Genomic DNA, 144,179 nt, shown 5'->3' with positions numbered 1-144,179 from the left:
GGGTCCATCGTCTGGGATCCACATAGCGATATTAACATAAGAAAGGTGGAAAAATTCAGAGAAAAGCGATAAGATTTGCATTCAATTTTTTTTAGCCGGTATGCATCACCAAGTGCGATGCTCGAAACAGCATAAATATTTACCCTACAAACACGGCGATATAAAGAACGATTAAAGTACATGTATCTGCTTTGTGATGGAAAATTAGGCATAGACAAGGACACGTATACCGAGCCTCTCGCTCGTCGATCAACTCGGTCTAGCCGCGCTAAGCAGCTTAAAGGCTACTACTGCAAAACAGAAGCGTTTAGAAATTCATATTTTCCCCGAACCATTAGGGAATGGAATGTACTTCCTGCTGCGGTGGTTGCCTGCGACACCATTGACTCATTCTTAAAACTGCTTAAAGAAATTGTATAAATGAGCGGGGTAAATTATGTTTGTCTGATAGGACGTATGTTCTGAAATCGTTTGCCACGCGTTGTATACATAGATTCTTCTAGTTTTCTGTTTTTCTGTCTCTTAAATGTTCGTCAATTTAGCCCTAAGAGCATGCAGTTTGCATTTCCTTCTTCTGGAATGGTTTCACATTATTAGCGCTAAATGCTACGTTTTCGCAAATGACACGCTGTTCATATTTTAAATTCCAGTGCTATTTCATTTTGCTCACGCTTCGCGCCTTGTACTCAATGTATTGTTCATCATGTATGTAACCACTCCTGCTTAAGGCCTCTAATCAGAGGCTGGCAGTACTCTTGAAATAAATAAATAAATAAATAAATAAATAAGACAGATGACGATTACACCCTAAAAAGTTTACACCTTTTGGGGTGTGTATCTGCCACACAACAATAATCGTCATCCGCCTTGCTTGCGTTTCCTTTCTTGAACACGCCGCGCCCGCTACTTTCCTGTCGGCAATGCTATGTCATGCTGATAACGCGCATGCCGTTCGTTACTGGAAAGTACCGGGCTCGCGGCGTTAAAGAAAGGAAACGCATCAAGGCAGATGACAATTATCGTTGCGTGGCAGAAGGGGCACTCCAAAGGGTGCAAACTTTTCTTAGAGTGTGTGTAAGAAAAGTTTACACCCTTTAGAGTGCCCCTTCTGCCACACAACGATAATCGTCATCTGCCTTGATGCGTTTCCTTTCTTTAACGCCGCGAGCCCGGTACTTTCCAGTAACGAACGGCATGCGCGTTATCAGCATGATAGCATTCCCGACAGGAAAGTATCGTGTGCGGCGTTTTCAAGAAAGGAAGCGCATCAAGGCAGATGACGATTATCGTTGTGTGGCAGAAGGGGCACTCCAAAGGGTGTAAACTTTTCTTAGAGTGTAGAGTGTAAAAACAGTTGCACCCGTTGGGGTGTATATTTGCCACACAACAATAATCGTCATCTGTCTTGCCCGCATTTCCTTTCTTTAACGCTGCGAGCCCGGTACTTCCAAGTCACGAACGGCATGCGCGTTATCGGCATGACAGCATTCTCGACAGGAAAGTAACGAGCGCAGCGTTTTCAAGAAGAATGCGGGCAAGACAAATGACGATTGTTGTTGTGTGGCAGATATACACTCTCCAAAGGGTGCAAACATTTTTTAGAGTGTACAGCAGGTGGGTAAGTAGAGCAGGGTCATCGTGTTTGATTTTCGTTTTTACAAACCTGCAATGTTTATTTCACATATATTTAATATAGCGACACAGAAAAGCTCCACAGAATTACAGTGGAAACGAAACAACGAGCTTGCAACTGCGCCACAGCCGTTTGTAGTACTTTGAATATACGCCGTTGTCCCGCCACTGTACCCGCACCACTAACGACCTCTTCGGACACTGTGTTCGCAGGGGTGTGCGACTGAGGTTTTTCATGAGGTTTTGCATGTTTTGCTTAAAGATACACCTAATGATTCAGTAAAGATTTTTTAAGAATAAGCTCCCTGGCACTTCTTGGTTTTGAGAAAGGTTCTTTGTTTCATTGCAGCGTCTGTTTCTTCAAATCCACAACTCAGTGTGACGCACTCTAGATTTAAAATACTGTATTAAAGGCTACGCTTCCGCTTGTTAAATGCGGCGAAAGCAATGCGATTTCGAGAGCCGAAAATACTTCATATCAATGACTGCAGGTCATAGATGTCGGGTTTTAGACACCAACTATTGGAGGTGCACAAAATCAATTCGGCCCTCAAAATCGCTTCCGCCGCATTCAACCAGAAAAAGTAAGAGGAAGCTTTAGCTTGGGCCCAACACCGATGCCCCCTATCCAAATACATGTAAAACGCCGAAACGCTTTTCCAAGATAACCACTGAGCTGATTTCAATGAAATTTGTTCCATTTGTGATATAAAGCTAAATCCTAGTGACTGTTGGAAGCGTAATTTCTATTTAAAGCCTGCATTTCTTAAAAGCAATTTTTAAAAATTGGTAACCTTGAAAAAATAGAAGCACGAAGTTTACAAATTCGTAGCTTTGCACGTAAAACAGATATCGCAATATCTGTAAACTGCATCCATTAGAGCATTCAAAGCGGACAAATCTGATATGTCAGTTTTTGTCTTATGTGAATTTTTTACATTGTTTACAAGGGTTTTGCGAAAGTCCTACTCACATATTAGTGATAAATTTAATGGCTATGTGTAATACATCAATTTTGTTCGCTTTAGATGTAATATTATATGAAGTTTACGGAATTGTTATATCGTTTTTCATTGATGAGTTACTGAGTTGTAAACTTTAATGTCGTTATCTGAAAATTTGTGATATTTAACAATTTTTATTAAAATATTGACGGCCTAAATCGAAAATTCGCTACCAAAAGTCACTATATATTAACGTTTTCTTTTAAATAGAACAATAACTTAAAATATAGTGACTGTTTGTTTCGAATTTCCGTTTTAGATCGTCAGTTCCTTATTAAAAATTGGCAAAAATCGTGAATTTTCAGAAAACGAAACTATCACGTTTACAACTCTAACTCAGCAGTTAAAAAGGATATCACAATTCTGTGAATTGCATCTCATAGTACATTAAAGCAGACAAAATTGATGTGTTACACATGAATCCCAAAAAATTGAGTAATACGTTAATACAGCTTTTGCAGAACCCTTGTACACAACGTAACGAAATCACGTAAGATATAAATTGACATATTGAACTCGTCCGCTTTGAATGATCTAATGGATGCCGTTTACAGAACCGCAATATCTGTTCTTGATGCGGAGCTATTAGTTTGTAAACTTCGTGCTTCTATTTTTTCGTGCTTGTATATATCTGAAAATGCTTTTAACAAAATTCAGACCCTAAACAGAAATTACGCTTACAACAGTCACTAGAATTTAACTTTCTCTCTCAATTGCAATAAATTTCATTAAAATCGGTCCAGGGGTTATCTCAGGAAAGCGTTTCTGCGTTTTACATGTATTTGAATAGGCCGCGTTGAAGTTTGGCCGTGCTCCTATCTAAGTACATGTAAAAGGAGAATTCGTTTTTCTCGGCAACCACTGCACAAAATTTGACGAGGTTTGTTGGTTTTAAAAGAAAAACTTAAAATCTAGTGAGTGTTGGTTTCGAATTTTTGATTTAGGCCCTTAATTTTTTATTAAAGTTTGACAAATATCGCAAATTTTCAAAAAAAGAAACTATCAAGTTTACAACTCTGTAACTCTAAAACGAAAAACGATAATACAATTCTTTGAATTGCATCTAATAGTACATCTAAAGTGGACAAAATTCATATGCTATACATGAATCTAAAAAAATTTAGTAATATGGAAATATAGCTTTTGCAGAACCTTTGTAAACAACGTAACAAATTCACGTAAAATATAAAATGACATATGAAATTTGTCCGCTTTCAATGGTCGAATGGATGCCGTTTACAGAACCGCGATATCTGCTCTTGGTGCAGAGTTATGAATCTGTAAACTTCATGCTTCTATTTTTTTCAAACTTTCGAATTTTTGAAAATTGTTTTAACAAAATTCAGGACCTAAATAGAAATTCCGCGACCAACAGTCACTAGAATTTCACTTTCCCTCTCAAATGCAACAAATTTCATTAAAATCGGTCCAGGGGTTATCTCAGAAAAACGTTTTTGCGTTTTTACATGTATTTGAATAGGCCGCTTCGGAGTTGAGCCCGAGCTAAAGCTTCCTCTTAAGATTCGAATTTATACTATAGAGGGCGCCACCTTATGAAGCGTGGATTTGACGCCACAGATACCCAATTTATATAGGTGTTCTGTGACCACATCACTACATAATGATCTAGGTCCGGTAACTTCACACCGATAAATAAATACCAAAAAGTGGTGTTATTCAAAATGCTTGTGTCGTTAATAAGACCTCTATAGTTTATTATTTCAAACAACGCTACAGCGTCGTAGCGCTTACGTTATCTGTCTACACTGGATAAGTACGTGTGGCATGTGGCATCTCATCGCTCCAACCTCCTTACATTTCTCTTGCCGTTATGCCAACGCCTGTAAACATGGCGGCGAGCGCAGCTAGACTCAATCTTGTTCCAAATCGAAACCTCCTTGATGCGAAATTTGAGAGCTATCGTCTGACACTCGAGCCACTGCCTATCATAAGACAAGCATTTCAAGGAGGTAAGATGGCATGACCGGAGTTCTTGCCAAAGTTGTTTTCAGTGTCCCGTGTCTCCACACGAGTTGTGTGTGCTTACTCTGCTCTCTCCGAACAGGCGTTCAAAAAGTTCACCTGGAAGATGATCAGTACGGCTACCTTCATGTTCAGATGGCTGGATTTATTAACGCACTTGTCCAAGATCCATGGGATGCCAACACTCTGTTTTTTATGTCCGAAGCGCACCACGTCATGTGGGCACATTTCTCCCAAGTTAGTGCACCTGGCTCGTATCCTCCGAAACATGACCTGCTAAACTGTCTTGTTCCGTTAGTTATTCTCCTGCGTATGCATGTGAACAGAACCGGAAACATGGTACAGCACCGTATAAGTCTGCACTTTTTGCGGCTGCCTTACAAGTAAGGCAATGCCCGCATCTCTGTTATATACAGTCATGAGTCTTGCAAATGTATGTTTTCCTGCAAGTATGCTTGCTTGCTTGTATTCTTACTGTATTGTCGCAATCGTCTTGTTTGTTAGGTATAGCTTTTAATGCAAATAACCTGTGTATCTGCCGTTTGTTATATATGTCAATATATTTGGTTCGTTTAAATGCGCTGTACATATTGTCATATAATCGCAAAGCTCAGAATAGACGTTTCAGTCGATTGTTCTCTCAACTAGAACTTGCCGTTACGAAATGGGAAGTCCTACTTAAGGGCCATGTATTCGTGAAAATTATACGTGTTTTTCACGTTCTGATGAAAAGGGGAGTTAACATATAATATCGTGATATAATTATCTTGTTATCCACGTTTACAGTGTCGTCACGATACAAAAACTCACTGTATCCCTGTATATATAGATTGGTTATTTTTATTCTTTCGAAACTTGCGCAAGAGTACCTTAGTTTTATGTGCAAGAACAAGATCCATCACATTAGCAAATAAAAGTCATCCTGATATTATATGTTTAATTTTACCGCTAACAGTTATAGATGGTTGAGAAACAATATTGGCCCTCATGCTGGCTTCTGATACACATCTGGATCAACATTAATCACTTGATTGACAATTGTAGATGGCACCGTCAGGATTCTCCATCATGGGTTGTCAGATATCTTAAACTTCATGGCTTTGTCTATTCTGGGAATGGGTAGGTTTTCTAGCAGACTGTTCTCAGTGTACCGTCTGCTAGGTCATTTAATGTGACGTGTGTATAACACCCGCTGTGGTTGCTCAGTGGCTATGGTGTTGGGCTGCTGAGCACAAGGTCGCGGGCTCGAATCCCGGCCATGGCGGCCGCATATTGAGGGGGGCGAAATGCAAAAACACCCGTGTACTTAGATTTAGGTGCACATTAAAGAACCCCAGGTAGCCAAATTTCCAGAGTCCTCCACTACGGTGTGCCTCATAATCAGAAAGTGGTTTTGGCACGTAAAACCCCATAATTTTTTTTAAAGCCTATGTGTGAACCAGCTCTGGGACTGAAGATTGTTTTACCATGAAATGAATAAAACAATGGTGTGTTATCATTGACAAATCACAGAATATCTGCCAATTGCACCATGTTTAATGCATTGTGAATTCCTGCATGCAGGGGCCATATTCTGTATAGATCACTTTTAAATATATCACTTTCAGCAAAGGGTGATTGGCTAATCCAGCAGGCACAATGCCCATTGATAGTAGCCTCTGGTGCTACTCCAATAAGGAGTTACATCAATGCTACTTAATCCAAAAGTGAAAGTATTCTAGTGCATGGGGCAACAGCAGATGCAAAATCCAGTCGATGAAGACCTTGGGGGCCAGTGAAATAGGGTACTGGCTCGAAAGTGATCCTTGTATATTGGTCAGGCCGGGAGTGTGTTGGAAATAATGAAGAAGGTGTTCTGAGCACGAGCAGCAACCACTAGCACTGGCTTGCTCAGTTGCTGCCAAATGAAAAATCAGTGAGACTTCTGGGTCTGATGCCTCTCCTTCCGCTACATTTCATTTCATTTAAAGGTCTCTCGTTCATTCTTGGGTTTCGGCGCCAAATAATATGTAGCAAAAGGATGGGGATCAGACCCGGACATCTGACTGATTCTCCATCTGGCAGCAACCAAGCGAGCCGGTGCCCGTGTCCACTGCTCGTGCTTGGCGCACCTTCTTTATTTCCAAAGCAGTATCCCTGAAAGTTATCAGCTAAGAATATATCACTCCAGATGTGACCTTCAAAGATAAAGTGAATTGTGTACATCTTATATGAGAAGAAATGTAAGCCCTGTTGTTAATGTTTATGATTGATTGTAAGAACAACACTGTTATATCGCTGGCCATCTGCAAGTTTGGTAGGTTGGGTGACTGTGCCTTGATTCGTTTTTTTTTTTAGGAGAGTCACCTTCTAGAACCAAAAGTTGTTTGGAAGATTCCCGAGCCAAGTGGTACTTGTCGAGCTTGTACCTTGGACTTTCCTCATGCTGAGTGGTGCCTCATTTCTGATGGTCAGGGTACCATGTATGTTCTCAACTCTCCTAGCCGGCCACAGGGAGAACCTTGGCAGGTGAGACATTGCTATATTATTTTTTCTTTTTTTCTAACAGCATCATAATGCTTTTGCATTGAATGTTTTTATAGATTTTATATGATGCTTTACTTGAATAGAGTTTGTTCAATTTCCCCTTGCACTGTGTTTTTGAAACCTGAAGAGACAGTGCTTGTTCTGTAAGTTAGTTCCATGTCTTGGAAGTTAGTTTTATGCAAAATAGAAGATTTAATTTTTTCTGACTGCATATATGAAATTTCCAGTCTTCCTCTGAAATGTCCCAGTTTACAAAAATTCTGCATTTATGTAAGACTTTGCCAGTATGTAGGAGCTATGTTGCATTTCATACATAGCAGGCAATGTTATGAAGGCTTGAGAGACTTATCTTACTGCTCGCATTTGCAACCAAGAAATAGTGTATCACATATGAAAAAGAAATATAAATATGCATCATGTAATTTGATGTAAGATCAAGTCTCATACATTTATGTTGCAAGATATGATGTATTTATTGCATGGAATGCGTCAGGACCTAGTTACCACCAAGTGAGCAGAGTGACACATTTCTGCAGCCAGCAGCCACAGCTCTTGCACTTGTGATGGAAACATATTACATCGCATACTGGAAGCAGAAAAGTGCATAAATAATAGATACTTTCATGTGACCTCACGTCCGCAAGCTGTAGTAATATATGAAGTAGTAGTTATTCCATAGAAAAAGTCGCAGATCACAAACAATGGCACTGTGAAATGCATGGAGTGAGACTTCTATGACTGCATTACTCTTGTAGCTTCTGCAGTGCTGCCTTGCTAATGTGAGGCTAATAAGTTTTTTTCATTATCAGACACTTCCTAGCGTACACTCATGAAGCTGTACAAACTTTTTGTTGAACAAGTCGTTCAAAGGGACACTAAAGGAAAATATTAAGTCTACGGGGACTCTTAAAATACCATTCCAAAAACCTTGCAGTGCTTGTTTCGTACCAAGAAATAGGTTAGAAGAAAATCTTGTCTGAAGGTTCCACATACCTCTGGCGCAGTTCAAATCGCTCGTGACATTGCATACGCCATCACAGCCGTTACTGCTGTCAGTGAGTAAAACAGCGCCTGACAGTCAGTGCTATGGTTTCTTGCGCATAATGCAAAAGCACAGCCAAAATCTGAGCCAAGACAAAGCCGACAGTATGAAAGAGGAAGGGAAAGCGCACTCCGCGCATGATTTTCGACACTCATTGCGATAGAACTTCTTCTCTACTACTAGCAGTTTGTGTGAGTTTCATGAGCAATCAAAGCCAGCGCAGCACTACACGATAACAAAACTACTGAAATGTAAAAGTGTGGGCGACAAAGAGTCGAGCAAAAACGAAACTTTTTGACCGCCCGCGTGTTTGTCAAGGGTAACGTCAAAAAGTTACCTTTTCTAAAGAATCGAATAGAGGTAGACTAGTAGCATTTTCTGTCATCTTGCAATCCAGTGATCTATTTATTATAAGTGGTTCAGTACTAGTGACATAATTATAATGAGGAGTCGCTACGTCATCGGGCTAGTACTTGAATGACCTGGGGAACCTCAAATCGTGTCCTGCATTTACCTCAATTTCTCTATTACTAAAATTCTGTTCTCGATAACATTGATACCTGAGACGTTCGCAAGGATTAATTGATCACTTAAGCTTGATGAAACATCTGCCTTTAGTGTCCCTTTAAATTACAGTAGTGCCTAACCAGTGATTAATTAACCCAATTTCGCATGCTTCTGGCAGCTATGTTACACACACCGCTTGGAGTGGAGTCAGCCTGGCACCATACTCTTGACAAGTGCTCACAGCAACTTTCCCAGCAGCCAGCAGATGGAGTGCCTTCTGGCATACGTTAGCCGGCCACAAGACGTTCATGGTAGCGTCAGCATTCCCGAAAGCACTGTGCACTTTGTATGCGTCCTTGAATGGCTGACATTTACTTGCTGTGAGTACATTTTGCCTTCTTTACTTGAAAAATGCTTTATTTAATGTTCATTCAACTCTCATAACCTAAATGTTACCTATTGTGACAGTTGTCTGCTGCTAACGTTGAAATTGTATGTGCTAGACACCTCAATCCTTGGTTCTGTTGTATTGAGTGCCCATATTTAAAAAGCACTGTGCTCATGCTACCATTTTGTATAATCTAAATCAGTGTGACTCCACACTCATCCAGATCACAGTTTCTTTTGCTTCGGTAGTACTTGCTGTTGGGCTAGTTGGTGCATGTCGAATAATAATGAATTTAGCACTACTATTGCGATCATAGAGAGGGGAAGACAGAAAGACAGGACAAGCACAGGAAAGCTCTCGTTCTGTCTTTATGTCCTTCACTCTCTCTGACCACATTTTTGGTGATGTTTGTTTGTTTGTCCACGGCGGCCGCATTTCTATGGGGGCGAAATGCGAAAACACCCGTGTACTTAGATTTAGGTGCATGTTAAAGAACCCCAGGTGGTCGAAATTTCCGGAGTCCTCCACTACGGCGTGCCTCATAATCAGAAAGTGGTTTTGGCACGTAAAACCCCATAATTTTTTTTTGTTTGTTTGTTTGTTTTAGTCATGAAAAAAGACCTGTACTCTGGTCATGGCTTCTGTACAGTGGTCGCTGTACAGAAGCCATGAATGCACTGATATTTGCTTTGCGACTATCCTTGGCAGTTTCCAGCTTGCTCACAAGGTCATTGCATATTACCAATTTTTTGCATGCTGAATGGGAGTCATTGTGACAACTGTTGTGGCAGTCAAGAGGGACTAACATAAGATGCAAATATAGTAATTTCCAACATGCCAGAACTTCCTCATACCATAGGCCTTTGCCAACATCTCAAGGAAGGGCAATAGGCTGTTGAGCTCCTTTTCTCCAGTCCTTGTGCCTTTATCAAAAAACAACCTAAGGTGTCCTTGAAATGGTAGATTACCTCGTATGGAGTGGTTTCTGTAATTTTCTCAGAAAGCTTTGTGTCCTCCAAGAGCGTGCAACGTAGAAAGCACTCTTATTAGCAAGTGTGTATCTATGGACATCTTCCCTTGTGCACTGCTTAGATGACCAAATGATCAGATTGACCGTAGAGCTAAAGAAGTCCCTACCTAATCCTCTGTGAATGGGCTGCTAACAGAATTTGTGTGATAAGGTCCATGTTTTTTTGAGGATCTACAAATGCAGAGGTGATGGCGTGTGGTTCCCACACTAAAGGCACTTTTATTTTTGCATGCTTTTCCACCACATCTGCTTTAATCATACAAGACAGAAGTTAAAGGAAAATAAGAACTTGAAATGATGAGGAGTAGTCGAAAAAGGAATGTCGCTCTAAGCCAGCATTTCAGCAAGGTGACTTGTCTGCATCTAAAGCCCCTCCATTCACGCACCACCGCCGCTTTCTTAAGTAGCGACAACCTTTGTTGTGCGCCGCCTTTTCACCTCACACCACAAATCTGGTTCCTGCATTTCCGCTTCCGGTGTTTCCGCTTCCTGCTGGAGTTGCGCTGCGGGAATTTCCGCTTTGACTGCCGATGGTGAGACGCCCGCGCGTGCTTTGCAGAGCTGTGGCAGTCACCATGAGAAGAATGCAAAGGCGACAAGCTGTTGTATTCCGCTGAAGTAGTAGTTTGCGGTTGCTGTTTTCCAAATGCACGAAAAACAGCAGTGGTCTCCAAACGCCCAGGCACTACATTCCACTGTACGTTGTCTCTCGTGGCACAACCCGTCGCAGGTTGACGCGAAGCAGCGAACACGATCAGATCGCTGATTACAATAGGCGGTGGTTCTTGGATGGAATCGCATTCACAGTTTAAACCGTAGCTGGTGCAATTAAAGCCTCTCCATCGACGCGAAAGTAAACAGCGCTAAAAAAACATAGCGTCACTTCCACTCGGAACAGGAAGCTGCAGCTATGGAAGTTCCGCTTGACGCCGGAAGCTAAGGGGGTGAGTGGGAGAGGAGCGTGGAGGAGGAGGGTAGGTTGGCGGTACTTAACCTGGTCGGCGGAAACGTGTATGGAGGGGCTTTATCTGTGTCAAGGTAACAACTGCTTTCCTTAGCAGTGTTTTTATGTGCGCATAGCTCACTCCCCCCACCTTCATACCTGCTGCAGTGGCTTTGCGACTATGGCGTTGCGCTGCTAAGCATGAGGTCATTGGATCAAATTTTGCCTGCGGTGGCCATATATAGACTGGGGCGAAATGCAAAAACGCCCGTGTCTTGTGCATTGGGTGCATTTTAAAGATCCCCTGGTGGTCAACATTAATCTGGAGTCTCCCACTACGGTGGGCATTATAAACAAAACATGGTTTTGGCATGTAAAACTCCAGAATTCACCCCACCCTCATAGAGGAGAAGGAGGAGAATAGGCCAGAGCGGGGTGTGGCGTACCTAACATTAAAAAAAGAAAAAAGAAAGGAAAAAAGAGTGGGGGGAGGGTTATACAAAGCAGAAATCACATGGGAAGGGACTTAGGGAAGTTTGGAGTTATTAGAGTAAAGGCGAACAATTATGGTGCTGGTTTTGGTTCTACCAAGGAGTGGAGATAACAACAGGAGCCAGGAAAGAATCTATGGATGTAGGTAGGTGCAGCAGATCCAGTGCGTCTGGTTTTCTAAGAAAGCAGGAGCTATTCAACTAATCCCTATGCAATTCAAAAGGGGTGGGGAAGGGGGGTGAGTGGGGAAGAATACCCGGTAGCAACCAGTGTTTGGTCAGAGTCCTTCAATAGCTTCAATAGGAAAAATTATTAGGTGACTCTGATACGGTTAAGAATACAAATGAAAACTGCATACTCGTAGCATGCATACTCATACATCTGGATAAAAAGAAGAGGTAATTAAGGGCTACTGGGTATATCTGTGTGATTAGTACACTCAAACCTCATTATAATTAATATAAAGAGGGAGGCGAGATTACTTCATTGTATCTGTTACTTCATTATATTCATTATTGCCATTTATTGCAATATATGCCCATTGAGGTGCACAATTGTAAACATGGAAATGAGAAGATGGCTTTGGAGCGCACCTAACCACTACACAGCCGCGCAAAACAACAAAAGAATGTTCGACTTGTGCAACACGCTACTTATCACCTGATACGACAGACTTTGAAGCACCAGTCGGGGAGATCTCGGAGGCCACGCCCAGCTGCACCTGCCTGCATGGCATGCCGTGCAGTAAAATTGAATGCACTAATCTTTCACTCCGCCACACATCTTTCACACTACTGCGCTTATCATGCAGCTAGGTACACGCAAGAGAGAGAGTTCAGTGGAGAAGTGCGATAGTGAGCTGCTGCAGGTGTGCAGCTACGTGCTGCTGTGAGAAAAACCAGTGTTGGTCGATGGCTTATTCAATGCAGGAGTTTTTAACTGCCACAACAAACAAGTGCCAAACCCCACAAAAAGCGATGTACTCAGCGCGCAACGGTTGGGTATTCTTTTGGTTCAAAGACAAATATACTACTTTGTTATATCCATTGGTAGTACAATTTTACTTAATTAAAACGAGGTTTTATATACATGCATCTCTATGGAGATTCCAAAGGGAATTTCATTCCCTTCATTATATTCCATTTTATTATAACGAGGTTCAAGTGTATAGCAAATGGGTTAAAGAGCTCCATTTGAAATATTTATACCTGTTGGTTGGAGTGTATGAAACTTGTGAATGAGATATGACTGTCTATATTTCTATATCTCTATCCCTAGGAAACAGGAAGTTTGACTGTAGGATATATATCCGACAGTCAAACATTTGTTCTCTCAGAGATGTTACCTCCACTCCTTGGTATAATGCAAAACCAGTGCCCCCATTGATAGCTTTTACTCTCATAACTCCAAACTTCCCTTTGTTCTTCTCCCTGTCATTTCAGGTTCGTCTACTGCCCTCCACCCCTTTCTCTCTCTCTCTCTTTCCCCCCTCCTTTATGAAAATAGGCCAGAGTGAGCTACCTGTACCTAAAAACACTGCTAAGAAAAACCGCTGCTGCCTTGACGAAGACAAGTCTCCTTGTCAAAACATTGGCAACATTCCTTCCTAGACTACCCCTCATCATTTTAATTTATTCCTGTGCTGCTCATCCTATGATGGTCTGCATCTAAGAATTGGGGATGGGTGAATATTAGAAATTTCTAAATAAGAGCCGAATAGTCTCTTGTGTTTTGATTTGTATTTGATTAGAGAATTCACTATTCAAAATTGTTTAATAGTATTCATTTCGGTTCTAATATTAGAACAACAAGATGGAGTTCTGTAAAAGTACTGAAAGTTGGATGAGTTGGTAGCTATTCATTATGAAACTGCAGCATGCACAACAGCAGAGACACAAGGCAAAGGTAACACACAGACACTGTGTGTTACCTTTGCCTTGTGTCTCGTTTGTTGTGCACGCTGCAGTTTCATAATGAACATAGAGTTTACGAGAAGAAGGCTTGATGTCTGTGAATGGTGACTGTTCCGAACAATTCTGCTAGTGAAGAACCACAGTTGCACAGAGGCACCAGTTTTTGAAGGAATGCATGGAACAGATAACTTCTGCTCAATAATTTTAGTCATGTAATAAGGATGCCTAGTATTTGTTGTCTTGATTTAGGCAAAACAATTTATTGTTTAGCCACTCTATGTTAGCATTCCTATAAAACATTGTGCGATACTGTAGCGTTACACTTGGCGCATTCAACAAACACAACATTCTACGTGCATCTGGTGGTGGGCTCTGCCTGTTTCTACAATATCGTCAGTCTCGTGGTGCTTTCGATATGATCACTTTTTGTTGGGAGGAAATAGGGAGAGGTGTTTTTGTTGTTGTTGTTGTTGTTGTTTCTGTTATTTACAAATTCCTCATTTAATCATACATCCATTTATTAACTGCATTATATGTATCAAATAGATGTAAATAAGTCTTTTTTTAATTCATTGTACTCCATAGAACTTTTATATCTTATTGTTTAGAAGTAAGGAAATATTCAATATGCATAAACCATATATCTAGAATATTCATATTTTATATGGGAATTCCACTGTTCGAACGCCCCTACTAAAGATGTAATATCTTGAATGAGTACATTGTAATAAATTCAGCAAGAGCTAATCAAAAAAAAGAAGAAAACTGAGGCCCTGTATTAGTAGTGGGAGCATTTCTTCATGTAATAACCTGCGATTAGCTGATTTTCTGAATCATGTTGCTATTTCTGTACCACACCTTGTCTCTAAAACTGTTTTGTACATTTTGCTGAACTTGCTGTGCAAAGTAGCTAGCCCTGATATTCCTTAATCATTTACTTCTGTGCAGTAACTTATGTGGTAACAATGATCAGATATTGAATAATGTTAGCTCTCCTACTGAAGCAGTTATGTTTTCTAGCATCCGCATTAGTAAGTTTTACTGGCTGCATCCATGTTAGAAGGTGAGCTGTTTAATGGTGCCTACAAAATCTGCAAACTGCCACAACAGTAAGCCCTCTCTGTTATTTCAGTATCCAATTGCGAAGGTGGCTCGTGGAGTCTCAGGCGGCATCGACGACTTGTGGGTGCTTCTATTCCCTTGTATGTGGCATTTGATACCCATGGAAACTCGTTGTGCATGGCTTCAGAAAAGGACTTCAGTTTTGTCTTTGATTCATGCAAAGCTGAAGTGGGCCATGAGGTGGAAGAGACTAAAGGTGGCAAATGTAAGTAGATTGAGAATATATGCAAAAAACTAGACTTAGTAAGTCATTGCTTAATGTGCTGTACATGCTGGAAAAGTGAAATGCAGACAAGTTATATTAACCAGAGCCCACTATTTTGTGTTCTTATGGGAGCACCTGGTATGCAAGTCACACTAGTTCAGCATGACAGACCGTCATTGTACATGAGTGTCCTTTATTGTAAGAAACACACAAGCGGGAAACCTGTCCCCCTCGGGGACCACTGCTGGGGCTGGCAACTGGCGGCTGAGAGTCTAGTCTGTTACTTGCACCATCTACTAATGGCAAGAACTGGGCACACTTATAACAAACTGAGCAGCTTGATATGCATCCTCAGTTCATGGTCATGGCCAGTATGTCCCAAACAGCTCATACTGAGTGTGCCTGCTCCTTCCAGCAGTGTCTAGTGGCAGCAGCAGTGGATAAGCGTTTTCTATTGGCCAGTTTCCAGTGCCAGCAGTAGCTGCTGCAGGATGCCAGCTTTTCTTTTAAAGGACCCTTGTTTACGTCAATGTTTCATTACACACCAAAGTAACATCTAACAAACATGTTCTTAATCAATGCCAGCTTAATAGCCATACAAGCCAACAAATGGTGTAACACATATCATCATTCCCAGGGCATTTTAGGCAGCATATATGCTTCGTTATATACATGTGAAAAATTGTTCACATATAAATAGGTGTATAATTGTTCTGTCAAGTGGATGAATTCCAGTCTAGAAAAAGTTCCTGCACTCTCCAAAAAATCGCTTGTAAAAAAGTAATTTACAAGTATTTCGTCCGAAAAATTGTGAAAGAGAATCTACAAAAGTTCCCCTACAAGACTCATATAGCTCATGGGCTCACAGAACACGTGAAAGAGGCCAGGGTCGGAAGATGCAAGGACCAGCTCAAATGCTTTGGCAACACGGCACGCCATTGCAGTATTGTTTTCACTGACGAGGCAGTGTTCACTATAGAGTGATTTCTAAACTACCGAAACAATAGGGTGTTGACAGGAAGCCTCAAAGAAGCCAACATCAGTAGAAGGATTTCTCCCCCTCAGTTAGTATAATGGTGTTTGTGGCAAACATTGCTGATGGAAAAATTCCACTGGTTTTCCTGGATCAGGGAGTGAAAGTGAACAGGTCAAACTGTCAGGAAGATGTCCTGAAGAAGGAGGTCCTTCCTTGGGCCAAATCACGCTTCAGAAACCATCAGTGGACGTATCAGCATTATTGTGCTCCAGCTCGCAAGGCGAAGGGGGTGCAACAGTGGTGCTCGAAGAACTTCCCCGATTCCAATTCCACTTCAGCATGGCCCCAAACAGCCCGGGTCTAAAACCACTTGACTATTCAGTGAGGTCTGTGTTTAAAAGCACAGCCTCCTCTACTCCTGACTGCAATTTGGCTTTTCTTCCTCGGGCATTGGAAAAAGCATGTAGTGAATTAAAGACTGCATCCGTGCCACCCTCAATGCATTTCTGGAGCGACTGAAAGCTTGCATTCACGCAAAATGTGAACTATTTAAAAGTATATTTGGATTTATGGATGTAGATTACATAGCACAGTAAGTTGAGATAGAAGTGATTTTGTTACAGTGCATCGCAACCATATTTATGGGTTTTTATTTGAGTGCGAAAACTTTTGCTGCACCCTGTATAGTTGTTTGTCATTTAAAAAATGTACTTTCATGACGTCATTCTATGCTACTGTTTGTAGTCTTTCAAAATTTTCCTCTTTCTGTATTTCTGTCTCAGACACAAATTTGTTTCTGCCTTCTAGCACAAGAGCCACCACTTTACTCCTTTATTCAAACTGCAGAAGAGATCACAGTTGTTTTCCGGCTGCATGAGGCCGCTACCAAGAAAGACATTGAGGTTAGCCTTCAAGTTAAAGGCATTGAAATCCTTATTGAGGGCAAGACAGTTTTGAAAGGAGATTTTCCTCATGCAGTAGTCAAAGATGGAAGCACGTGGATTATACTGGACCAAAAGTAAGTCCTTGCTAATTTTTGTACTTGCTAGTACATAAGACTACCCTGGTTTAAAGCTATATGATCTTGTAGATCTACACGGAATGCTGTACATATTTTCTGAAAATCTTTATTAACCAAGCAAGAAATCTTATCACCTCAGGTGATAAGATTTGACAAGAGGTGACATCACTATCAGGTAGTTGCTTGTCATACAACACATTACGCAGAGTTTTCAAACAAAGTTTTGTCCAGCTTTACATTTTCATAAGGGGTCTGAACATTCGATGCGTATCTCAAACGTGGTCTTCTATGGTGTGAAAGGCTATGCTTTCCTACATTATTCAAAAACAAGTTTAGTGCTTTCAGAATATAGTGTAAACATTGTGTATATTACACTCTATACAAGTAAGAAATTGAAGCTGTAAATTGTGATATTTACATTAAAGGGCCTCTCACCAAGTTTGGTCATTGCAAATGAGCCCTATGTTTAGATCATTTGGTGACGATCATAGCTGTGAAATAATACAGCAATATGTACACTGCAAAACGAACTGAAGATTCAAGCAAAAGCCCCCATCTTCATTTTATCAGAGCAGCCAGTCTCTTAGATAGAAAAAAATGACATCAGTAGTCCCACCTGCAGTACAGAGAATGCAAGACTCCCGCCAGAAATGTGCACTGTAGAGCAAGAAAGGAAAAGAGAAAGGATGCCCCCTTCTAAAAAGTTCTTGCAGTATGAACTTTCCCTAGATGGTTTTTTACAATTTCTAGTGTATAACAAAATTTCTGAAGAGGCCTGGTGTAAGGCTTTTTAAGTAGTAAAGAATGTAGTGACTTCGTACTGAAAGTATACCAACTTGTCTCTCAACTTCCCAAGCTGTGATATTCCAGTTTTGTCATTCTGAAGGTTAATTAGTCATTTGTGTTTTTGATTATGCTGGTACATAAATTTTACAAAACTTATTTCTCTCCTCACACTGGCATTTGCTTAGAGAAATATCAAGCATTTGTTTGCCTTCATTCACCTTGTTAAAGGGGCCCTGAACCACTCTTTATCGAAGTGGAGAGAGACATCTGAAGTGAAGATAGGCTATTTCAGAACCACTTTGCTGCAAGAAGTACTTCAGTGCATTCAGCAGAAGCGGATTTATCGGCAATCAAACACGGCCTCAGCTGTGCTCCCCTTCCTCCCTCGATGCCTTGCACTGCGAAGGCTACAGCGAAGACGTCACCGTAGCGCGCAGTTCAAATTTCCGATTTGGTGCCTATGCCACGCTAAACGTAAGCCAAACGCGGCTGTCCTCAGAGAGCCGCAGTGCGCTTAGCCACTTGACTTGTGGCGGCACCTCTTGACGGCCGCGGTGTAGCCGAGCGCAGTGACCAATAGCAGCCGCGTATTGGAGTGTGCTTTATGACGAAATAAAGCACACAGAAAAGAGCGAGGATCATGAGGTTTTTGAAATGAGGGCGTTTGAGAGAAAGGTGACTTCGCGCTCTGCTTGCAAGCTCCACGGACCACGTAGGACAGCAGAACTTGGTTGAGATGTTCACAACAGTGTATGCTACCCGCGGACTATGTTATTTCACCAAGCCCGAGGGGTGGTTCAGGGCCCCTTTAAGACCTTGTTAAGGTGCTACTCAGTGTGCATAACCTGCATACTAAGTAGCACCTTACCTTCATGTTCAGTGAAATGCACTCTTTTTTTTCCCTTCTAATGATGTTTCAGATGAATGGAAAATGGCTACCAATAATGTTCTAATGATGTCTCCTTTAATATTCCTGCATTATCAGAAGCTTTGTGGCATTCATTATTTAAAGGTCGTAACCTAATTTTTCAACTTCATGATTGTGTTTAGAGGAAAGGTGAGCACAATAAATAGGAGCATCAAGATAATCTTGATCTAACACATTGGTGTAACAGCTGTGCCAGTGGCGCCAAATTTGCACCAAGAGCAGTCCTTTCTGCCATCCTGCCACAAAGTGGCATGGCATTTTAGTGGAAAACTGCACCAAGCTTGCACCAAATGAAGCATAAGAACAAATGCTTCCTTCTGTCAATGCTGCCTCAGTAGTAAAACAAACCAAACCTAAAGCACGCCACTGTCATCATCATCATCCTCATTATCCTGGAAGTCAACGGGGTGGCCATAGCCATAGATATAACCAATGCCCTCAGTTCTAGATTCATTATTTTCATACTTTTGTTGCATTTCTCTCCGGCAAATGTTCCAGTGTGCTGCAGTTCAATATTCCTCATACCAGCGTGGCACAGAACTCACTCAGGAAGGATGTCAAATCAAAAACAAGTCTCAGATAATGTCCGGTCGCACAATGTTTAGTAGAGTTGTTGGCAGTGCCACTTTTAAGATATATTGTAATGTGTGTGTTCAGTCGCTGATACACAGTAGAACCTCGTTCATATGTTCCCATTACATACGTTTTCCCGGCGCCAATGTTTGTAATCGAGAACACAAGAAATGACCCAATAGAGTTACGCTCATTTTTTACTGGTTCATACTTTCTCGGAACACACAATTTTTCGGCACCAACGTTCAGTACGTCGCCAAACTGCAATCGTATGATACGTTTTCTGGCCGCTACATCCCATGTAAACAAGAAAATTAGCAAAATGCACGCAATCGAGAACAGTATATAGTTGCAAGCCGTGGCAGCTTCACTGCAATACGCGCTCGCCCGTCTCACGTGAAAATGCCAGCGCGCACCTAGTTTCTCATTTCGGTACCAGCAAATATTCTCCGGGGTCATCGCACGCAGCATTCACAGCTATCACCGCCAATCCTATTGTGATAAGCATATCCGCCCATCTGTTTCAGAGCACGTGGTGCTGTTGGAAGTGTAGCGCATGCTTTTAATATACGTTAAACCATATGCCACGCCATTCCCTGCTGCAGACTGCGATTGTATACATTTTCTGGTCGCTAGATCCCATGTGAACAAGAAAAGGTGTGGGGCGTGCACAATCGAAAACAGTATGCAGGGAACTCTCACTTGAGTGAACTTCAAGGCACCCAAGGAAATAGTTCACTTAACTGAAAGTTCACTAGAATATGAAACAGCATAGGGCACAGCAGGCATCGAGTCAAAAGTGTGAAATGCAATTTATGGAGTTATGTACATTAATATATATGAAGTATATAATAGTTACATTGCTGCTTATCTCACCCTGAAAAAAAAAAAACTAATTTTCATGTGTACTGGTGCTCTTAAAGCGCAAGAAGTAACAAAGCTGTGCAGAGAGTATCTTTTTGTGCACTTCCTCTGGCACAGCTTGTTGCTGAGACACGAAGCCTCCCAACTTTCAAAGGCATCCTACAGCCTTGGCTAGAAGTACAGGATTTAAATCTGCCTCTGCCATTGCATTTTTCTCGTTGCACTCTTCTTCTTCGGGACGAACACTGGAAACAATTTCCAGATATGATAATTCAGCACAGGTAACCCAGCTCACGGTCACACTGCACATAGCCACCGCTGGAGGGGCGATTTGGGAGTGGCAGGCATTGACTACGCCAGCGCTGCAGAGCGCAAAACTTTAACTGGAAGATTTTTGCTTTGAATGCATAGGAAAACTGCTGGGGATTCTCTAAAAGTTTGTTATTCTGAAATATTCATTTAACTGACGTTCGTACAACTGAAAGTTTACTGTATAGCCGCCCGTCTCACGTGAAAACAATGGTGTGCACAGTTTCTTATTTCGGTACAAGCAAAGCTCCGCCTGGGTCGTCGCACGCTGCATTCATAGCTATCGCCGCCAAACCTGTTGCGATAAGCATCTTCACCTATTTGTTTTACAGCGCATGGTGTGTGTGACATAGTCCCATTGGTAGCGTACTGCACGCTTTTAGTAGTCGATAATCCAAACATGCCGCCGTTCCCTGCTGCAGGTGGCGCGATGTGGGCATCATGTTTCGCTTCGGCGGCATCCTCCGTTGGCCACAAGCTCGAATTCGTTTCGGTTTCCCATCACCCTCTTAAAACACCACTAATTGACATGAAAAGAAAAAAATGGCCCTGGGCAGGTCATGTAATGCGTAGAGTAGATAACCGTTGGACCATTAGGGTGACAGAATGGGCACCAAGAGAAGGGAAGCGCAGTAGAGGACGACAGAAGACTAGGTGGTGCGACGAAATTAGGAAATTTGCGGGTGCTAGTTGGAGTCAGTTGGCACGGGACAGGGGTAATTGGAGATCGCAGGGAGAGGCCTTCATCCTGCAGTGGACATAAAATAGGCTGATGATGATGATGATGAATAGGAAAACAACAAAACGCATCGGCATCTCGTGCCGCTACAATCCGCACGACACTTCGCATTATGTAGATGTCAACAGTAGTTGAGCCTTTCAAATTCTTTTAGTTACTTTGGGTCGTACGTTTTGATGGTTAGTACGTTTTTCCTCACGTTTTTTTCCGAAACGTATAAACGAGCTTCTACTGTAGTTTTATTTTGTGCCGGGACCTTCCTTGCGATCCGGCTAGATCGCAAGGGCAGATTCCGTAGTTGCAATTTAATCAGCTTTCACATGCTTCATGGCACAGTTATGCAGGATAGATTGTGCACATTAGATGAGACCTGTGGACATCTTCACTGTAACTTCAATTTGGTCACGCATGTCCTAGGGCATGACATTGTTGATATGCTCTAGTTTCGTGAACTTTTTTTTTCTAGCTCGCTTGAAGCACACCAAATACACAATGCCTATTGCAAGTACTGCTGCAATATACACACAGGCAAAGCCATTCTATTAAAGATTAACCAATCTAGTTTCATTATTTCAAACCCAAATGCCTCTTTGATATACAAAAAGCAGGCTCTGCTATATTTATTGACTATTTTAGTTAAAATGGAGACCATACCTGGTACTATATAGATGTGCGTTGGACACTGTTCCAAAAGTGCTTGTTGCTGCATCAAATCAGATTTTTGTCTGCGCTAGGGCCTGTGCCAAAAGATCAAATGGTTGTTCCACCACTGCTAACATTATTGCCATTGTGTTTGGACAGTCCTATGTGGCACTGATGGTGTGTCAGGTATCCCAATAGCGCATTACTGTAAGTGATGTGATGACACGGAAATATTATGGGTGCTCTTAGTTCAGCTGGAGAAAGTGAGTTATTTATTTTTCACATTTTCACCTCTAGGCTTGAAATTCATCTTGTGAAAGCCAAGCATGGAGAAGTTTGGCGTGAAGTGGTTGTAGGTGATGCAAGAGGTGAAGAGGTCTTTGATCCTGCTTTTGTTGAAGAAATTCATGCCCGCCTTGCGCACCTCACTTCAGACACAGAGGCAAGTGTTTCATCTCAGAATTAATAGGCATATCCAGGAGGCAAATTTTGTTTGCAGATGTCTGTATATTGGGGAACCACGAATGGTGCATTTAAAATACTAATTTCATACTGCATTCGTAGAACTTGGCATGTACAAGCTTATCATGCTACCTCTAAATTTTAGTCATTGTTTGAAGAAAGAAAACGAATCCATCTGAAATTCTTTGGAAGTTTATGCGGTTACATGCAGAGGTTACATGTAGGGGTGTGGTAATACAAATTGAATACCAGAAAACTTTTCCCAAAATTTAATGCTTACTAATTTGGGGCAAGAAAATACGGTGCTGCACATCCTCGGCAGTCTTCTAGCATTGCATAGCAAGAATGTAGCAAGTTACCAGTAACATAGCTACATAAAAATTAAGATATACAGTGTGGTCTACTCTTATTAAAGGGAATACTAAAATAATATGCCAGCATTGATTACAGCTCAGTTCTAGTATATGAAAGTCTGTAAAATATTTTTTATCTATAGAATTTCTGTTAAATAGAATCAAGGGCTTAGTTTCCTCTGAAACTAATGAATTAGTGACGTTCTGTTATACAGAATACTAATGAGGTCCTCAGTTTAATACTGGACCTGTGTCTTGCGACAATCTTTTATCTATCGCATGGAAAGTTTTGCTTTCCAGTTGTTCCTCAAAATTCAGAAGGGCTATACCAACTTTACTGCAGGTGGGTTAGGCCAAGCTGCCCGACAAAAGGACCGCGCATCACGTGACTCTAGTAGCCGGTGCCAACAGGAAAGAGTAGGCACCATATGCACCATTTCGTTGTCAGGTTCGGTGTGATTTGCCACCTGTCAAATATTCTAAAATCTGCACAGGGTCACGGCAAGTTCTCGCAATGCCCCTTCCTCCTTTATCCGCCGTCTGCATCAATGCATGCAACCAGGTCACGACACTTTCGCACCCACCCTGTACCAAAGCTATTGTTGTGACATGTTGCTCGAAGCTACAAAAAAAAAAAATGAAGAAGAAGAAATAAAAAAGAGAGCGAGAGAGAAAAGGTGATATGTGTACGCAAACGTTGTCGGTAATGAGAGACCGCTGTTCCATGTGCCGCAAAAGATGGCAGCTGTGAACAACGTGGTTGTTGTCACGTGCACTCGCTTTCGTTTGCAAAGTGGTTTGTCAGCTTTGCTAGTGTCACACAGCTGCTGCGAAGAATAGATCCCCGTCGATTAGGCACCAGACCATAACTTTAGTCAACAGCGCCCAATGGAGAAGCGCTGATAGGGCCTAACGGCCAAGGCAGTGTGGCTGTGACGAAAATTTTTGGGAATGCAGCACAAGGAAGACAGGGACAGAGAAAACACGGAACACTAGACGACTCTTCATCTAGTGTGTTCCGTGTTTTCTTTGTCTCGGTCATCCTAGTCAGCCGCTAGTATGTTTATACGGGTGGCTCGTCATGTGATAGGTCCCGAGGTCACACGTGCGGGTTAAATTGACGGCTGTTGAAGCTGCTACTGCACGGGTCTCTACACCGAACATATCGAATAGTAGATATTCGATTTGCGAATCGAATTATTCGAACATTCGCTATTCGATTCAATTTCGTGATATTCAATATTCACACACCCCTAGTTACATGTTTGTTTCCTAGCCATGAAGGCAGCATTCCCATGGGAACAGAAGAAGAAGGTATTTATGTACCGAGGTTTGGGTGCACCCAACACTAACCTCAGGTGGTCAAAATTGAACAACGTCGTCTCTCATAGTCTCTGTGTTGATTTGGGATGTTAAATCCAATAATTCTACATTGTGAGGGCACAGAAAGTTGTGCACTACTATGACAAATGGCTTACTGAGGATGGGAACTAGTATGTGGAAAAGTACGTTAGAATTTCCTTATTTTTTCATCAGCGGGAAATTAGGTTCTGGATGGGCTCGACACATGTTGTCCCATTCAGTGATGTCAGTCTTGTGGTTATTGGTAGCATGTAATCTTTATCTTATGGTACTACATATCCAATGAACCAACACTAACAAAAAAGTCTAATGATCTTGCATTTTCAGGCTTGCCGTCGTAAAATCATCAGTGCATTCACCAGTCCTTTGTATTTTCTAGTAGCAGCATCAATCTCTTGGATGTAGTGTCTCTGACATTCCTAGTCTCTTCGGAGATTAAGATAAACACATGACTGTTGTTATTACATTCTTTTTCTTCTCTAAAGCACAAGAAAATGAACCTGTCCAATATTCCACTGTGTAATGATGTATGAGTACATCTTTTTTTGTTTTCTCCTTGCTGGTGTGGTATGCATCAGTTCAAGTTTGGTTACCTGCACTATTTCTTTTTTTAATCCATACTGTGTTCCATTTTTACAGGCAGTAATTGAAACTGTGTACTCCTAGATTTCTTCCTGAAAGCAATTTCTAGAGGATATGGCCATCATATGGCAAAGTTGCACAAATAAAGCACTGATATCGTAATCACAATCTCAGTCATCAGTGGGCTGCAGCTGCTTGTAGCACTATAGATAAATTTTACCATGTTATGTTTCTGCTCCTTCGCTACAACTACAGTAACTTCTTATGGCCAGAGTGGTTTTGTCATTGCTGCCAAACAGCATTATTAAATTTTTTAGGTTTGCGTTAAAAGCTTTTCTTCATTATATATTCTTGGCGAGACAGTACAACACATTAAATGTCTTCTACATAGAAGAAAGTGACGGCTACTGTGAACCTATTTTAGAGTCCTCCTTAATCATTTGATAAGATAAATTTAAGCTCCTCTTTAAGCCAGCTTTTCTAGGCATCCCTCCCCTTTACCCGCTGCGGTAGTGCAGTGGCTATGGCATTGCACTGCTGAGCTTGAGGTGGCGAGCTTGGTTGCAGTGGCCGCATTTCGATGGAAGCAAAATCAGTTGTGTACTTTGATTTAGTTGCATGTTGAAAAACCCCAGGTGGTTAATCTGGAGTCCCACACTACAGCGTGCCTCATAATCATAATGTTGTTTTGGCACATAATACCCCAGAATATGTTTTTAAAGGGCCCCTCACCAGGTTTGGCCATTTTGAGCTGACAAGCGCAGAGCATACAATCAGAGTCCTTCCATGTTTTTTCTGGTCACGAAACTGCCGCCTCAGTTTCATATAGCGCCAGCGCCCGCCGCTAGAGGCGCAACCGTGCATGAGAGGGCATGCGAACGCCGCTACCGCTGTGGTTGTGTGTGGGGCAGCCTCGGTATTCTAGCTTTCTCAACTTCCTCAACGATCGCTTTAGTTTCACGTAACTATATTTAACATTGAATATAATTAAATTACTGCCTGAGCGTGTCTTCTGCGATGATATGAGCGCACGGGACGAAAAAAAAAGCCGCTCATAACATGGAGCTTGCGGCGGTCTCAGACCAAAAAGAAGAAAGATCTGGAATTTTAAGAGCCAGAACCGCGATACGATTATGAGGCACGCCGTAGTGGGGGACTCGGGATTAGTTTTGACCACCTGGGATCCTTTAAAATGCACCTAAATTTAAATAAACGGGTGTTTTGCATTTCGCCCCCGTCGAAGTGCGTCCGCTGTACACGGCCGGGCGGTCCCGGTCCGGATTTCTTCGTCATCGCCGTTCGCCTCAACGCTTCGGTGGGCTCCGCTTTTTAATATTTGCCTTAAATTATACACCGCGCATTCGCAACAAAACGCCAGTGGTCCCACTTATCACCAGAGGAGTAAGCGCCAATTCTCCGTTGCGCATAGCGCCAGATTGTTCGCCGAGCACAGCTGTTCAGTTTCTGTTAAACTGTGGCATAGAAGGACTCTGTGGGCAGTATCTTATAACGAGATCAAAAGAATGAAATTGCTATTGCAAAGGGCTGCTACCGTAGAATACTTAATGACAAAGAAAAGGGAACTGAGCTGCTCCATGCGCTTAAGATTTCTTGCAAAGCGATGTCATTTCTGAATAAGATTTAGGTAGAATTAATTCAAGACGAACTTCGCTACTAAATGTCTTCCTAGACAATCACATGTAAGAAGACAGGACAGACAGACAGACCTGTCCTGTCTTCTTACATGTGATTGTCTAGAAAGCGCAACCAATGTTTCCTATTACAATGAACCAACTTGCCCAACAACGCATCCTGCTAAATGCCTTCGGTGCGGCTTTTAACAACGGATTAAGGCGAACCTGAAGTGTTAGGACCTGCACAGTTGAAACTAGCTGTAATTAGGCAATTGCCTTAGCAAGCAGTCGTTTAGAAGCGTCAGTAAGCCCAGCACTTCACTGCTCGTGGTTTCGACGCAGAAACGACGAGACTAGGTATTTTGGTTCTTAAATCGCAACTATTTACAATATGTTAAAATGTTGCAATCACCGGTCCTGATATTCTTATCATGGTCGAAAAATGAAAAAAAAAACTTTATAATTCGATTAAGAAAATAAATAAAACGTGTTGGTGCAAAAACAAAATACAAGCACGATCATTTATTTATCATGTAAAATAAGCGGAGCGAAATACAGATAGCACGGAGGCGTCCGGTCACAAATGTTCCACCATTCACAATGCAAGAAGTTTGTTAAAAGCATGACACTGATATAATACGCATAAAGAAATAAGATCAAACGTGAGAGGTATGCATTGGGAGGCAGGAAACAAACACCAGCAAACGAATGGCAATAAGTACAGAATGCATAGTCGATTGTTTCTATAAACAAGAAAGAGTAAAGCATAAGCATTTCATAACACACGGCTAAAGAACTCTCAAACGAACACAAGTAGCCACATCACAAATACAGCAATTTTTTTTAAATGGCTTGTTAGAGATACCACCTTTCTACTTCTTCAGCTGTTACCTAAACATGCAGACAAAACTTGCTCAGCAAATCACAATACAAATGTAGCTAACAGTGTGCTAATAACCTTCTTACTCATAGCAGCTTATAGACTTAAAAGTACGTGCAATTGAAGAATTGTAACCCATCATTAGCCAAGACTAAAGGACAATGGAAAATAAAACAATGCATATTATTCTGTTTTAACACTTGCATTTAAAGGAATTCTAATGCTATACCTTTCATAGATGGTCGGGGTAAGGGCGCTATTGCTGTGAACTACTCTATCCTGGTATAACACAAATTGAGATTGCAACAAAGCATAAAGCAAATGTGTTCAGCGTCGGCTTCTCACGCTCCAGGGACACGTCGTCGCCGTTGATGTTGAAATTGTACGCAGTGACGATGTCCGAGGCGTCAAAGTGTTTCGCGCACACACGTGTATACTTCGATTCGAAATTAAAACCGCCACTTTCCTGCCGCGGTATGGCCCGCTTCCATTTCTCGCGCTGCTCCTTGTTATTAGGTAAACAGAACAACGACACCTTTTCGGTCGTGCCCTTGTAGCCGGAACGGCACCCAGGCACGCAACACGTGTTCGGCATCGTTGTCCCACCCCACCACTTCAACCAAACAGCCCAACACTCGAAAAATAGCACAGCACATGCACAGAACGTACCCGAAAAGTCAGCTCGCCTCGCACTGCGCACACATTTCGGTACGCGAACGATGCCCTCTGTGGCACAGTGGCGCCGCGTCGCGGCACCTTTGGGCAGCATATGAACCTCTCCCATAGCGTGACGGCGGAGTTTCGTGACCAGAAAAACATGGAAGGACTCTGATACAATGCACGATAACGATCATGTCTGCAAAGTATTACATCGCTACGTGCTGCAGAAAGATCTGAAATTTCAAACCGAACGCCGTTTTCCCTTCTCCTCACAGCCGCCGCACTCCAAGCCAGAGGATGACGCACATGTGCTAGTGCGCCTACGTACACGTGTTTTCACTGTGACGTCGCTCATGGTGACACGTGACCTCGAGAATTATTCAAGCCAACATCTGTTATTTGTGTAATATGTTGCCAGAATAGATTAATTAAAGCTTAGAGAAATAAGAAAACACACAAACTGAATGTCTGCTTGTTTTTGTTTTACTTAGCACTTCAGCAAGAGAGATGAACTTCCATTTCGTATGCTTGTTCCCACGTCATGCAGTCGTGCGCACGGACAATGAAACTATGTCATTTTCTACCGTGTTCCAGCGTGGCATCATGCTCTGTGATCCGCTTGTGTCTGCCTCAGTATTTGTGTAGCACTGACTTATACCGCTAGTCTGGTGCCCTTGTGCATAGCGCGCAAAATTGTGCGCTGACAATCGCAACAGTTCACACACGACGGCGTCAGCGAAAGTGCACCACGCTACAAAAAAGCAAGGAGAAAAAAAAAATGAAGGCAGGGCCCGTGACGTGTGCATCACACGATCCTTGAGGTACGGTATGGGAAAATGCAAGGAAGGAATTTCACTTGCGGAGGCTAGACAAGGCAAGTGGAGAGAGTGTCTCGCTTGGCAGTGGAGCTTGCCTCCTGAAATCATGAGTTTGCAGCACTGAAATATTTCTATCTCAGCTATTAATGAGCTGATTTAAACAAATTTTTTCCACCAGAACGCTCTCTAGAGGACACGTAACAAGTTACAGCGTATAACCAAAATTTGCCATGGGGCCTGGTGAGGGGCCCTTTAATCACTTGCCTTTGTTGTGGTTACTCTGAGAAGTACCCATTTGACAGCAACTTTCAAACAATATATTTACCTAATCTTTTGCTACCTGCACATGTAAAGCGCTGATCTAGTGTTACTGTACATTCTACATACTACTCTTCATCAAAGTCTTCATGTTAATTAGGGATAAAAACTACGGGAACCAAGGAACTCGATTTTGGGCTTGTAACCATCATATGAGGCCAAGGAACACATAGGCGAAATGAACTTGGTTTTAATTGGAATGTAGAAATAATAATGAAAAGGGAAAAGAAAGTGGAAGAAAAGAAAACATTGCTGCAGGCGGGAGCTGAACTCGCAACCTCTGCATGATGCGTGCAATGCTGTACCAATTGGGCTACAGCAGTGGCTGTCCCCCCCCCCCCCCCCCCCCCATCCACTTTCTTGGGTGTTCGTGTATGTGTAGATATTAAATGTAGTCCATGGCGTTTGCCACCCATAGTGCTGGGGCCATGGCCATGGCTGATGCTGACTTACACTCCCAGGGCTGAAGTGACATCTCTGCTGATCTCTATTATATCAAGGTTTCTTAAAAGGTGAATCATGCTTGGCTGTAAATTGTTTTGTTTAACCAAAATTGTGCTTATTACCATGATTTCCATTTACACATTTTTAACACAACAGTATTGTATTAGTGGTGCTACCTCTACACAGGAAGTGGAACGTTCTAGAGGAACTTCTAAGACACAGAGAAACTGCCTCTTACACTTGTATTCTCAATATATTTCTTATAGGCTCTGGGATCAGATAAACCGAGTTTCAACTACCATGAACTGGATGAATGTGATGCCACGACGGAGTACTTTACATTCACAAGACTCTGCGGTGACTCCCACCGAGCGACACATCAGGTGTGTTGTAGCCTCAGCGTTATAAACTCTTATCTTTTCTTTAAATAATATTTTGCAGAATGATTCACTTATGCTGCAATAGAACGACAGCTTTACCTTTCTCTGCCGTGAACTTGAGAGACTTCTCACCGTTAGAACATTGCATGTATTCTTCAGTTAAAAGCTTCTGTCATAATTATGGTATGCTTTTATTTTCATCTATTTTCATTGTACCAGTGTTGAATAGCCACCAAAATGCACATGCAGTGCTCATTTCCATCCATTTCTTTTTCTGATACCTTACCTTAGGAAGCATTACTGCATGTGCTCATTGAAAAGTGACAACGTTCTGCCTAATCTTCTTCCTTGTTCTTTTCCCTGGCACAAATCAGATTAATCTCAGTGGACACCAGTGGCTATTCAGTGTACGTTCTTCTGCGGACAATATGCCAGCCCTTTGTCTTCGACACGATGTCGATGGCCTTGTTTGGCAACCCCGCAATGTGATGGCGGATGGTGACACAGACTCATTTCGTGTGGAGCACGTGGCCACTTTCAACGCCTTTGGATATGTGCAGGCATCAAAGCAGGACCGCAAGTTCGTGGTATGCAACATTTGCTTTTCATATTTCTCCACGAGATATCATCATTGTGAATGCAAAGCCTGCGGTATTTCTGTTGTTTCCTTCATGGCCAGCTATTACAGTAAAACCTCATTAAACCGTACCCGCTTAAACTGTAGTTTCGTTTTAAAAGTAGTAAAGTCAAATCCCCGACGCAGCAGCCATTGAACATAATGCATTTTGTATCCGCATAAACCATACCAGCTTATTGCGTACGTATCGGTTAACACGTAGTGTTTCCACTTTTCGTTGCGAAATTGCAACGGTGCGACGGCCCGGCAGAGCAATGAGCCTCAGAGATCGGAACTGCCTCCAAGCGCAAATCAACATGAGCATCATTTCGGCGCCATGCCAGAGTCGGAATATTGTGGCCCGTGTTGTGACGTCATGCAAGCTAGAACAAAAACCGGGTGCTCAGCATAGAAGAAAAATTGGACATCATTCGTGCTGTCGAACGTGGCACAAAGAAGTCGGTGCTGGCACGCAAGAGGGATCTGCTGTTGACTACAGTGTGTGGCATTTGGAATACAAAGGAGAAGTTGGTCGGCAATGCTGCTGCGACTGTGAAAATATGTCGGCTAAGAGGTTCGACTATTCGCCATCATTGCCTGTATTTTGCTGAAGGGTCGCCTAACGACAGTGATGAAGATGACATGGAAAGCGACAGCACAGGCGATTCAGGCCCGACAGTGGCAGATGCTGCATGTTACGTCAACCTCATGCAGGTGTTTGCCGAGAAGAGGGGGCTGATGGAAAAGCTGGCTCATAGCTTGAGCGAGTTTGAGGCCGCCGTCGTCGCTGCTAGCCCACCGCGGCATCAAACAAAAATAACATACGTTTGTCGCGCAAGGTGACTAAATACTGCATGTTTTCTGCACTTTGATTATCACACTCTCATAGTTCCATTTTTGACAGGTAACTGGGCGATCTCACGCTATTTCGTTTAAGCAGTACTACTGTTTAGTGCATACTTTTTCCGAGCTCCAGCCAACTACGGTTTAACGAGGTTTCACTATATATATATATATATATATATATATATATATATATATATTCTATTTCGTGCCCCAGAACAAAAATCAGTGTCCGTCACAATCCCTTTTGTTTGTTTTGTTGCTGAGGTGGACATCTTTCTAATTGTTCTTGACTCTATGTCTGATGGACCTGAGTACAACAAATTTCGTCATGTCCTTACAATTCATTGTTGTCAACCATTGTTGCGTCTGTGACCTGAAAACCATCGCATCAGGGTAAAAAACAAACCAGGTGCCTGCTGCAATGAGCTAGCATAAATGCTCCCTGTATCATAGGAACTTACCGTTTTCACATTTGCGAAGCTACTGCTTTCCTGCATAGCATGGTCATCACTATGGCTAATATTGATGCCAACCAATCTTCATAATATTTTTTTTTTTTAATTTGGAAACTAGGAACTAGGTGCATATCTTGTATATTTCAGATTTTTTACTCTCAGTACTTATACTAATACTAGCGAATTATTACTTAGTGTTCCTTGAGGTGCTTCTTTGAAGTTTCACATAAGAACTCTTAAATATTGTCTGCGAAATTAATACTGTTATACATCCATTCAAAACACTAGTGATAAGGCTATTATTTTATGTATTGTGATCTATGTGGCGACTACCATGCCTTGAAATAAAATGTTAAAACGAAAAAGCACTGAAAATTGGCACAATTCTAGCGGTAACAGAAGAGTTAAAGCGTGGAGTACATAGAGTGAACTTTCATGACAAACATTGTGCTTGGGAAAACGAGCGGCGACACAATGCTGAATGATTGCTGGCTTGCACTACACTGAGTGAAAAAAAAGTGGATGGCGCCTTGCGATCGCTGTGTTGGCGTCAGAGTGAACAGAAAGGGTAAAAACACTTTGATATCAGTGCAGCGAACAAAGTAGCTGTTTATGGTATTATTTTTGTTCCATAATACCTAAATAACTCTACATTGGCTAATAATATTGATATTGTCCCTGTACATTTTATTGTGATCGTTCACTGCAAGCTGCCAGCCGGCAGGAAAGTGGGTTGGGATACTGTCACCCCTACAGTTCAGCTAGTGCTGCCACTTTCAGCAAGTATTTCGAATCAGAGTGATAAAATTACAAAGTTTTCACTCTAAGTAAAGAAAGAAAAATTACAAGGGACACCACCACACATTCCACGAGGCAGACAGATACTGTACCATTGTACTAAAAACTAACACAAGATGGTGGTTCTCTAGGAGAGAACTTATTGCTTAAATGATATTGCGCGACATAAAAACGACACGGACATGAGAGAAGACGACACACCAAGCACAATGGTGTGTCGTCTTTTCTGACGTCCGTGTCGTTTTTATGTCGCGCAATATCATTTAAGCAATGGATTACCAACTTGCCCAGAATGCTGCTCTCATTAAGAGAATTTATCATGTTTTTGGACACGTTCAATAACCTTGGCATAGAACGTGCCCAATTTCAGCTTGTTAAAGTGTCTTTCCATTGTCATTTTAGGCGAATTATGCCCAAAATAGCCTTTCTGACCTACCCTAATTGGAACCTGCCGTTGCTGCTAAAAGTGGCTTTCTTTGCAAAACATTGGAGAATTGCTGTGTAAGCATTGACCTTCAGAGAGAAGTAAGGCATCATAAATCATATGAATGCCAGCTTCGAAATGCAGCTGCATGATTTGTGAAAGAGAGAGAGAGATAAATGAGATGCAAAAGGCAGGGAGGTTAACCGTAAGATAGATATCCACTTTGCTACTTTGCACTGGGGAAGGGGTAAGGGGAGACAGAAAGATAAAGAAAAATGCACACTCATAGGAAAGAAGGAGATTAAAAAACACACACACATGCAGGCACACGAAGGAACTCGGGAGTGTCAGTCATTCAGACAGACATGATTTGTTAATAAAGAGAAAATCAGACATCCACCCTTTCGTAGCAATTGCTACAAAGGAAACCCATACGGGTTCCTCGAAAGAAAAGCCTCAGAGTTGAAGAAAAATTCGTCCTGGTCCGGGACTCGAACCCGGGACCACCGCCTTTCCGGGGCAGCCGCTCTACCATCTGAGCTAACCAGGCGGCTAACAGATGGCTGGGCGAAGTCGAATTTGTCGACAACACACGAAGCAAAGGCAAGTGTTTGACGTAGTAGTTCTGCGGAAACCCGCAAGGTGGAGAGAAGCAATTAATAAAGGGAAAATCAGACATCGATCCATTCGTAGCAATTGCTAGAAAGGAAACCCATACGAGTTCCTCGAAAGAAAAGGCTCAGAGTTGAAGAAAAATTCGTCCTGGTCCGGGACTCGAACCCGGGACCACCGCCACCTTTGTAGCAATTGCTACAAACGGGTGGATGTCTGATTTTCCCTTTATTAATTGCTTCTCTCCACCTTGCGGGTTTCCGCAGAACTACTACGTCAAACACTTACCTTTGCTTCGTGTGTTGTCGACAAATTCGACTTCGCCCTGCCATCTGCTAGCCACCTGGTTAGCTCAGATGGTAGAGCGGCTGCCCTGGAAAGGCGGTGGTGCCGGGTTCGAGTCCTGGACCAGGACGAATTTTTCTTCAACTCTGAGGCTTTTCTTTCGAGGAACCCGTATGGGTCTCCTTTGTAGCAATTGCTACGAACGGGTGGATGTCTGATTTTCCCTTTATTCATTGTTTCTCTCCACCTTGCGGGTTTCCGCAGAACTACTACGTCAGACATGATTTGTGATTGCCTGTTGCCTGAGTAGTGTTCCAGCTGTATATGTAACATGCCCCTAATCTGTATCTTTGCACGCTCGAGAAAGTGGAATGCCTGACATTGCTTCACTTGACATTCTAGCTGCTGTAGCACACCACCCATTGCCACGTTCTTTTTATTGCGAAGCAATACTACTTTAAGTCGCACTTCAGCCCGTTCCGTGGCGAGGCGGTGGTAGGCACCATTGACCTTTAGCGTGACCTCGCTGCGTGACGTCACACCACGTGACCTAGAGTGACGTCACACCAGCTGTGTAAAAACGGGTCCCCATCTCACGCCGTCGCGAGGCGAGGCGGTAGCCACCAACGGCGGCCTAACTCCCGCTCCTCTCACCAGGGGCGCTACGGTCAGTGTGATGTCACACCAGCTGTGTAAAAACGGGGCCCCATCTCACGCCATCGCGAGGCGAGGCAGTAGCCACCAACGGCGGCCTAACTCCCGCTCCTCTCAGGCATTACTGAGTATATTTACTCAATTACTACCAGCTGATCCGAGAATAACACACTATTGCTTTGCAATCACCAGGCTTAACCAAGCTAAGCCACGGCCGTTTTTTTTTTTTTTTTTTTTCATCTTTATTCCACACATTGCATTCAAATATAGTTGCACCGATGCAAGATGATGCCACACCTGTTCAAGAACACAATGGTAGGCAGCATACAATGCGCATATTTAGATGGTAAACAAATTTGTGTTCAGCAGTACATGTTGCCTTGGGCAAATTGTCCACCATTACAAGCAGACGAACCAGATCCCAAGGGAGCAAATGTACGCGCGGATTGGCTCATGTTCATCACAGCTCGATGAATGCTTCTGGCAGCACCGTTCGCCAGACCAAAATATCTGCCCAAGTCAGATCAGATCAGTGGCCAGCATCAACTTTTTTGATGCCAGGCATCCATTTGCCAACGAACGAAGTTCGTCACTTTGACGCTGAAAGCTCTCTACAGGCTTAACATTGTGTGGTGTAACCTTCTGCCATTTCGCCCATCTCAGAGGTTATAGTATAAGCATAGTGGTATCAGTCTCGCCACTAGATCTTACCACCACCTCATCAGTTATGAAATTGCCTTGCACTTTGCTTTTGTCAGAGGCACTGCTTAGTCTTGACATTTAAAGAAGTCTACCTACTAGCCACTGGGTATGTTGTTGCAAAGATTAAAGGGAAAAGGTAAGTAAATTAGTGTGAAGAGGTGGAAAAGTTGAAGAAAAGTGCAGGCAGCCTTTTGAGCAAAATGGCGAGCTACCAGCTGCATGTGTAGTGATCCTGCCTTGGTGATCTTTCTTTAAGCTTCCTGAGAAAAGTTTATTGCAGTGAAAGCAAGAGCAGGAACAGAACAGACATGTAGTAAATTACTGTTTATGTGAATTTAAGCTTGTTACCAAAATTGTAATAGGTGGTACAGCTTGCTTTCAAGTTCAAGTCACGAGATTTATGTAATGAATCAATTGCTGTGCATTTGTGTCAGATTACACTAGGAATCTACATCTGCTACTTACTGCTGTATTTCAGGAAATACAGCTGAGCTTCATTAATTCAATCTTCTTTCTTTTACCTTTTCCTCATCTAATGACACTCAACATAAGCCACTAAGTATTATAAATGGGTTGGTGCTGCATAAGATGTATGACCAAATGGCTGGCAGTCTCATATTGAGATTTTGCTGAGTGCTTAAGGTGGCATGCAAATTCATTTTTATTGACACAAGATTATGTACATATTACTTCAGTATTACAAAGGTGATTTAGTTTGTGTATGCCCCTAATCGGTTATCTATGAGATGACCTTGTATATATCACATCTTGTTCTGTTCCCATTCTTTTTCTGGCTAACTATCAGACGGCGTCTCCTGACTTCAGCTTTGTGGCCCTGTGCAATGCTGTGCGTCACGTGTACCTGTACCGACAGCCTGAAACACTTGGAAGCAGTCAGGAGCTGCGAAACCGCAAGACAGGACGAGAGGTATCCAGTATAGCTAAGCAACACGTCATCAGCCTGGAGCAGTGTGATAACATTCTGGGCATGGTGGCTAATCGACGCTGCATCTTTATACTGAGCCCAGGGGCCTTGTATGCTGTCAAGGTGCCTTCTTAGTCATTGTCATTCTTTGTCATGCTTCATTGTTCACTGAAAAAATACAATCATATGACATTGCTCTCTTTATTTGTGGAATTCTGTGCCTCTTCCTGGAGCTACACACCTGCCATGGTGGCTCAGTGGCTATAGTGCTCTGCTGCTTGAGCAAGGTGGCGGGTTCAATTCCTGGCCTTACCGGCCGCATTCTGTTGAGGGCAGAATGCAAAAACCAAGCACTGGGTGTGTAAGGCTGCATGATTGTTTTGTACACTTTTGCAGTGTCGCGAGTTGCCCACGTGTTATGCATACAAGGCAGGGATCCACTTCCCTGTGCGTCTGGATGGCAACCGCTTGGGTTCTCTTTGTGTTTTTGAAGGGTCAGAAGGCTCGCATGGTGTCAGACGACGAACCGAAGCGCAGGCCGTGGGGGCGCAGTGTGGATTCAGAGAATGGATTCGGAGGATGCGGTCTTGTAAGCACAGAGTTTAGTTTCTGCCTGCAGTCATAACTTGTCCACGAAGACAAACCTTATGTGGGACTGCTGTACACAGTGTTGAGGCACCGGCTCCTGAGTCCTTTACTGGCTAGAAATGCTGCCAGGGTTTGAGATTGCCTGGCAATAAAATGCGCATGTCTGGCACTTCTTGCTGCAGCCGTCGCTGACTATGTGGAAATGGGAAAGGGACACATAGTTGTAGAAAGAAGAAAACAGTCTTGTTTTTCAAGAGATTTACTTCCAAGGGTAAGCCCATCCCTTTGGGTTGTGGCCTGCCAAACCTTTAGCTATCATTAGCAATCGCATCAGTTGGACGGGCCAACAGTCCTACTGCCCGTTTTCTTTGTCTGTTTGAGCTATATTAGTCCAGATGATATCCTGTCCCTCAGTCTGGCTGAAATTAGGATTATTGGTAGATCAGTGAGGCACAGTACAGTAGTATGGGCTCTAACAGTCATTGAGACAGTCGAGGAGCTAGACACTGCTTGCTCTATTGTTCAAGTTGTAATTAATTTGCATTACCTATAATTTATTTACATGTAAATGTTTAGCTATAAACATTCATTATCCATCTTGTCTACATCGCTTCCTGTCTGTGTTTGATCATCGCTGCTGATCGTCACGCGAGAGACTTCATATTCCAACGAAGAACGGAGAAGCAAGAAGAAGAACCAACATCAAAACGTTACTGTGTGCATGTTAGAAAACACCAGGTGTGGCGTGAAAATGTATCTGGAGCCCTTCATTATGGTATCTCTTATAGCCCATGTTGCTTTAGGGCCCATTCACACTTGCCAGTCGCAGAGGTCATGCGACCGTTGTGGTTGCAAATGGTCGGGTTAGTCGAAAAGTGACGGTCGCAGGCCAGTCGCACGCTGCTAGATTTTCCATCCTTGCGACTGCGAGTCGCAAACCGCTAAACCAATCACCGATGCCCCGGAAGTAGCGCGTGAGACTTTCTGCATCCGGCTGTCATTGCCGGCGGCAAAAACGAAACGCCCGAAAGCGCACGAATGGTGTCCTTCCCAGGAGTTCTCGTTTCGAATGAGAAGATGACCTGCCGGTCGCTGAGGTACCGCTTGCAAGTGTGAACATCGGTGTTGTTGAGCCGCTGCCTGGTCACAAACGACTGACGGTCGCGCAACCGCTGTGACTCGCAAGTGTGAATGCGCCCTTAGGACATGAATCAGCAGCAGCAGCTTAGCATGTGCGGTCTTTCATAAAGTAGCCGGGACGAACATTTGGCACCTAGTGCAAAGGCAAAGAAAGCTTCTGACGTGTGTGAAAGCACCTCTGGCACATGCTGGCTTTTAAGCATGACATGAACGTTCTGGCTAAAAATGGTCAACTTGAGCAATCATCACTGCTTTAGCCAAAGTTTTGTACATGCTGCAGAGCATGTGACTGCTGGATCTCCATGGTTCATGGTTCCGCTGTCAACTCCAGTGAATTGCACACATGGTAATTATACACTGAGTGATTGTGCCATTGTACATATTGCCTGTGCAGTTGAGGACATTATAATTCTAAATGTCCTGTAAGTTGTATTTATGCAACTAAGGTTTTCCGACGTGCTGATAAAGTATTTAGAAACCATGTAAACAAGGTTATTCATGTAGCAAAGAAACTTTAGTACACTAATCTGTTCAGCTCTTCTCACGCAAGGTCTGAACTCTGCAAAAAAAGCTAATACCAGTAATTGGTAATGTACCTGAACCACTTACAATTCTAATACAGGATGGGACAGAATTAAAAAGTGTTGGCCTTGCTAATGCCTTTAATAATTTATTTGTCTCTTTAGTCCCCTTGTCTTTGAATAGTAGTGTACTGGCAATAAAATTTCATAATGAGCCCATCAGTTTTTTTTTCTTTAATTTTATTCCATTATTGCCTATTAAACAGCATCTAATCTGCCCCATATAGCATATCCCACTTGGTAGGGGAATGTCAGATCACGCCTTTCCCATACGCGACCATTCTCTCGCGGTGCTTGCTAGTCCGCCGTGATATATTTGTGTGATTTCAATTAACTTCAGTTAATAGTCAGCACTGTGTTCGTCTCACCTTTGTATGAAGTCTTATTTTTTGCACTGCACACCTCAAGAGTACCCCGAGGAAGTATTTTAGGCCTGTTTTTATTTATTTTATATACCACTGACATTGCTGCCATTTATCAGTCGGGGAACTGCGTTCTTTATGCTGACGACACGAGGCTCTTCTCTGGTCACTTCGCTGCTGAGTTAGAAAATCATGCCAACATCATTCTAGATTTAATTTAGCTGTGGTGTACATGCAACCACCTAAAACTGACCCTCAGGAAAACTAAAGAGGTAATGTTCCATCCGCATCAGAAACAGCTTATTATGCATTTATCATTTATCATTTACACATCAGCTGGATACGTTCAGACCTTAAAGACTCTAGGCACCTATTTTTCTGCAACAATATCATGGGATGCACACACGGATTTCTGGGCTTTCACGCACTATTGGTTTCTTGCAGTGTAATTGCACAGTGTTCCCGGTATTTATTAATCTGTTGCTACATAACTTTCTTTTCTATTCTTAATTATGGTGCTCTAGTTTGGTGCAGAAGTACAAATGACAATATTAAGAGGCTATTGTTACTACAAAAGCGAATTATTAGATTAGTCTGCAAAGTGCCTTATTGTCTCTCACAGGCGCATTATTCGCGGAATTACAGTTTCTTCAATCAATAAATTCAGGCTTTCTCGCTACTATAAGTTTAAAGGATATTGAAGTCTCACGCGAAAGGCGAGGCATTGATAGCGATAGCAATGTGTTAGACAACTGCATGCGTAAAGGTAGTAGTTTTATCGTCTGTTTAAACTGCAGTAAACATTTGCTTACTAATTGAATTAACAAGCGAGGTGTTACGCGCGAACAGATTGATTTGAACTTGACACGAACAGATTTCACTTGATGACCGTGGACACGCTGTCACAACGCTGGCGTGATGAAGACAGCGGCGAGCGAACGCTTTGTGCTGTCTCGCTTCAGCGCGTCTCCGAAACTTTTTTACGCGACCTCCAACACTAGTCGCGTGGGAACACAGTGCACACGAAGCCACCAGCCATCGCGGCTCGTCTAGCGTTGGCACCCGCGGCAGGTTACCTCCAAGATTGCGCGCGGAGCTGCATCATGCACAGCAACGGACGGGCTAGAAGAGGCACTCGCCTGCATCCCCTCCTCCCCCCCTTGAGCGCACAACACTGGGCGAACGGGAAGACGACGCGCATCAAGCCACCATCCTTCTCGACTCACCTTCGCGCCTACAGAATACGGCGCGCAATAGGATCTTATCGCACTTGGGCTTTATACGAAAACTCACGACGGCGGCGGAAATTCCCTGCAGTGTCCTATAATTGCTATCGCAATAGAAAGACACCGCACTTCAAAACCGTGCCAATCTTCAAATTAACACAGTCCCACATGGCACATAGCAATCCGGTACTATGGAATGTAAAACGCTGTCGCACAAACTATGACGAGCAAATGATTCGATATTGGCTCCCTTCGTTAAATAATGGGCAACCACATAACGAGATCGACATGGCGATGATATTGCTAGGACTGCGCGACATGTTAGCTTTATCGAGCTGCAGAGTTATTTTTTTTATTGTTAACCTTTGTTTCATATGTTGACGTATTGCATTATTTATTTACACACTAAAACGCAGTTTCACCGGAAAGGCGTAGTATTGATAGCTTTAGCAAAGTATTACACTACACCAAAAAACGCAGTTTCACCGGAAAGGCGTAGTATTGATAGCTTTATCAAAGTATTACACTACACCAAATAAGGTTCGCAGTTTTATAGGCCGTATTAATTGCAGCAAACATTCGCTTACTAATTAGCAAGCAAGGTGACACGCTAGCACAGGCAAACATGAACAGATCTCACTCATTGACCGCGAACACTCGCTCTCGCGACGCTGGCGGCAAGAGCGCCAACAGGGGGGGGGGGGGGGGAGCGAACACTTCTGCTGCCTGTCGCTTCAAGGCGTCTCCGAAACTTGAGATTACGCTGCCTACAGCACGAGGTGCGCGCGAAGACAGCGCACATGCAGCCACCAGCCATCTCGGCTAGCTCAGTCTTTGCTTACGCCGGATGCTACGTCCAAGAAAGGGCGCGTGCGGCCGAGCTAGAGGAGACGCCGCTCACCTTTTCCCTAGCGCGCGTTCACCTGCCCTAATTAAAGCCCTAACCGCCGCCTCACGGAGGAAGGAAACTAAGGAGAGGCCCTACCCCCTCCGCGCGCTAGGAGAAAAGTGTGGCAGAAATGACGTAGTAGGTTCTCATTTTTTTGCTGCTTTTTTGTTTTTTTTTTTTTTGTTGTTGTTGTATGGCCACGCCTTTTGGGCCACAATGGCGGCGTTGTTATGGTTTTGAGCGCTCACACGTGTTGCTCTGGTACACTCTTAGGCAAAGTTACACCCTTTGGCTTGCCCCTTCTGCCACACAACGATAATCGTTATCTGCCTTGATGCGTTTCCTTTCTTTAACGCTTCGAGCCCGGTACTTTCCAGTAACGAACGGCACGCGCGTTATCAGCATAGAACAGTTTACACCCTTTGGAGTGCGCCTTCTGATAACGCGCGTGCCGTTCGTTACTGGAAAGTTCCGGGCTCGCAGCGTTAAAGAAAGGAAACGCATCAAGGCAGATAACGATTATTGTTGTGTGGCAGAAGGGGCAAGCCAAAGGGTGTGATTTTGCCTAAGAGTGTAGGTTTCGGGCCGTGGCAAAGGCGCTGAGTGGGCGGGTTTGCGTTAGTCACCGTGTCTTGTTGCACTGTGTTACCTGCACCGTGCTCTGCCAGATGTTGCGCGAGCGCGCGCGCTCCGCGCGCGACACTACGCGCAGCGCGGCGTGGTTTCGCGAAAGATGTAAACAAGAGAGGAGGGTGGCCCAAAAGGCGGAGCATCGCCATGAGCAACGCCAAATTCCGGCTTCACTTTTGCTTCACAAAGAGTGACGTCAGGGCCTCTCCTTAGTTTCCTTCCTCCGTGGGCGCGCATCAAGTCACCATCTTTCTTGGCTCACCCTCGCACGCTCCCTCTCGTAACCACAGTATAACGGCGTGCGGGGCGCGTAGCATCTTATCGCACTTGGACTTTATACTGAACCTCACGGCGACGCCGATAGCGATAATTCGCCTGGAGTGTCCATATAATTGCTATCCCAATAGTAAATAACGATTCTACAGAAATAACGTATTGAGTCATTTATTTGCGTCAAGCATATTCCAGTTCGCTATATTTACTTGTTAGGCGTAAAGGTTGCCTTCCCATTTATTTGTTCTATAAATTTTATACCTTCTATGTAGCATCTATACTGTGTATTACCCTACTCTTGTTCTGCCACCTGTCCGCTGCTGTCATTTGGCAGAGGTAGTCACCTCGTCAAGCTACTTGGCTATTTGTGGCTGCTTCTTTCACCAGAAAGAACAAATAAGGCATTGAATTGCATGGAAATCTGAATCTGAAAGCAGATTCGGCATAAGCATTTTCTGCTTCGACCTTTTTTTTGTGAACGTAATCAACTGGCATGACGATGGCATGACCATCATCATCATCATTCATTCATCAGATCATCGTCATCAGCCATTTCCCTATTACAGGGCGACAGCAGAGCGATACTCCCACAGCAGTGTTTCTCAAAGTGTGATCAACAGACCTCCTTCACCCCGCAGGGGCCCTCAAGAGGGTTGAAGGGATCGCTGTCAAAACGTGCTATCCAAATCTCCACACTGATTCGGATCATATCGAATACGACAACATGATTGATGTTAAACTGAAGTTGGAATCTCAGCTGTACTTAGTGAAGCCTGCTGTCATAGACTGTTGCCAGCATATGAGCTAAAAGTAATCCTGACAGCGTGTAACACATGACGCTATTACGACGTCTTTTACCGCGTAAGCTTGAAGGACAAAAATGCTGAAAGGGCCTCTTGAAATACCTTTAAGCGTGTCAGTCCGCGAAGGCTAAATGTTTGACGACAACTGGCCTGCAGGGCACACGTGCCAGCAGCGAATCCACCTCCTCCGAGGAGCCATCCGGCCTCAACATGAGGATCCATCCGGCCAATCATGAGCAATAATGCGGGGAACAAAGATTTTGTTTTCGAGCACTGCGATTACTAGCGATGTGTGGATTCGAATATGACACGTTAATATGAACAGTCGTGGCTTCCCTGTTGTGTATTTAGTCACATCAAATACTCTTGCACGGGACTTACACGTTTGGCCATTACGTCCTCCTGAACACAACCGGTCGCAACAGTGTAGGTAGGGTCAGACACGTTGCATAATGCTACTAATACTTGTAGCTGCTTTGAATCCACACCATGCATATTAAATTCGAAACACGGACAGAGAAACGCAGGTTAAATAAGTTTTCAGATCTAATCCTAGTGGCTTTAAAGCTTTTGATGAAGTGCAGTCAGGGCACACGGCAAACGCAATAGTATGAAGCAATCTGTCAGAAGAACACACGTGTTCATCAGGCAAGAAGAGACGGCTAGCGCAATATATGAACCGCGGAGCGGCCTTTTCCCGCATTTCGCGCAGCGCATCTCGGCGGCGAAAGCGTCCTGTGACCGTTTTCAGCCGCTGAAGCGTACTTGGCGGACGCTTGAACGCGTCTCGGCGTTTCGGCGCTCGCTTTGTGAGGGGGAACGAGCATGTCGGGGGCCTCCGAGTGCACAGTGTGCGTTTCACTCGCCGACGGTCGTCTCTTAACTGCTGTCGAAACATATATTCGTGTAATTTTAGGAGCCTACAAAATTTACCCGAATTGTGTCACTGCGGATGAATTACCTGCCCAGGCACGCGGACGTCATTTGCAAGTGAAACCTAAGCAATCCATTCACTATATCCACTGATTAAAAAATATATATATACTTCTTAATTACAAACTTTGCGGTACGTGTTTATATTGGAAATTTTAGAAGAATCGTCACAGAAGTCTAGTTCCGCGTTACTACATTTGAAAATGGTCGTGTATATCGAAATAATTGGTGTCTTATCATTCGTTCGATTCACCTCACTGCGCACACGGAAACGCCAAGCGCGGCTTACGATGCAATCCCCTAGCTCCGACCTTAGACGTGTGGCGTAAAATGAAGTTCCTTTCGCGCTGCTTTTATTTTATTTTATATTTTGGAGGGTGTGTGCGTGTGGAAGGGGGGGGGGGGGAGATTTAGTCTATAATCGCTTTATCGCGCTGCGTGACGAAGCTATTGTTCTGGGGTACCTTGGTTCGATTCCCACCATCGGACGCTTCTTTTTTTTTTTTTTGAAGAGTTCAAACAAGGCGATACAGAAAACCAGCTTATCGCAAGAAGAGCACTTGACATTAAAGAAAGCGGGATGATACTGGGACTTCTCTCTCCAAAGCATCAACTAGATCAAGTCCTTGAAAGACTGAATGTCGATCTGCGACTCTTCGGCATCTCACTTGGTCCCCAGTGACATCCCATTTTACCCGTTCCCTGCAAATAGCTTCTCGCAACTTATTTTCTTTTCTTCTTTCTTTTTTTTTTTGCTTCTTTTTACTAATTGTTGGTCATTTTGTCACTGCTGGCAAATACAGGCAGCGATCAATGTGTTCAATAACATGATCAATGTGATCAATAACTTACACACACACACACACACACACACACACACACACACACACACACACACACACACACACACACGCACGCACGCACGCACGCACACACACACGCACGCACGCACGCACACACGCACACACACACACACACACACACACACACACTAGGCCAGCACGACACCAATTTCGGTCCGCCGACTGTAGGCGACAGCGGTTTTTCTTTTTTCTTTTTTTCCGTGTCGGCGCCTCTGTCACACTGTACCGACGCCGAGCTCTCCGCCGACCGTCGACAGATTGTCGGCGTCGACAGAGGCGCCGACACGAAGAAAAAACGCTGTCGCCGACAGTCGGCAGACCGAAATTGGTGTCGTGCTGGCCTAGTGTGAATGAGCCTTAATGGTAGCACCACATTGCGAAATGAAGGCTGGCACACCATACAGAGGGGGCTAAAATGCTTATATAAATATTTTGTTTATGAGTTACACACGACGGCTGTGGTAGCGGTGTTTTGAGGTATTTCCAAATAATGATCTTCGTCACTGCCTTTCTGGGATAGTGAAGTGCTCGAAGGCGAGATCCTGTAGATCTGGGTGTTGACTATTGAAAGAATGTGCACTTGGCACGTTTGAAAGGAAAGATTTATTTGCTAAGCCGTCTGACGAAGGCCGTGTCACGACCGAAACGATGGTAAATAAATATTATAAAATCAAATTAAATCAAGTTTATTCATTACAAACAAAGAAACGGTTACATTTTTGTTTTACAGACGAGGGTCCCAAAGTCGGAGGCTGTAACCGGGACCCCTCGGTGGGTAATTATAAGAAAAAAAAATTACATAGGTGGCAGGACAGAAATAAAATTTATAGAATGTGCACTAAGAGAAACTTAGAGCTCTAGTGCAACAACAGAAAAGTGATTATGATTACAATATACAGTAATACTAACAAATAATACAAATAATATCGGCGTACAACAGAACTTTTAAAGTATGTAAGGAAGGAACAGAACGAAATAGACAAAAATATAATCGGCAGGTCGAAATGAACATGAAGTAAAAATATAAGTGTGCTAAATATATACATATACACAATATCAACAGGCATAAGAAGCCTGAGAATACATAAAAAGAAGCATTTATGAACAAAACGACTAAAGGCAACAGCAAGCATGTGAGCAGCAAAACAGGAAATATAGTGATAATAAATAAAACATTTGGAACAATTGCGTCACTGCGTCAAAAGGAACTCTTTAAGGGATTTTTTGAAGGCATAGAATGATGTGAGTGTTTTTATGTTTGATGATAAGCGATTCCATAAAGATATGCCAGCGAAAGATGATGTTAGTTTACCGTAGTTGGTACGGACACGAGGCAGTAAAAAATTTCTGTTAAAGGCAAACCTAGTTCTATTGTAGTTACGTAAATCATTTAGGCCAACAAATTCGTAAAGCAATTGGTTGTTAAGTAACTTGAAAAATAAGATTGTTAAATTATATTGAAACAAGTTCACGGTAGTTAAAATGAGGTTTTGACGGAGCAAAATGGATGCATTTGACTGGCGAGGACTGCTAGTAATGATACGAATGACTTGATTTTGTAAATGCTGAACTGATGACAGGTCGCAATTGTACGTATTGCCCCAGGCAGCAATTCCATAGTTAATATGACTATGAATAAAAGCGAAGTAAGGTGATAAAAGAGCCTTGTGAGAAAAGAAGGGGCGTGCTTTTATTAGAGCGCGAATGCCAAATGCCGTTTTTTTCTTAAGATTGTTAACGTGGGAGTCAAATTTGAGGTTAGCGTCCAGGAGAACACTGAGGAATGGAACCAAGTCACCGGGTGGAATTTGATGAGCACCATATCAGCACCGTATAAATGTGTGTCATCTGCATATTCTTTCTGCAGGGTGTCTTACTCTTTCTTTTTTTTAAGCTACACCAAATAAAAATTGCCTGTTGCAGATTGCACATTTCTAACCCTTAATCTAAATTACTCGGTGAGGCGGCCATTACTTGTACGATAACTTAAAAAGGCTTAATTGCAATATTAATTGACTTTTTAATCAAAAACTTTACGGCACATATTTCAACTGGGCGGAAGTTGATTAAGCGTCTCCGAAAATGCAATGACACAGCACTAGTAGGCAGGAGATTCAAACACAGGCGGAAGCACCGACTTCCGCAAACGCATGAGTGCATGTATATTAATTCTCAGGAAGGCAATACCGAGCAAAGTAAAGAATACGAGGCCCCTAAACCCCTTTCTGTAGGCCGAAGAGCACGAAATCTGGTATATTTATTTCCTTTTCTACAAAACTTTCACGGAGAACAACACGCTTTGCGATCGCTTTACGTAGTGACGGGTACCAGTTCTTTTTTTTTTTTTTTTTTTTGTAATCCCCAGGTTGACCTTGGGCTAATTATTTCCGAGATTAATACACGTTCAACTACCTCCACTATTACCCTGAAAATCCATGAATACCGTAACGGTATACATTAACAGGCAACGAATAAAAAAAAGATTACCTTTGTTTTACGTGCCAGAACCACGATCTGATTATGAGGCACGCCGGGATGAGGGACTCCGGCTTAATTTTGACCACCTGAGGTTCTTTAAAGTGCAGCTAAATCAAAGTGAACGAGCGTTATTGCATTTCGCCTCCAGCGAAGTGCTTGCAATTTCCTATGTGCTATGTTTATATTCTCTATACTTCCTAAAGAGTAGGCAGGCGTTGTGTCCCTTTCGGTGGCAGTTGCCAGCTCTTGCATCTTCTCTTATTATTTCCCTCTCTGTCGATTGTACAAATACTTTCAAACCGGATAGTTATAATAATAAGAATTTGGTGATGTTTCAGCTCTAGCCTATAGTGGGAAATTCTTCCACGCAATAAGTAGGCCAGTAGATATCTGTGGCGGCCGCCTCCGCGGTAAAAGGGTGCAGCCTTATCCGCCATTCCGAGAGACTGACTGCATGCCGTATAACAGTGACACGTCCTTGTCGCGATTGAAGGCCGCCACTGAACCTCTACGTGGAACAACGGAGCACGCAGTCGCACTGGCAAAAGGAAGCTCACTGCATGTGAGCAAATAATGAAATTAGATGTTTCTTTTTTTTGTACTATTACTATTCTGGGGATTTGCGCGCCAGAACCACGATCTCATTATAAGGCACGTTGTACTGGGATACTCCGAATTAATTTTCACCCCATGCGGTTCTTTTAGCGGGGGAAAAGACGCGAAAACAAATAAGGAAACGACCGGACAGGAAAAGGACGCCACTCACAACTTGAACGTATACTCATGAAGCTGCAAGTATACGACAGTGTTTTTTTCTTCTTTTGCATGTTGCATTTAGCTCCCCCATCGAAATGCTGCCGCCGCGGCCTGGATCGAACCCTCGACCTCATGTTCAGCAGCGCAACGCCACAGCCACTAAGCTATATCGCGGCGGAACCAAAAAAAAAAAAAAAATGGCCCAAGAAATGCGGTCGGAATTTGTGTCGCGTGCGGCCTACTGGGTAAGACGCGGAGACGCCATTGTTGTCAAAGTGACACCAGAGGCCTGCTGAACCGGCGGTTTGGGAGCATCCAGACTTGTACTCGTTACAGAAAAAAAAGTTACCAATTACAATTACTTCATTCAAAAGTGTAAATAATTACAGTGTCCAATTACTGCCCCCACGAACGTAATTAACTGTGCAATTAATAAATAACGATTGATTGCGTTTAAGTTACTTTCCTCCTGACTTTTTAACACTGCTGAAATACAGTATACTGTATATCTGCAATTTACCAGGCCAGCTGCAACGAGCTGATCCGGTTCTTTCAATGTGTCCTCCGCAGCCCTTGAAATGTATACCCGCCGTCGTTGCTTAGTGGGTTTGGTGTTGCGCTGCTAAGCACGAGGTCGTGGGATCGAATCCCGGCCACGGCGGCCTCAATTAGATGGGGGCGAAGTGTGAAAGCACCCGTGTACATTAATCCGGAGCCTCCCACTGCGGCGTGCCTCATAATCAGATCGTGGTTTTGGCGCGTAAAGCCCGATAATTTGTATTAGTTTAGCCCTTGAAATGTTTATGTTAAAATGTGGAAAGACGGTGGTCTTCCCCTCTAGCGCGCACACTGAGCGACCTTTCTGCACCTCTCTTAATGTCCGCGAAGGAAAACGATGGAAGGTGACGGACGAATATTCCGAAAATAAATTTATGGGAAGATAAACAACATTTCAAGGGCTAAATTAATACAAATTATCGGGCTTTACGCGCCGAAACCACGATGAGGCGCGCCGTAGTGGGAGACTCCGGATTAATGTACACGGGTGCTTTCGCACTTCGCCCCCATCTAATTGAGGCCGCCGAGGCCGGGATTCGATCCCACGACCTCGTGCTTAGCAGCGCAACACCAAACCTTCGGACACTGGACGGGGAAATTAGCCAACAAATGTAAGAAAGTGTCGAATGACAATGGAAAAAGCGATGTCAAAACTCATCGAACATGATCGTTCTGACGTGGTATTGCTCCTACCGCAGGGAACGGCGAAACCACGGGAGATGCAGAATGTTGCGTTGACTTGTGTTGACAAATACATGCCGCACGACATGTTTTAAGATCAGGAAACAAATACTCGGGGCCGGGCTTGTCTATTTGAACATGCGCGTCCGCGAAGCTGTTGCGTAGTTACGACCAGCTCCCGCCAATTTCAAGTGTCCAAGACTGCCATGCATGCGTCGCCTGTTACAGCTTGTCTCTTCAATAATGTAACTGCAGACGTGATTCGTTCCTGAAAAATGCAACTGTATTATAGTGAGCGTTAAAAAAAAATTAATTCTGGCGTTTTACGTGTTAAACCAACATCTGATTATGAGGCACGCCGTAGTGGAGTACTCCGGATTAATTTTGACCATCCGGGGTTCTTTAACGTGCGTCCAATGCACGGTATACGGAGGCTTTCTGCATTTCTCGCCCATCGGTATGCGGCCGCCGCGGCCAGAATTTGATCCCGCGACTTCGCGCTTTAAAAACTAAAAGAAAGAAAGAGAGGAAGAAATGAAGAAAGGAAAAAAAAACGCAATATATCAATTACATAGCTACCAAAAATATCTAAGAAAGTAGATGGGGAAACCGCGCCGCGGTAGCTCAATTGGTTCGAGCATCGCACGCTTAAGGCGAAGACGTGGGATCGTTCCCCACCTGCGGCAAATTGTTTTTTTTCATCTACTTTAATTGCCATTAATTTATCATTTCTTTAATTAAATTAGTAAGTACAACTAACTTCACCTATGTTTTCCTTGGTGTCTTTGTTTGTTGGCTTCCCATGATATGATTAATAAAAATCGGGCCCCTCGGTTAATCCCCTTTCTTCTCATACCTTCAACTAGGAAGCCGTCACAGCTTCAAACACTGGATTCGTGCTAAAGCAAGGTACTACTCATTACAAACATGGACAAGAAGAGCGTAAGGACGGCCGCAGAAGGACAGGTGCTCTTCTCGTCCATGTTTGTATTGCGTAGCACCTTGCTTAACTATGTACGACCGACTCGCCCAACAACATGCACTACTGAACTGTATTCATGGACTTTTCTACCTTTCCTATTAGGCTTCCTGTTCGAAACAAATCTGTGTGTATGTTATACACATATAATTGTAATGTGCCCAAAGGCACGATTCAGAATTTAGAAGAAAAAATGAGGAACCATGTAAAGAACCGAGCGCGCTGACTAGGGTTGCCAGCCGTCCCGGATTCAGCGGGACATAATGCCCCATATCTCGACTTGACCCATTATAGGGACGGCCAAATGCCCCGACTTATGCTTTTCTTTTTCTACTGGATAATGATATATAGACCAGATTTACTTTTTATAATGCCTAACAGCTAGTTTGCATCTTCCTCTTCTTTGTGTTTTGTTCCATTGTCATAAACGTATGGGTGGTTTCGTTTTTGTCACTTTTCCAGTTCTGTTGTAGGCCCTAACTGTTCACACTACTTCTATCTGTATTGGGAGCCGTGTTACTCAGGCAACTATACTGCACTTGTAAATCGCTGCAACGGTAGGACGAAAAAACATTGTTCACCTTCGATGTACGTACAGACTGACGGCTCCTGAAAGCTCCCATCAATGACTGACTGAGGTCGACCGTAATCGCGGTTGTTTCAACCAAGTTATTTACATATTTGAACTGCCGATCTAGCAGTGTTGCTAAATTGAGTGCTAACATTGTTATGAGGTGGATCGGAATTGATGTTTCTTGTAAACGGACCAATCGACAGATTTTGCCCTTGTGATGTCACGTACATGACCCTGTTGGCGTCACGACGTGTGAAGAAACTACTGGAAAAGCCCGGAAAGGAGCACACGATTGTTTTTTGAATTATCAGAAGTAGTTAAGGAACCGTTTATTAGCATCCCTGTACTTCGTTGGCTCCACGGTCTCACCTTACTCAGCCTGAAGACTTGTAAAATAATAATGGCAGTTTGGAAAGAGTTCACTGTCTTGACGAGTACCATAGAGATGAACATCAAGCATCGTGTGAGATTTCTTCTATGACCGCGTTACAGTTGTGGGTTAAAGGAAATGTTTATTGAATGCCCCTCGCATTGCATGACTTTGCTGCTTCACATATAGTTAAAAAAAAATTAAATTATGGGGTTTTACGTGCCAAAACCACTTTCTGATTATGAGGCACGCCGTAATGGAGGACTCCGGAAATTTTGACCACCTGGGGTTCTTTAACGTGCACCTAAACCTAAGTACACGGGTGTTTTCGCATTTCGCCCCCATCGAAATGCGGCCGCCGTGGCCGGGATTCGATCCCGCGACCTCGTGCTCAGCAGTCCAACACCATAGCCACTAAGCAACCACGGCGGGACATATCGTTGAAGAAGCAGACATGTCGTCGAATTAAACTTCTTAATGGAAAGTAAACGTTGCAAAATCAAATTTTAGGTTCATGTGGGTTTCCGCGCAGTCGCTGAGCCACACATCGTTGTTTTCTCAACTCATATAACTGCATGGTCTCGGAATTGGTCAAGTCTTTCGCTGTCTGTTTCCTGCCAATGACTCGTTTCTTTGTCTTCGACGTCTGCTTTTTCTTTCCTTTAATTAAATTATGGTCTTTTACGTGCCAAAACCACTTTATGATTATGAGGCACGCCGTAGTGGAGGACTGCGGAACTCAGTGGCTATGGTGTTGGGCTGCTGAGCACGAGGTCGCAGGATCGAATCCCGGCCACAGCGGCCGCATTTCGATGGGGGCGAAATGCGAAAACACCCGTCTGCTTAGGTTTAGGTGCACGTTAAAGAGCCCCAGGTGGTCGAAACTTTCCTGTAATTAAATAATTACTTCTTACCCTGGCCAGCGTTTCGCGCGCGCCGCTTTCTGCGTCCCTGTGCATTCACTGGATCTCTCTCTGAACGTGTGCGTTGCCTGTGTTTTCTTTCTCTTTATTATTATTATTATTATCGGATAACTAACTTATTAGCCCCCATGGATTAAACGAGAAGAAAGGGGGTTAACCGAGGGGCCCGATTTTTATTAGTCATATCATCATGAGAAGCCAACAAACACATGGATATATTACAACTGAAAAGCAGGTGCCACACGAGCACGGCTTCTAGTTGCTTTCTTGCGACATCTGTGGAAATAAATGCATCATCACGTTGGGCGGCGCCAAGACCTAGACGTACAGCAACTCTAGCAAGGCCGTCATCTCCGCTCTCCTCCCGGCAGGCGTCGGTCGAAAAAAAAAGAGCCACTGCCGCAGTTATAAGTGCTAGGGCAAGGCCGCGCAGATCTTGTGAGGTGTGGCCATCGGGATCCATTGAAACGGTCGGTCCTTTTTGCGACAGACACATGGCAACATGCGCGAAGCTCCATTACGAGCCCCGTACTCATCCCGAGGCGGAGTCTAACGATGATGGCGTCTTCCGCACGCGCGCGCTCGCCCTCCGGTGATAACGGCTCGGCGCGAAACACCATTCCGGTTTACTGGCGACTTCGACTTCGGGCAGCGCCTGCCGCGGTTGCCGATGGCCGTTCACCTCAATCCTGCGCACGCGACCTTGGTCCTGCGGCTGCCGCTCTGGGGCGAGGGGGCGGGCAGCGGCGTGCGCCCAAGCTGATCGCTCTTCCCCCATCGCCGCCGGGCGCCCTCGCACTCGCGGCGCTCTTTTCGCGCGAAGACAAGTGCACGGAAGGGGGCACGGCGAGGCGGTCTCGGAGGAGCAGCCACCGAAAGGGAAAGGAGAAGCCGCTTTGTTCAGGTAAGGTCCGTCCGCTGCCGGCCAGAGGGACGCCGTCGCCGTCGCTCGCGGACGGTCTCGCGACGGCGCCTTTTGCCGGCTCGAGACCCGGCTGAAGCCGCGCTATTCTACTTGTCCGTCGCGTTGTCGACCGAGAACCTCCACCAGCTGTTCGACGGAACAAGTGCTGCTTGTCAGAAACGAGGGCTGCGAGGGTGCGCTCCGTTCGGTGACCGCGCTTCGTAGGAAAATGTTGCTACCCGGTCGCACAGGAAGGCGCATGCTGGCAGAGGGTTTTATTGTGGTGCACGAAGTCTGTGTCGCCCGGTTTGTGAGTGTGCAAGACGAGTGACTTTTGAGCGATGTTTGAAGCAGCAGAAAGTTCGGTGTGTTTGTCTTCGATTGTTACTGTTAACGCGTCGTCCGTATAACGCCGGCTAGCAGTCATTCTAAGACAACACGTCTTGTGGTGGTAGTGAATGTGACGTTTGTGTAATTATCCGCTGGTGGATTGTTTCTGTTCTGCGATGTGCCTTCGTGACACGCTATGAATTTTTTTTTTTTTTTTTCAAATATGGCCGGATGACTATATTCGTAGGGCAATGTGCGCCTGCGAATTTCTCTGAACACGCGTTGACGTCACGGCATGCACTATTTGTGTCGTATTTTCTGGACGCCAAAACACTCGCCGCATCTTTGTTAAATGATCGCGTTCGGCGACGCGTATTGTCAATGGACCGCGTCGTAAAATTGAGTAACGCAAGTCCAGTCAGAAGACGTTGCCCACAAATAGTATCAATCGGCTCGTTAATGGTATTCAAGAAAACAGAAATGCCAGTCGTATTATTGCACCTGACCGACCGTAAGACGACACTCATTACGATATCATCCAGAACATTTTACTCAGCAATCGGGAGCGAACTATGTTACTCATTCATAAAACGAAGGGAGGAAATTTTGAATTGCCTTCCTTTCCTTTCTCATTCATTTTTAAGATTTTGATCGTAAACAGAAGGATCGGCTGTCCTGAGGCCGTGTTATGCGAGAAGTTTTTCTCGTGGATTCTATTCAAGTCTTGTCACCCGTCGCAGCGACTCTGGCCGATATCCGTGATAACGAAGGCGTGGCTTCGTTCTATTCATGACCAAGGACCAAAAGAAAGATAAATAAAAATAACATTTACATAATACGACCCCAGGTCTCCTTTCCACGCTGTTAAGCGATGGCACGCGCCGAAGCAACAGCTGGCGTGTACTTTCCAGGCGCAGGCTGTCATAGTTGGCTTCGAGCACTTTCGGGCCATTCATTCTGTTGATATCTGCAATGAAATATAACCTGTGCTCAGACTCCATTTAACTTAGCGAAAGAATACCTTGAATGGAGTCACTTTTCACCTATTAAAGTGCGAAGGGCACGAATTTTCATTCTCAAATCCTCATCATTTGATACTATAGCGTCTGTAACTTCAGCTGGTCTTGGTATTGCTGCTCCAGTGGCGTTAAATATAGTGCGTCGCTCTTCTTTCCCCCTTTTACAGCGTGTTGTGAGGGCCTTGCGAATAGTTAAGATGTGCTTACATCCGGGGTTATCGGCTGCGCAGAGCTATAATGCGAAAGTTGGTATAATTACAAGGGCGAATCGGAAAGTCTTTGCCCCTATTTTTTATTAGCCAAAGTAAGGTACGTACAGGTAATTACAAATATAGCGTACTATTCTGCGTACCTTACAGTATTTTTCCACATAGTCCCCACACCGGTTCAGACATTTAATTGTCCCATCGCAGCACTAAATTGGCGATGTCCATGTGGTAGAATGCCTCCGGCTGATTGTGGAACCATCGTCGAACTGCTGTCTTGACTTCATCGTTGCACCTGAATCACAACACCACCACCTCACACTTATCAAAGCGAGATACCTTTCCCCATACATGGGTTGCATTTCCCTGTGGATTTCGATGGGTGTTCGTCCCTTGCTACATAGAAAACGAATCGCCCTTCGTTGCTCGTATGCCGCGGGCGTGTGAAGCACAACCGCCATCTTCAACAACTGACAGCAGCGTCATGCCACGGAGCTACCGGCAGATAAGGCCGGGCCGGTCCAAGAAAGGTCCGCTGCTGGGAATGGATGTGTTGACTTCGCATTTACAGCCGTAATTTGGTTAAAAAAAATAGGGGCAAATACTTTCTGATTCGCCCTCGTATTAAAGCTCCTATGGCTGTAATCGACATACGGCGTCGTACAACGTTCTACTGTAACTAAATGCAATTAGATTTTATCCTACATGTTTAGTTCGGCAGTCTCGTGATAGAGCGGACCTCTAGGAATACGATTTTATCGGTTCAGACTGAAAGAAGACGCGTGGAGAAGCCCACAGCTAAGGTCCTTCTTTGTGTCGCGTTCGATTCAACCTTCGCCTTTCACTTATACTCAAAAGCTCGAGAGGAGATGTCGCGTGCATTCATTCTCTCTCTTCGACAAATTGAGTCAGAACATGTAAATTCGTGGGGGACGATCTATTGTTCGTTCAATGACGGAGGTGAAGACAGCGTGCTATAATTCTGCACCAGTTTTTGAGAAGAGACCTTTTCTAGCTCTGTAGTAAGAAAACCTACTCGTCGTATAGTGGGCGCACACGGCTTTGTTGGGGTTATCATTAATCATCTGTACTCTATGAATTTCTCGCTATGCATTTTATTTTTCTTCGGCTTTATATGATTTACGTTTGCAGCTTGCTCCGAGTTCTGCTGCATATGTGCTTGTCGACGGGAAAGCTTTAACTACACTCATTTGCTTGTTACAACGCTCTCGTGCTTTCTATTTGCACTGCCGGCGCTGGCTACTCTGTTTGTTTTCTTTTTCTTCTTGCGCTCTGTAGTGGGACCCAGGTGGTGTGCGGTAAGAGCTGTTACATCTAATTATTGCATTTAGCCGCATGGATCAACACAGGCAAGTATTTCACGCTCAAATCGTGTAGGATGAAATTGCATTGAACATGCAGCTTGCAAATTTTCTTTTGTACTTTTGCATGCATTTACTGCTTTCGCTCTACAGAGCAGCGCGAGATGCGGCCATTCGGGTTGCAGATAACTGCCGTGCACCACTTCCTTGTGCTCAAGCGATAGGACATCGCACGCTGTAGATCGCTCAGCGCGGTCCATTATCTCTTTGCATTGTGTGCCCTACGCCAAAGTGGCTTCTGAGAAGCGTTGCTCTTCTCTGATCGCACACACTTTCTAGCCTCTACAACAGACATTGTCGAGGTTCTTCAGAAGCTGGTGTCGCATATGCACGCGCAATTTGCGGCCTTCAAGGGCGCAGAGTTTCTATGTCTCGCTTCTAATGTTGAAGCATTAACCACGATTGGGTCAGGCAATAAGCAGTGTGAGCTTCTCGCATATTTGGAACTGGCTATGAGCTCCTCGGATAACGCGCCTGCTTCAAGTCTTGCATTGTGATATATCGTTTTACTTTTTAGATTCAAAAGTTAGTCTAATTTTCATAATTACTTGTATAATTACTACCTCGAGCCATTTTAAAGCACATTTCTCTGTAGTAAAAGCTATCCCGAGGCAATTGCTTGATTATCGCATATTTTCTGTCTTTAAGGAATTTCGACGGCATTTTCTGAGGCACCCAGGATGCGCTCGTAGCGGCCGATGCCACATGTAAATAATATAGCGGCCTGGCGTGCGGGAAACGCAACACGTGACAAGAAACGAGAAAGCAGACGGGACCGGAGCTCTCCTTCTTTTCCCTTGTGTGGTGTTTCCGCCGCACCACATGTACCCTCTATTATGTGTTACAGTTTCGCAATCCTGGGCTGTTAGTATAGGGTGAATCAATCGTGATACCGGAACGAAGCGTATTCTGTGGTTCATTCTTATGCGTGAAAGTAATTGTACAGACGCATTCGGCGTTTCACGAGAATGCTAACTTGACTCTATACTCCCCGAAAGATTGAGAAAAATGCTTGTGTTCCAACCCAAGTCGGCGTCTCCCATAAGCCAAAAGTAATATGGCCAATGGTCCCGCATTCAATCAGTCCTCGTTGACATATTCCAGCTATCACACAATAATCACTGCCGATGGCATTTTACGAAAGGGAATCGCGGTATATCGAAAGTACGAAAGTATCAATGCTACTTTGGTATGGGCGAGTTAGTTCATCTTGACAGTTTTCATATAAACGCGCTAAACACGAAGATGGAAGGGACACATACAAGACGGGCGCTGTGTTCACATACGAAATGAACGTATGTGTTCCTATGACATATGACACTGTCATGTAAGCTTTTGACCGCATCGAGCTGCCCGCATCCAACAACCAGGGCGCACCAAAAGTATATAATCTGAAACCGTCCTGGAGAACGGGAAAAATAATAAAGAAAAAAAAAACCCCACTTTCTTCATGTCCGGCAGTATACTGCAATCAACTCACTGTTCGAGGGACTTGCAAGACGTAAAACAGCAAAAAAAAAAAAAAAAAGCATTTCGGCAGGATCGACATTTTGTCTGCAAGAATCACGAACACCTGTATTACCCGTTTCTTCGAATCTACATTTATAGATTTTAAATCGTACAAGCTAGAATATATCACATGTGAATGCTGGCTGCTCCCACCAAATTCTCAGCTTCTAATTGTCCCGAAGAGCTTTCAATTTTCGTAAAATAAAATGGGCCTATACCCTGCATTTATATTTAGGACCACCTTCGTCGCCCTATATGCTGAGGTTCCTATATCTTCACTTTCCCTTTGCACAGATAAAATCATCAACATTCTTTCTCGATCGTGCTTTGGAATAGTTTCCTGTGTGGTAACACATACTCAGCATTTGAGCCGCAACAGCAAACGAAGACACCTTTATGGCATTTTATTTTTTAAACGCGTTAAAGAAAACGCGCAAAATGCCCGGTTGCAGCGCCTCAAAACTCGGCAACAATGCGTACAAATCCTGAGTACATTTAGTCTTCAAGCGAATGCGTTATTCCCGTAGTGCGAGCATGAACACACTTGTTACGGTAATGCCAATTGATGCCATGCAAGCTTATCGAGCATGCTTTTTACAGCACCGTGCAAAACTATTCCAACAACCTCATAATCAACGTGGCTTGCAACGAGGACGCTCCTGTGAGTCCACCGTTTGGGCCGTTGCCGACCTTATTCATTTCTCGAATCAGGTTGACGCTTTATTCGTTGAGCTCTCAATGACGTCCAACCGTGCTTCTTATGCCGGCGTGCCTTAACGAAGCCACATATGACTATTCGTGTGATTAAACGTACGCTTGCATTGTCCAAAGAATTCTTTATAACATGTAGCAATCGGTTATTGTGGGTGACATTGTTTCAGCGCCTGTTATTGCGAACTGCGTAGTGGCTCAGGGTCTCGATATCGCCCCTGTGCTGTACCTGGTTTACATCAACGACCTTCTTAATCCTCCTTTGTCCAGCTTTATCACGCCGATTGTGTTATTTATCACATCATGCAGTGCAGATGATCGTGTTATGCTTCAAGGCATAAGTGCTTTAGCGAACTCGTGTACGATGTGGTTGGCGAAAATGAGTGTCAGCAAGATTAAGGTAGTGACATTCTCCAAACGTCGCCCAACTTCCTATTATAACTGAAGTAGCTTGTATCAATACGTAAATCCGTTAAATAACCCGCTATAGATTTTTCGTTTTCATTTTGATAAGCATATCGATGTACATGTTAACCAATTAAAGCAATGTTCTGGGACACGTTAAATTAAAACATTGTGTATAGTCGCCCTTAACAGAGACGTAGCTGCATGCAGGACATTTATAATAACGAAGTTAGAACGTGTGCTTATTGTGTAGATATCACCGCGTATAGGGCTTGAAATGCACGTGTACTGATGGCCAGCCAGAGCGAAGTCTCATCCTCCATAGATTATTATCTCTCGCGAAGTAGCTATAAAACTACAGCTACGAACACACGCCTCCCATATTCTGTCCCCTGCACATCAATCATGCCCAACAGAACGGAGGCTATAGATCTCTCGAACAGGCCGCGCGATGGATTTTATATTGGTTCGCGAACCAGCATGGTCATTCAATGTATAGGTTGTGCCTCTTCTACCCATGTTTGCGCACTGAATGCTGGTGGGGACGGTGCTCATTTAGCAGCGACTTCACAGCCTGTCGCTCTGGACGATGTGTGTTTTTCAACGCATTGGCAGAGATGTCAACGTTCCCCCAAAACCTGTCCGAACTCATCTTTTCATGATGAAATGGCGATCGGTGGCACGTCTGCTGCTAGACATTTCGCAGAGCAATGATCTCATGAGCCAGCTAGATGTAGTACGGCTTGATGCTAACGGTGCCTGGCCCGGGCAAACGCTGGCAAACTTGGTTCATTATTACCACCACCATCATGGTGCACCTCACACCTATACAAGCATATTTATTTATGCAAGAGCGCTCGAGTCGCAGGGTGTGCTATACTTATGCATCTTTAAATTTGTATTTTTGTCCATCACCTGCTGAAATTGCCTTTTCCGCGTTTTAAATGTTTAATAAATAAATAAATAAATAAATAAATAAATAAATAAATAAATAAATAAATAATGTCGGCGCACCATGGCGATATTTCCATACAAGACGGGCCCCGAGCCCACAAAGTTTGTGCCCAGCGCGACTTTGTCCACTACTCTGAATCGGTGCGTTCCTTTAGCCGCCCGAGGGCCAATCAAAGATTAGATGCTACAACCTCCTTATATGTATGTACTGTACACCATCAATTGCCATTTAACCAACTATGTGCGAGTTGCTTGTTTGAACATTCTCTTCACTATCGTGGTTCTGGCACGTGAAACCCCAGAATTGAATTTAACATTCTGTCCCCGTCCGCTATCAGTGGTCTAGATAAAATTTTAATTCATAAACATATATGCATAAATAACTTGCAGATTCGCCAGAGAACAATCAACAAAATGTTATCTACAAGTTGGGTTGCTTAGCGGGGGATTTTCTGTTTTGAAGTACTCCGCCTCTCTGCATACCATGCAGGAAAAAGCTCCCTCCTGGTTTATTTTTCCCAAATGCCGCCTCTGCCGGTCCGTTCCCTCCTCAGGGGTTTCCGGAACACTAAGCGACACCGGGGACAGATCCGTCAAGCGTGATCTTCGGCTTTTAAGCTGTCTATTGTGTATATATTAAATTCAACTCCTTAAAAAGACTGGAACGTATCTGTTTGAGATGGATAGTAAAGGAAGTCTCGTGCCACGTTAAATCCGCTGAGATTAAACGTTACTTCTTAGCGTTCGTGACAACACGCCGTCTTGGGCACATGCCGGCGGCGTATGCATATCGACACCAACGTTGTTCCGGTCGTTCCCCGCACTCCTGCTTGCTGCGTACGGGGGCGCAATGAAGCCAAGCCGCGCGCCGCCCGAGCCGCGACGCGCAGTCTGCACACGCCGCGGAGCGCGCCTCGTCTTCGTTGCCCTGGCAGTGTTTGCCAGCCTCACTGGGTTCCAAGGTTCGCAGATATACACCCGTGAGAAACAAGTGCGAGCCGCGCGCAGATTACGGTGGCAAACATATAGAGCTGCCGAGCGAAAACAAAGGTCGCGCCTTTGTGGCCGCCCAGCCCCCGCTCGCTGATCTGAGCGTGCACTACAGCTGGGTGATTTGTTTTGCTTACCGAAACCAGCGACCATTTGCCTATGTTGTACGTACTTCGGGCGCGTTTGATACATTTGCGCTAATTTCACCTTCTTCGCGCATGTCTTCGCCACACTACCTTCGTTTTCCAACAGAGCGTCTCTACCCGCTCATTACATTGCGCACAGCGAAGCACCTCGTTTGGATGCAGAAGGCAAACACATGCCAACGCAGAGAGAAAACGAAAGGTTATCTCGCTCTCGTTCTTCTCCTTTCCCTTTCTTTTCTCTTTTCTTTTTCTTGTTCCTGGCAAGCGTAGGGAAAAAAATAGAACAGGAATGCGCGAACAGGAATTCTTGGACACATAATGTGACTCCCAAGCCAGCAACATCGACAGGTGGCAAACTGGGCGATTTTTAAACAATGCACTGTAATCAGCGCACAAAGCGAACGGTATACATCAAGAATATATATGGGGCCAGTGCTGTTCGGCGCTAACACCTCCTGAAGCGACACCACCCCAACTAGCAACAATCGTTTTTTTTTTTTTATTTCTCGTTGTTGCCATTCTCCCGCTGGTTGTACGTCCCATTTTATTATTTCCGGTTTAACCGCAAATTATGACTGCGTTGTATACGCTGCGCGCGGCTCGTGTGCATTGCAACATCCTTCGCGCTGCGTTCATCTGCGTTGACTCGCATTTTAATAAACCTGCTTACGCAGGTAAATAATACGTCCCATTAATGTTATGTTATTGCGACAGCTTTAATTTACCCGTGGGGCCGAAACTCGGAAGGTGACAAAGAAACTTCAAGGAAGTTGAAGACCTCGCAGCGACCGTAGGCACTGAAAATGATAGCGCAGACAAAACGCAGGTGGATTGTATTACTTGTTTGGTCACGTGTAGAAAAGGTGACGTGCGCTGAGTAATAGGATGGATGCCCTAATGGAAGAGAAACGCGATGTGATGACATCCGAATGAAGTGGTGACAACAGAAAATTTGCTCGTGTAAGGATGGGTTTGGTTGACGCTGGCCAGGATAAGTAGGAGATCTCCGGAAGAGTCACAGAGAGAGACCGTACTTCTGCAGTGGACTTAATATAGACTGATGATAATGAAAACAATGAGGGTGCCCTGTGTTCTAAAAGAGTTGGTTTAACAGGGCAACTCTTGCGTGTCTCTGAACGTCTTGTCGCGTACGTCGGACAGAGGGTATTTTACAGTGGCCAAATGGCTCGCAGACCCGAATGTCGACCGCAGGATTGCCACAAGCTGCTTCCGAGGACTGAGCGATCAAGTTTTACGATATACGTGCGTCTAAGCGCCCTTCACGCGGGCGCGTAAACTAAGGGGAAACCGCGTACGGTGCTTGCAAATGCATTTGGAAAGGCTAATAACGCGCATTTGGCCACTTCTCAAACCACCTCTCCCCCCATTCACCGCGACCCATAAGCGCAAGATTGGAATAGCTCCGGGAACCTTGACAGGATTTCGGAAACGACCGCGCCACGTTTCTGTCTCATCATATTGTATTCACCCTCGCGCCGCATCGACCGACGACCGTGAAGCCGTATGGCGATGGCGGACGTCAGCGCGCCTGCTCATCCAAGGTTTTTATTTAGCACTAATATCGCTAATATGTTTCTGATATAGGTCGCAACGTTGCGTCGTGTGACATTTGGGCGAGCCGCGTGTGCATTTGATATCAACACCTGTCCGTTGCATGCTGCTTGGCTGCGATACGTGCAGAACGCTTAGATAACTGCAGCATTCCGTTATCTGTGCGGGCGAAGCTTTGGGGATGACAGAAGTGTTCCTTAACGGAAAGGAACGTACGCGAACCATGTCGCTTTGTGCTTCGCGTCAAACGTTTGTTTGCGTCTGCTGTAATGCACCTTGAGTTTGTTTTATATCAAATTGTGCGCATGTGGGATAGTTATTTTCCAACCTGCACCGGCTGTGTTTTCTTCTTTGATCTGTCTCATGAAATGTGCGCTCGCTATTGCTGGCAGTTTCTTGTGTTATATATATACATATATATATATATATATATATAAAGTCAATTTAGGCGAGCCCGGAATGTCAAATTATAGAGATGACTGCGCTCTGAAAGTGTCTTCGGCAAAATGAAATACGGGTTCTATCCCGGCCGCGGCGGCCGCATTTCGATGGGGACGAAATGCAAAAAACGCTCGCGTACTTAGATTTAGGTGCACGTTAAAGAACTCCGAGTGAGTTCAATTAATCCGAAGACCTGCGCTACGGTGGGCTTCATAATCAAATATCGTGGTTCTGACACGTAAAGCTCCAGATATTTTTTTTCCATAATAAAATAAAAGAGGACATCATTAATGTTACGCTTCTATCGTTCCGCAGCGCCTAACATTAAGAAGTTGACGTCAGGCAGCGCAGTGTGCTTCGAGTATAGCTTTTTTTTGCCTTTGCAATCCGCCATATGTTTCGTCTGTTGGAAACCTCTGTGCATACATGCTCAACATATTCGTCGTGGTGGCGCAGTGGCTAAGGCGTTTTGCATGCTGTGCACGAAGTCGCGGATTATTTCTCGACCGCGGCTGCCGCATTTTTGACGGAGGCGCAATACACGAACGTTTCCAAAGGATCTTTGATTTAGATGCACGTTAAAGAACTTCAGGCGGTCAAAATTAATACGGAGGACTCCACTGCGATCTCTCCATACACCCAGTGTTGTTTTGGAATCTTAAACAAACTCAATCAATCAATCAATCAATCACGACAATCATTAGAACATAAAAGTAACGCGATGTACAGGCGCCATGGGACTTCAAGTTCATGTACGCTGGTCTTTCAGAGCTGTTTGTGCTCTAAAAGGATAGATAGATAGATAGATAGATAGATAGATAGATAGATAGATAGATAGATAGATAGATAGATAGATAGATAGATAGATAGATAGATAGATAGATAGATAGATAGATAGATAGATAGATAGATAGATTAGAACAGCAATTAGTATTATTATCAATCAAACCAAAATCACGAGCATGATTAGAAAATAAAAGTAATGTGATGTGCAGGAATTACACGTGGAATGATTATGGGCATCATATTTTCCTATCTGCGTCATTATATATCATATCTTCAGTTTGTACCTGCTTTTGTCCCTTGTATTTTATCGTCCACAATTAGGTTTCGGTGTCACGCTTATTCTTTTTTCTTTTTCTTTTTTCTAATGTAGTCAGTTTTTGTGGCTAAGTCTCGTTGCTGATTGTCAGGTTTCGCCACTGTGAAGCCACTGTGATGGCTTAGGCGAACTTGCAAGGTTTGTTAGTAAAATTATTATTATTATTATTATTATTATTACTACTACTACTACTACTACTACTACTACTACTACTACTACTACTACTACTACTACTACTACTACTACTACTACTACTTGTTTTGAAAACATATGAACATAGAATGCAGAGGAATTTGAATTGAACAAGAACTCTCATATCTGTCGTGCGCTCCGTCATTCTGTAATCCTTTCTTCTGTTTCTCCACTTTTGCTTTGTATTCTCTTCGTGTACACACTTTGTGCTCCGTTTTTTAAATCTGTATTCGCGAAATTACTGTTCTTTTTTTATGTGTGCGCGCGTGTGTATGTGTGAGCTTGCATTGTTCTTCCTGTGAATTGTTTTGCCGAGTGCGCCAGCGCCAAGACCCTCGAGGTTGTTCCTGGGCACTTTAATAAAGAAATTGATTGATTGATTGATTGATTGATTGATTGATTGATTGATTGATTGATTGATTGATTGATTGATTGATTGATTGATTGATTGATTGATTGATTCACTAGATAGGAAAGAAAGCGAGGAGCAGGCTGGCAACTGCCACCGGAACGGGCACAACGCTTCAGAAAGGAGGAGACAGAAACGTAGAAATGGAAGATAGGAAGAAGGGGAAGGAAGAAGGGGAAGGAAGAGGAAAGAAAGAGCAAGATGACAAATCTCAAAGAATTAAGCAGAACACGCAGAGCAGGAAGAACAGTACGAACAAAGAAGTTCCCCCCAAAAAATTAGTTGACCGAGTAACCATCCCTCTGTTAACATTTTACGCCGAAAGTGCAAACATGCCCTCTCTCCTTTGTATGAAAGGCGCAAGGAATCGCTCCGGTCAAGCACCTATATATGTTAAAGGGAATAATTTCTAGGCTAGTAGGTGCATGATTTATAACTAGAGAACCAGAGCAAACAAAGGACAAGGGACGAGGTAAAGAAGCAGAAAGAGCACCCTTTCTGTTATTAAATGCAATTTCTGTAAGGCCACACACGTCAGCGAACTCACTGCAATTTCCTTCTTTCCTTCCCTCCTCTCTCTCCCTGTTATCTTTGTTTTCCTCCTTTCCCTTTCCCCCGGTGTAGGGTAGCCAACCGGACATGATTCTGGTTAACCTCCCTGCCTTCTTCTTATCTCTTTTCCTTTGCCTTCCTCTGTCTGCAGCAGCTTTCTAGCTATACAGGGTATTTCACTTAAATTGATCTAAACACTGAAAATATGCAAATGCTACGCAGCTGGACAGAACCAAGGTAATGTTGTTTGCCGTCGCTTGGAAATACTCAGATTATTTTCTGCATTAATTAATTAAATAGTAAATTATTAATTAAGAGTAATGATATAATTCGGCGGAATGCAGAAAATAATCTGAGTATCTCCAAGCGACGGCAAGCAACATTGTCTTGGTTCTGTGCAGCTACGTAGCATTTGCATATATTTTCAGTGTTTGGCTCAAGTTAGGTGGAACACCCTGTATAAAGAAGAACCTCCGAAGAACTTACGCACTTCGAAGTGCTTTGACCTGTTCAGCTTGCACATATGCAGCGCTGCATTTCTACACGCGCATAGTCTCGCATTACGTCGGTGTCGTGAAAACATAGAGATTTGTTTGCGTATATTGTAAACGTAAACAACGTGTGCCCCGTATTTCGAAAACAAACAAAAAAAAACAGACAAGGCGGGGGTGGATGAGGGAGCTTATTTTAGTGTCTATAATCCACGTGCCAAGTTTCAACAGGTGACAATACGCCGCTAAATGCGCACTTTCCCACGAGGCGACGATAATGCTGTACGCCAAAGTGAAACGAGTTTCACGTGGTGATATTCTCTTTACAGCGGGCTCTGTGTTTACGTTTACGTTTCAACGTTGAAGAGTGGAAGGGGGAAGCGCGAAATGCGCCTATATCGAAGCATGCTGCTGATAACAGGTGACACAGGGACGTGGAATGCGCACTACAAGCCGATAAAGACACGAGTAAGAAGCGTGGGACGAGTGTTGGCATAACAGAGCGCGCTGAAGAATGCATGCATGGATGCGTCAGGAAAGATACAGGAGAGGAGAAGAGTGCAGTGCTGAGCTATTTTGGGGTATATCTGAAACGTGAAAACAAAGGGTAAAAAAAAAGGGGGGGGGGGGAAAGACGACCGATAAACGGTGACGATGCCGTGGTGTGGTGAGGAGAGCGGCCGGGTGACCACGCAGTCTCTCTCGCACAGTGCACGGTGTATGCGCGGCACATCGCCACTACTCCGACTCAGCTGAGCGCCTCCTGTCTTGTGATTTCCAGACCGCACGAGAACCGCACGATGCCGGGGAAGAGCAACACGGGAGGCTCCAAGGACAACGACCGATGGAAGGTGCGTAAATAGAAGCATGCTGGCTTCAAGAGCCTCAACACCGCCAAGAGGTGGTGGCCCGCATTCCGCGTGCATGCATCGCGCACATGTACACTTTCGTAGCGCCATCGAAACGGTCTTGACGTCCCATATGAAGGTGTGAGAGAGGTCATATTGGGGCATTGCTGGACTCACTTTCAACGTCCTGGTGTGTGCGAGAAGCGCGCCAACACCCAACTATAGTGTCTCGCAAGAATGAGACTGTGCTCTGTAGCTTCGCAATGAAGCGAGGCCGTGCGCTGCTGTATAATCAAGTCGTTCACCCTTCTGTTGGCGGAACGCAAACAACGCTCACGATGGGCGATAGCCCTGGAAGCGCGCTCTTCCTTAGGTCAAAGGCGCAGGCAGTGAAGCGCCGCGCGTCGGCCGGCTGCGCGAAAGAGCCTCACTCTAACTCGTGTGTGTATGCTGTCAGGGCTGGTCGCGAACTTGATGCGACAGTCGCCTTTCTTTTCGTCTCAAGAAAAGCTCGGAAAACGATAGCTCAAATGTCCCGCTATTTGTCTGCGCGACCCCTGTACTCGAACGCGCGCACCTCGTAATCGCAGCTGCGTCTGCGGAGCACTATAGCAGCGGTCGGAGCAGTTTCGGATGGCACCGATTGCTTCCAATTCGATTATCTGCGGAATAAGCTCATGCTAGGAGTTGCGACGATGAGTTTTTCTGACACTCCCACAATCACTTGCAAACTTGACGTAATCAGTTTCGTGTGTAGCTCGACAAATGCGACGAAGGGCTCTTGGGTTGATCGAAAATCATTATTCGCCCGACCAACATTCGATGGTATCTGCGTGTACCAGACACGAATGTCAGTGAGAGCCATTCTCTTTATGGGGGGATCAACGGGTAGATGTCTATTACCTCTCCTTCCTACCCCCTCCCTTAAGGCGCCTACATAATTAATCGGGGTGTAGACGAGACGTATGTAAAAATGCTGAAAGATATCTATAGCGGCTCCACAGTCACCGTAGTCCTTCATAAAGAAAGCAACAAAATCCCAATAAAGAAAGGCATCAGGCAGGGAGATACGATCTCTCCAATGCTATTCACAGCGTGTCTACAGGAGGTATTCAGAGACCTGGATTGGGAAGAATTGGGGATAAGAGTTAATGGAGAATACCTTAGTAACTTACGATTCGCTTATGATATTGCCTTGCTTAGTAACTCAGGGGACCAATTGCAATGCATGCTCACTGACCTGGAGAATCAAAGCAGAAGGGTGGGTCTAAAAATTAATCTGCGGAAAACTAAAGTAACGTTTAACAGTCTCGGAAGAGAACAGCAGTTTACAATAGGTAGCGAGGCACTGGAAGTGGTAAGGGAATACATCTACTTAGGACAGGTAGTGACTGCAGATCCGGATCATGAGACTGAAATAATCAGAATAAGAATGGGCTGGGGTGCGTTTGGCAGGCATTCTGAGATCATGAACAGCAGGTTGCCATTTTCCCTCAAGAGAAAAGTGTATAACAGCTGTGTCTTACCAGTACTCACGTACGGGGCAGAAACCTGGGAGCTTACAAAAAAGGGTTCTACTTAAATTGAGGACGACGCAACGAGCTATGGAAAGAAGAATGATAGGTGTAACGTTAAGGGATAAGAAAAGAGCAGATTGGGTGAGGGAACACACGCGAGTTAATGACATCTTAGTTGAAATCAAGAAAAAGAAATGGGCATGGGCAGGACATGTAATGAGGAGGGAAGATAACCGATGGTCATTAAGGGTTACGGACTGGATTCCAAGGGAAGGGAAGCGTAGCAGGGGGCAGCAGAAAGTTAGGTGGGCGGATGAGATTAAGAAGTTTGCAGGGACATCATGGCAACAATTAGTGCATGACCGGGGTAGTTGGAGAAGTATGGGAGAGGCCTTTTTGCCCTGCAGTGGCCGTAACCAGGCTGCTGCTGATGATGATAATTAATCCGTGTCCATGTAGGATCCTGTCCTTGCGTGTATGTCAGTGCCTTTGCACTGACATTAGCATTTCTTAGCCCGAAGCTGTGCGACATGGCGCTGTTAACAAAACACGTAAAATCCAATGATATTGCAACCGTACTTCGGTTAGGTATACTGCAGGCGAGCAAATACACAAAAATCCGGAATATATATATATATATATATATATATATATATATATATATATATATATATATAAAAGAAGAAACTGAGTCATTGTCATTGGCGTCTGAAGCGGCACACTCTATATGTAAAAGTCTCCAGGATGAAATATGAAATAGTGATGCCGTCGCCCTGGGGTAAACCGAACGCCATTTAGTCGCTAGCGACGTCACCCCGTAATTTGGAGAAAGCGCGCCATGAGCTCACTCGCGTCTTGCCCGCCACTCTTCCGCTGGCTGCTATGCGCGGCGTTTCCTGCGTGCGCCGCTGTGCGTTGCTCGCTCGAAAAGAAAGGCACTGACAGACGCGCATCGTCCCCGTTGCAGGTGAAGGCGATTCCGTTTCCCCCGTCGGCGGAGAGGAGGGACACAGGCAAGTATGCTCGCACTACGCCTGATGGGATCTCGTACTATAAGCGCGCGGTGGAGAAGCCATCCTCTGGGCATCCGGGAGAAGCGCGCGCCTGGACGCCTTACTGCTCTTTGCGCAGGCTTCCGGGAATACCACCCCGGCGTGCTGCATCCTCGCTCGGGAGGCAGCAGTCCGACCTCGCCGCAGCCAAGCCAAGGCGGATGGAGTAAGTAGAGCGACATGACGCGCGCGCGTGAGCGATCGCAGCGTCGGCCGAAATTGCGACCGGCCGGGCCAAGCACAGCGCCGCGAACCCAGAATTGGGGTCAGACGCCCACTGCGCCACCGCAGCGGTAGTGCTTACAGTTGTGATTTCACAAAGCGTGAAAGGAAACTATTCCCGCTCCTTGCCGTCCGGGTGCACAAAAAGACCGTCGCATGTCTTAATGACGGCTTGAAGAAGTTGTTCTGGATTCGTCATCTCAGCGGGCGGCACTGATGCGATGCAGGCGGGATAACCCAGCGTCTTTTGTGTCAGGAGGCTGGTTACGTGCCCATATTCGGGGTGCGAGGTGCTCGACCGGCTCCTTCGCACAATGAAGGAGTTCGCCGCCCTCAACGTTTCCCATAAAGCGCTACAGGTATATGCTGACAACATCCTCACAATGTATCCTTATAATGTGTACTATAGCATCATGCGTACATGCTGAGTACGTTCGTCTTACATCACCACGGCTTAGGCATCCAGGCGAGGACATCCTCGTTATGGAGCTCGCGGTATTACTTGAGGACATGCGTTCCGCAAATGTCTTATAAACGTGCACCTGAAGGAAATGACTTCCGTATGGAAAGATAAAAATTCATTGCATTCATTTAAAGTATATCTGTGGCCCGATGTTGGTAAATTCAAAATGGGACATGTTGAAGCAACCCGTTTTATTTGAAAGCTTTGAAGATAAGCTTAAGATATATGCATTTGTTACGCCTCATTCTATGTTTTTAACTTTGTATAAGACATGTATCCATGGATTCCCGTCAACACTGAGACACCGAAGTGAAATAACTTGCCCCGGCTCACGGAGAAGGGCAATGAGACACTTAGCAATGAGGGAGCTCTTGAGCAGCATGGTTCACATCCTGAACAACCAGAATTGTAGCGACCTTGTTGTTAGGAAATAAAGTCTGGTACAAATCTGAACGATGTCTGCATGGGATGAACGCGTATTTCTGCAGTTTGCCCACTTGAATAAATCGTTTTCGATGTACTCTAACGATCCTTGAAGTTACTCTGCCTCTTCTGGGTATTCTGAGGTCGTTCCGAGGCCGTATCAGTAGGACGGAATGAGAATATGTTCGGCGTCATTCGAAGACATCCTTAAGACGGCACTATAAATTCTCAAAAGTACGTCCTGGCGGTACCGCCAAGGTACACCGGTATGTAGCTGTTCCCGCCAGCTTCGATGAGAGCCGAATTCTCGGGAAACTTCGATCTTCATTAACATCTCTGCGGGCTGCTTTTTTTTTTTTTACAACAACAACAACAACTCGTTCTCATAAGATAAGGTTGACTTCACTCTCTCGAGGCTCATTTACATTAATGTCCTGTAATATTGTTACGTGTGGAAAGACACAGACGAAAGATGCTATTTACACGCTATTTACACTGGAGCCAGGCAGCCAGGCTGACACTCGCTCGTGCCAAGGGCACCGACCAACTTCTTCGTCGTTCTCGCGGCGGCTCGTCTCTTGAGCATCACTCGATGATATCCTAATATTACCCCCCGGCGGCAAAAGCACCGTCATGGTGCTGTTAAATATCCAAGGTGCATGGAGAGTTGTAGGGCTTGAGTCGGGCAACGTGGACAATGTCACTGGTTGTCACAGCGGAGGACGTAGTGGGCGTGGCTAGAACGATTTCATAGGTGATATCGGTCACTTTGCGTATCACGCGATATGGGCCTGTGTAACAGGAAAGCAGTTTTTCACAAAGGCCGACTTTACGCGATGGTGACCAAAGCAATACGAGGGCGCCGGGCACAAAATGGACATCACGGTGACGGAGGTCGTAGCGTTGTTTCTGCTGGTCTTGAGACACTTGTAGACAGAGCGCGCGCAAGTTGGCGAGCATGGTCAGCATGGGCGATTGCATCACGGGCATAATCGCTAGTTGAAGCTGTGGCGGACGGAAGCACAGTGTCCAGTGGTAGCGTCGGTTCGCGGCCATACAAAAGGTAAAACGGGGAAAAGCCAGCAGTTTCGAGACGGGAAGAGTTGTATGCAAAGGTAATGTAAGGTAGAGCCAGGTCCCAGTCACGGTGGTCGTCTGAAACGTATTTGGATAGCATGTCTGTAAGGGTGCGGTTCAAACGCTCAGTGAGGCCGTTCGTTTGGGGGTGGTAGGAGGTGGTAAATTTATGCTGTATTGAGCAGGCACGCATGATGTCATCAATGACTTTGACCAAAAAGGTGCGGCCGCGGTCTGTAAGCAATTGACGCGGAGCACCATGCATCAAAATGATATCATGTAGGAGGAAGTCCGCAACATCAGTTGCGCAACTGGTCGGAAGAGCACGGGTTACGGCGTAGCGGGTCGCGTAGTCCGCCGCGACGGCAACCCACTTGTTTCCTGATGTGGATTCCGGAAATGGGCCGAGAAGGTCCAAGCCGACACGATGGAAGGGCTCGGTAGGGATGTCGAGCGGCTGCAGGTAACCAGCGGAGAGCTGGGAAGGCTTCTTGCGTCGTTGGCAAAGTTCACAAGCGGCGACGTAACGTCGTACGGAACGGGCAAGGCCCGGCCAGAAAAAACGGCGACGTACACGGTCATAGGTTCGAGATACGCCGAGGTGTCCTGCCGTTGGTGCGTCGTGAAGCTCTTCTAGAACGGTGGAGCGGAGGTGTTTAGGTATTACAAGCTGGAACTCAGAGTCGTCCGGATGAAGGTTACGACGGTACAGAGTACCGTCGCGGAGGACGAAGAGGCGTAGAGCAGCATAGGCCAGAGAGTGTTCAAAACGGTCGATGAGTGCTCTGATGTAGGCGTCACGGCGTTGCTCGTCGGCGAAATGAAGCAGCTGGGATACAGAGCATACGCAAGAAGCACTGGAAATATTGGAGGAGTCAGAGTCGTCAACAGGGTAACGCGACAAACTGTCAGCGTCTTGGTGCAGGCGGCCAGACTTGTACACCACGGAATATGAAAATTCCTGTAGCCTCAAAGCCCATCGACCAAGCCGGCCTGTAGGATCCTTTAGCGATGAGAGCCAGCAGAGAGCATGATGGTCAGTGACTACGGAAAAAGGGCAACCGTAAAGGTAAGGACGGAACTTCGCAACCGCCCAGACAACAGCAAGGCATTCGCGTTCCGTAATGGAATATAGTTGCGCTCCGATGGTGCTAGGAGGCGGTTCGCATAAGCAATAACGCGATCCTTGCCACGCTGACGCTGGGCTAAGACGGCACCTACGCCATGACCGCTGGCATCTGTACGTAATTCTGTAGGGGCATCAGGGTCGAAGTGGGCGAGAATGTGAGGTTAGAAGAGTGACGAGACGAGAGAAGGCGGCGGCTTCTGCAGTACCCCACGAGAATTGTACGCCTTTCTTCAAAAGATTAGTTAGGGGCCTAGAAATTGTCGGAAAATCTGCAACAAAACGACGAAAGTACGAGCACAGCCCTACAAAACTTCGAACGTCTGCGGCTGTCTTCGGAACCGGAAACTCTCGGACAGCGCGAGTTTTGTCGGGATCAGGCTGTACTCCGGAAGCGTCAACGAGATGGCCCAGAAGAGTGATTTGTCGATGGCCAAAACGACATTTGGACGAGTTAAGTTGCAGCTTCGCCTTTCGAAATACATCAAGTATAGTTGTGAGACGCTCAAGGTGAGTGTCGAACGTTAGCGAGAAGACGATGACGTCGTCGAGGTAGCAGAAGCATGTGGACCATTTGAAACCTTGGAGCAAGGAGTCCATCATACGCTCAAAGGTGGCAGGGGCGTTGCATAATCCAAACGGCAGACTGAAAGACCTACTGCAGTTCCTACTGCAAATAATCGCCACCAAAGGGGAAGTTCAATTTAGTGTGTACTTGCGTCACAAAAACCACGTGGAAGTCTTGGTGAATTCGAGTATATTCATGTACGCTTCCGCCACATTTTGTGCAGCAGGTTATCACAGGGGCGTTATTTATGGACTTGTCTGTTTGCCTGTTATCAGCATGTTATATTTATGGACTAACAATCAACTAACGCTGTTTATTCAAACATATGTTACAGCGTCACTTATTTCTTCGTCCGTAAATGATACACTGATGAAAGTTGCATAAATAGCCTGGAGCAGTTTGAGCAGCGCCCTCTCGCGTGACGTCAGCTGTATGGGGGGCTCCGCGGTCAAGACGCACGCGTGCTCGCTATACAGGGTGTCCCACGTAACTTTAGCCAAACACTGAAAATATGCAAATGCTACGTAGCTGGACAGAACCAAGGTAATGTTGTTTACCGTCGCTTGGAGATACTCAGATTATTTTTTGCATTCCGCCTAATTCGATAATTAGTCTTAATTAATCAACTTATCAAATGTTATAGCTAGATGAAAAGCGTCAATGAGAAAATTGTAGCCCGACATGAAAAACTCCCGATTCAACTTTCTGTTGCTCAATGCGTGCTACATAACAGTTTTTCCGAGCGTGAAATAAGCCCGCTAATACACGCAAAGTGCCTCGAGCGGCCGGTCGCGTTTACAAGCAGTGCTTGCAAAAAATGCAGTCTATCGTCGCGACGAAGAAAGTGACCCGCAACTTATAAAACACAGTCAGAACCTTGCCCCTTCAGAAACAGCGATCACCAAATGGGGCGTCCGTGCCCACTGCCTCACCGCGCGGGCAGCCAGCGACAAACTCGACCGCACTCAAGGAGCAAAGGCCCCCAGATTTTCTCTCTCGTACCCGCTCTTGCTCGCGCAGAAACGTCGAGCACCGAGAGAAACGCCACGCCCCGTTCTACCTACTAGCAATTGTAAAAATGCTACCCAAGCCGCTGTGTCTTGAAGGCCATCTGCGCCTGGGACAAAGACCGCCGCGCGCTGTCTTTCCGCGGTTTACTTCGCGTTGATGCGAGACGCAGCACGAAAGTCAGTTCGCTCGCTGCTGCTGCCCGCGCTTCCTCAATGCAGCGTTTTGACAGCGAGTTCCCGCGGTCATCAAGTGATATGTGTTCATGTTTGCTTGTGTGCGCGTGACACCATGCTTGTTAATTTAGTTAGTATGCCTGTGTTTACAAGATTACACGACCGATAAAGCTATATTATTCTTACTTCGATCGTATAGCTGTCCACTAATTTGCTATCGCAATCGATGCTTCGCCTTTCGGACAAAACTGCGACTTTTTTTTTCACTCACAGTGTGGTGTTTTACAATTGATGTGAAGTTTTCCAAAAATACATTAAACAGAAGAAATTGTTACATCATGCAAAGCAAAATTAACGTTAATCTTCGCAATGAAAAGTGATTATTACGAGATTGCGTTGCAAGAAGCATGTTTGACGACTGTAAAATATGATGAAGATCGGTGTAGGTATCCTGCTCGCGAGTAAGCGCTTGTCAGTAAAATTTGAGATTTTCTGCGTCAAACATAGGTTTGATTATAGTAGTATATATCTGAATGAGTGGAATTATGAGCTAAATGTATATATAAATGTAATACTAGTCGATGCGTCGCTTTTTACTTGGGCAGTGAGATGTATAGCTTCTACAAGCATATAGGGTGTCCCAGATAATGTTGGTCATGCTCTAAAAAAAAAGAACAAAAGAAAAGATAAAAGAAAGCAGGCTCAGCCCCATTTGACATCTATGTAAAGTGAGGCATTCTTGGTATCATTGGCTGATGAACCATGTGTGTGTGCATATGAAGTGTGGTTTTCGAGGTATAAATATTACTGTTAAATAGCAGCATGTTATACGAAGGAAATGTTTTATTTGCAGTGAATTATAGACACTTTCAATAGGTGAAGCGCCAATAGTAACGGCACGTTGTGACTATTAGCGCTTCACCTATTGAAAGCTATGCACCAACTAGCCCCACAACGTGTTTACTGCAATTATAGACACGATGGATATATTATACACATATTTACACGCTGCGCATCATACGTATAGTATTTGTTTAAACTTTCAGTGGTAATCGATAGCGTAGTGTTGCACTCGTAGCGTTTCCGATGCGTTGGTTTCCTCTAGTGTGGCAGCTGCGGATCGAAACATGCCATGCGTCTCAACGCGCAGGCTTGCCCGCGAGAAAGCGTGTTCTATACGCCGCTTGTCGAAGCATGTATTCGTGGCGTTCGGCGTTGAGAGGCGTACGAAAAAGTGTGTGGAACTCGGCAAGAAAGCTTCGCCGTAAGAATCAAGGGGCAAGATACGATTTTAATACCTTTGGTGTTCGGTATTCAGACCTCCGACGAACAAACAACGTAGGTCTTATAATTGTATTGGCACCGTGTTTAAATACTTTTTTATCGTTGAACACTTCGCTAACTTTAGCCGGGACACACGACATAGAGGTAGATCTATAGCTATACGTATATACTTCGGTTCCACAGCAGCGTAGGTTCTATTCTGTTAAATCATTCGCCGTGGTGTTTTGCGATTGAGTCACGAAATCGTGGTTGGGCTCATTGGCAGTAGTTAATTAATATGACATTTGCTGGCCTAATAATACCAATTTTTATACGCAAACGCTTTAAAAAATATTAGAGTGATCGGAGTACGAAATGCTACGCCCGCGTGGATAGACAGCCGCAGCAAACGAAGATGCGATTCCGGCCGCACCGTTTATAGACGGCGACAAATGCGAGTCGCCTTGCTGACGTCGCTGGAGCGCCGCCATCGTATGCGCACGAGGCCAACTGGTCTTGGGTAGATAAGCGTCTGGGGGGAATATAATTATGTTGGCAATTAAAGGTTGCAACTAGCCACAACTCGTCAGCCTGTTTCCCATTCTGATGATCTATCAGTGGCAAAGTCGTATCGATAAATACTTGCGCTTTCAAATACGTATAGCGCAGCCTAAACTATGCAGGATTTTTTCTTCTTTTTTTTTTGTTTTAGAAAATACAGATGTTTTGTGAGAAAGCTATGACCGAGAGTCACCTATTGTCTTCGCATAGGCGAGCTCTAAAGCGAGCCGGAAATACTTTGCCGCTGCTTAAGTTGCTCTGAAAAGGCTAACTAAAGAAATTGTTAACTAACTTTTTTATTATTAGCTCGACGGCAGGTGGTTTATATATATGTATATATATATATATATTTAAGCGACGGCAAACAACATTACCTTTGTTCTGTCCAGATACGTTGCATTTGCATATTTTAAAACTCTGGCTAAAGTTAGCTGGGACACCCTGTATATATTAAATTATGGGGTTTTACGTGCCAAAACAACGATCTGATTATGAGGCACGCCGTAGTGGGGGACTCCGGAAACTTCGACCACCTGGGGATCTTTAACGCACCTAAATGTAAGTACACGGGTGTTGTCGCATTTCGCCCCCATCGAAATGCGGCCGCCCAACACCATAGCCACTAAGCAACCGCGGTGGGTCACTATATATAGCCACATTCTAAAAACTAAAATTTGTATAACTGCTTTCCTTGAGTTAGCAAGTTTTTGTCATTACCAGGGGCGTAGCCAGGGGCGGGGGGGGGGGCTTATGGAGCTTCAGCAACCCCCCCCCCCCAAATTTTTTCGTGCTGTCCATGCGCCGCCGGCCAAAACGACCCTCGGCACCGGAAATCATGCTTGATTTTGTCTAGAATGCCCTTTTCACGTTCGAAAAAACATTTTAGCGCGAACATTACGATATCGGGCTGGATTTCGCGGCAACGCCCATGCACCGGGAGTCACATATCGTAACGCAAGGAGCTCCATCCGAGCACAAAGTTGCAAAGGCGTGGCGGGCGGGCTCGTCGCGGCATCTCGCTGAGGCCGCGAAAACTAGGGAGCGCTTGGATTTCAATTCTGACACTTTATGGGTATAAAGTTCTAACAAACTTTTTATGCGAAAGGTGCACTGACAGTTCCAAAGTCGTGCTTCAGATTTTCAATTCCGGAGCTTTGTGGGTTTAATGTTGTTATAAGCATTTGACGCCAAAGGTGCATTGACTTTTCTAAAGTCTTCGATCGGAACATACAACGAGACAAGCCAAATCAACACACTATCATACAAGTTGACAAAACACGCAGCGAGATACGATGAGACGAAGCGTTGTTGTGGTTCATTTGTGCCGTCATGTCGTTTAAAATATACCCACTTTTTTTTTTTTAACCTACGCCAAAGCATCCATGTCAAGACACTAAAACCAGCCAGGGTGACTACGTTCTTATTTATTTTTCTACTTTGACTTTTATTCGTGAGGACACATTCAGCCTCTTGATTTTTTTTTATTCTCGCTACCCTACCCTTGGGCTGCCAGAGCCAGCCAGAGCGCATGCGTTTTTCTCGTGTTGTCCCGACCACCGCGTGGCGCACTTCGGTGCGCGTTCGCTTTTGTCTGGCCGAGTGGATTTTCGCCTGGCAGAGTTTTGGACGCCTTCTGGCTAGCAGACAAGAAAAAGAAACAGTGGTCGCTCGCCGCCATCACTGTGGGGACTCGATGTATTTCAACCCGTTCGCTTGAGCGCAACCTCTCCGGAAATACTTGTCTCGCCGGTGCAGGATACCGAGCACTATGCGTATGGTTCTCGGTGGACCAAGCGTCTCACGTTTTCTTCGATATTCATTCGGTAGCTACATTAGGTGCCCAAAGTAGGCATTGGATAATGGCCAACATACTTTCCTTTGATTTGTTTTTTTTCATTTCGTTTGCGTTCTTTTTTTTTTTTTCATTTCGGTACCCTCGCCCCACAAAAGGAAAAAAAAAAGATACAGTGTTGCGGCGCAGCGAATTGTCGCATGGTTACAGTTTGTTACTTCTTCTTTTGCGGAAAGTAATCGGCCACGTCACGCTTCAATTGCCGGGTACTATTATTATATTAATTGTGATAGCAATTATATAAACACTCCAGGTGCATTCCTGCTGTCGCCGTCGCCCTCATGTTTCGTATGAAGTCTAAGGGTGATAACGTCGTGACTGCGCGCCTCATACTGTATGTGCCAGTGAAAGAGTAGGGGGGTGGTGGCATGGGTGAGCCGACGATGGTGGCTTAGTCTTGTGCGCGCAAAGGAAAAAACCGGGGAGGAAGCGAGACGCCTTCCGTCGCGCGCGATACATCGGGGAGAGTGGATGGAATGGAGGCGGGATCTAGGATTCTGTGAATCTGTGATTGCGCAACATGTTTATTTGCCTTGTTTGACGCATTATATACAGTGACTTTTTCTTAGATACGTAGATTTGTTGGAGACTTATATGTATATTTAAATATCTTGTTGCGAGGTTTTGTGTATACATGCAGTGAACTTTCTTTCCAGCGACACTTTCTTGCCCTTTATCAAGCTGTATCTTCGCATTTGTATATTCCATTGTATCTTCGCATTTCCAGTGTACGAGGGCGAGCTCAAGGGAAACAGATTCGTGTCGGACGATGGCGTGAAAGAGTCAGTTGCAGATTTGTTGAAGCAGCAACCTAGGGAGTTTTCTGAGACTGGAATCACCCGACTCGTTAGTCAATTGGATAAATGTCTAAATGCTCATGGAGACTACCTTTAAATAAAGTACCCCGTTCGTCATATATTCGCAGTAGCTCGCTTTCATTTGACTCGCCCTCGTATATTTTGCAGAACGGCTTTATATAGGTGCTCTCTGTTGGGACAATAATTTCGGTGCAATTACAATGCACGACCGGTGACAGCTGCTCCTGCGTAATAAATTGGAATAAATTACAGCGTCATTGAGATTTTTCACTGGCCGTTGCATATGTACAAAAATGTAGACAAGGTTCTTGAATGACAAAGTTTCATTAACATATTTGTCCTGAACATATTCATTTCATGGCCTTTACATTTTTCATTTCAGTGGCATGCACTGCTTTGCTGGTTTCGAACTTGTATAGTTCTAAAGATCGTGTGATATTTTGTTTGCCTATTAAATAGACAAAAACATGGAAGTATTGATATCAGTTATTTTGAGCACAATTTCTGGCACATACGAGTATATCTTTTTATGAAAAAATGCACATATTACTTGTTTTGACAGTGCGTAGCGTTCAAGAATTCGTTTGCAGCATCTTTGGCAATGGCAATGCAGTTATTATTCATGTATTTGACCCCTCGACAAATTGTTTATGAGGAAACTTTAGCTCGGGCCCAACTCCGACGCGGCCCATTCAGATACATGTAAAACGCAGAAACGCTTCTCTGAGGTAACCCCTGGATCGCTTTTAATGAAATTTGTTGAACTTGAGAGAGAAAGTTAAATTCTAGTATCTGCTGGAAGCCGAATTTGGATTTAGGGCGTGAATTTAGGTTAAAATATTTTGAAACATTTGAAAGTGCGAAAAAAGAAGAAACACGCCGTTTACAAACTAATAGCTCTTCATCAAAAATAGATATCGCGGTTCTTCAAACGGCATCTATTATAAGAGTGAAAGCAGACAAATTTGATGTGTCAATTTGTATCTTACGTGAATTGGTTACGTGGTGCACAAGGGTTCTGCAAAAGCCGTATTTCGATAATACTAAATTGTTTGAGATTCATTTGTAACGTATCAATTTTGTCCGCTGTAGATGTACTATTAGATGAGATTCACAGAATTGTGAGTTTATTTTTCATTGTTGAGTTACAGTTCTAAACGTTATAGTTTCGTTTTCTGAAAATTAGCGATTTTTGCCACTTTTTAATAAATATTGACAACCTAAATGCAAAATTCGAAACCAGAAGTCAGTAGAATTTAATTTTTTTTTTTTAATGCAACAAACATCGTCAATTTTGGTGCAGTGGTTGCCGAGAAAAACGAATTCACCTTCTACGTGTATTTAGATAGGAACACCCGAGCTAAAGCTGCAGCGTGACCTGCAACGTGTTTTGTTTGGCACGTGCCTTCATACGTATATTCCAGTCCCTTGGGTTTCAAGAGCTCTGTTAAGGAGGCAGTAGTGCTTCTCTGAAATATTATAGTAGATCATATCATCCTTCCACAGTGTCTCTTTCGTCTTTATAGTGCACCTCAGGCACGTACCCAGGATTATTTTTCGGGGGGGGGGGGGGGGGGCACCACCTCCACCATCATCATCATCATCATCAGCCTGTTTTATGTCCACTGCAGGACGAGGGCCTCTCCCTGCGATCTCCAGTTACCCCTGTCCTGATCAAACCGATTCCAACTAGCGCCCGCGAATTTCCTAATTTCATCGCTCCACCTAGTGTTTTGTCGTCCTCGATTGCGTTTCCCTTCTCTTGGTACCCATTCTGTAACCCTAATGGTCCAACGGTTATCTAACCGGCGCATTACATGACTTGCCCAGCTACATTTTTTCCTCTTGATGTCAATTAGAATATCGTCTATACCCGTTCGCTCTCTGATCCAAACCGCTCTCTTTCTCTCTTAACGTTATGCCTAGCAATCTTCGTTCGATCGCTCTTTGCGCGGTCCTTAACTTGCTCTCAAGTCTCTGCCCCATATGTCAGCACTGGCAAAGTGCACTGATTGCGCACCTTACTTTTCAATAATAATGGTAAGCTTCCAGCCAGGAGCTGGCAATGTCTGCCGTATGCGATGCAACCTATTTTTATTCTTCTGTGAATTTCCTTCTCATGATCAGGGTTCCCTGTGATTCATTGACCTAGATAAACGTACTCCTTCACAGTCTCCAGTGGCCGACTGGCGATCCTGATCTCTTGTTCCTTTGCCCGGCTATTTATCATTATCTTCATCTTCTGCATATTAATATTCAACCCCACTCTTAGACTCTCTCTGTTAAAGTCTCCAATCCTTTGCTGTAACTCGTCTGCATTGTTGTTGAATAGAACAATGTCATCGGCAAACCGAAGGTTGCTGAGATATTTGCCGTCGATCTTTACTCCTCAGCCTTCCCAGTTTAATAGCTTGAATTCTTCTAAGCACGCAGTGAATAGCTTTGGAGAAATTGTGTCTCCCTGTCTGACCCCTTTCTCTATAGGTATCTCCCTGCTTTTCTAGTGTAGAATTAAGGTAGCTGTAGAACCCCTGTAGATATTCTTACGCGAAGGACGATTCAGTAAGACGAGAAACTATTTACAGATTATATTTACAACAACGAATGCAGCGCTGACCGGTTAGATTCACAGCGCGAACCCAGTTCGTTCTTCCTGCTCTTTTCTGGAGTGATGGCGCCTCGTTCAAACAAACAAATACCACACGCATGTAGCAATATTTTCCAAGCTTTTTACGTAAGCGTTCTGTACTCCTTGATTACGTAGTGCCTCTACGAATGCTGGTATCTCTACTGAATCAAATGCCTTTTCGTAATCTATATAAGCCACATAGAGAGGCTTATTGTAATCTGCAGATTTCGCGATAACCTGATTGATGACATGGATGTGATCCATTGTAAAGTATCTCTTCCTGAAGCCAGCCTGTTCCCTTGGTTGACAAAATCCAGTGGTGCCCTTATTCTATTGGAGATTATTTTGGTAAATATTTTATATAATACTGGGAGCAAGCTAATGGTCCCATAATTTTTCAATTCTTTAACGTCTCCTTTTTTGTGGATTAGTATAATGTCTGCATTCTTTCTGTTGCATCCGTATACGTGTCTCCGCGGAAGAAAGTAGCAATGGACTTGTTTCTCCAGCAGCTTTGTGACCGTTGCCCAGCGCCCCGAATTATCTGCGGGGACTTCAACGCCCATCACTCTGTCTGGGGTGACAGGAACACAGATTCCCGCGGACGCAAACTTGTAGAAGTTATCGACAGTTTGGACCTGTGCGTGGCCAATGACGGAAGTCCCACTTTCTTCCGGCCTCCAGCCTCAGCCACATCTATAGACCTAACCTTGCATTCAACTGACGTCCGGGTGAAGTGGTCAACTGCACCTGACCGCATGGGAAGTGATCACAATCCAATTTTAGTGTTTACTGCCGACTTCCATATGCGCGGCTCTAAAATTAGCCATGTTGTTAATTGGGACAAATACAGGGAGCAACTTGCATGTGTTTCTGGTGATGTGATAGACAAAATGATTTCTGGTAAGATGGCTGCTACCACAGCGGTCAAGTTGCCTAATCATTTTCCGACTCCGGATTTAAAAGTCAGGAACCTTTGCGCAGCACGCAGAAGGGCGGAGCGACAACTGATGCGGAAGAAGGACGACAGGTCCTTGAAGACGACCTTCAATAGGCTTAACTCTGCCATTCGACGACATACGCACAAGCTCTGTAGGTCGTAGTGGGCGTCCTTCTGCGCTAGCTTGACGGTTTTCTCACCGATGACGAGGATTAGGCGAGTCATTGGCAGTCTTGCTGGTGATTCTCGTCCTAGTAAACCTTTCGAAGCGCTTGCACTGCGCAAGCAGGAACCTCTCGTGTGCTTGGCAGTGGAATCTGCAGATGCATTTGTAAGTGCAAGTTCAGGAGTTCATCCCTGCGCTCTGCCTGCAACATCTATGTCTGTGATGGACGCCCCGTTTACACTTCGAGAGCTACAGACAGCACTCAGCAGCCTGCGGCGTAGATGTGCACCAGGTCCTGACGGCATCACCAACCAGATGATGCAGAACCTACCTCTGGAACACCGGAAGATGCTCCTAAGCTATCTCAATCGAGTGTGGGAGACTGGCGACGTTCCACATTCATGGAAGGTGGCTTGTGTTGTCCCAGTGCTGAAGCCCGGCAAAGAAATGACAGACTTAGCCTCGTATCGTCCTGTATCACTGACGTCGTGCGTGGCTAAGCTCATGAAGAAGCTGGCAAGTAAGCGTTTATCTTGGTGGCTCGAAGATAGAAGGGCTCTGCCAACATGCATGACTGGATTCCGAACAGGTTTAAGCGCGCAAGATAGCGTCTTGGACTTGATAAGCCATATTGAACATCATAGAGCTTTCGGCCTTTCAACACTAGTTATTTTCCTCGACGTATCAAAGGCTTATGATAGCGTCTTTCAGAGCTCAATACTAAATAGTTTGCAGGCCATGGGCGTACAGGGCTATCTTCTGCGATTCATTCACTCACTTATCAGTGATCGTAAAATTCAATTGCGGTTAGGAAGTACCATAAGCACCGAAAGGGCGGTATCGCGAGGTGTACCTCAGGGAAGTGTTCTTTCCCCGACGCTGTTTAATGTTGTAATGGCTGGTCTTCCCGCTGAAGTGCAAAAACATTGCAGGCATGTCCATATGTCGATATACGCGGACGACATTTGTCTGTGGTTAACCGGATATCAACACAAGCGTTTAGCTCTGATAGCTCGACAGGCATTACTTTCAGTTCAAAATTACCTTCAAGGTGTTGGGTTGACTCTCTCGGTGGAAAAATCTGGCTTCATCATGTTTCCAGGTAGAGGAAGAAGGTATGCGCGGCTGAAGATAGAGCTTGATCAATCTTGCCTTCGACAATTGAAACACAAGCGCTTTTTGGGCGTCATTATTGACTACCGCCTACAGTGGCGACGAGCTGTGGACTCGGTTGTGACATCGATATCTTCGCGTCTCAATGTGATCCGTAGAGTTGCAAGTGAGCAATGGGGAAATCACCCTTCTTCAATGATCAGATTGCACGATGCACTAGTGACGAGTCGAATAATGTATCAGCTGCCTTTAATTTCCCCCTCGAAATCACAGCTGGAACGACTTGAGGTTCTGCACAGAAAGGGCCTAAGAAGGGCTCTTGGCGTTCCGCAGACTGCTCCTAACAATGCAGTACTTTACGAATCTCTATCGAGACCTCTTAGCCTAGTCGCTTCACAAAGGTTATTGATGCAAATTGGCCGCCTCAAACAGACGGCAGCCGGCCGAGCCCTTCTACAGCGCCTTCGAAAGAGATCTGAGTCCCGAGCGTACTTGGCACTAAATACTCTTGGTTACCTGGGTCTTGACACTAGAGGTCGAACTAAGAGGTTCAAACCACCTTGGTCATTCGCGAGCCTCGATTGTTCGTTGACAATTCCTCACGTACGCGCTAAACGGAGTTCTCCTCTGGCGACAACGCGTTCGCTGGCACTGGAACATCTCGAGACTGAATATGCACGTCATCTTCAAATCTTTACTGATGGCTCTGTGGACAAGGTCAAAGGATCTAGTGCAGCTGCTTTTCACATTCCCTCTTTGAAGTATGATTGGTCTGTTCGCTTCACTGCAGTCGTGTCCTCCACAACGGCCGAAAGCGTTGCCATTGAGGCAGCTCTGAAGAAACTACGGTTTTGTACGCCTCAACCTGTTGTCATCCTTACAGATTCAAAATCTGCCCTTCAAAGGTTACAGCACGGGTTCCCTACTGATGCCTTATGTCTTAGCTCCCTACGCTCGGTGCACAATCTCCATATCAAAGGCTTCTCCATACGTTTCCAATGGGTGCCCTCGCACATAGGTATCATAGGCAACGAGATGGCGGACAGCCTCGCCCATAGAGCGCTGTCCGGGAATCCATTGAGAAGAGTACCTCAAGAGGACAACAGACTCTTCAGAGAAGCGGTGTTGTGCCACTTCAGTTCTTTGAAACCAAGCCACCAGGAAACCAAGAAACCAAGCCACCTTACTGCTCCGCATTCGCACGGGCTCTGCTCGTACCCCTGCGTGGATGTATAACACTGGCCTGGCGTTATCACCATTATGTTCAACCTGTGGTGTGTGCGGTGACATAGAACATTACCTAATGTGCTGTGCTGTGTATAACGCGGAAAGGAGGGTGTTATTCGGGTCCCTCAAGAAGACAGGAGTTCCTGACAGTTCTCTTCAGGAGATTGTTTTCCCGCGCGGGAACCGGTTGTGTAGGAAGGAGGTCTCTCGCCTTCTTTTAAATTACCTACAGGACACGGATTTGGCCTCCACATGGTGAACTGAGGAGTGACCATCTGTAATTGTGAGGTCTGTGTCGGATTATGTGATTTATTTATTTTAAGTGTCGCTACGGTGGAGCAATTGCCGGCAGCAACTGCAAGGCTAATCCCACCAGTAGCCTACAACAACTCAACTATGCCAGGTTTCTTTTTTACTTATTTCAGGCTGCGTTCATTTTTTACGGCTTCTTCAGTCTTTCTCATGTTATAGTTTCGAATATCAGTTATTTTCGCCTTGTTGATCAGTTTTGACAGTTCCGCGAATTGCGTAACGCTGTGCGGCCGCCAGTCCCATACAACCGCGTTGAGCGCAGGACTCTGCGATTCTAGACGTACTGCGCCCACCGCGAAAGGTTAGAAAAACACCCACATAAGCAGAGCAGAGAAGTGGCTACGTGAGGCGGTTCGACCGATAACTGTAGAAGCGTCATTCAAAACAAGTAATAGTTCTCCACTTCCGGCAGCGTTTTCTCTACTTCCTTTTTAAATAAAAAGATGTTGATCCATAAATATTCTCATAAACAACGGTTAACTTTTTTATTATTCGCTTTTGCTTGCAGTTTGGTTGTTGCCTTGGCTCTCTCCCTTAGTAGATCGCTTAATTTCTCAACTCCTTGCGATTTTTGTTTCCAGTTGCCAATTTTGCACGAAAAGTGCTATGCAATTAGGGGAAAATAGACGAGGTAACGGGCGACAGTCATCTTGCTTATGGGTTTAAGGGTTATTGTAGGGTTTCATGATGGACGCTCTTTCACATTATTTTATTTCCCACCTTATCTCACCCATATCACGTATATATGGTTCCGGGCATCTGCCAGCGTCGCGGCGAGCCGTAACTCAAGGAAATAATGAAGCAAAGGGATAAGTTAAACGCAATTGGCGTTTTCTCCGGCCGCAACTCGTTCCATGAGAGTACAGACCAGCTGAGTAACAGCCGCATCCCTCTCCTGGTCCCAGGATCAGCCTGAACAAAGAAGGTTGGACTAACAAAAGCAACAGCTATGCGCGTGACGGTTGGATAGATGGTGACAACTGAACGCATCTCGAGTTAATCGCGCGGGTGCGATCTATGGGAAAACTGTCCTTCACATTACAAGAGATGCCGATAACTACCGCTATCTAAAAGGAGTGAAAAAGGCAGCATAATGCTGACCGATGAACAGCTGCCAAGACTCAACATTGATCTGGCGGCGCTTTAGGAATGTGTGAGGAGTGGTGGCGTGGGTGGGGAGGGGGGCCCGGGCCCCCCCTGGGTACGTGCCTGGTGCACCTCATTAGTCACAGGCGTTATCTTATTACATATACATTGTACGCACTTGAATGGGACTGTTTTTGGAGCCCCTTTATAGTCACGTCACATTTACTCCTCGTAATTCATCACTACATTTCGAACTCATTAACACTAACCTGGCGCTCTTTGGACATAAAACACCAAATATATCATCATCGTCGGAAGGCTGCTCAATTAAAGTACGTTAAATTATTAGGCAGGTTGGCAGATTACACTTCTGAAATAGCAAATGAAAATCCTATACTGAAAGCACGAAGCTTGGTGTGCCAGAAAACGACATAAGGACCAAAAATGGATGTCGACATCACCTTCAAATCCAGAAGCTGCTCCATATGGCGTCATAAATTACAAAAATATATATCGTCGAGGCTTGTCAGTCGTCGAATATCAAAGACAAAAAGTTGCGCGGTCGGCCCTCGAAAGGAAGTGATAACTCAACCTGGCAACTTCTGTAGATTTTTCCAGTGCGAAAACGCGAAATCCTCGAAAATTCGTGACGCCACACAGTCGCGTCACTGCTACGTGTCGAAGTTTGGGCTCGAAAGTACGATAAATTCGGCCTTCATTTTACTGCTTAATACGTCGCCTCTTATCTGCCGGACAAAGAGTACAGCCTGATATCATTGTCTCCCTTTAGTGTCTCTCTTAGAGCTTGACAGTGCCGAAAACGAGAAGAGCCCACACTTGCGATAAGCGCAGCACCTGCGATAACTGCCGAGTGTCCAAGTAGGAGAAGTGTCCTTGTTTGAAGCAACACTGATAGAAAGGCGGCGCAAGTGTGATATAGCCCATAGAAGAGTGGGTTTTAAGTTTAGGCCGTTTAGAGGGATTATCTGCGCCTGCATGGCGGAGAAGCATGACCTTGTTGCGCAGCAATCGAAACGCCCCTACCTGCAGGCGGGAACGGTTCGATTGCTGCCTTGCATTGATAGTATCGCTGCAACTAGGACTTCATGTATTTGCTAGTTCGTTGCCAATCGCGGTTCTACATCAAGCATCCTACTAAAAGGCGTTGCGGGGGTAAGCGGCCAAATGCACAGAGACAATGGTTATCACTTTTCCCTCACACGTTGCACGTGAGGCCTCTGCGAGAAGTATCAGACCAAGCGCCCGGGCGGTTAGCCGGAAAGTTGTAGTATAGTGTGCCGGCCTTTAGCTGTCATAGTCGATGTACACACGTGGCTGACAGGGGTCTTCATCGATCAATGCACAGCTCTGTATGGCAGAGTTCTCATATCCTTCTAGTGATTCCGTTGGAAAGCACTTACGCGCTCCTGCATGGTGAGAAACGTGTGCGCTTCAAAATGGTGCACGCCATTGCAACTATAGAGAAACGCCTGAGTTCCGTCTCGCTGGCGCTCCACATGAGTTGCTCGGAGCGTGCAGGATGTGGTGAGAACACTCGCCGAGTTTTTCATCGACACAAACAACCCTGTCATTTGAAACACGCGCGCTGGCTACAATATCGTATAGTGAGAGTCAGTAACCGAAAGATGGTGATGTCTCAAGAGGGGTTTGAGCCTTCTCAAGCACAGAAGCCGCCCCATGTCAGTGCAAAGTTAGCGCGTGGCGTGGTGTGACGATTGACACGCGGTTTCGTATGTGTCTGTGACATTCGTCGGAAGCGTGGAGGAACTAAAGTACTAATCGAGGAAAGGCGCGCACTGCGCTACCGCAGAAACCTGCGCGGCCATCCGATGGTGGTTATTCTTGCAAATTTCAACCTCGCGGAGCTTTGTGACGGCCTTCAGCCACAGGTGCTTTGACGCATGTGAACAGTGCTTTGGCGTCAGGACGCTGTGGCGACCACACCAGCTCGGACAACGTTATGAGCAGGCGCTCGCCCCCACACTTCCCTGGATCTGCTGCATTGACTCCTTCCGCGTCCACTAATTGGCTACCGATTACACAAGTGCTAGGTAGCACGTAAGGCACACCACTTTACATGACATATAGCAACCACATTTCAAAGCAATTAACCAAGCCTTATATAGCCTCTCCGCTGGCCTTTGTGCCATATAGGCGTTCATCAGACAGACGCTTCTGCACCCCTCGAAGCAGCATCCTGTTCGCCGCTTGCAGGGCAGCGTATGCGTCTCACGTCCCGACCGTGCCGTCGTTCGCCCGTATCGGGCCGAGCTGCGAGGTCACCTATTCATGGCGCTGCTCCAACTTCCATGGCCTGTTTGAGCATATATATCGCCGTGTTACACGTGCAGACCCAACAACCATACAAATGAGTTATACGGAAATCTGCATGGTAGAGGCGATTCATGAACGGAAAAGGCGGCCAGCTACCTGATTAAAGCGCGAATTATTGTTACCCCTTGCTTCCTCGCAACGGAAACATGGTACTTGAAGGGGGAAAAAAATAAGCGTCTTTGTCGGAGGGTCATACCTAGGACCTACAGCAGGCGGTTGTCGCCGCGGGTTCGATCCCAGAACCACCCGAAAAAGGTGCAGCCGAATGATCGTACGGGTGTATTCGGCAGGGTGTATTCATTCAGTACATCCCATTAATATGGCTTTGCCATATTAATGGGATGTTAATGGGATCCATAATATGGCTTTGCCGTCAGGGTCAGCTCAAAAGAAGGGCGAGAGGGGACGACTGACCTGCCAAATATTCCTGCTGCACCCCCCATCACCCCCCTTTCCACCACGTAGTGCCAAGTGATGGAATGCCCTTGCGCACACCCAACAAAAATGTATAGTCCTGTTCCCAGTGATCGGGATGACATCCTTTCGACAAATGCCGCTAGGATATGGATACCCATGGGATGTGCTGAATTCGTCTAGCGGCCGTCGCTCACACGATCGTTTTTCCGCACTTTCCGCACGGACATCCACTGCATGTGCGGGAGGGACATCGTGGGGAGATGCTGCGTACTGTGCACGGACGTATCAGCGCCTTTTAAACTGCGTTTGCTATAAATGAACATTACATTCGCAGCAGATGCAATGTTCGAACAGAACGCCCACGCAGCAAGATCGCATGTGTGCACGCGATGCACGAGGAATTGCAGTGTAATCCACTTTCTTCTAGGCCTTCACTCAGGCACAAGTGGCATGTTCAACTAACTAGAGTTGTAAAAGTAAATTACCTCAGAAAATATGCATAGTATGATGTGCAGATGTGCTGCAGATATTATAGCTTCGGATTATAATTTAAAATAATATAAATACTATAATATAAAAATAATATAAAATGATATAAGAGACACACCGAACTAGCAGCGTTCGGTGTGTCTTTTTTCATGTTCCTGTCCGTGTCCTTTTTTACGCGCTAGTGCAATGTCCCCTTATACGAATAACCACCAACTAGCCCAGCTTTCTGCCTTAAATAAATTATAATTTGAACATATGAGAAAACATAACTAGCTGTTATAGGGAAACCGAAAAATAAAGCCTCTGGGAGGACAAATATTCATGTTTTTCCCCCAAAAAAGGACCAGATGCAATATTTTTCGGACGTCCCTGGAAGGATATCTGAAATTGGACGTCCGGCGGATGTCCTGTTTGTCTCCGAAACGGTAAATGGATATTGGGACATGATTTGGATGTCCCACAGATGAAGTGTTTTCACTGGATTTTGAGGATTTATTAGATTTATTGAGTACGGGTATAACTTCTTGCAGAAAATGAAACGCATTTAAAGAAATGCATGTCAAAGAATGACAATGATGGCACAAAGGGACTTTACACCCACAGGATATGTACTAGAATCTTCTAGTACACTCTAAAGGTTGAGACACTTAAATACAAATCTGAAGTTTAATACACCCTTTCGTATCACTCATAGAAGGAAGTAATAAACCATAAATTGTGTTAGTTATGCATACATGGCAAGCTCCTCAAAATGAACAAAATTTACAACTGCATAAACTGAGGTAATAAATCTGCTAAAAGTACTAAACGATCCATCCTCAGCTGTTGTACAGGCGCCCTAGATAGTAAACGGTGCGTGCGAGCGGTGGCCGAACTGCATCTCGGGGCACCATAGAGAAAATGCTGAAAGGCGATTCAACCATCAGTAGTTGATCATAGAAGTCTTCCTGAGCGAGCTGCGGGTGACAGTGGGATGGCATCAATGCGCACGGCACTCTAACACGCCACCCCTCGCGTGAGGGGAATAGGAGAAACGTCATTTTTACGCATGACGCGTGTACCTTGCGACTCATTTCTGCGGTTTTGCGTGCCAAAATTATGATCTGATTATATATTGATCTAATCATGCATTTATATGAAGCAAGCCGTAGTGGGAAATAAGTGTCCATGGTGTACGTAATAGTTATACACTATCGGACATCTGTGTTCAAAGTCCTCTTTTAAAATCCGATCGTAGGACAATTTTATTTACTTATCCGGAACATCACGGCGACCAGTGACCTCACAGGCTCATACCCATCGGCCCACGGGAAAGGCTAGAAACATACCTGATATTGAAAAATGATGGTAACTCACTAAGAAAGACATTAAAAATGTGGTAACGCGTACCACAGAGCGTGTGGGAGAAAAATCGTCGGTGGCCGTGCGATACGCTTTTGACCAGTACTTCGATCACCGACGGCGTAGGTGAAGCCGCGGCGGTGCGCGCTTATGTAAGCGCAGGCTTTTCAACAAGGGGGTGGGCGAAGCATCGCTTTCTCCAACAGTTAACGCTAGGGGAGCTTTTTTGCTAGCAGCAACCATTTATCGGGGGCTAGCTGGTCATGCCAAAAGTGTTTGCTTTTTCTACGCGCGTCGCTGCCCGAGCTTTTGTTCGTAAGGAAGAAGTAACTTTGTCAATTGTATTTTTACTACCTATTTTATTTTTTTTTCGTTTGAATAAAGCATGTTGACCGCACGCAGCGGGAGCAGACAGAGTCCATCGAGCTTAGCAGTCGCTGAAGCACAGCACCGCCACCACTGTGTAACTGGCGACGGTTTGACCATGGCGACCGTCGATTGTCGAGAAGGGTGATCGTTGCATGCCTCAAGAAAGCCCGGACAGTGACGCACGCCGCGTATGCAGAAAGCAAACGCTTCTGGGACCTATTAAATGGCAATGAAGTTTATTCCTCCTCCTCCTGGATAGAGCTGCGCCTGCCGCCAATAAGTGTCTGCTGCAAGCGCAAAAACTTCCCCTAGCGTCGACCGCTCAAAGTAATGTTTCTTCACTTGAGCCATCAATTAGTCGCACGGCCACCGCAGATTTCTTTTAAGCATGCTCTGTAGCACGCGCTGCCACCGGTAGAGCACGGAGATGCAGTTCGACCATTGCTCGCGTGCTCCGTATACTTTCTGGGGCACCTGTACAATAGGAAAATAACAGCAAGAACATACAAGAGAACGCTGTTGCACTTCCTCGCTCTGTTGATAAATCCCTCTTTAAAGCAAACACTTTCATTTGGAGCAAAGGTAGGAGGCATAATAAATTATTAATAGCTTCATTTTTCAACCTAGGTAATATTTGAAAAAAAGTAAATGAGAAATTGAATATTATTTGAATAACAAGAACTATTTCATTCGCACACAAAACTCCAAATCTACGCCCACTTATTTGGCTCGCACCTGCCAGACAAAAGTAAGTGAGCAAACTATACGAAGACAATGTCCAGTGTCCAAAGTGCTCACCTTCTATGTCTGCACTGAATGCCTGCCACCTACTCTGGACGTGCCCTCGGACAAAAGCTGTCCCCGAAAGCGCACTTAGTGGTGTGGAATTAAGAAGTGACCAACCTGGAAACTATCAACAATGCACCTTGGACAATACATTTCATAAGTTGCTTTTGCAATATCTGCACAAAACGAGCCTCCATGCCCACATGTAATTTTGTTGCCACATTATGCCACATGGCAATTCAGGCAAATAAAAGAGAAAAAAAAATTTTAACAGCACATAAACATTTTCTTAATTGTTTCTCGTGTGATAGCTAAAACAAACAACTCCTCATATACAAAGAAACTACCTCTAATGTGCCATATAAAGTTAATTGAAAAGATGGAATGCCTCATTACAGTTACGTTTTCAATTTTTGGGTGGATTTGCCACAAGGAAAAAAAATCAAAGAAAATCAAAGCTTGTGTAATTCTGCATTGTGCAAGAACTGTAGCAGCATTCATGCTATTTCTGTACCTACTACTCAACAGTAAAGTTGAAGTTGAATTACTAGCCAGACATTCGGTTCTTTATAGAAAATTCTCATCAAACTTTAGCTGAGTTTGTGAACACAAGTCTGTAAGATCTTTCTATACATGTCATACCAACCAAAATATTACTGCAGTTTATCTCATCTAAGCACACTGTGGATTTAAGCACACCCCAGGTTCGCAACATATATTTTCTGGGCACAGGGCATCTAGTAATAAAAGAAAGTGTGAGCACAGCTTTATTTGCTCTGAATCTAAGCATGCACTCTTTCGTTGGTCATCGTGAATGGAAAAAAATGGGTGCTTAGGTTTGAGCAAGCACAGTATGTAAAAAAAAACAATCTCAATCTCTACTTGCGACAGTTTATTTTTCCAATTATTGTTTGTTGTAGTCTGTAGTCTGGTGGACTACAACGCTCAGGCTAACACTAACATGCAAGTGCTATTTATGTGCATAAACAACAGACCTTACTTTTTTCAGAAGACATCTCGTATGCCAAATGCAATCATCATAAGGAGATTCATTTTTAATGGAATTATGCCATGGCAAAAGTTTACATGCTTTCAACCTCTTCAATGAAGGAGACAACACAAAGACTTCTGAAAAATTTCCAACTATCCATATTTTTCGTTCTCCAGCAGTAGATAAGGCAAATTTTATGAATTACAGGTTATGCCAAAATTTTTATACAATGCACTTTGTGTGCCAGTTAAGTATCTAGGGTAACAGGTGCATATATTCTGTCACGTGTGCACTAAGATATGAACTGTTCCAAAGGATACTTTATCCTTTCACTTGCATATTGTTGTTGAGACAATTTGAGATTTGAGACAGTTGAGAAAATATGTTACACCTGATTGCAACAAATGCCAGCTGGCCACTGTCAGTAATTTGCCTTTAATATTTTGTGGTAGGGTGTGCACATAAACAGCAAGTGCTAAAGCCTGTTTGCAAACCAACAACTTAACTCTTTGCCTAAGGAATATGACAGATTGGCAGAGCCCATCCTGCTTCCGTCTTCTCATTGTGGTCCTGTGAATAGCACTTCAACTAACCAACATACCCAACTCGATTTAAAAACTGGCCGCACCGTATCAAATGCCAGTTGCCTTTTACACTTTCACTATGCTCACCGAAGAACAGGGTCCATATTTCTTAAAAATTATTTTCGTTCTCCATTCATTATGCCCCTCACCACTATCTAGCATAATGCTAAACTGCTGTCACTGGGTTCAGCTACTGGGTGTGACGAATAAGAAATGAATATAATTGAAGGAAAAGAATCCTTACAAAATATAAGCCCTGCTGCCGATGTCAAGGAGCTTTATGCCTCAGAGGTCCACAAATATGCCAGCCATAATGAGTGCCACCATTGACAGTGTTGAGCAGCAAATATTACAGATTCCTTGAGCACCACAAGCATCACAACAGTGCTCACCAAACCATGTTTGGGATACAGTGCACTACAGTTGTTTTACCCTAAATAACCATACACAATTGTTAACCCTTTAGCCCCCAATTCCTAGCTGTATTTGTCATTAAAGGTTGCACCAATAACACCAATGACGAGTCACGCTAGTTCAGCCCGATACTGTGCGGCTCCCACTGCCAAAGACGAGTTACGGTCATTGGTTGGCTTCGGGTTCAATTTTCAACATTAGTGGGCGGTAGAAGCCCGGAATGAATATGCAATTAAATGTGAAGGATCAAGTAATATATTTTCAGAATCAGAATGATTGAAAAATTCATACCTACATAAAAAAATTCATGTAATTTGGAATGTTTTTTTGGGGCAATAATTTGAAGGTTAAAGAGTTAAGCTGCAAGTTATCCTGGGTACAAAAGGTGCCGCATCACAAATGTCCTGCAAGTGCTTTCTATCAACGGAGTGAAGAATAAAATGTGCCTTTTGCCACCTTCAAGGCTTTCCTTATTATTCCTAACAGAACAAATGATATGGCCGTCCACAAGTAGTGCTTTGCCGAAGTCACACATCGTGCTGCTCCTTTTAATTTCTCTTGCAGGCCACAAATCACCATATTTTCTCACATTGCTTTCTCCACAGCTTTGTTACCAGCTGCTCCTTTACTTCCGTTCCTTTGCTTTCTCTGTCACTCTGGCTTGTGTCATTGATGAGCTGGCCAGTGAATACTTATGGTCCTCAATGTGAGCCAGCTATATTCAAAGCATTCAAAGACTTTTTTGTTTGGAAATAGTTCAACAGTGCAGCAGTAGGAAGCGTACTGCATAACAAGGCCCTCGAATTTTGCCGTCTTGATGTGATTAAGTAGCATACATAGGTTTATTAGCCAGTTGCCTGCTCTTAAGTTCACCTATGTGAAACCTGCAGTTGAAAGGATGTTCCACATCTATCACCATGGCTGTGAGTGGCACTGGCTAACACTCCCAGGGCTAATCTTGTCCACATACACAAATACCCAAGAAAGTTGATGGAAGGACAGTTGCCACGGTAGCTTAATGACAAAGCACCGCATGTGTAATGCGGGAGATGTGGGTTCAGCACCCACCTACAAGTTTTTCGACCACTTTCACCTCCCTTTTCAATCAATAGCAGTTAATGTCCCTTATGCTTCTTCTGGCTTCATTGTCTGGTTGCTTCATATGGTTGTAACAAAAACTCGAGCACCTCGGTTCTTGCAAAAACACACACCAAAACTTTCTTGGTCTACTGCAACAACCCAGGCAATTCTTCCCAAATCATCCAGACTTCTTTGTAAAGTTTTCCAATCACATTATAATAAAGATAATATGAGCTAAAGAAAGGCTTTCTTCAAAGAAGGCATGCCACATGAACAAAAACTCTAGTAGCCTACTTACTGCTACTATCAATGGCAGAATATGAGACCAGTTCTAGAATATTGCATTTGCAGTAGTACCTTACAGGGACCTATAGTACTTGTTACAATAAAAGCCAACAATGTCCAATACAACATACAGAATAGCACTATTATGCTTTACCCAATTACTGATCAACATATCTGCACACAGATGCAGATTCAATCAATGACACGGCATATCTGACCAGTACAATAGGAGTTGTTTATTTTATCACTGACATCGCAAGTCAATCTATATTTTTGTTGAATAAAATCATCACATGGCAATTATTCATCAATAGTCAGATGAGAGGTTCCACAATGATCGCAACTTCTGTATGAGTACATTACACCGAAAAAAATTGCAGTAAATGATTTTTTTGTAAAAATGTACAGGCAACCCTTATAAATATACATTGAATAAATAGTATTAAAAACGTGGCAGAATAATCTGCTCAGACTAGTGTTATGGTTGTGCTTGCATTGTCCATTAAAAGAATTGCAAACAGAAAACAAGGCATCTCACAATATATACAGCCCACAAACTACAGTGGCATGGCAGCTGCAACCGAAGCAGCCTCGTAATGATTCATACCAACAATGACACAAGAGCATCAAGAAACTTACCCCGGTCCTGTTTGTAAACTAAAACAGCCGGCGAAAAAAAAAAGTCAGCATGATATGTACAATGGGTCATTGAGCTAGCTCGCTCAAACGCACGACCAAAAAAGTTCTTTGGCGAGTCTTCAGACAGTGGAGGGATGCCAACAACTAGTGTGTAAGCAGGGTCGCTTGAATAGTCAGCTGCTAGTACAAGGGGGAGGCTGGCAAAACGACGGCTCTTGGTGTTGGCCACATATGCCTGCAATGCACACCTGGCCAACTGAAAAAGCCCGCTTGGCCATCCAAAGAGCCGACTGTATTGGGCACCCTCCTGCACAGTGCCATACAGAAAGGGCCCAGCACAAATGATACTGCCCAGATCCATAAAAGAGTGTACCTGTTGCGTGGTGGCTATCAAGCGCTCTTTTGCCAGCTGGATGCCATTACGCAACAGCTCTGTGTTCGACCACGAAAGTGCATCTAGTGTGTTAAAGAAGTTGGTTGTCACATCATCCACAGGAGACTCAAGCAGAGCCATAAGCCCATATGCAGCATCAGAGGCAAAGAAGTGGTCCCGATAGCCACATTTTCCAGTGAAGCAGGCGAAAAGTAGGTTGTCAAGCCCATACTTCTCGGCCATGTCGCACATCCACTCTTTCACATTGTTCCTGAGGTTGATGTCCATTGAAGCATACTGCTGCTTGCACTGTAGAAGTGGTAGGCCAAGTTCTGCAAGGAACTCCTGTAGTTTGCGGTAGCCTTTTTGAGTCCACAACTTAAATTTGCAAAAAATATTTGGGGTGTTTCGCAAGCTCTCCATGAGGGACCAATGTGTGTACAAAGGAAGATGCAGCTCCTGGTCAAATGATATTTGGACTGCCAAGGGATCTAGTGCAGCAGTTCTTCTTTGGATTTGACGGGAAACATGTGCCTGGAGGTCCCCAGCCTCTAGCACATACCTGCAAATTAAGAAGAGGTGGGGTGGGGGTAGAAAATGAGCAAGTAAACTGAAAATGGAAAAGTAAAATAAGCAGTGTATTGTGTTCTTTATGAGCAACTGGCTTTTTAGTGTTGGTTGAAACCAGTTGGACAAGACTGTGCAAATAGTTTCAACAAGCACCAGTAGTGATAATGCAACAGTTCACAGGTCTTTAATTCCTTGTTTGCAGGCTTATTAAATTAACAGCAATAATAATAATAATAATAAACGTTTCAGCTTTACATCTAATGAAGCTGCTTGAGAACCAACAAGCTAGCATGACCCTTAATGAGAGCAGCATTCCGGGCAAGTTGGTAATCCATTACCTAAATGATATTGCGCGACACAAAAAAACGACACGGACGTGTGTCGCTTGGTGCGCCGTCTTCTCTCACGTCCGTGTCGCGCAATATCGTTTAAGCATGACCCTCTAGTAAACGATAGTGGAAGGTGGCAATACCTCACTATCCGTACGGAGTACGTACCGATTGTGTTCAATTTTTCCGGAGATGTACTGCTCTGACTGCCCGATGATCGCCCACCAAAGAATTTCCGGCGTGTCTCGCGTCATCTTCCAACTCATTTCGAACATGGTAACAGCGGTTGCTTTACCGTGGTAGCTGAACTCGGTGTACTCAAACAAGAGCTGTTTGCGGCGTTCCTCCCATTCGCGTCGCTCTCTCCGTCGGTCGACGACTTCTTCTACGGACATGTCATCCTCGTCTTCATCTTCGTCCTCTTTGAAAAGGTCATCGTAGGCGGGCACACCTTCCTCTGGCAAAGGCGGCATTAGCAAACGGACTTGACTTGTGTTGTAGACGTTGTGGATGTGCACTGGTCGATTGCTATCGGCTATGTAGAAAACTACGTCGTCGTTTTCAGGCTTGCACTCATCTATTACGTCCCACGTCGCACCGCAATTCAGTAAGACGACGTTCTTAATTCCTTCACCGTGGTCGCGGTACGCTGCTGCCACGGCAGTTTTCTTCGACACAGGCACAAGCGTGTACAATGCATTGTCAGAGTGAAACAACTGCTGCAAAATTCGGCAAGCCGCTACAGCATCCACGTCCGCAGCAATAATAACCAAAACTCGGCTCTTGATCACCTCTAAGTAGAACTCGTTTTGAAGATTAGACACGTACATTGTTACAAGTTAAACGTGCACAAAACTATTTTAACGCACCTTTACACCACCGGCTCACCAGCTGACGACGACGTTAATAATTTCATAAAATGCAGTTAGAGAAAAGGCCAAATCCCTCTTGAAGTGGCTGTTTGAAATAGCGAACGGCTGCCGAGACGGCGCGACTCGTCGCCGCGCTCTTCGGTTTTGGCGGGAGACGCAACAGGCATGTGGCAAGGGAGGAGGTGAGGGCGAAAAACAACTTTTGCGCTCGCAGCGCCATTACGGGGGGTTTAGCAGTTAATCGGACGGGAAAAATTGCGGCGCTACGCGCAGCTAGCGTACGCGGGATTGCGCGCCGGCCGCGTAGCCTCCAGCCTCTCCAGCCACCCGGCGCGATTACGGCGACAGCAAGCGATTATCGTATTCTGCGCTGCTGTTTACGGGGCTTGAGCGCGCATAATTTTATAACATCATCGCATTTTAAATGTAGCAGCCGATGACCCATACCGAAAGTAACCTTTTTTTTTTCCTACAGCTATTTCCCTTCTGTGTTCCGTCTCTTTGCGCTGCTACTCGCCGTTCACGATGAACGACATTGCCAGCCAAAAAGTATTACTGAAGTATGTATATGGCCAGCCAGTGTAACTCTTTACGTACTCGACCTATGTCGGCATCAGTGGACTTAGTCTGTCATGCTGGGAAGCAGTATATAGCGCTAAATACACGCGGTTTTCCAGTGTTGCAAGCGTTATACCGTCAACGCACATGATTTACTACGCAAGTGCTAAGCGTCGATACAGGCAGGACACTCGCCGCCTTGAACTATCGCAGTACGCATCGTACGACCTGCAGTGGCGCCAGAGTATTTTGTACAACGTTGATTTTGTATGCGAACCGGGATTGTTGAGGCAAGAAATGAAACCAAAGAAAATAAAAAAAGGAGAGTTCACAGCTGCGTATTGCACACGACCTGAAAGCATCGAACATTTCTTTTAGAATATCGTAGACTTTCAATCCACGGGAAACGCGTTATGGAATTGGACCCCATCGCCCGCTGGGGCGATGGGGACCAATTCTTACGCCTTCAACCTTACGTTTCCTGTGCTATTCTCCGTAGAGGCGTCGGCACTATACGTTTGCGCTGCAGGAACGTATGCGTTACCTTATTTATTTTTCTCAGTGATACAAATATATTGTCATACTAGTTCTTTTATTAATATTTATTCTCATTAGTAGATAAACATAGTATTAACATCTCTTTAATATATTTCTTTAAATTTACAATAACATAGGTCAGGACATCAATCTTCTTCGTTATGATTATTTATTAACGTACTACTAATATCTCTATAATTTTACACGATTCTTTTTGATTTTGTTTCGCCAATGCCCCAAAGCGGGTTGGGCAATTTCACTAAGGAACAAAGAACCTGCGACCTCCACAAACGCACACAGGTTTTTGTTTTGTTTTTTCCATCGCTTGAAGCGATTACTTTTGATAGGTCTGGCTTCCACACTCTACGGAAAACAAAGGAGTAATTTCGTAAGACTATGCAATAAATTAAAATACTGTGTACATCACAGTATACAGTATATACTTCACAGCCACTAGAAAAACAAAGCTGAAAGGGAAAGAGAAGAAAATGGAAAATAGGGGCAGTGAGGTTATAGGGGTCGTGCGGTTTCAGCTGCACTAGCACGCGTTGAAGCTGGAGTAACAATTATCGAGTTATTTCCATCCTTCCGCATTTCAGTACCAGCGGCCGGATGCCCAATCCACAAGTACCGGAAGCTACGAATGGAGTGGCCAGAGTACTCAAACCAGGGCCCTGTACTTGCTTAAAATGGTTGAAAAGTTGATTTGTTATATCCGACATGTTTGTTGGCTTCGGACAGAAAGTCGAAATAAGTTTGGTGTGGAGCCAACGAACATTTATCTCAGTGAGACCAAAGTATATATATGATACAGGACATACGTCGTACATGAAACAAAATACTTTACCAAAAAGTACTGCAATGTGCGTGTGTGTCTTTGTGTGTTTAATTGCGCATTGCACACACGGACAGCATATTTTGTTTATATGGGATACTTCATAAGCCATTGCGGTGGCGCTGAGGTCATATCGTTCTGCTGTGGCCGCAGTTCTCCTCTCGGCTATTTTCCTGTAACCATGCTTGCATTCTCTGTTAGAGAAGGCAACTGACCATGGAGAATGAATGCTGCAAGAGGCTGCCGCATCTGATGGTATATGGACGAAGTGCAAGAACTGTTCTGTTTTCACATTTCAGTACGCGTTGAGATCAAAATTAACTGGTAGCCGGCCTACCCCGTCATTGATCGTGACGGACCAAATAGCATTGGAAAAGCTTTTATTGTGATGTGTATATATGTTGTACACTTGAACATTATGAAAGTTGCCATTAGTTGAACATGCTACAGCGTGGAACTGTGTCTTCTCTGTAGTTTAAAGATTAAGTTAGCTCCTCGGCGGCATATGGCAATAAATGGCTCTCTCGTCTCTCTCTCTCTTTCAGAATACTCATGAAGTTGGAACCGAGCCTGCAGAAAGCTGGGGCCATCTCTACGGGAATTAGCGTTCTTCAAGCGCAGTGGACAGTCACCGTGTGCTATACTCATCGCCGTGTTGTGTGCTGTATATAATGTTGAGAGGGCGCTCTTTCAACGCCTGCTTTTTATGTCTGCATTCACAGGGTCGGCGCGGTTCTTATGTAAAGGATGTGTACTATAAAGGATAGCGTTTCTTGCTTTTAAGCCCATGTTACTATCTCCAAAAGTTAATTATGTGTTCGCGGATGTAGGTGCAAACCATGCTCGTGGTCTTTGTTCTCGCCGCCGTCTTCTCTATATATGCATGATGGCCGCACTGTTTTTTCCTGCCAAAACCGTCGTTCTTTTTAAACAGGGGGGTGCCGCTATAGTTCTCCTAAGACCAGCTTTTCATGTTTCGCTGATGTTACTCAAAATTACATAATGGCACTGTCCTCTCCACTGCCTTGAGCTGAGTTGCCGAGATGGACGTTTTCTTTTTCTTTCTTCCTCGCTTGCGTTCCAATTTTCTTTGTTGCGTAACAACACTCCACAGATGTGCAACTTAGCCCTTCTAGTAATTCATTATATGCACGAATGTAAAGTTTTTCTCAGAGGCGATTGTATGAATCGACCGCCGAGTTTCATCTGTTCTCTAGCCTTTTGCGTTTACCTTGTACATGAGTATTATTTTGGAGAAGTGCTGTAAATAAGCTTTTAAAAGAACATTCAGGGTTTCCCACGTAGACGTCCAAGCATTAAAATAAAAGTTGTGCGTTAGTCAAACCAACGCAGTGGATTGTACGGTCTTGCGCGTAAGCACACAATTTTTGAGCCATTATTACACATATTTTTCTTATCCGCTTGCGCGACTAAAGTAGTATGCAAGAGCGACCGTATATATAGTGAGATTCTGAGTTATTCTGAACTCTTGATATTTCTTTAATTATCGCTTACGTGTAGAACTTAAAAAAAACTATAATTTCAACCAAACTTCCGAACATTTATTTAGGCTAATGACATAATCGATAAACAGCGGAAACTATTTCATATATCTTCTTTTTCACGCACCCGCAGTGAATTACATCTATCTCGTTCTATTTCTTTTAATATGCTTTTGATCGACTTGAACGAGACACACTGCATTTTTGTGAGTGTTATCTCCACTGCTGGATTAAGAGAATTCGCAATGGAGAGAGCCAAGGGGGCTGCATCCCAAGTCTCACCTCTGACTGAAGCGAAAGAGAGACCATTCCACTTATCTTGAATCGGTTTTTTTTTGTTTTTTTAAGAGAACTGCGTGCACAATTGACAAACGGAATGAGCATGGTTATGATTAGCTCAGAACAGGAATTACCGAAAGTATCTTTCTTTAATTAAAAGAAAAATGAATGAAGAACAACTTTTTCCCTGGCTTTCTATATACGATATACGCATACAGAGTGTCCCAACTATCATGCACCAAGATTTAAAAATATACGAATGCCACGTAGCTGGACAAAACCAAGGTAAAGTTGTTTGCCGTCGCTTGGAGATACTCAGATTATTTATTTTTTTCTTACATTCCGCCTAATTACATAATCAGTCTCAATTAAATAATCAACTTCTCAAATAATAATATTTGATTAGAAGTGTCGACGAGAAAATTGTAGAGCAACATGAAAAACTCCAGATACAGCTTTCTGTTGCTCAATACGTGCTTCATAAAAGCGTTTTTCCGAGCGTGAAAGAAGCCCGCGAATACACGCAAAATTGCCGCGCGACTGGCCGCTCGAGGCACTTCGCGAGGCACCTCCTAAGAACGAAAAGCTTTATGAATTTGGCCCCTGATGCCCAGTCGACAAAACTCTGCACTTTCCTGCTTTTGAGAGCTATTGCGAAGAAATAAGAGTTAGGAAGCATAGAAACTTCCAACACGTTCTAGTGCCGCTGAAAGATACAAACCTTTAGCTTGCCTTTGTTCCCCCTTTTTTGCCGATGCAAAAGATGGAAGGAGAGGAGCAGTCGAAACAATGAGTTGTAAAATACCGTGGAAGCGCGTTGCTGGCATGTTCTGTTCATGACAAATCGTTGCTGATTAGTTGAGTGTTCAATATTATACGCCTGTTTTTGATGGTCTCTTTCGGAGAGCGGCCATGCATAAATTTGAAAACGTTAACGCAATGCATATGTTTGCACAGCGTGGAACGCCTGCAGTTGGTGCCACGGTCACTACTTATCATTTTCAGATTGCGTGAAGCGTGCCAAGATGTTCTTTTCTTTTTTTCGGTAACTGGAGTATCTAAACTGTTGCTTCTCTAGGTCGTAGGAACAGATAGTCCCACCGTATACGCGTATAAGCGCCAGCAGTGCTCTGCGTTTACTATGCATATAGAGTATGTGGAAGCTGTATTGGCACCCTAAAAAATGTTTTTTTTTAATTGGACGACGCTTAAGCTTCGCAAGAGTGGAACGCGATAGCATTTAAATATCCTTGACTGCTTCTCACGCTTTCCGGCAACTGCAGATTATGTAACTGTAATGTTTACCGGGAAACGCTGGCGGCGAACGCTATGCCCGAAAGCGAGCTTCGTGGTAGAAACTCAGCCTCATGCGTGGGCCGATCCCGGAGGTTGTGTACAGCCGCGCCAAGAAATTGCATCATTTTCAGGTTTCTGTTATTGTTTCGCATTTTTAATATTTAGGTCTGAGAAGATTTAACATAAAAGCCATGCGCTGTCGGTGTTTTGTTTCGTGACATTTTTTTGTGGGCTGTGATTCTCAAAATTTCGAGAAATAACTTTGTCAAGAATGTAAGACAAGGTATGAGCAACTTTAGTGATAGAATGGTGTGACAATGTAACCCGCATATACAGCATGTCATATAGCTAGGCGTGGTATATACATATACCTGAATATACACGGAAATTTTCGCTCGCGGACAACTCCGCCGACACCGGATCTTTTGCGCCACATGCAGAGGCCTTAACGCTTTCGCGTTAAAACATGCAACGGTATACAGAACCGGTGGTTTGAATGTGACGCTTTTAAAATGGGGGTAACACTGTACCGCTTATTCTCTTTCGAGAGACTGTCCGACACGTGTCCTTGAAGAAGCGTCGAAGAGAACAGTGAGAAAAGGTTGGGGAATTCACGACCTTTTTATTGTTTGTTTCTTCTTTGGCGAAGTAAAAAAATGGTTGTCTGACGGCCCATGGAATCCAAAGGCTTCAAAAAATACTTGACGTGTCGAGAAGCAGGCCGACAAGGCCCGCTCCATCGGAAGCGCACGAGGACCAATTGAAAACTTAGCTGCATTTACTGCGTTCATACACTCAATGTTTCTTGGTGTTGCTTTCCTTGTTTACTTTTATCGCTGTCTTCCTCACTCGTCCTGATGGCAAAACAAGAGAAGGGAAGAAAACAAATGTTAGCGAAGTAACGTCCTGTGAGAGAACCCGCCATGTGACATGTGAATTGTCGCTGTTCTAAAAAAAAAAAAAAAAAAGCTGTGTCTGTCTTTCTTCTGCTCCATCTACACTTGAAAACTATGCTACCGAAATTAAAATGTATGTTCATTTGCTGCCCATACGTTTCTGCTCGTCTTATACTTGATCACTCAATCTGAGCGACGGACTTGCATAGCTATAAGACACTGAAATTGGTGAATTGTATCTGGACGAAGCTCGCCACATTTAAAAGTGCTTCGTCAATATGACTAAAGGGAACGTCGACTAAGTGCGTCAAAACGTATGCGCGGCTGCCTATCGCGTTGAGAGCCCGCGCATTCTCCAAAAGAAACAATGAACCGATCTACATTATTAGCGAGGGAGAAAAAAAAATAAAGAAAGGCTCGCTCAGGTAAGGGTATCCTTTATTCCGAATAGTCAGTGTATTGAAGAACGTCATGGCAAGAAGCCGGCCTCCGGTTCAACCATAATGGGTGGCTGATGGAAGCCTACGTTTGCAGGGCCGTTCATTATTTATTAAGGGAAGCGCCCCACTTTCACAGCATCTTGAGTTTGGCCAGGCGGCCTGCGGATATATATTTTATTGATAGATAACTGTGGCAACGCGTCGTATACACTCCACTCACTTGCTATAAAGTATAGAAGAAATGTTGACAATCTGCCGAACTGAATACTAAGGAGGTGATTTTCTTAAGCATATGAGTGTACGTTAAGGGCAATAAAGGGCAAGGAACTGTTGGACAGATGAGGGAGGTGGACTCTTCGGTGCATATACGACGGGTGACCCGCGTAAAACACGCTGAGACCGCCACTCTCCAAGACACTCGTTCCGCTTTGAGCCATGGAGTCAGTCGACGAGTTTTCGTACTACGCTCCGTAGAATAATAGCACATACATTATATCCAGATTGAGAGAAAATGCTTCCTAACGATTCTTATCTGGTTCATTCGAAGATTTACATCTTTATGGCCTAGCTCAATTGCCGCTCGCCGTTCCGGATGATATGAAGAGAGAGAACCCTGCCGCACGCAAACCTCTCGCTCAGCCTTGCTCGACAACATTCATTAACGTTTCCCAGCACGAAAAAAAAAATATATATATATTCGTCATACTCTACCTGCTCCTAAAGCAGCCGCAGGATTGAACGTCCTTTCCGAAAGCCTCTCCTTCGCTGAGGGTTTGCGGCAGGCGCACTTTCATTGTTTCCGGTAGGAGCAAGATGGCTAAGCCCCCTGCCACCGACATGACTCCGAAAATAGAGCTGGGGACGACCACGCCGTAAATTTGACCCTGCAAGCCGGCAGCAGGGTTACAATTTGCATCGGCAAGCTGCGCTTGAAGGAAAGCAGGGCAGCTTCGATAGAGCGTACAGATTGTGTCGAATCGAGCATGCCATTGGAGTAGAAAGAAATGTCGCACAAAATGCTGGCTTTATGATGTCATGGGTGCCTACAAGGCTCATACCATGTAGAGTATCTGAGGTGTAATGATGAGACTGATGCTTGCTGTCATGGCAGCGATCCCCATGGCCAAAGTTCTGAGCACGGTTGGGAACAGTTCGGCACCGTACACGTAAATCGTGGCGAAGGATGCTGTGATACTCAGTTTTCCTAGGCTGCACAGCGCCACGGTGGGCCATGCAATTTCTGCGACGAGAGAAAACATGGGATTTTTTCTTTCTTTCTCTTACGAACGTACCACAGTTGAGTCAGTGCTTCATTACGGACGCAAGTATTTATTTTAGAAATCGCTTTTCTTCCCTTCATGTAGGCTAATACAAGACACCAAAGCAGAGAAAATAGGTTAAGCCATGCAGTACTGCAAACCAGAACTAAAGACATCAAAATGAAATGCGAAGAGATTTTAATGCGATTTCATCGTGAAAGGGACAAAAAAGAAAATAAATAATAAAGTCCATGCTCAGCCCAATATGGCTCACACTTTACCGAGAATTGTTACGTCTTGTACACTTAAACATGTGAAGTTACGTTGAGGAGGACAACAATAAATTATAAAGCAAATCTTTGTACTTACTAAGAGCTAATTCATGATTCCGCTTTTTCACTACATGTCAGCTGACAATGCCGTCCCGCACGTTCAGAAAATGTATGCATATTAGTGGTGAACCACTTTGAGGTTGTACGCTCTCGGGTGCAATTTTGCTTTAATGCGGTCCAGCACATTTCATGGCCAAATACTCATTGCTGCGTGCAACACCAAACCGCCTGCAAGCTTTCGCTCAACCGGCGCCATAGCGAAAAAAGAGTTATAGCTCAGCGAGCCAGCGGGCCAAGCGGGCTAGCGTAGACGCCAGTGCGCATGCGCGGTATAATATGCACAGTGGCGCCTACGGTGGCCCGCTGGCTCGCTTAGCTATAATTCCCTAAAGACGTTGCCGCGACAGCTATTCGATGTTCCAGAACGCAGCGGAGAGGAAGGTTTGAGGAAAGGATAGGCATGTCTGGGGTCAGCAAGCACGTCCCTTAATCGGATCTTTGATCTACGTTGAGAAAAGAGAAATAATGATACAGAAATTCTGAGAATTGTCTACTAATGCGTTAACATTCCTTGGCTCGGTTGCTACTTTGCTTTTTCTTACTTATTTAGCTAGCTGATGCAAGCCTACCCATCGCTACCCATAATCTACTATTACAATATTATAAAGATTGCATGTGTTAACTTGACCAAGTATGCATTTCTTTTGCAGATATATCGTATCAATTGAGTCGAAACGCCGTCACAACTAGCTTTTCTTTTTTTTTTTGCCGCACCACAGCTTTTTTTTTCTCTTTTTCTTATTTTCCTTTCGTGTTACGACCTTTACGCGATGACGGCGACGTCATCAATAATTTTTTTTTCTAACGCTACCAATCCTCTGCTATTACATTATTATAACGATTGCATGTGTTAACTTCTTTATTTTCCTTTTTGTTACGACCTTGACGCGGCGAGGGCGACGTAACCAGTTTTTTTTATTTTTCTGGTTTCTTTTTCTAACGCCACCAATCATCTGCTCTTACACTACTGTAACGATTAAATGTGTTAACTTGACTAATTATGTGTTTATTTTGCACATATAAGGCGTTACGGTTCTGACAGATTGTGCTGGGGTACTCGCCAAAGAATGCTTATGCATAAAATATAGCAAGGAGAACGACAGTTACAGTTACGCAAGCCCTTACTCCTCCCCCCACCCCTTTCTTAAAGATTCGATTAATCAAGGGATGGTGGGAATCTGGGATGAGGGTGATGTTTATTCGCCGAGCGCAGGTTAAACGTTAATAGTAGGTAATCTTAATCTAAGACCAATACGCTTGCCCTCACCTACAGACTCGAAACGATCGATAAACTGCACCACACGCCTCGACTGCATCGCGAGCTGTGTTTGCATGCTTGCCTGATGGAACGAAGACAGTGGCGATGCAGGCGAGGCCTCCAAGCACCATGTTGAAGAGCATCACGGGTCTCCTGCCGTGCCTGTCCATGAAGTACCAGGCGATGCAGACGCCCGGCACCTCGACGGCGCCACTAATGGCGAATGACACGTAATCGCTGATGCCCATGGACGAGACGGCGAATGACAGGCCGTTATACACCACGGTGTTGGCCGTCCAGCTGAAGCACACCACTACCACCTTTTTCAGCAGGTTCGGATACTGCACCAGTCTTTGCAGCGTCACCTTTTCTTCCGTTGCTGTTTCATCGCAGCATAGTTCTTTCTTTTGTTCCTGCACACATGGAGTGGATGCCATTGCGGGGGGTCAACGACCGTTCGGACACTTCGATTATATGCGTACTGCACTTAACGACGAGCGGACTGGTTTTCCGCCTGCGAGTCTCGATCCCCAAGGTCTCAGGGAACGAGTTATATTGATTTGATAATTTAACCCTGTAGACATATCTAAATGCCTCATCTACGATGAAAAACGGACAATATGTCCTTTAAAATTGCATCAGGTGCGGCTGGGGCTGTCTCACAGGGAGCTTGAAGGAAAGCTTTGGAATCGGAAGTGAACGTTCCAGCCTGACAGACGTCACATGGTAGGCGTTATGTCTCGTGTCGTGCAAGGGAGAGTTGTGGTGGTCGTGAGAAAAAGAAGATACTTGGGGAAAGAAGAGAACGGTTCCATAATTGCTTACCATAAAAGTCGCCAAGAAATCTGACGAAATCTTCTTTCCATTCCTCTTGGCAATCTTCTGGAGAAGAATCTCGGCCTCGGCCAGTCTGTCCTGACTGAGAAGCCACCGCGGAGACTCTGGAATGAGCCTGTTGGCCTTATGGTTAGTGAAAGTTGTCATCGAAACGCGCGCAAACAACAAATAAGCGCGCCCGCGCTCCAAAGCAGCTCTAAACGAGACACAAGAAAGTGTAAAACTAAGGGCACGTCTCGAGTGCGCTTCATCGTCCATCGCGATGTCGTATCCCTTCAGCCGGGCTCCACTCGTGCACGTCGCGAGCGCCGCTGAAGATGTGGCGACCACAGAGGGAAGAGCTCCCGGTATACAGTGCGCGGCAGCTGATGCGCGGCTATAGCGAACAGTGAGGAGGGGACCCCGCGCACCACCAAATGGCCAGCAGCACGACGAAGGGCAGCGAGGTGGCCACCGCAACGGGAAACCAGGAGCGCAGCAGGTATGCCACACCAGCCAGAGTCATGAGCGCCACGCCGTAGATGGCGCACACGAACATGCCAGCGAAGGTGCGCTTCTCGGGGCTCATGATCTCCATGCCTGCGCCACACGGGTGCGACGACGCTGCATAGGTACACGAAGCAAGGCCAGCAGCCGAGAGCATGGACGGCGCCAAACTCTCAGTATGGGAAGACACAATAAAGTGACACTATGCACCCGTGGGACTGCTGTAATATTCGTCGTTATACAGGGTCCCCGCAAAACATTTTTTTGGACATGACAATTAAGCACTCCTAATAGTAATATTATTGTGCGAATGTTGGTCGACGAACAGTCGTTGCTGTTCTATTGCTGTTCTATTCGTATTTGATTCGAGAATTTCGCTATTCGGAATGGTCAAATATTCGTTTCTGTTTGAATGTAACGGATAACGACACTTATTGGAGTTTCAGAGGAAAATGGCCAGCGCAAGTGACGACTGTTTCGAATTATTATGCCGCAGGAAAGCCGCTGACGCTGGAGCTCTTCGGCGAACGCATGGATTGAGCAGCCAACGCATGTACAGTAACTTCTAGTCAATGAACAAGGGCGCCTCACCTTTAGACAGCGTATGAATTTTTGTCTCAATTTAAACAAACGAATTTTTTTAAATCTGTCCCTCTCGACCTGGTTATAATTGTAAATAGACGTGCATGCTGCAGGTATACTGTAGAACGTCAGCGAGTTGGGCTAGTTGGTAGGGGTATAATGTTAAAAAAAAATATATAGGCAGACACGGACACAAGAAGGGGGCCATATACAGCAGGTAGCATTGCACTTTGCTCCGCCTGAATTCCACGATCACAGCAATCAACGTGCATACGGTGGCGTGTTGTTCTCTTGTTTCAATACTGTCATTGTCATGGCGCACTAGATAAATAAAAGTTGTTTGTCGTTTACAAGCCCCTAAGTTGACCGGAATGCGGCTGGCATTACATGCATGTATCAAATAATTTAAACAAGGATTTTTTACAAGATGGGCTCCACGCGAACTTTATATTTCACATTGTTTAGAAATTATAAAATATTCGGTATTCAATTCGATATCCGAAGGTTATTTTTCGAGAATATTCGCATTCAATTTGATGACAATATTTCACCATTCGAACATCCCTATAGTTAATACATTTTAAACGCCTAGCTATAGCGAAATATTGCTGATCTAACACGCAGCGAGGGACGTACACTGTTGCCCTAAAGATTACTCGTGCTTTTCTGCACCTGATTCCGGTCCCCCTTCACTGAGATGCATGGCATTTAGGGTGCCAACAATGGATATTTGCCGAATAAGCCGGATTTTTTTTGTATGCATTCAGCCGCCGAACAATCAGTGTCAGTCCACAAACAGCATTACAGTGTACGCGCAGCGAGAGCAAAGCGGCGGAAAAGCCAACCGCCGAAAAAGTGACCAGAAGATCAAGCGCTGCAAGAACGCGATATCGGCGCACTTTGATAACGCTTAATGACATATTCCTGAATGTCAAAACGTTATCCAAAGCAGATTAACATAACTTTCCGTAGTCAGAAGTGTAGCAGGGCGATGGTTACGTGGTTACGAATGCGTACGTAGGCTGCTATTTCTTGCGTGCCAGCTCCTTCTCCCATTTCGCTCAAGCGATCTCCAGCTTCGATCGAAAACGCTGCACCATTTTAATGAGGCAGAGTATGTGTCGATCGCGTCGAGCACGCAGCAGACATTAATGAAACGAAGAAAAAGACAAAAAGAAATGCAGCATTATCGAGAGATGATAGGCGTGCTGCGGGAACCTTTTGTTCGCATAACTGCACTGACGCAAAATGCTTTTAAAAGTGTTGTCGGGCCTCTTTAAGAAATGCGTTATACTTGGCTAATTGCAGTACAGCTTTTCTATTTTTCATGACGTATGCGAAATAAAAAATTTTGGCATTTGTTCTAACCTTCCCACACAAGTTTGTTTTTTCCAACCACGTCTAAGCGAAGTCACGGCGTCCGTCAATTTTCGATGGTAGCGCAGTCATTTAGCGCATTTATTTAAATGCAGTTAGCATTCTTGGGGGACTTCACCTACTTTCTGTATGTATGTATGTATGTATGTATGTATGTATGTATGTATGTATGTATGTATGTATGTATGTATGTATGTATGTATGTATGTCTCTAAGCTCTTTCACGTCGCTATCCGAGGCTGGACGGAATCGAACCAGCTCCATACAGGTTCCTCAAGCACAGCAACCCGCCGTTGCTTTAGCGCTGCGCCACGAGAGTGCACGGGCAGCGAGGGAAGGAATTCTCACCGTGCGCGTGCACCGGTGCGCCACGCATCTTGGGGGCCACGCGTGGACTACGTGGCGGCGCCGCTAGATGGCCATCGCGTCCAGAGGGAAGCGCGAGAGAGGAGCCAGGCTGCAGTGCACGCCGCATACATGACGCGTTTCGGTGGTGGCAACACGGTGTGTCGCTGCATTGCTTCAATGCTGACGTCGGCATCCATCGCCAAATGTGTTCTGGCGGAATTATTTTTCGACGCTTACCACGAAGCGGCTTGCTGGTCAATGACGTTCTCCAAAATATAGGTCAGCATAGAATAGTGATCATGTGTGACTTCAAAAGCTTTGTAATTAAAGCAGGGATGAAGCGGTCAAGAGCGACGACCTTCAAATCCAGCTTCGGGCTGTCCAAAGGGCCTGCGACAGGGCTGAAGATCACGGTCTTCCGCCCCCGGCGCGGGTGCGGCCCGCGACTACGACAACGTAGTCCCTTAGGACCAATTAAAGTTTCTTGTCTGTCTGTCTGTCTGTTTGTAATTAAAAGGTTTGTAAATAAATGGTCAAATTTTCATAATTAATCCCATTTGTGAAGCCGTACATGCCCCCTTGTGCTCCTGTGGCCAAGAACAAAGCCGCACGATTGAAGTTTTCGTAGCTGTAGCCTTATTTAGGAAATGTTTACCGCTTAAAACGAAGCTCTGTATCCCTGACCCTGATGTGCGAAAGTGTAAAAAAAAATTGTCGAGGGCGCTAGCAGTGACTTATTTTAGTCCGGTATGTGCTAGAACGTTCAACACATCCGCATTGCGCTATTGTCGAGTGAGAGCAGGGTCCCACTGCACACTAATTGCAGGAGTATACGACACCACAGAGTGCGTTATGCTGCCGGGCCCATTTAATGGTCTCTTAACGACTCGCGCGCACTAGCGTTGCAGTTTTGTTTTGTTTTTGTATCTTTTTGTCAGAAAGAGGAGCGATATAGTTCCATAAATATAGGACAGTTGACAGTGACGCTCATTTTTTATACTAATGAGCATACAAAGCAGCAGAGCTTACACTTGCAGTACCTTTGTACGTCCTTTGTCAAAAGTTTCCATGCCACAGCGCGCATAACCAGTGTAGACAGCAGGCAGTGCTGTGAGGTTCGTGCTGTATCCGCAGTGCTTCAGTGCTGCAGAGGCTGAGGAAACTTCTCAGCTTCGCTTTTGCAATCATTGCACCACCAGGAGTGCCGCACAAAGAATCCAGCAGCAGCTCTGCATGGTCACACGTGGGGTGACAAACAAGCTTTTGACAACGCGCGGGGCATCTACGAACCATTGCTCTCAAGAACAGTCCTCGCCGACTGCTTTTGAAACACATATATAATTTTGTATGCTGACATCTCAATAGAGGGCAGCGACCCCATTCGAAGTAACACAGTGTACTCTCGACAGCGACAGCAGTAGCTTACGAAAGGGAATAAACATCGCTGTTAAGCGCGCAAGGTGTGGGCCAACGCCCATCCCGGCTAGGAAAACTCGGTGCTTGTGAGTTTGCCCTCACTCATGATGAACGGTGTCTGGAAGATGGCTGGGTAGGTCATGCCCACAACGCCTCTCCAGGCGATGTAACCTTCGTAGGTGACCGGAAAGGCGGCCCCGATTCCTCCTACCAGACTCACCACGATGGTCAGCAGGAACGACTTCTTGCGACCCCACCTGCGAGCAGGCAGCCTTTCATTACTGTCCAGGGCGCGTATTTGCAAAACGCTCTTGCTGTAGAATTGTTCGTAATAAAAAATTCCAGCCATCCCTCGGATGCTAGACATATAGTATATACTGCTAGCGAACTCTGCCGGCCAATGGCAAAGAGCACTCGAAGCTTCTCTTTCGTAAGTGCTCTTTGCCCATGACCGGCCACCTTCGCTTGTAATACGAGCATCAGAATTGGCTAACACGTTCTCTAACTAACAATTCTAACATATAAGAGCGTTTCGTGAATACGCGAGCTCATAAGAGCGCCGGCGAAACAATGTAAATGTTCTTTCTCTGTGTTGTCGGCTCCGTGCAGAGCCGTCTATATATACATATGAGTTGCACTCTCATTTGATCTGGAGAACGTTCTAGCAACTAGGTCGCAGTGACCTGCTGGGATAAACTTCAGCACTGATGGGCGACGTTTTGGGGCGATGACGCTGAAGCGCCTGAAGAGTGCAACCCTTCTACAAAAAGTGGCGTTGCCTCTACGTGCGCTGAATTCGAATTTGTGCCCACATGCAGGACTTAGCAAGGAATTTGAAATTCGGGAAATAAGCCTACATTTATGAGCTTTTCCCCAAGCGCTTCACCCACGAAAAGAGCCGAGTGCAGAGCCGAGGGCTTTTATCCAGTTTTACTAAAGAGCCAGTTTTACCGATAAGAGTAACCGGCAGCATCGGCCCGCGATTTCCAGCAACCAAATGCGGCTATTCGGGAAATCCCGCTCATTGTCGCATACCTCCAAGGCCTATTCCCACAATATCTTTTGCGTAATCACCGCGGCGATTGCGAAACGCTGCAATACGGCGCAGGGCCCGAATTTACTAAAAGCTCTTACGGTAGAATTGTTTGTAAGAGAACATTCTAGACAAACGAAATTTAGGTATTGAAAATAATAAACAAGGGACATCCTAAAAGTGAATTATTCTCTCTTATTTTAGGTTACGACAAATGGCTATAACCTTGGGCCCATATTCATTAAAATATTTTACGATAGAATTGTGCGTAAAGCAGATTCCAGTCAATCCTGATGCTGGACATTATATTAGCGAAGGCGGCCAGTCAATGGCAAATTTCACTTATGGACGAAACGCTTTGTGAGTTCCGCCTCTGCTCGCTAATGCGTCGCGTACGTGGTATCCATGCACTATGGTGGTTTTATATACTATGAGGGAGAAAAGAGAAACAACTATGTTACAGATCAATTTGGTCCCATGGTAAAGATATACAGCTATTCCAAAATGGTTTGGCCAATGCGAGTGAACAAAACGTTTATCAAAAGTCGGCATTGAGGAGTGAAAACTAAAGGTATAGGGGCTTTAGTGAAAACGAGAGGCCGAATTCACAAAGCTCTTCGTTCAAGAGTGCTCTTTGCCACTGGCCGGCCGCCTCGCTAATGGCATGTCCAGCATCAGGATTGGCTGCAATCTGTTCTTACGAAAAATTCTATCGGATAAGAGCTTTTAGTAAATACAAGCCCAGTTTTCTTGCTTCTTGTTGAAGCCGCCAGCCGTTTTTTTTTTTTCTTGTAGCCACATATACTTGTTTGGAGTTGACTCTATCCTGCAACTGCGTGTTTGTGTGGAGTTGCCTGCACACAAGCTTACATTATGAATTGGACAGGCTGGTTTTACATTAAAGATAAGCTCCACTAAACTTGCCTGTCACCGATGAAGCCAAACAGCAGGTTGCCAACCACGCTGCCGATGTAGAAAGCGCACTGGGCCATGGACACCTTCCACGCGTCGTCGCAGACGACATTCATCTGCAATCGTCGAGAGAGGCGAAGCTTCGTCTTGGCATTGTCTTCGAAAACGACTTTTCGGAATAGACCACTGAAGAGCATCTGCCACGGTCTCCTCGGCAGTCGATGGTAACGCCGGATTTATCCGCGCTTTAGGCGCCATTTAGAAATTATACGTGTGCCCAAGGTGATTTGTCACGCATTTTTGTAACTGCCATTCGGAGCTTGTCAGCTCATTATGAATCGGGACTTCCTCGACGAGATACACGCCAGCGAACTGAATACTCCAACGGCAGTATTCTTGAAAGGGTCGAATAGCCTATATTTCAAGCACTTTTTCATGGCTGTTAGAAGGTATTGGACGCTATATATATATAAGCGGCACAGGAATGAATACACAATGATGACAAAGAAAACGATTAATGACGATGCATAGCAAAAGGCGGCACAGGTAACAAAAGTACACATGAAGGTCACATAACTTGAGGGTAACAGTTTGGAGTACCGCCGTCCAAGCTTGAGCTCGTTCTCGTGTCTAAATCACCGTTCTCAGAATCATTGCTCAGAGCGCCGTCGCGTGGTGTCATAATGATGTCGTAATAATGATGTCATGCTGCTAGCAGTGGCGACATTGGCTGTAGCGATGGGGCCAACTATAATCGCGGTGGACGTGGAAACATAGAAACGCAAATAAATTATTTATTTCGTCATGCAAAGATGTTCTTACTTTTGAGCGCATAATAGAGGATGTCCGGCTCTCGCGTGTGTTTTGCTGTTAGCATAGCTAACGTTATTGAAATTCGGGGCTTGTATTCACAAAAGAGTTAATAGTAATAATAAAAATAAAATAAAATAATATAAAATAAAGAAAGCATTCTCACTAAGAACTGATCGTAAGAACAGATGCTTACCATCGCTATTCTGCATATCAGCGAACCCGTTACAGAACCCCTTTTTATATTTTTTTAATCATAAGTCGGCCCTGTACGAACAGTAGAACATGCATAACGCTAACACCTAATTAGTATTCGAGATAAGAGCTCACGCCCTAGCGCTGGTACTTTGAATAATTTTTGTTCAACCCGACGTGTTATATAGGCCAGCGTATATTAAATAGATATATTGATTCACATATCTTATCTCCTGACCTGCCCTGTACCTGAGTTCAAATACGAACAACAGGTGTTCACGTTAATAATATATGGGGTTTTACGTGCCAAAACCACTTTCTGATTATGAGGCACGCCGTAGTGGGGGACTCCGGAAATTTTGACCACCTGGGGTTCTTTAACGTGCACCTAAATCTAAGTACACAGGTGTTTTCGCATTTCGCCCCCATCGAAATGCGGCCGCCGTGGCCGGGATTCGATCCCGCGACCTCGTGCTCAGCAGCCTAACACCATAGCCACTGAGCAACCACGGCGGGTGGGTGTTCACGTTAAGCATGAGAGGTGGTGCACCTTAGGTTGTGCCTATGGTACCAACTTGGCAGTGCGATGGTCATAATTTAATGGCACACCATTAAAATAAAAAAGCGCCGTTGAACTTATAATTTCCTTTACACCATAGAATTCCCATGGGGCATAAGAGCGACCGTGGGCATTTGAGAAATTCTCAGCAGCTGAAATCGCACTGCGCTGCCCACGTCGAAATAGGGACTGTTGGTAATGTCTTTAGGTAAAAGCTGCGAACCACGAATTGCTCAATTTGGTGCCGCAGATGAAAATGTCAAGATGCGGGAAAAAGCTGCTGTTACATTGCTAATACCAGTTGTTACTCCAGCAACTACACGCGCGATTTGCATGCAGATCTTTTCTTCATTTCTCACTTTTCTTTACTTTCTTTTCTTTCTTTATTTTTACGTGGTGCGATGTCACAAGCGAGATTCAGCAAATGTTCGACGAGAATGTATTCCTTTGATGAGGGGATTAAATTAGTATAGCACCACCATGAAAATTCCATTTAACACAACAGGTGCGTCGTGCCCCTAATACAAATCTTTAGCCGGTGTTATTAAGTATTCACAATTACGTGCAAAGTAACGTCTGAAGTAACGGTCTGAAACGCCGAGGACCGCGGCGCATTCGAAGCGCTGCGATGACTGGCGCTGACCGCGAACTTTTTTCACAAAGAGCTCCTCGGATCACATCTTACCATTCGTACCATGCGCTGGCACTGCGTTGTCACTGGTAACACTCAGTGCTGCTGAGAGAGCCGTTACAATAATAGCTTACTCTGTCTAGTTACATTCGGTCACTGCGAGGTTGGCGTATATATATGTATACATATAGCTGTCACTGGACAAATAGCAATCCGCAGTTTACGCAGATGGATTTGCGGACGACTCACTGTATGTGTTTTTTCGCGAAGTATATAGTTATCACGCGCATATATCAATTCATATTCAAACGCGGTATGCAAATCCGCAGCCAAGTTAGTAAACGTTTTGTTTCTAAGAATTGTGGACTGCCGGCCACTTTCACTAATCATACGTTCGCTATCACATTTAGCGGACACCAGTTGTTACGAGTCGCTCTTCCGTACAAATTGAATCCTTTGTGAATAGAAGTTCTTTCACACCTTTGATTCACCCCGAATGACGATGATTCGTGCGTACCTGCGTCACCAGCGTGTCATCGTAATAGGTGGCGTCGTAGACCCATCCATCGTCGCAGGCTCTCGTCGGCCAGGACTCGTTTGGTTGCGGCAGCGTGCCTTCGTCGAGCACGCGATGCACCAGCGCCGTGTAGTTGAGGTCGTACATGCGGCAGCTTTCGAAGCCGCGCCCCGCTCGTCGCGGGATGCTGAGTTCGACGAGCAGAGCTGGCGGGAAGGCTTCCCTGAGGGCCTCCATCTCGGGTACACGGCACCAGTGGCGGGGTGTGGCCGATACGAAGATGCTGTTGAATAGAGTGAATACCGAAGGCAGCGTGGCCGGGATGCAGAGGAGGAAGTAGATCCACTTCTGGTATGGCCCGAAGGCCCCGATTTCCGGCAGCAGTTCATCCAGGTCCATGGCTGCTGGGTCATCGCATATGACGATAACAGGTAACAAGTCACCGTTATCGTTTGAAGGGCGCGATATGCACGCGTTGTGTCCTGTCTGCACGCACACGCATACAGCACACACACACACACACAGACACACACACACACACACACACACACACACACACACACACACACACACACACACACACACACACTTGTGAACATGCATCCGCGCCACATATGCGTGTGCGAGTATCACGTGTCACAATCTATTACATGTTCTTTTGCGTCATGCTAATTTTTCCATTTGTGTGGTTGTAATAGTCAGGTATATTGTAGCGATGGTGCTTTCGGAAGGCCGGAACTAAAACCCCCGAAGCTTCATGACGACACTATTTTTGTCCATCTACAAAGGTGTCATTTAGGCTTCATATACGACAAGCTGCATGTAACGGCCAGTCAAGACAAGAATACAACAAAAATTATTCTAAATCACCGCTGAAAACAAAACAATGGCGATACTCAAGTCGGGAACGTACCCAGGCGGGGGCCCGAGGTGAGGGGGGCGGGGCGAAATTAAGCGGCATAACCCCCCATCTCCTCCGCCCATGCACACCACCACTCCTCACACATATTCCTAAAGCGCCGCCAAATCAACCTTGAGACTTGACAGCTATTCGGTGGTCAGGAGTTTGCTGCCTTTTTCACTCCTTTTGGATGGCGGCAGTTATCGCGGCATCTCCTGGCGTGTGAAGGCCAGTTTTCTGATCGATTCAGTGCCCGTGCCGCGCGATTAACCCTAGATGCATTCATTTGTCACCATCTATTGCAACGGTCACGCGCATCGCTGTTGCTTCGCTAGTTCAGCCTTCTTTGTTTAGACTAATCCATGGGACCAGGAAAGGGATTCAGTTCGTAGACAGCTGTTCTGTATACTCGTGAAACGAGTTGCGGCCGGAGAAAACGCCAGTTGCGTTTTACTTTTGCTTCATTGTTTCCTCGAGTGGCGGCTCGCCGCGACGTTGGCAGATCCACGGAACCATATACACGTGATATGGGTTAGATAAGGTGGAACATAAAATCATGCGAAACATCGTCCATCATCAGACCTTCAATACCGTTAAACCCATAAGCAATGTGAATGTCACCCGTTAACCTCGTCTCGTTTTTCTCTAATTGTACGGCACTTTTCGTGCAATATGGGCAACTGGAAACAATAGCCTCAAGGAGTTGAGAAATTCAACGATCAACTAAGGGAGAGAGCGAAGGCACCAGCCATACAGGAAGGAAAAGCAAATATTAACATATTTAACCGTTGTTTGTGAAAATATTTATGGATCACCATTCACCATTTCTTTATGTAAAAAGGAAGTAGAGAAAACGCCGCCGGAAGTGGAGAATGATTCCGTGTGTTTTGAGTGGCGTTTCTACAGTTATCAGTCAGGCCGCGTGACATATATCCATTCCTCTGCTGTGCTTATGGGGGTGTTTCTCTAACCTTTCGCGGTGGGCCGGTGCAGTACGTCTATAGAACCGCAGCGTCCTGCGCTCTACGCGGTTGTACGGGACTGGCGGCCACGCACCGTTATGTAACTTGCCAAATAACAATAGGTTTTGGCACTTAGCTTGGTAGATCAGTAAACGAGAGATCAAAAAGAACTGTCATTGTTCCGAAAATATGTATTTCTCTATAATTCTTCCAGAGCTAATTCAAAAAAGGCTACTAGAAATCTTTATTTTACACTTTCGCTTGTTAACTTGTTCTTTGCGGTGTTCTTCCTGCACTGCGCGAGTTCGTTTGATGTGGTTCCTTGTTTGTCTCGAAAAGGAGAGGTGTATTTCACAGGCGTACCTGTGCGACACACCTTATTTCATTTCTCTTTTGCGGGTTTACGCGTCTTTATGGCAAACGGTGGGCATTATTCACAATTGTACTAGTAAAGGTACTCCACCCCCCCCCCCCCCCCCCCCCGAAAAAAACATCCTGGCTACGTGCCTGCTTCAAGTAACAAAAATTGAGCCAACAGCAAAGAGGGTCACATAAAATTCGCGGCGAAATTCAGTGCCATTCGACACTGTCAATAATAGCTTCGCGTTGCTGCTAGCGCAATATAAGCGGATGGAGAAGCCCGTGATGTAACAATGCTATGGACGCTTTTAAAACTCAAATTGAGGGGCTTAACGTCCTGAAAGTGCACAGTGGATTACTTACGAACACACGCTCTACATGAGCCACAACGCCCGAGCGCTTTGCCACGCGCTTTCGCGTTGTAGCTCGTACTGAGCGCGATAGTATACCTCAGTAAAAGTACACGGGCGACTTTTCTTGCCTTTCGGCTTCCATCGAAATGCGGGCGCCGCAGCCGGGAATCGAACCCTTGACCACGTGCTCAGAGATAACGCCGTATAGCCATGCACAGAGCGGTTCAACGCACGGGCGCTTTACATGTCTTAAGAGGACAAGATCAAGACTATTAAATCAAATTTCGCGGTCGTACCTTTGTGACAGAACAACGGGTATGTAGTGCATTTGGATAGTCCCTAAGGCCGTGGCGAAAATTGGTGAAAATCGACCCTTTTTCTCCCTTTGCTTGCACCGGAACGCAATATCATTAACATCTTGCCTCGGACGCATGAAATGTATTCAGAGTCCGTATATACCTCAAGACATACAGATGATATAATGTCACAGCCAAAAAACAACTATCAAAACTTGATCAGAGCGCAAGAAACGTGCGATATGCTATGTGTGAAAGCGGCGACACAATTAAAGCGTATAATCCACGGATGCGTCATGAGAAGGCGCTGGAAATCTCAAGTTACAATACGTATGTTTGAAATCTAGGGTCTGACAGACTCCCATCTGGTCGGCAAGAGGCACGATGAAAAAAGAGAACGTCGACCAAGAAATGAATATTTAGTAAAATACTTTTTTTCACTAAATGAATTTTTCTTGTCAGCGTTCTCTTTTTTCATCAATACATGCATACGTTTAGTTTCATTCATACTCTCTATAATGTGTTTCGCGTTCTTCATTTTTCATTGGCGTTATATTCAGTGTCTCTCACCTACGCTTTCATCTTATTAAGCACGCATTTATACGTTCAGACATGACTTTATGTCTAGAGCTCGAGAAAGTTGCTCTGGAAATGGGAACTGTCTAAACCAGCGAAAGACGCGGATTATGCATCGTGTGTTCATCGATTCCCCGTTCGAAGCGTGGCCGGTGCTGCTTCCTTCAAGGATGAAATTCTGCAGTGGTTGTACTGCTCGTTTTGCCGTCTGGTGCCAAGTGTCAGCCGCACGATGTTTTGCAAATAGCCGCATGAAATCTGTGACGTATGACAGATGTCACTGCGGACACAGCTTTAGCGTGAAATTCAGAAAAGGAAGATAGGGTGTTCAGTTTGCCCGCTAATAACCAATATTATTTTTTTCGTCAAAGAAATGCAAATAAAATTGAAGGAATACTCTATAGCAGTCCAAACTGTGATCTCGCGTTTCTCTTTATTGTTCCTCTTTCAAGGAAACTGGAGCAGTTTTTTTCCTACTGCTGTAGCAAGCCTGACATGAATTCTACTTTGTGAAATATAAAACGACGCGAAAAAAAAAAAAAAAAGAACCCCCCCTACACACTGTAACACCAACTCCTTCACACTCGAAACTGAGGTCGCGATACAAGAAAACAAAAGCGCTTTCACTGCATGCAATAGACGAGCGACCCGCTTCCCACGGACCAAGAACTTCCCGTAGCTCGAGATGACGTTCCACATGTACTTACGTGCAGTCTTTGCACGGCAGCATTTAGGAGGCTGTGAAGCTGTGCTCTTACCTTATGTGGCTGTCCTCGCCGAAAGAAAGCGCTAAACGATGCTTCTAGACTGCACCTCGCAATCTCCAAGCCGGCGTGCTTCTTCGTGGCCTCAAGATATATTACGTGAGTCTAAGCCAGACTTTTATCGTTTTACCGCAGGGCTGTTTGCGCGGCTGCGCGCACTTTCACCTTTACACGTACCTGCCGTTTCGTGGTTCCCATTATCTAACTGCAGCGCGGACAAGTTAGAAATGCTCATGGTTCGAAGCGCGGTACATGCGATGTCTCGGTTGTTATGACGAGGAGGTTCAAGATCTCCGATACATATAGTTTACGGTCATTCTCTCCACAGCACGCATTAGAAAGTGAGATGCACAACAAGAGCTTTTTGTGAATAGGGGTCGGGTACTCCAAGACAATTAATGAGGTTCAGGAAGAAAGAAAACGGGGAGGAGTTATACTCAGGAATTCCTCATCGTAAAAGTGTTATTTAAATGATGTTTAAAGACTGAAGCAGCGTAAATTGAAGGCGTAAGTGGTACTCATTTGCACATCGAGAACGAACTGCATGAGAGCTCATTATGTGTACATATAAACTGGTTCCGATCAAGATAAAGTTAAGTGAAATTATTAGTGCACATGTCTTCTCGTCACGAATAAGAAGAGATGTACAATTTCCGAAAAAATGTTTGAAGGCGTGCAAAAGGAAAACACCAAATAAACGTGTTTTCTTTCCTGAAATTTTGACAACATATTCTAAACTAATTTAGCATAGCGATGTAAAATGAACTGTAATCAAGGGTTCATGCAAAGAGATGTTTCCACTGCCCACGGCAATGAGATGTTGAGATTGTATAAAAATTATACTGCTTCACCTATTCGCTCGGTGATACCTGGTGGTATCACCGAGATAATAAATGATGATAATTTTATAAATAACAATTTTCAAATTATCATCTCTTATACCATCGTAGCGATGGTACAGGAGATGATAATTCTCCTGATCCCAAATTGATCTCCCTTGATCAATTTGGGAGAGAAGGCTGGTTCACTGCTGGTACGCTTGGGGGAGTTAAGTTTTTGCGAAGTAGTTTTTGCGGATGCAGTGAGTTTTGTACCTCGCTGATTTCAAGGTTCGCCGTGGTGAAAGCTATAGGTCAAACAACCAGGCGCCTTTAGACGCATACAGAATTGTGGGAAACATGCAGCTATAAGTAGATGCTTTCCTTTCACCTACTTGAAACCTGTATAGACTGGTATATATATAGAGCATCTTTCAAGACTTTTTTCATGCGTTAGGCGGGAACAAGTCGGGCATGAGGAAGTGAAGGCCAAAGTTCCCTCATGAATTTCGCGCCGAACCTAACTGCGATTTCATAGGTTTCCATTCATATCTTCCCGTATTTGGGACATTTCGGCACAGGAAGATCCCTGACTCAGTGATTTATGTGAATGAAATTGAAAATGTTGGCAACTATTGTATCATCAACTTCTTCCCAAGTGATAAATTGTTCATTGATCGAAGGATGAAAAGATGAGGTGATATGAAAAAAGTGACACGTTTAAACGGTCAATATACAGGTCTTTTTTTTTTACCTGCACCAAATTTTGAAAGAATAGCCTGCGGCGGATAGCACATTCTTACCCTTGATCTAAATTACTCGATGACGCGACCATTACTTGAACGAGAAATTTAAATAGGCTTAATTAATTAAGTAAGACAATCGCGCTAATTACCTTTCTAATTAATTACTTTACGACACATATGTCGATGCACGAATTATAGCCGCTGAATTCGCAAGGCGTATCCACTTGGAGCGAATTCTCAGGACTGCAGCAGTTTCTAGATATTAATTTTCAGTGTCCGACGAAATGCATGGCGTTCCAGTTACCTTTCTTCAGAAAACGCGGTTTTGTGCATTGAAGCGCAAAGGTAACTGGAACAGCAATGTAATTCGTCAGACAATTTGAAAATTAATATTTCGAAACTGGTGCAGTCCTGAGAATTTATTCCAAGTGGATACGCCTTGCGAATTCACCGGCTATAGTCGTAGATTAAAATATGTGCCGTAAGGTAATTAATTAATGAGTTATCAGCGTAATCATGTTATCTTATTAATTAAGCATTTTGCTTTCTCGTAGACGTAATGGTTGCCTCATCGAGTAATTGAGATCACGGGTTAGAGTCGTGCTATCTGCCACAGGCAATTATTAAAAAGTTGGTGCAGCTAAAGAAAAAAGGACACGCTACAGAAAAAAAAAAGAACAGCAGCAAAAATGACACATTCTGCATTTTCTGCAATTAAACAATAAATGAAGTCATTCGAATACAAAATGAATGAATAATAGAACGAATGAATACACAAGGACGTACTAAGTATTAATATAAGTATTATGAGCATAAATAAATCTTTTCAGAAGTGAAGGTCATTAAGGCTTTTATAGAGCTGATCGCTGTAAGGACGCGAAGAGCTCTAGAAATTTGCTAGGTGGGGACTTTGGCCATTTTGGAATGGAATATAGTCTTTCTTGCAAACGCTGTCAAATTCAGTGACGTCATGATCGGCTTGTGCGGGTACTTCAAGGCAGCGGCACCAGCTGTCTTTCGGTTCGTATTTTAGCGGCCTTCGCAAGCCTTCTAGCTGTCAAGGTAAATGTGGCCGCTTTGCCGTCGCTGAAGTGTAATTAGTGTCCCTTTAATACACATACATTGTCCACCTGTCATCAAGTCGAATTATTTGTCTCAAGTATCGTCTTTGAAATCTTGCTCTGGCAGCACATCCTTTCGAATTTGTAGCTAGACAGCCTGCCACCGGAAGGCGACAGCATAAAGGCTTGCAAAGAAATTGTGCGCCAAGGGAAAGAAGTAGCTTCTATGAATGCTTTTCTCGATAGAATGAAAGCTGAAGCCAAGCAGCGGCGGATTTATGGCGTCCTCCAGGAATGGGGAAAGTCCAGAAAGTGCGCGCAACGACGTGACAACGACACTCCCAGCCTAAGCCGTTGCATAAAACCGGTACTGCTGTGCTGAATTTTTACTACATAGCGTAAAAGTTATTAGGGTCAAATCTCTAGAGGCGTCTGTGGTGATTTTCTGGATGGCCACAGTGTTTTTCTGTCGCTTTCGTATTAAATTGAGGGAATGTAGCTGGCGTCCGCATTTTGAATGTGTGATCGTAAGCAGTATACTATGTGGTTCTGAGTCATCGAAATGGCGCTGAACTGGCCGATGCCGAAGTGAAAAAGGCATAAAATGATGTGTGCATGGGCGCCAGTAGATATGGTCGGAAAAGATGAAAAATCTGTAGGATGATGGGAGATGCACCGCAGGCGAACCCATAGCCAGTGGCGTAGCCAGGAATTTCGTTCGGGGGGGGGGGCTCACATTGCAGCTCGGTCTCATCCTTAAGAGGAAGCTTTAGCTCGGGTGCTCGAATCTAAATAGATGTAGAAGAAGGAGAATTCGTTTTTTCTCGGCAACCAATGCACCAAATTTGACGATGTTTGTTGTATTTAAAAGAAAACTTAAATTCTAGTGACTGTTGGCTTCGAATTTTTCATTTAGGTTGTCAATTCTTTATTGAAAATTCACCAAAATCGCAAATTTTCAGAAATCTACACTATCAAGTTTAAAACTATGTAACTCAGCAATGAAAAATGATATCACAATTCTGGAAATTGCACCTAATAGTAAATCTACAGTGGACAAAATTTCTATGTTACACGTGAATCTCAAGAAATTTTGCATTATGGAAATACGGCTTTCGCAGAATCCTTGTACACGTAACCAATTCACGTAAGATACGAATTGACACACCAAATTTGTCCGCTTTGACTGTTATAATAGATGCCGTTTACTGAACAGCGACATGTGTGCTTGATGCAGAGCTATTAGTTTGTAAACGTCATGTTTCTATTTTGTGGGGGGGGGGGACCTTTCGAGTTTTTCAAAATATTAAACAATGTTCAGGCCCTAAATCGAAATTCCGCTTCCAACAGACACTAGAATTTAACTTTCCCTCTCAAATGCAACAAATGTCATTAAAAGCGATCCGGGTGTTATCACAGAAAAGCGTTTCTGCGTTTTACATGTATTTGGATAAGCCGCGTCGAAGTTGGGCGCGAGCTAAAACTTCCTCTTAAACAATTTGTCTGGGGATCAAATACATGAATGATAACTGGATTGTCATTCCTAAAGATGCTCCAAACGAATTCTTGAACGCTACGCACTGTCAAAACAAGTAAAATATGTATTTTTTCATAAAATAATATACTTGTATGTGCCAAAAATTGTGCCCAAAATAACCGATATCAATGCTTCCATGTTTTTTTTTTCTCTATTTAATAAGTAAATAAAATATCACACGAACTTTAGAACTATATCAGTTCGAAACCAGCAAGGCAGTGCATGCCGCTGATATGAAAAATGTAAAGGCCATGAAATTAACGAGCTGAGGACAAATATTGTAATGAAACTTTGTCATTCAAGAACCTTGTTTAAATTCTTGTACATATACAACGGCCAGTGAAAAATCTCAATGACGCTGTCATTTGTTCCAATGTATTGCGCAGGAGCAGCTGTCACAGGTCGTGTATCGTGAGTAATTGCACCGAAATTATAGCCGCAACAGAGAGCACGTATAAAAAGCAGGAGTTTTGCAAAATAAACGAGGGCGAGTCAAATGAAAGTCAGCCAATGCGAATATATGACAAGCGGGGTACCTCATTTAAAAGTAGTCTCCATGATCATTTAGACATTTGTCCCGTTGTCTAACGAGTCGCGTGATTCTCGTCTCATTAAACTTCTTGGATTGCTGCTTCAAAAAGTCTGCAACTGACTCTTTCACGTCATCATCCGACACGAATCTGGTTCGCTTGAGCTGTTTTTTCATATGCTCCAAAAAGTGGAAGTCGCAAGGCGACAGATCTGAGCTGTATGACGGATCTTGCAGCGTTTCGCACTTGAACATTGCCAGTTGTGTATTAACCACATCAGCGACGTGGGGATGGCATTGTCGTGGAACAAGATGACCTCATTCGTCAATTTTCCACGTAGTTTGTTCTTGATTGTGACACGCAGCCGATCTGGCATTTTACTAAAACGAAACAAATTGATAGTCTCTCAAGATTTAGCAAATTCTATCAGTAATGGCCCCTGAGGATTAAAAAAGAAGTAAACAACACCTTTCCGGCGGAAATGACGGCCTTTCCTTTCTTAGGGGTGGTAAATTCGAATGTTTCCACTGTAAGCTTTGCTTTCGTGTTTCAGGCTCGTAGAAGTGGCACCATGGTTCGTCCCCGATCACAATTGGAGACAAGAAGTCGTCACCCTTATTGTGATACCGGATCAGATGAGTCAAGGCAGCGCTGAACTTCTCCGTCTTCTGGCCGTAGTTTAAAATCTTGGGCAACCATTGCGCACACAAGAGCGGATAACCGAGATGGTCGTGAATTATGGCGTGAACCGAACCGGGACTAATGTTCACACGCTCTGCCATTTCATCGATGAAAGTGAGCCAACTTCCGTTCTTGTCTCATCAGCTCATCAACCTCTGCAATATTGTTAGGGGTGATTGCACAATGGCTTCGGCCCGGCCTTGGATCGTCTTTGCAACTTTCACGTCATTCTTTGAACCGTTTGCTCGAACGCCTCACAGTGGCCAATGAAATGCAATGTGCAACGTACACGGCAGCCATACGGCGACTAATTTCTTTTTGGGAAATACCTTCAGCTGTCCAAAACCTCAGGGCACCACGCTGCTCAACTTCTAGAATGTCCATTATGTCGCGCAACCATGTTCAACCCAGCGCATGACAGCATTAAACAACCTTGATACTCACACCTGCGTGTCACTTTTGTAATAGAGAGATGCCTCTGTGTCACGTGCATGCCTCGCAGATAATGGACCGAACAATTATTACGCGGGGTGGGTTGGCTCACTTTCATTTTACTCGCCTTCATACATTAGAAATGCGAAGATACAATGGAATATACAAATACGAAGGTACAGCTTGATAAAAGGCAAAAAAGTGTCACTGGAAACAAAGTTCACCGCACGTATACACAAAGCCTTGCAACAAGATATATAAATATACGTATAAGTCTTTAATAAATCTACGTATCTAAAGAAAGTCACTGTATACAATGCGTCAAACAAGGCGAATAAACATGTTGCGCAATCAGAGATTCACATAGTCCCCCATTCCATCCACTCCCCCCGATGTATCGCGCGCGATACATCGGGGGGAGTGGATACAAGGCGGCGCGCTTGCTCCCCGCTTTTCTCTTTTGCGCACACGAAACTGAGCCACCATCGTCGTCTCACCCATTCCAGCCCCCCATTCCCCCCCGTTATGCTTTCACTCGCACATACAGCATGCGGCGCGCGGTCACGATGTTATCGCCCTTAGACTTTACACGAAACATGACGGTGACGGCAGGAATGCGCCTGGAGTGTCCATATAATTGCTATCTCAATACTAAATAATAAGACTATCCGGCAACTGAAGCGTCCCGTGGCCCAATACTGTCCGCAAAAGTAGAAGTAACAAAATCGAACTTTCACCATACGACAATTCACTGCGCCACAACAATGTCTTGTTTTTTCTTTTGTGGGGCCGGGGCACCGAAATGAAAAAGCGCAAAGTATGTTGGCCACAATCAAATGCCTACTTTGGGCACCTAATGTAGCTACCGAAAGAATATCGAAGAAAACGTGAGACGCTTGGTCCACCGAGAACCATACGCATACTGCTCGGCATCCTACACTGGCGAGACAAGGCTTTCCGGAGAGGTTGCGCTCAAGCGAACGCGGTGCAATTCGTCGAGTCCCCACAGTGATGGCGGCGAGCGACGGTAGTTTCTTTTTCTCGTCTGCTAGCCAGAAAGTGCCCAAAACTCTGCCAGGCGAAAATCCACTCGGCCAGAAAAAACCGAACGCGCACCGAAGTGCGCCGCGCCGTGGTCGGGGTAACACCAGTTTGTATAGGTGTTCTGTGGTAACACGAGAAAAACGCATGCGCTCTATAGATCTGGCTGCCTCTGGCAGCCCGCGGGTAGGCTAGCAAGGACGAAAAAATTGAAGAGACTCAATGTGTCCTCGCGAATAAAAGTCGAAGTAGAAAAAGTAAATAAGAACGTAGTTACCTTGGCTAACTTTAGTGTCTTGACATGGATACTTTGGCGTAGGTGAAAAAGAAATGTTGATATGACGGCACAAATCAACAACCACAACACTTCATCTCATCCAACCTCGCTGCTGGCTTTGTCAACTTGTCTGATAGTGTGTTGATTTGGCTTGTCTCGTTGTATGGTCCGATGTAAGACTTTGGAAAAGTCAAAGCACTTTTGGCGTCCAATATTTATAGTGACATCAAACCCACAAAGTTCCGCAATTGAAAATCTAAAGCACAACGTTGGAAATGTCAGTGCACCTTTCACATCAAAAGTTCATGAGAACTTTATACCCATAAATATCAGAATTGACATCCATGCGCTGCGTAGATTCCGCGGCCTCCGCAAAATGCCGTGGCGAGCCCGTTCGCCATCAAAACGCCCTTGAAACTTTGTGCTCGGATGGGGCTGCTTGGCGTTATGTGACTCCCGGTGCATGGGCGCTGCCGCGAAATCCATCCCGAGTTCGCAATGTTCGCGCTGAAATGTCTTTCCGAGCATGAAAAAGACATTCTAGAAAAAATTCAGAATGTTTTCCGGCACCGGAGATTGCTTGGGTGGATGGTGCATGGACAGCACGAAACAATTTCGGGGGGGGGGGGCTGAAGCTCCATAGCCCCCCCCCCCCGGCTACGCCCCTGCCCATAGGTTTATGGGCAGGGTGTGGTTTTATTTTAACTTTCAATTTACTTAAAGTTTCCTAGACGATCGGTCAACTATAAACATGTACACCGCCCGCTATATCTATGGAACACTGTGGATAGTTCCTACGTAAACATTCTGAATGCAAAGTGTTAGTAATGCTTGCTGAGCCTCCGCTTCCTGAGCATTGAAAAACATTCACTGAAGTGATGTAATTACTTCCACAGATCTCTGCATTCTTCTGTTTTGTACTTTGGTCTCTTTATATTTATAAAACATGAAATTCTTGGAAAGTCATCAGAGGCGATAGCCTTCGCAACGCTGAAAGGTAGTTCCTGGAAACGGGAGTTTCAATCTTCGAAAATGTTAAGAAAAGTTTGTGCAAGGAAAAGGAAATACGAAGAACAATAAACAAAATCATTTGTGATAGTACACTTTCAGTAATGTATAGTGTAAGAAGTTTCTGTAATGTTTGCCCATTACTTAATGTACGAGGCTTGTAATTAAAGCTGTTGAAAATGTTCGTATCGCGACGTACGTCACTAAGGACAAAATGCAGAGTCTAGTCTGCCGCTTCCAGTCTTTGCTTAATCATTGCACGAAGCACGTCGAGATAACTTTATGTTTCCGTTTAGAATGCTGGTTCTTGTTGTTGCTGCGAAGTGAACTGGCAGGATTTTGAATGAAGTGTAGACCAAGAGCCGGGCTGCAGGAGGGCGCAATAAAATTTTTAAAATGAATTTAAGAAGAATGAACTGAAAGAGAATAAAGGTTTGAAGCGCCAAAATCTTATAACGTGTGTGATTCAAAAGATAGACAGAAATGACCCCACTAACCAAAAAGTACTTCCTGGCAATACGAAAGCTTTGCATGGCTTTCATTCTCGCATAGCAAACGCAAGATAGCATTACAAATATTTCTTTGACTGAAGCGCATTCATATAATGCCAAGGCCAGAATGAAAATGATTACCGGAAGAGTCGTGCTCAGGTCAATTATGACTGTTCCCGAAGAGAAGTTGAAATGAGCTGTTCGGGCACGTACGGTAAGCTATACTTAAAGCTTTCGCTTGGACCACCATTTACTGCAACAAGTAAAACTTGTTATTATGACTATAAACGAATAAGTGTATAGTCAGGAGAAGAGGTTACGGACGATTTCGCAAAGCCCCCAGCAGCACTCATTAGCTTTCCAAACCGGCCGTCTTTTGTTTTTCTGCTTTACGTCATTTTGCTCTTCCAGAAGCTCGACGCTCACCGAGCCAAACATTCAACCAAAGAGCTCAAGTTGCGCTGCAAAGCTAGGAGAAGGGCACAAAACTGAGAAAGAAGCGCGCGAACACGCACCGCACATGTGATTTGAATGAGTTGCTGCGTAATCGCATGAATAAAAAAAAATCGTAGGGAGACAAGAAGGCAAAGGTCAACTAAGAAGAGGGGACAACGAAGAAGAGAATAATTTTGACCCACTGCAACAAAAAAGTGTTCGTCCTGCGTCGTCTTCATCTCGCCTGCTGCAATTCTATATGCGCGCTGACATCACGATCGGTTCTCTCTCTCGCCATGCAGTGCACCCTCACGTCCCCGAGCAGGAACCGTCACGACTAGCTTACCCTTCACTTAGCACGCAGGCGTTGGTCTTCGCGTGTTCCGTGTCCACTCCTCTGGCGACTGCAGAGCGCGCGCGCTCCGAGTGCGAAAGGTCGGGACGTCGCGGTTGCCTCCCACGACGCGGAGACGCGAAGGCCCTAATGATTGCGGCTACAGCACCCGAAGCAGCCAGCATTTGGTCCAGTGCCGAGCAGTCCCGCCGCGCTCGTCTTCCCTGCATCCCCGCAGTGCAGGGCGAGTGTACTTAGTACGCCAAAGCTCGAAGCGCGTGACGATAGCTGATCGTCGCGGCGTCGACGTTTCCGCGCGATGCACGCTTCCATTGTTGAAAGTTAACCAACGGTTAACCTCCCTGCCAAATTTTCCTCATCGCTCATGGCGAGTGTCTGTAGTGACGCTGGCGCTCTAGACGTACGGTTCAATTCACACGAGTTGTTGTTCAGCTCCGAGAAAAGTGGACGAGAAAATTTGGCAGACATCACTTAATTCGTCGTCAGTCTGCGCTGACGCACTGTGCCGTAGGCGGGCCCATGTTTCCACTCGCACGTGCTTTCCCCCAGTAGAACGCTTTTGTCATAAATTTTAGGGAAACTGTCTGAGCAGACGCTTGTCTGCAGTGGATTGGGGATAAGAGGCATACGAACCGGTCTCGAACCGGAGGTTAGGGGGGGGTGTTATTTTTTACAGCTTCAAAAGCGGGAATTTTTAGTATTAAAGGAGTAAATTACGACTCGAGGTGTCGTAATTGTCTCACCATACAGGGGATGGCTGAACTGTCCCGCGGCCGACAGAAGGAGGGGAATGAAACGAGAGAGAACAAAGTGTAATACTGTGAAAGGAGAAAAACGCACGTTGTTGCAGAACTCAACGGATACAATCATAAATAAGTTTACACCATTTGGGTCGTATCTTGTCCCACAACAATAATCGCCATCTGTCTTGACCGCATTTCCTTTCTTTAACGCTGCCAGCCCAGTACCTCCAAGTCACGAAAGGCTCGCGCGTTATCAGCGTGACACAGCATTCTCGACAGGAAAGAAGCGAAAATTTTGAAATCGTACTATAGAATGGCGGAGCACGAGCAGTAACTGCGCGGCTGTGGCACAGCCACTGTCGACTGCTTTTCCGAGTACCGAGTGAAGCCCAGCCTAAAATCCGTAGATCGGCTTTTGCCAAGTAGCCGACAAGTTCCTCCTTTCCTACCACGTTTTCCCTTGCGGCTCGCGTCGGCCGCCATGTATAGCTCAGGCGGCGCGGTTGTACGCGCTATATGCACATGAACGGTATGCATTTGCAGTCACGGATTCGCTGTGAGAGGCAGTAAAGAAACGTGGAAAATGAGTTAGGCACTGAAAAAAAAGGGAAACGTGCCAGTAATGCGTTCCAGCTGTCATTTACGTGCTGTTTTGTCGCAGACGGTGCGAGCCGTGAAACTGCGTAGTCGTAGTGCGGCTGCCTAGTTCGCGAGAGAACAGGGCACGCGCGCATCTTTGTATATGCAGATCGTTATTGCAGATGTTTCGATGAGTCGCTCGTACGTAGTACAATTCAGAAGTGCGCCTGCAGCTTTGTATATGAAGTGTGTTATTGCAGATGTTTGCAACGGTCACTCGCCCGTGGTACAATTCAGAACTGTGCCTGAACACTCGCGTGCAAGCGGTGCAAACTTATTTTCGTACTTAGTAAACAGTGCGCATAGCTCTTCCCTGTCCTTGCTCGCCATCCTCAGGCCCTCCCATTGCCATCTTATCCCTATCCCTTTTATTTCTGCCGGCCGCAGATAGCAACTGCCACGGCCGGCAGCGTCTTTTACTTTCGTTTTGTACTGTAATAAAACCACTACCGAACCTCCTGTATGTTGCTGTTTAAATATTCAATAACAGCTCAACTACGCGATCTTAAGTAGGATGTCGCACTGCGTGGTTACGTGACATTCGCGCTCAGGAACGAACATATATACGATCACAAAGCCAAACTTGCCGTTCAATGCCGAATCTGGTTAGCGCTATTCCGGCTGATGCTGGGCTTTTCGGAACGTGCATTGCGCCAGTAGTTGCGATATATGTGTCTTTAATATGCGTAAATCATTGTCTTGAGGCGAACAATGAAACATTGCAGCAGCAGGCAGCAAGAAGCGTCCGGGAAGGTACGCTGACTTCCAGCAAACAGCGACAGATATACAGCAGTCACCTTCGCTGAAAATCTGTAGCCGACACAACTGCACAAGCCAGAAAACAAGCGTGCTAGCGCCGTCGAACTCAGCAGCTGGACCGGCCCAGGAAGAACATGGCGGACGGAAGCAGCTCCAGCCAGAAGTGAGCGCTGCTCAATAATGTGCATCGGTACATGGCGCCGCAAACGTTTTCGGTATTTAGCTTTTAAAGCTCATGAAGGAACTTTAGCCCAGCCGAGCGCCCAGCCGAGCGACGCCCAAAGCCGGAGGCTTGAAATGCCCTCGAAATTCAAGGTATACTGTAGCAATCCAGTCGTTGATCGCCGTGTCACTCCCAGTCCACTAAGGACGTGGCATAGCATTCGCGCCGGTTTGGGTGTTTTAGTGTGACTTCATCTTTTACTTTTGCAATTTTTGAACACACACACACACACACACACACACACACACACACGCTCATTGCCGTGCGCGCGCACACACACACACATACACACACACAGATATATATATATATATATATATATATATATATATATATATATATATATATATATATATATATATATATATATATATATATATATATATATACGAGGGGGTTGATCCAGAAATAAGGTTCCCAAAGAGTTCCAGCCACACGGGAAGGTGCGAGGCGAAATCCAGCAACACTGCTGCGCGCGGCTGTTCCCCCACTGTCGATTCCCCCCGGCCGCGCTTCGCTGCGCCTCTCATTCTTGGCTCAGCAGCTGTCCGATATGGAGTTTCCCATTGTTGATCCCGCCAAGCGCGAGATTCGTTCCGTAATTCACTTTTTGCACGCCAAAGGGACTCCACCCGTGGAAATTCATCGTCAGTTGACAGAGGTGTATGGCGACAAGTGTATGTCCGAAACAGAGGTGTATGGTGTTGTAATCGCACCGCTGGCACGAGTTGTTGGGGTCTCGGTGCTGGCGGCCGTTATTGCGAATGGGTCGCAAGCCCCAAGGGTAGCGTTGGCCTGGCGGCCTGGGGCACTGGAAGCATCCGAAGGTCCCGGCAAAGCAAGAGAAGACTGGTAACAGAACAACTTGTTTATTCTAACATAGCAAAAGAGCGGCCGGTCAGGTCGACCGAAGTGGAGAGACGGGAGAGCACGTAACTCAACAGTACAAATCGGAGCCTCTCTCTTGGCGTCCGGGGGCACTGCTCTTATACTCCCGGCGTCGCGGTCCAAAAGGGAAGGAGGGAAGGTCACGGGATGAAGGTCACGGGACGGCGCAGCAGGAGCCCACGACGGCGCGAACTGTCGGGCCGAGAGACCTCCAGGCTCCTCATTCGGGGAACTCCGCTCCCCGGCTGCCGCGCTTTGACAAGCGAGGGCACACACACACACACGCACACACGAAGACACGTGGCACTGAAACACGCCTGGGCACGCTTGGCGGGTAGGTGTTGCGGCGGCGTCGGACGGGCCAAAATGTCCGCCGTTTTGAACAAAGCCCCGGCGTCCGTTGCATCCGCGCCGGCATTACCGCGCGTTGTAGGCGAAACGTAACAGACCGCCCCGCCGGGGGAAGGAGATCCCGATGGTCAGGGGACTGCATCCGCTGTCCGGAGGGATGTCGCTCGATGATGCTCATAACCGAAGTTGGGCGTCCTTGGGCGTTTCTTGAGCGCAGCGCACAGAGAAGGCCTCGTTCTCACGTTCAGGTGCACACAGGACACTGCAAAGTGACTTCGGGAGAGTTGACATTTTTGTTCTCGTTTCCGGCAAGCGTTAGAACCACGCCAAAAGTCAACCGCTCAGTCAGCAAGCACGGCACAACCCTCACTAAGCCCTGCCAGGCTCTTCCCCCTTTTATACTGCTGCCTAGTTCCTTACAGTAGTTTAGCAGCACTCAGAACGCGTCCACAAATCGGAAAAATTGCACTAAAAAGCACATCATCACTTTGAAACACTACACAAAAGCAATAGGTTAAAAATCCTGCCTCAGGAAGAAAAACATCAGTAACAAGCAATTTTGAGGCTGATTCCCATGTTAGGGGCTTCGACTTAAGCCATCGGCGATACCGTTGAGACTCCCCTTTTTGTAACGCACCTCAAAGGAATATTGTTGCAAAGCGAGGCTCCAGCGCAGGAGGCGGCCATTTTTGGGAGAGATGGTCTGCAGCCATTGGAGAGGGCAGTGATCCGTTTCAATGATAAACCTCGAGCCAGCTAGGTAACATGACAATTTCTGAACGGCCCACACGATACACGCACACTCTTTCTCGGTGGCGCTATACGCCTGCTCACGACTCGTCAGCTTACGACTAGCATACAGGACGGGGTGTTCTACTTCTCCATTTTCCCGTTGGCACAGTACAACGCCCATGCCTCGCTCACTAGCATCACACTGAACAACGAACCCTTTTGTGCAGTCGGGCGATCGTAGCACAGGCTGGCTTGTTAGGGCGCTCTTTAGGGCGCTAAAAGCCCTTTCCTTCGTCTCATCCCAGACGACTGTTTGCGGCTCTGTCTTTCTTAGAGCATCCGTCAAGGGAGCCGCGATATCAGAGTACCTGGGGATGTACCTCTGATAGTAGCCGGCGACACCTAAGAACGACCGAATATCGGTCTTCGTACGCGGTTGCGGGAAGTCTCGCACAGCGGCCACCTTTATTTCAGAGGGGCGGCGTCGACCCCGACCAATCACGTGTCCGAGGTAGACAACCTCGGCCTGTGCTAACTGGCACTTGGGAGCCTTGACTTTCAAGCCCGCATCGCTCAGGCGGGTTAGCACTGCCCGCAAGTGCGCCATATGCTCAGGCCAGGATGCGGAGAATATCGCTACGTCGTCTAGATACGGTAAAGCGAATTCTTGCTGTCCCCGCAACACTTTATCCATGAGGCTTGAAAAGCAGTATGGCGCGTTCTTCAAACCAAAACTCAAAACTTTAGGACGGAATGTCCCCATTGGTGAAATGAACGCCGCATACCTACTAGCCTCTTCTGTAAGTGGAACCTGCCAATAACCCCTGACAAGATCTAGGGTGGAAATAAACTGAGCGCTACTCACTCTCTCAAGGCGCTCCTCGATGTTAGGGATCGGATAAATTTGATCCTTAGTGATGGAATTAAGCCTGCGGTAGTCGACGCAAGGACGAGGTTCCTTGCCCGGTACCTCAACTAAAATCAAAGGGGAGGTATAATCACTCTCACCCGCTTCAATAACACCGAGCTGTAGCATTTTCTTTACCTCAGCCTCCATAATATCGCTCTGGCGGGGTGACACCCGGTACGCCTTGGATCGTACTGGCTCTGGGGAGGTAAGTTCTATGTCATGAGTAAGGACAGAAGTCCTACCAGGCCTCTCAGAGAACAGACCTTGAAACTCTTGTAAGAGCTGGTGTAGTTCTGTTTTCTGCTCAGGCGACAGCGATGCTTTCCTTATTAAGTCACTAATGACTTGATCGGTGTCTTTCCTGTTCGTCACTGAGCCTAGTCCCGGAAGCTCGACCGGAAGCTCTTCGGGAACGTTTACCATCATGCACACCACTGCTTCCCGTTGCTTATAGGGTTTGAGCAGATTACAGTGGTAAACTTGCTGTGCTTTCCGCTTTCCTGGCAGACTCACCACGTAGTTAACGTCCGACAGTTTTTGAACAATCCGTGCTGGGCCCTCCCACTGCACGTCGAGTTTGTTCTTTAGCGATGTGCGCAATATCATGACCTCATCGCCCACCTCAAAACGACGGGCCCTGGCTGTCCGATCATAATAAACCTTGGCCCTCTGCTGGGCCTCTGCCATTGCTTCACCTGACAACTCCTGTGCCCTTCTTAAGCGTTCGAGGAGCTTAAGCACGTACTCTACCACGACTGGGTCGTCGCCCCTGCCTTCCCATGATTCTCGAAGCATGCGAAGCGGAGATCGCAGCGAGCGACCGTACACCAGCTCAGCTGGCGAAAACCCCGTAGCCGCATGCGGCGCGGTTCTTAAAGCAAACATCACTCCAGGCAGACACAGCTCCCAGTCAGTTTGATGTTCAAAACACAATGCTCTCAACACGCGCTTCATGACGGAGTGGAGCTTCTCAACGGAATTCGACTGGGGGTGGTGCACTGAGCTGTGTAACAGCCTTACCCCGCACCTTTCGAGAAAGGCTGTCGTCAAAGCGCTAGTAAACACTGTACCCTGATCTGACTGGATTTCTGCAGGAAAACCAACTCGCGCAAATATGGACAGTAGTGCATTGACTATCTCAACTGAGCTGAGTTCTTTAAGCGGCACTGCTTCAGGGAACTTTGTCGCTGGGCAGATCACAGTCAAAATGTGTCGGTACCCCGTGGCTGTTACCGGCAGAGGTCCCACTGTATCAATAACGAGCCGTCTAAAAGGCTCCGTAATGATAGGTACCAACTTCAACGGCGCCCTCGATTTGTCCCCTGGCTTGCCCACCCGCTGACAGGTGTCGCATGTCTTCACAAAGTGGTCTGCGTCCCGAAAACACCCTGGCCAATAGTACTCCTGCAAGAGACGGTCCTTAGTTTTCTTAACTCCTAGGTGTCCGGACCACGAACCCCCATGCGACAAGCGCAACAGATCCTGACGATAGCATTGAGGCACGATCAGCTGATCGAACTCCACTCCTCTGCGGTCTAGATACTTCCGGTACAGGACCCCACCTCTTTCCACAAAGCGAGCATTTTTCTTGGCGATACCTTCCTTGATAATGCAGCGTATGTTTTCTAGGCTGCCATCCTTCTTTTGCTCGGCTATCAAAGCCGAGCGGCTGACTTTTAGCAACCTGTTAAGTCCGTCTGACGTAGGCGCGATGAGCAAATCTGGAGACAGCTCTTCTAACTTTCCCGTGTCGGGAATTTCCTCTCCAGTAGCTGCTGCCTTTAACGCTACAGGCTCAATTTTATCCCGTTCGGGCGTGCTCTGAATACCAGCTTGCTGTGCCTCTGACCCTTTCTCATCATTCAACAACGTCGGCCCCGCAACTACCGCCTTTGCAGCGAGCTCCCGAACCTTCGATCTGGTTAAGGCCTGAACGCTAGCCTCACCAAACAAAAGCCCCTTCTCGCGCAGGAGGTGATCGGACCTGTTCGAAAATAGGTACGGGTACTGGGAGGGCAGCATAGATGACACTGCGGCCTCCGTCTCAAGTGCTCCGAAAGGTCCTTCAATAAGCACTTTTGCTACCGGCAGACACACGCTATGAGCTTCCACTGCTTGCTTGATCCATGCGCACTCGCCCGTGAACATATCGGGTTCTACGTAAGAGGGGTGAACTACGTCCATCGTGGCTGCGGTATCGCGAAGCACTCGGCACTCTTTCCCGTTCACGAGGAGGTCTCGCATGTAAGGCTCGAGAAGCTTCATGTTCTCGTCAGTGCTGCCTAATGAAAAAAACACGACTTTTGGTTTTGTTTCTGGGCACTGCGCCGAAAAGTGACCCGGCTTCTGGCATGTATAACAAACGCGCACTTGCCTCATCTCGAACCGCTTTCCGCGTTCGGCTTCGGCTGCCGCCGTCTCCTCACGTTCGGTCGGACACTGCGCCGAAAAGTGACCCGGCTTCTGGCACGTATAACACACGCGCGCTTGCCTCGTCTCGAACCGCTTTCTCATGGGCGTGAACTTCGGCCTCTCAAACTTAGAGCCAAATTCACCCTTTTGACCGTCCTTAGCTCCACGAGCCCGACGCGTCACAAACTCCTCGGCTAGCTCAGCGGCTCTAGCCACCGTACTAACGTCTGGCCTATCCAAGACCCAGTACCGCACGTTCTCAGGTAACCGACTATAAAACTGTTCTAGCCCGAAACACTGCAGAACTTTCTCGTGGTCACCAAACGCTTTCTCTTCTTTGAGCCACTCCTGCATGTTTGACATAAGCCTGTAGGCAAACTCTGTATATGACTCACTTTTGCCTTTCTCATTTTCCCGAAACTTCCGACGGAACGCCTCCGCTGACAGCCGGTACTTTTTTAGCAGACTCGATTTCACTTTGTCGAAATCCTCTGCCTCCTCTCTCTCCAAGCGAGCGACTACGTCGGCCGCCTCGCCGGGTAGCAAAGTGAGCAAGCGCTGTGGCCACGTTTCCCGAGAGAACCCCTGCTTCTCGCACGTTCGCTCAAAGTTAACCAGGAACAAACCAATGTCCTCTCCAAGCTTAAACGGCCGCATCAGGTCAGTCATTTTGAACAATACTCGTTCTCCTGCACCGTGTGCCTGACTTCCATTACGAGCGCGTTCCATCTCTAACTCGAGACGCTTCATTTCCAAAGCGTGTTGACGGTCGCGCTCTCTTTCTTTCTCTTGTTGCTCTTTACGTTCGCGCTCATCTTTCTCTTTCTGTTCTTTAAGTTCGCGCTCCTGTTTCTCTTTTTGTTCTTTAAGTTCGCGCTCCTGTTTCTCTTTTTGCTCCTCCCTCTCCTCAATGGTCTCAAGGCATTCCGACAGCTCGTCATCCTCAGCTTCTAACTCAAGAATAGCCTTTAGCAGTTCTGGTTTTCTGAGTTTGTCTGAGACATCCAGACCCAACTCTCTTGCAAGCTCCAGCAATTTCGGTTTGCGCAACGACTTCAAATCCATGGCTGCTCTGAATGCTGCTTTCTCTACTGCCTACTATTGTCTTGCCGCAAACTAACCCGGTAGCAACGACAACCACAATTACCAGCTCTGTTTCTAACACTAACAAAAGCCTGGCAAAACTCAGAAGAAGAAAGTCCCGCACTCACCAAACCTTGCAGCCAAGACTTCAGCGCAGTCGTTCCGCTGCAGGCAACCAGTCATCACACAGGGCTCGTTGCGCTGCTCCCGGATGGTCGTTGTGCTGCTCAGCATACAGTCAACCGCATCTCTTCGCTGCTGGCCTCCGTTGTCGCGATCTCACCGCTGGCAACCAGATGTAGTAATCGCACCGCTGGCACGAGTTGTTGGGGTCTCGGTGCTGGCGGCCGTTATTGCGAATGGGTCGCAAGCCCCAAGGGTAGCGTTGGCCTGGCGGCCTGGGGCACTGGAAGCATCCGAAGGTCCCGGCAAAGCAAGAGAAGACTGGTAACAGAATAACTTGTTTATTCTAACATAGCAAAAGAGCGGCCGGTCAGGTCGACCGAAGTGGAGAGACGGGAGAGCACGTAACTCAACAGTACAAATCGGAGCCTCTCTCTTGGCGTCCGGGGGCAGCTGCTCTTATACACCCGGCGTCGCGGTCCAAAAGGGAAGGAGGGAAGGTCACGGGATGAATGTCACGGGACGGCGCAGCAGGAGCCCACGACGGCGCGAACTGTCGGGCCGAGAGACCTCCAGGCTCCTCATTCGGGGAACTCCGCTCCCCGGCTGCCGCGCTTTGACAAGCGAGGGCACACACACACACACGCACACACGAAGACACGTGGCACTGAAACACGCCTGGGCACGCTTGGCGGGTAGGTGTTGCGGCGGCGTCGGACGGGCCAAAATGTCCGCCGTTTTGAACAAAGCCCCGGCGTCCGTTGCATCCGCGCCGGCATTACCGCGCGTTGTAGGCGAAACGTAACAATGGCGACACGTCCGAAAGTGCTGCAGGGAGTTTAGTGCCGGTTAAAAGGAAGTCCACGATGAAGAGCGGATTGGAAAACCGTCAGTTTCAGAGGCGGTTATCGATATGGTCCAACGCGAAGTGCTTCAAAACAGGGGGATCACCGTCCGTGAACTTGTTGCTCAGATTCCTGGGACTTCTTACGGTGCAGTGGAAAGAACTTTGACTGAAAAATTGGGGTATCACAAGCGTTGTGCTCGATGGGTATCGCGACTATTGACACCAGACCACAAGGAGAAACGCCTTGACTGTGCTCGCCAGTTTTTTCAAAAGTGTCAAGAAGATACGGAAGGATTGTTTGACTCCATTGTTACGGGAGACGAAACGTGGGTGTTTGATTTCACTCCCGAAACGAAACAAAAATCCAAACAGTGGCGTCACCCCAGAGTGACACCAGCCGCAAAGAAGTTCAAACAAACTCCTTCTGCCGGCAAAGTCATGGCCAGTGTTTTTTGGGATAGTAAGGGGATACTACTGACCGATTTCATGGAACGTGGGACAACAATCAACAACAACCAACAATCAATCAGACAGTTATTGTGCAACACTAAGAAAACTCAGGCGAGCTATCCAGAACCGCCGGCGAGGACGACTGGCAGCCGGTGTAACGCTGCTTCACAACAACGCCCGACCTCACGTCTCCCGTCAAACCCAAGAACTTTTGACAAACTTTGGGTGAATTGTCATGCCCCACCCACCGTACAGTCCAGACCTCGCGCCTATAGTGTTTATCACTTGTTCCCCAAGATAAAGGAACATTTGAGTGGCCAACGCTTGCGGAGCGATGATGAATTCAAAGAAGAGGTGAAACGCTTCCTCAAGGGGTTGGCGGCGGAGTTCTACGACATTGGGATAGAGAAACTGGAGCACAGTCTACAATAATGCGTAGAAAAATATGGCGATTATGTAGAAAAATAGAGCAATGTTTCATCTTTCCAATGATGTAAATTTATATGAGAATAAACAATGTTGTCTATTTCTAAAATTGATGGGAACCTTATTTCTGGATCAACCCTCGTATACAATTAACCCATGGCCCTCAGTTCACAGCAGCTGCGGAGCACCTGACCAAGGCGGTGGTCAGACATGTAACGCAGCAAAGGGTGCTAAGAATCTCTGGACCCGGACAGGCCGCCAATGGAAACTGACCCTGGCAACCTTTAACTGCCGCACTCTGTCGAGTGAGGGTAGCTTAGCAGGACTCTTTGAGGAACTATCAGATATTGTTTGGGATATCATAGGCCTTAACGAGATCGGAAGAACTGGAGAGGCTTATACAGTGCTGACTAATGGTCATGTCCTTTGATATATAGAGGTCTCCCAGATAAGAAGCCATAGGGGTAGGATTCTTAATCCATAAGGGCATAGCGGGCAACATTGACGGATTCTACAGCATTAATGATAGGGTAGCAGTAGTCGTAATCAAACTTAATAAAATGTATAGATTAGAAGTATAGTACAAGCCTACGCTCCAACATCCAGTCACGATGATGACAGAGCAGATCAGTTTTATGAAGATGTTGAATTAGCGATGAGAAAAGTGCGAACTCAGTATACTGTAGTAATGGGTGACTTCAATACAAAAGTGAAAAAAAAAAGGCTTGTGAACAAGCACTTGGCAATTGGCAACTACGGCGTCGATTCTAAGAACGCTAGAGGAGAAATACTAGTAGAATTCGCTGAAAAGATTAAGCTGAGAATAATGAACACCTTTTACAGGAAGCGTAGCAACAGAAGAGTGGACCTGGAAAAGCCCTAATGGTGAAACAAGAAATAAAATTTATTTCATACTTTCTGTCAATCCCAGCATAGTGCAGGATGTAGAGGCGATAGGTAGGGTAGTGTGCAGTGATCATAGGTTAGTGAGAGCTAGGATCCCCCTCAAGAGAGAAAGAGTAAAATTGCTCAAGAAGGAACAGGTCAACCTAGAGTCAGTAAAGGTAAAAGCAGACAAATTCAGGCTGGTGCTTGCAAACAAATATGCAGCCTTAGAACAGAGAGATGAAGATGAAATAGAAGTAATGACTGAAACCCTAACTAGGCTGGCTTGAGAGGCAGTAATTGAAGTGGGACGCAAGGCACCAAGGCAAATAGCAGACAAGCTCTCCCAAGTAACAAAGGACCTAATAAAGAAACGACAAAGAATGAAAGTGTCTAACTCAAGAGATAAGGTAGAGTTCGCGGAACTGTCAAAACTGATTAACAGCGCGAAAATTACTGATACTCGAAATTATAACGCGAGAAAGACTGAGGAAGCAGTAAAAACTGGACGCAGCATCTCGAAACTGGAAAGAGCCATCGAGGGCATTTTGCCTGGATGCAAATTCTTGACATGTAATAAACGCCAGGCCAGACTTGAATACTGGCTCGCAGAATGCAATAGGTGTTTGGGTGTGTAATCGCTGCTTGATGATGATGATGACAAAATGTATTTATTAAGGGATGGCGCGAAGGCCTATAGTGGGGAATAGGAAGAGGGGGGGGGGAGGCGTATTCAGAGCCGTCCTAGAAGCTGCGCGTCCTTGGCGAAAGCCAAGAGTGAGTCCAGAATGGCCCTGTCTGACTCCATCGAGCCAGTTGCCGGTCTAATCCACTCCTCGTAGGACGACACTCGCACCGCCCTCAGGTGGTGGTCCCGCTGTTGAGCGTGTCGCTGGCACTCCCAAAACAGATGGGCTGCGGATGGCCGCGTGGCCATGTCGCAGTCAGGGCACCTGTGTGGCGTCTGGAGCGCTTCTTGGTCCGCGGAGGCTGTGGGATGGCCGGGTTCCTGCGATGGAAGGGAGTTGGGAGATGGAGATGGAGGGCATCTTTCCCGGCGTGGCCGGTACTGTCGCCACCGCTCCAGCACATCTGGTGTGAGGACGAAGCCGGAACGGAGCCTATGCAGCAGCACCTGCCCCGACCTGGGAAGACCCGCTGAAAGTGGGTCTGGGTCTGAGGGCACACTCGCACGGAGTTCCCTCTTGCGTCGGTTGGCTGCTGCTCTCAGAACTCTGTCTGGGTCATACGGGGCTCCATTTGTCGTGTTGCTTGTGCTGGTTGTGAGGGTTTCTGAAGGACCCCGGGAGACGACGCGGTTGGAAAGAAGGGCGCGCGCCGCCTCATGGGCTCTCTCATTTCCCTCGATGCCCTCATGACCAGGGATCCAATGAAGTGTTGCAGTGACCCCATAGTTGCAGTGACCCCGTGGGCCTCCGCACGCCTGAAGGCCTGCTTGACGAGGAGTACTTCCGATGATGCTGTGTGGCGCGACTTGCAGGCATGCAGCGCATACTGAGAGTCGGTGTATATATCGATGTGTTTTGCTTGCGTGGTGCTTGAAACTCTATCTAATGCCCAGACTATTGCGCGGAGTTCAAGTTCCGTTGGGTCGTCAGCATCAGCAGTTGTAAAGGTAGAATGTGTCTCACAGGAACCCACTACGTGGTAGGCGACTGCTCCTTCGCTGGTGCGTGGGTCGAAAGCTGCGTCAGTGTACACTTGTTCATGGCTTGGCGGTGCGTCTGCCAATGTCTGCACATGACGTGCAGCGAATGCTGCCCGGCGGTGCGCATGTTGGGCGCCCATGTTTCGGGGCGTTGGTGTAGTGACGACGACAGCAATGTCATCCCACGGTGAGATGTCGGATGGCAGTTGTGGCAAAGTTGATATATCCTTTCCCATGTAGGCCAGTAGAGTCCTGCCTTGTCTGGTGTGCTTCAGGCGTTCCTCGTGTCCTGCCTTCGATGCTTCGATGCTTGCACGGAGGGTAGGCAACTTCGCATAGTGATGTAGCTCCTCGACACGTGTGTGTTTCGGGAGCCCTGTGATAACACGGAGAGCTGATCTGTGGAGTACCTCTAGCTGTGTCCAGTGCCGAGCAAGCAGGTCATAACAGCGCGCTCCGTATATCGCTCGGGATGTCAGCAAAGCACTAACAAGCTTTCGGCATACGTCGGTATCAGCACCGCCCATGCGGAAACAGATTCGTTTTATGAGGTGCAGAGTGTTGTGCCATGTCCGACGAAGGTCTGCGAGCCACGCATCCGCTGTGGCTGTGCGGTCAATAGGTATACCGAGAACGCGCACTGATTTTTCCGCTCGCTGCAGCGTTTTGCCTGCGAGAGTGAGCGTGAGGGCTGCTTCATCCTACGTTGAACCTCGGATCACCACATAGGCTGTCTTCTCTGGAGATGGTCGCATGCCAGTTTGTAGCAGGTAGTGGTCAATAACGTCAAGTGCCGCCTGCAGAGTCTCCTGCTGCTCATCAATTGGTCGTTATGCAGTCCATAACGTAATGTCATCTGCGTAAATTGTGAAGCCCAGTTCGGAAATAGCCTCCAGTCGCTCAGCCAGGCCTATCATAGTCAAATTAAAGAGGAGGGGTGATAGTATGGAGCCTTGTGGGACTCCCACTATGTTTGGGTAAACCTTCCCGACGTCTCCGTCTACCTGTATGGAAAAGGTGCGATCTTGAAGGAAGGAACGCACAAAGTTGAGGGGGCGGCCCGTGATTCCGTGCCTCTCAGCTGCCTCGATGATTGCCTCATGCGTCACAGTGTCAAAAGCTTTACGGAGGTCCACCGCCACCAGGACGCTCGGGTGTCGCTTTGCGCGACCGACTGTCTTTCGACGCAGTACGCCTTCCCTCACAAGTAGGAGGCTGTCATGAGTGCCAAGGTTTGGTCTAAACCCTGTCTGGGCTGGATGAAAGCGACCCTCTGTTTCTAGAAAGTGAGATATGCGTGTCAAGGCCATTCGCTCCGCCAGCTTACACGTAGTAAGTGTGAGAGATACAGGGCGCATGTTC

The 144,179-nt window shown here is 45.4% G+C and overlaps 4 protein-coding genes across 4 annotated transcripts; 2 read left to right on the top strand and 2 right to left on the bottom strand.

Moving 5' to 3' along the window:
- Positions 1-4,432: 4,432 nt before the first annotated feature.
- On the top strand, positions 4,433-36,039 carry LOC126545614 (nudC domain-containing protein 1). Its single transcript, XM_050193536.3, has 10 exons — positions 4,433-4,606; positions 4,702-4,856; positions 6,957-7,127; positions 8,873-9,074; positions 14,593-14,787; positions 16,571-16,781; positions 21,923-22,067; positions 29,405-29,521; positions 29,893-30,105; positions 35,716-36,039. Exons 1-10 carry the CDS (start codon positions 4,468-4,470, stop codon positions 35,968-35,970), a joined length of 1,803 nt encoding a protein of 600 aa, XP_050049493.1. The 5' UTR covers positions 4,433-4,467; the 3' UTR covers positions 35,971-36,039.
- Positions 36,040-49,523: 13,484 nt separating this feature from the next.
- LOC126545622 (uncharacterized) lies at positions 49,524-103,152 on the top strand. Its single transcript, XM_055077924.1, has 6 exons — positions 49,524-49,579; positions 52,095-52,346; positions 65,539-65,608; positions 68,090-68,135; positions 68,254-68,340; positions 99,574-103,152. The coding sequence occupies exons 1-6, from the start codon at positions 49,524-49,526 to the stop codon at positions 99,582-99,584; spliced, it is 522 nt and encodes a 173-aa protein (XP_054933899.1). The 3' UTR covers positions 99,585-103,152.
- Cdc45 (cell division cycle protein 45) lies at positions 94,530-97,256 on the bottom strand. Its single transcript, XM_050193540.3, has 2 exons — positions 96,395-97,256; positions 94,530-95,889 (listed from the first exon to the last, which is right to left on the bottom strand). Exons 1-2 carry the CDS (start codon positions 97,054-97,056, stop codon positions 94,917-94,919), a joined length of 1,635 nt encoding a protein of 544 aa, XP_050049497.1. The 5' UTR covers positions 97,057-97,256; the 3' UTR covers positions 94,530-94,916.
- Positions 102,866-129,832, bottom strand: LOC126545615 (beta-alanine transporter-like). Its single transcript, XM_072286606.1, has 10 exons — positions 129,669-129,832; positions 116,054-116,454; positions 113,354-113,457; positions 111,499-111,653; positions 107,598-107,766; positions 107,176-107,302; positions 106,433-106,763; positions 104,500-104,681; positions 104,153-104,325; positions 102,866-102,959 (listed from the first exon to the last, which is right to left on the bottom strand). The coding sequence occupies exons 2-10, from the start codon at positions 116,450-116,452 to the stop codon at positions 102,893-102,895; spliced, it is 1,707 nt and encodes a 568-aa protein (XP_072142707.1). The 5' UTR covers positions 116,453-116,454; positions 129,669-129,832; the 3' UTR covers positions 102,866-102,892.
- Positions 129,833-144,179: the final 14,347 nt, after the last annotated feature.

This window comes from Dermacentor andersoni, chromosome 1, assembly GCF_023375885.2.
Source record: "Dermacentor andersoni chromosome 1, qqDerAnde1_hic_scaffold, whole genome shotgun sequence".
NCBI lineage: Eukaryota > Metazoa > Arthropoda > Arachnida > Ixodida > Ixodidae > Dermacentor > Dermacentor andersoni.
The sequence above is the reverse complement of the archived record's forward strand: the minus strand, read 5'-3'. Positions and strand labels throughout refer to the sequence as shown.

Excerpts from the sequence above, each read along its gene's own strand:
- Cdc45 (XM_050193540.3), bottom strand. The coding sequence starts at position 97,056 with ATGTACGTGTCTAATCTTCAAAACGAGTTCTACTTAGAGGTGATCAAG. Across the intron at positions 95,890-96,394 it reads GGAAAAATTGAACACAATCG|GTATGTGCTAGAGGCTGGGG; the intron begins GTACGTACTCCG and ends CTTAATTTGCAG.
- LOC126545614 (XM_050193536.3), top strand. The coding sequence starts at position 4,468 with ATGCCAACGCCTGTAAACATGGCGGCGAGCGCAGCTAGACTCAATCTT. Across the intron at positions 16,782-21,922 it reads TGGATTATACTGGACCAAAA|GCTTGAAATTCATCTTGTGA; the intron begins GTAAGTCCTTGC and ends TTTCACCTCTAG. Across the intron at positions 29,522-29,892 it reads CCCACCGAGCGACACATCAG|ATTAATCTCAGTGGACACCA; the intron begins GTGTGTTGTAGC and ends GGCACAAATCAG.
- LOC126545622 (XM_055077924.1), top strand. The coding sequence starts at position 49,524 with ATGGACAAGAAGAGCGTAAGGACGGCCGCAGAAGGACAGGTGCTCTTC. Across the intron at positions 49,580-52,094 it reads CAGGTGCTCTTCTCGTCCAT|CGCCTGCCGCGGTTGCCGAT; the intron begins GTTTGTATTGCG and ends GACTTCGGGCAG. Across the intron at positions 65,609-68,089 it reads AGGACAACGACCGATGGAAG|GTGAAGGCGATTCCGTTTCC; the intron begins GTGCGTAAATAG and ends TCCCCGTTGCAG.
- LOC126545615 (XM_072286606.1), bottom strand. The coding sequence starts at position 116,452 with ATGGACCTGGATGAACTGCTGCCGGAAATCGGGGCCTTCGGGCCATAC. Across the intron at positions 106,764-107,175 it reads ATTTCTTGGCGACTTTTATG|GAACAAAAGAAAGAACTATG; the intron begins GTAAGCAATTAT and ends CCATGTGTGCAG. Across the intron at positions 102,960-104,152 it reads TGCGGCTGCTTTAGGAGCAG|GACGAGTGAGGAAGACAGCG; the intron begins GTAGAGTATGAC and ends TTTTGCCATCAG.